At 38.8% G+C, this 131,578-nt stretch overlaps 7 protein-coding genes, 4 long non-coding RNA genes, 1 other non-coding gene and 2 pseudogenes across 20 annotated transcripts in view; 7 read left to right on the forward strand and 7 right to left on the reverse strand.

The window, feature by feature from the left end:
• Positions 1-2,178, reverse strand: part of LOC112163855 — a 3,569-nt gene extending 1,391 nt beyond the window's left edge. The window contains exons 1-5 of the mRNA XM_040514025.1: positions 1,763-2,178; positions 981-1,678; positions 623-874; positions 223-333; positions 1-121 (exon numbers count right to left, since the gene is read on the reverse strand). The exon at positions 1-121 is cut by the window's left edge and continues 119 nt beyond it. Coding sequence (XP_040369959.1) covers positions 1-121; positions 223-333; positions 623-874; positions 981-1,678; positions 1,763-1,928 — 1,348 coding nt within the window. The 5' untranslated portion in view covers positions 1,929-2,178. The remainder of the gene's footprint in view (positions 122-222; positions 334-622; positions 875-980; positions 1,679-1,762) is intronic.
• A 567-nt stretch (positions 2,179-2,745) lies between these two features.
• Positions 2,746-6,861, forward strand: LOC112181658. Its single transcript, XR_005805012.1, has 9 exons — positions 2,746-3,276; positions 3,495-3,743; positions 3,847-3,912; positions 4,020-4,114; positions 4,534-4,594; positions 4,706-4,775; positions 5,546-5,754; positions 6,159-6,226; positions 6,312-6,861. It is a non-coding gene; the product is annotated as an uncharacterized LOC112181658 (long non-coding RNA).
• Positions 6,862-26,889: 20,028 nt separating this feature from the next.
• On the forward strand, positions 26,890-32,639 carry LOC112181866 (geranylgeranyl diphosphate reductase, chloroplastic). 2 transcript variants are annotated; one of them, XR_005804339.1, is made up of 3 exons: positions 26,890-28,528; positions 29,131-30,817; positions 31,857-32,639. XR_005804339.1 is itself a non-coding variant. In XM_040512378.1 (1 exon), exon 1 carries the CDS (start codon positions 26,999-27,001, stop codon positions 28,361-28,363), a length of 1,365 nt encoding a protein of 454 aa, XP_040368312.1. In that variant the 5' UTR covers positions 26,890-26,998; the 3' UTR covers positions 28,364-28,746. The 2 variants fall into 2 exon arrangements, 1 of the variants encoding a protein (XP_040368312.1); XM_040512378.1 differs by lacking the exons at positions 29,131-30,817; positions 31,857-32,639 and having other exon boundaries at positions 26,890-28,746.
• Positions 30,985-32,426, reverse strand: LOC112181867 (GDSL esterase/lipase At1g71250). The gene is made up of 3 exons (XM_024320268.2): positions 32,219-32,426; positions 31,494-32,147; positions 30,985-31,405 (listed from the first exon to the last, which is right to left on the reverse strand). The coding sequence occupies exons 1-3, from the start codon at positions 32,424-32,426 to the stop codon at positions 31,176-31,178; spliced, it is 1,092 nt and encodes a 363-aa protein (XP_024176036.2). The 3' UTR covers positions 30,985-31,175.
• A 1,077-nt stretch (positions 32,640-33,716) lies between the features above and the next one.
• LOC112184015 (54S ribosomal protein L51, mitochondrial) lies at positions 33,717-36,301 on the forward strand. Its single transcript, XM_024322317.2, has 4 exons — positions 33,717-33,874; positions 34,648-34,727; positions 35,672-35,778; positions 35,884-36,301. Exons 2-4 carry the CDS (start codon positions 34,648-34,650, stop codon positions 36,054-36,056), a joined length of 360 nt encoding a protein of 119 aa, XP_024178085.1. The 5' UTR covers positions 33,717-33,874; the 3' UTR covers positions 36,057-36,301.
• A 12,014-nt stretch (positions 36,302-48,315) lies between these two features.
• LOC112189553 lies at positions 48,316-48,885 on the forward strand (annotated as a pseudogene).
• Positions 48,886-58,811: 9,926 nt separating this feature from the next.
• Positions 58,812-65,161, reverse strand: LOC112163870 (annotated as a pseudogene).
• A 1,992-nt stretch (positions 65,162-67,153) lies between these two features.
• TRNAA-CGC lies at positions 67,154-67,227 on the reverse strand. The gene has a single exon. It is a non-coding gene; the product is annotated as a tRNA-Ala (tRNA).
• Positions 67,228-78,436: 11,209 nt separating this feature from the next.
• Positions 78,437-79,597, forward strand: LOC121050791. Its single transcript, XR_005803896.1, has 2 exons — positions 78,437-78,781; positions 79,077-79,597. It is a non-coding gene; the product is annotated as an uncharacterized LOC121050791 (long non-coding RNA).
• Positions 79,598-82,567: 2,970 nt separating this feature from the next.
• LOC112191719 lies at positions 82,568-87,458 on the reverse strand. 8 transcript variants are annotated; one of them, XR_005803874.1, is made up of 5 exons: positions 85,833-87,433; positions 85,449-85,593; positions 84,478-84,665; positions 84,260-84,368; positions 82,568-83,368 (listed from the first exon to the last, which is right to left on the reverse strand). It is a non-coding gene; the product is annotated as an uncharacterized LOC112191719 (long non-coding RNA). The 8 variants fall into 8 exon arrangements; XR_005803873.1 differs by having other exon boundaries at positions 82,568-83,488; XR_002933085.2 differs by having other exon boundaries at positions 82,568-83,532.
• A 420-nt stretch (positions 87,459-87,878) lies between these two features.
• Positions 87,879-88,968, forward strand: LOC112163887 (NAC domain-containing protein 101). Its single transcript, XM_024300153.1, has 2 exons — positions 87,879-88,313; positions 88,696-88,968. Exons 1-2 carry the CDS (start codon positions 87,879-87,881, stop codon positions 88,966-88,968), a joined length of 708 nt encoding a protein of 235 aa, XP_024155921.1.
• Positions 88,969-89,959: 991 nt separating this feature from the next.
• On the reverse strand, positions 89,960-95,235 carry LOC112191665. Its single transcript, XR_005804891.1, has 5 exons — positions 93,684-95,235; positions 93,288-93,522; positions 91,850-93,181; positions 90,350-91,769; positions 89,960-90,243 (listed from the first exon to the last, which is right to left on the reverse strand). It is a non-coding gene; the product is annotated as an uncharacterized LOC112191665 (long non-coding RNA).
• Positions 95,236-95,506: 271 nt separating this feature from the next.
• On the reverse strand, positions 95,507-99,030 carry LOC112163894 (disease resistance protein RPP2B). The gene is made up of 3 exons (XM_024300158.2): positions 98,879-99,030; positions 96,891-98,201; positions 95,507-96,750 (listed from the first exon to the last, which is right to left on the reverse strand). The coding sequence occupies exons 2-3, from the start codon at positions 97,176-97,178 to the stop codon at positions 96,148-96,150; spliced, it is 891 nt and encodes a 296-aa protein (XP_024155926.1). The 5' UTR covers positions 97,179-98,201; positions 98,879-99,030; the 3' UTR covers positions 95,507-96,147.
• Positions 99,031-108,472: 9,442 nt separating this feature from the next.
• Positions 108,473-108,895, forward strand: LOC112163901 (uncharacterized mitochondrial protein AtMg00820-like). Its single transcript, XM_024300166.1, has one exon. It carries the CDS (start codon positions 108,473-108,475, stop codon positions 108,893-108,895), a length of 423 nt encoding a protein of 140 aa, XP_024155934.1.
• Positions 108,896-131,578: the final 22,683 nt, after the last annotated feature.

The following is a 131,578-nucleotide window of genomic DNA, read 5'->3' on the forward strand; positions in this document are numbered from 1 at the left end:
TGCCATTGGCTAATTGCAGAACTGCTTCCAGCTCTGGGGATGCCGGTGACCGCACTACAGAGGAGCAGCAGTCATCCAGACGCTGAGGTTGATGTAAAAGTGGTTCATCATTTTTGTGTGCCTGAGTATAAAATCAAAATTCAGAATTATAAGGAAGCAAGATCTTAATGTTGATGTACTTCTGGTGCTCCATATCAAGACAGAGATCATGTTCGTTCTTACCGCTTGAATTTTCCAGTTAGACACACCTGCGCTGTCCGGTTCCCCTTCATCACTTACCAGAGAATCCTTCTTATCTGATTTATTCTTCAAGCGACAGATAACAGAATCACCCTGCATAAATTTGAGGCAATGCCATGGTTAATAAGCAGGAATCTCTATTATATTATGCAATAACCAGCAATTGAAAATCTTTTCATTGATGACACACATAAACACATAACATATACTAAACCCTTAATTCACTGAACACATCACAATAACAAAACCAAAAGAGAAATAGAGAATCAAAGAAAGAAAGAGTTAACAATTACAGAAAGAAAGAGTTGAGTTTGGACACACTCTTGTGCTGCTGCATGTTTAGAAGTTCAAATAAGTGTTAAAAGAGCATGCATATTCTCACCTCTAGGATCACATCTGCAGCTTGGTTTTCAGAATTAGCAGTGGTGTTGCTGACTAGTTCATCACCATCATTGGTTGAAATATTGTTCTTCTTCGTAAGAGAAGAGTCATTATCTTCAAATGGATATTTCCTCTTACGGCATTCATCATTCTGGACATTGGTGGTATACATCGGTGACTGATGTAGCTGATGCAGTTGAGGGGGCACAGGTGGATGAAAGAATGAATCCATATTTTCTGGATCATCTAGTCGCTGTTTGATCACAAACAAGAAAGTGTCAGTTAACATTTCCAATAGAGTTCTTGTGCTTCATATTGAAAATTTCATAGCATAAATCAAAATGAAAGTCTGTTCAGACCTCTTCAATCATATGAGACGAATTGCTTCTATCAGCTTGACCTTCAACAGAGGTCCAAAGATTACAAGGATCAGTCTGCGAGCCTTGGAATTCATTCTGATTTCCAATGGCAGTCCGAAGACCATCTCTCTTATATGCCAGGTGTTGTTCTGCTTCAGTAATCCAACCGCCACCAGTTTCAGCTTCATCATCAGTGCCATTAAACTGCTCATTGGACGCCAAATTTTCTTCAGCCTGATTTGCAACATTGGAAACCATACTGCAGCTACCGCTACCTCGATTGCAGAATGGAGCATCCTCATCATGATCAGAGACAGGCTTGTACTTCAAGCAACAGACAACAAAGTCCCCTATCTGCTTAGGAGGGTCAGAATGGGGCTGAATGTGATAATACTCATGAATAACATAGCCGGTCTTGTGGGATTTCGGCACTCCACGTTTTTGGAAGGTCAAGATCCTCTTCCTCCCAATCACAGCTTCGGAGCCCGGGGCCTTGATGTCACGGTCCTTGCCTGTGACCTTCCAGGACCCTTCCCCTGTAGTCCTGTTGGAGCGAGTGCTGTTAGGGTACTTGTATTCACGCGGTGCGAAGAAGTACCACTTGCCCTGACTATACCAAGACTCTGCCCTTGTAAACCAAAAGAAGAAATCGAAGTAAAGTTTCCTTCCCAGATTTTCCTGCCTTGTGAACGCCAGTCCTGCAAAGAAGCAACACAATAAACATGACTGGATCATTGATGATAATTGAAATTGATGGTGCTCTGGTTCCGGTGATGGATTACCTGGTAGCTCGCGAGGCTCGTGCTTGCACAGATCGATATCAGGGATGATCGACATGATTTGGGAGTCCTTGCACCAATTCTTCTTCGCCAAGTGGTCACACAGCAGCTCCGTTTTGGTGGGACGGCATCGGTATTCCGGTGGCACTGGTAAATGGTCGCAGCTCATCTCTTTCACCTTGATCAGTGTTGTTTTTCTGCTCTCAGTTTTTAAGTATAGCTGATTTTGAAGTGCCGGGGAAAGAGCGAGGTTGTATTTATAATGTCTTAAGTGGTTTTGGAAGCGCTGAGTTTCCAAGCAAGTTCAGTTTAATGGAATCTATGGGCTGCATCATGAGTGAGATCATACCACTGACGACTAATAACGCGTTTAAGGGAATCTGCTTTATCTTTCCCAGGTTTGTTACTGAGAAAAAACACCTGGAACATTCATGAACATTGGCCAAAAAAATTGGAGATAATTTTGTTGGGAACATTCTAGATCCAGTGGGATAAAAGTTTTATTTAGGAACATGATAGAGTGTTATTGTAAATCTTTTAATGCTTATTTATAGATAGGTTTATATTTCCAAGAGAATAATGTAAAATTCAAAATGTTTGGTCGTGATCTTTCCTTTCTCTCGATGTGAGCTCTGAAAAGCAGAGGAGTAGAGTGAAGAGTGAAGTTGTGTTTATGGTCTTGTTTCTTGAAGTTCAAGTAAAGCCGGCATGTCATAGTCTGGACTCTGGAAGACCCGACTACGTGTCATTTTAATTTGTCTGTTGCGATTAAACTTCTTTAGCAAGTTCAGTTTTTGAGAGAGGAATCTAAACACTTTTTCCAATTTTATGTAAAAATTTGTGATTGGAGAATGGAGATGTTCAATAGGGTTTCGAGACGTGGTTTACAAGTAGTCAAGACCTTCCTCTCGAAGGAGTCTGAGATGAGTCGTCACTTACTATATACTAAAGGAGAGTAGCTGTTCTTAAGGGCCTGACCCCTGGCTTTCTCTCACAATTTCGGGTTGCCACAGAAAGTCTAGAAACCCGTCAGGCAGAGAATCGTAACCCACCCCTTCCAGAAGTTCCATGACTTCCAGACGTTTACTGAGCCAAATCTATAGATAAGAGAAAAGCGATCCAGAGGGAGATAGAGAGATCGACTGTGATAGAGAGAGAGAGATCGGGTGTGTGTCTTTCCTTTCTCTCGATGTGAGCTCTGAAAAGCAGAGGAGTAGAGTGATTCTTGAAGTTCAAGTAAACCCGGCATGTCATACAGGTCTGGAAGACCCGACCACGTGTCATTTTAATTTGTCTGTTGCGATTAAACTTCTTTAGCAAGTTCAGTTTTAGAGAGAGGAATCATTCTCAAAAAAAAGTTTTAGAAAGAGGAATCTAAACACTTTTTCCAATTTTGTGTAAAAATTTGTGATTGGAGAATGGAGATGTTCAATAGGGTTTCGAGACGTGGTTTACAAGTAGTCAAGACCTTCCTGTCGAAGGAGTCTGAGATGAGTCGTCATATCAATTTCTAATTGGTACATATCATCCATTCTTCTTCTTCTTCTTCTTCTTTTTTCGTTTTTCTTTTTTTTTTGGTCTGGAGGTGCATTCACCTTTAGGTTAAAACTTCGAACAGTATAGTTCTAGTAGAAAGTAAAAACCAATTAGTTTTACATTACACGTTGGTTTGTTTTGTTTGATGAAAATCGTCAATTTGTTTATATCTTCTTAGCAAACTGCTTTTACTTAACAGTTAGGACCGCGTTGAGTATGACACAATATGTTTTTCATGTGCCAAAGACGAGTTCAGACCATATCATCACTAGGCACCAATACAATAGGACTTGGTCCAATAGACAAGCCAACTATATATCAAATCCAAGCAGGGGTTGGTTTGTTTTGTTTGTTCCTGTTCATGTATAGGCAGAACGACTTTGTATTCATCGAACCAGGGTAATTGCAAGGATGTTGCAGATGACTAGTAGTAGAGTCCGAGCCCATAGTAAGTTCTTATCTTGGTTAATTCTTTCCTTTTTGTTTTTGAAATTCATCAAAGGATGAAACTTTTTTGTTTTTCGTTGTTTTGTTTTGTTGGTCGCTGCCAGATTCCAGATTATTCTGATTGATTTGATATAGGAGTCTCTTACTGGAAAGGGTGGAGGAAAAATGAGGTTTGTCCATGAGCTTCACTTCGTTGCTTTGGAGATTTCAAACTGTTTGTATTTTTATTGGCAGTTCATGTGTTTTAGTTTTCTAACTCGAAAATGTTTCATTTCAGATGCTGATGGATGTTGTATTCGGAAGTTTCATGTGTCTATCTACCTTTCTGCTTGCTACGAGGGCTCTTTTCAGCACATTCCCTAGATCACTCGGGTAATGTTTCCTATTAATTCTTCTCAGGATGAATTGAAATTGTGGCGTTCTTTTATCAACTGTCTTTTTGGAAACTAGTTCAGAAAGCATGCATCATTCGATAAGGTAGAAGTCTGAACTGGATAATTGGTTCTAGGATCGTTTGCGATCAGTGGAAAATATTGAGAATTTGGTCAGGCTTAAGTCGATATGGTTTAAAAGGAAAGTCTAAAAAGACATATAGTTTATTGAATGGAAAGTAATATAGAACATGTAAGGACAATGGGTTATCATCACTCAGCGTCATGGCTTAAAAGAATCATAACAAATATTCTTCTAGCCTGCCCTTAATGCTGTGATAAGGCTTTGTTTTGTATCCATTCGTACATAACACAACGTTTTACTGTAAATATAATATGATTCTGTGCACTCTGAAATAGGTACAAAGACCTTCTGCTGGCACTACTTATTAATTTCAAGATGTTTCTAATTGCAATGATGGTATGTTTTGCAAATTAATGTGATAGTTTTGTTTTCTCATATTTTTACTCTACTTAAGTATACTTGGTTAGACTCAATGTTTGTATCTTATTCAGGCAACCCCTTCTACAGGTCTGGGAATGTCCTATGATTGTGATCATTGATTTATTTGTGTTATCCTCCCACACAGTGGCACTCAAAGGTCAGATGATAAAGTATTTACAGTCTTGGACATCATTTTACATTTTTCAATTCAATATCTAGGTCATTATTTGTTCCTGCTAGTTTCTGCTAAATGCATATATCCATGAAGTTTAGTGTTGTGGAATATGTTCATGATGTGTTTGGATACTTTTCCTTGATTTGATGCGAAGGTGTGCTTTAGCTACTTTTATGTTTTCATAGTATTTCTCAAATTCTCCATGTGCAAGATTTTGCAACAATGGATGATGACTGCAGTTGAACATCGTTATTTTTCTTCTTCTTCTTCTTCTTCTTCTTCTTCTTCTTCTTCTTTTTAAAGTTCATGATTCTGCAACTTTAACACTGGATTGAACCATTCGAAGCTATTTAGAGATCTCACTTCAATGGTGAGTGTCACAATGATAATTAATTGAGCCACAAGACTAGACAATTTCCTCGTCTTACTGAAGAAGAGTGTGTGGCCTACATAGAAAAATGGATGACTCTAAGGACAATTTGAGGGATTATTCTGATGATGACTCTGTGCAAATATACTAGTGTAACATGTACACTTATGGTTAGAGATGAAGGAATCTGTTTGTGCAGAGTTATTTACTCTGAAATGCTCTACAGACAAATTCTTATGTATATCACATTTTTCTGTCAACAAAAAACAGAAAGCAAACTAATTTCTTTATTATACTCCGGTCATTTGGGATTATTTCATTGGAATTTGGCAAGTATGTTTCAATACGAATGCAAGAGATCACTGATACTTCTGAGTTGCAGTTTATGGCTTGGATGACTCTGGTGGGGTGATGAAGGTAGTAGCTACCAAAATTTTACTTGATGAAAATATGAAGGAAAATGCTTATGACCCGTACGCATAATGAGGCTGAGCTTCAAATTGACTGGTGTTGCTTCCATGAAAGTTCTCGTTGCCTCCACGCTCTTGTTCGTTGGCAAATTGGTTGGATCGGTTCCATCGTTGATGAAAGGTGAGTTAAATTGTACAGTCTATACTAAAAATGTATGTAATACTTTTTTTTTTTTCCCTAAGTGGACGCAGATAAAAATTATACACTGGCTAGAAGAAGAGTCCGATGGTGAACATAAAAGTTGGTTCATGTAACGCCCCAAAATGGCTAACATCCAAACAACAGAGTAACTAACAGGTCCTAATACGACTGAAAACTCACAAACCACCAAACATTGGCTAAATTCCATATAACAGTCTCACATCAGCTGCGACAGCAAAGAGCATGTTAATTTTATCTTGTTAGAATACAATAGTGTTTCAAACTAATTAACAATCATTTTTTGTGGTGCAGCTTCTCATCATGTCTTGGAATTACAAGAATACAATAGTGTCTCAGACTAACTATGATTTTTTGTGGTGCAGCATCTCATCATGTCTTGGAATGACAAAAGACCCAACAGGCCTTCTCAGAAATGGATTAAGCAAAACAGGTAAAAAAAGAATTTATCAAGTGAAAAATTCTAAATAATATAAAAGTTAAAATTCATCACTAACCCTGTTCTATTTTCTTTCTAGGCATAGAGTCAGGCAAATAATAGACAATGAAAAAAAGGGATTTTGTTTGACGACCAAACCAGAAAACAGTTGAGAACAATCTTTGGAGAAGAGTTAGAAGAGGCGCTAGATGGCAAAATATGCATGGAACTCACACACTTCACAACTTTGGTGAAGTCAGACATGCCCTTGTAAGTCTCTCTACATTTAATTACATATACTTTCTTTAGGGTCTAAGGTTTTGCATTAAATTTCAAAGGTGTGTATCAGAATTCACAAAGCTTCATGATATGGCTCGTTGTGTGAGAAGTAATCCTTGTAAAGATAGAAGAAGGGGTGAGAAAGGTGAACAGTTATTCACACAAACCTAAAAGCTAGTACCTATTAATTTTTTAGATTACTTTTGGGATTACGATAATCTAAGAGCAAAGGAACAGAGAGAGACAGTATGAGTTAACAACTTAACATTGATTTTTCCAAGGCTATCATGTGCATAATCATTGCTCCATAAAATGTGTATATACTACAAGACATCATGTGGCACCAAAAACAAAAGCAATGCTTAAAACAAAGTAACATATAGGATTTGAGGTTTAAGGTTAGCCTGATTCCGTTAGCTTTCTTTATAACTAACTTATGTCCAGGTTGAGCACCTGCACGAACCTAAAAACAAAATTAAATTTAAAATACAACCACCATTAATTTTAAAATATAACATAAAACATCTTTAGATGAGGCAGATTTTTTAGTCTCTTGTAGTTTTAGTAAAAGATAATAATTCTGTGAGTTCGAGAGGCAATCCAACACCCCAAATAAGAATTGGGACCTAGATAGTTCCTCCCACAGAGGCATCCTACCATACCTCGGTTTAGAAGATGTAGGTCATGAATAATTGAATATCACGAGATATACTAGTACACAAGATAATTTTAGTATTCCAACACAAAACTGACGCAGTCGGACTGATAACTAGGTTTACCAGCAATAAACCTAACAAAAGGGTTCTGGAATCCATCAGAGATAAAAGAGAAAATTCTCTATTTGATTGATAAAAGTTGAAAGATAGGTTCTGCAGCCGCAAATAAGAGAAAAGTAACCCTAGGGCGACTAACAATGAAACCCTAAAACCCATGGGTAAAACGAAAACAACCAAAAAAATAACTAGGAAAACCAAAACGGGAAAAATAGAAAAATGCAGTTTTGAAGCCCTAAACGACCCCGAAAGCCCGAAAAATGCTACAGCTCATGGCAAAGCAATGAGTCTTGTTTACGTCCCAATCGGACACCGAGCTGTTTCCTGTCTACTAGTCATTTTTCATTTTCCTCCTTTAGCACGATCTAACTGTTCTTCAAATTGGGCTGCCATCCGTTCTGCATCAGTCTCCTCCACCTCCGAAGAACTCGACCCCGAGTTCTCATCTGGATAAAGAACCTCATCTTCACGAAACTCATGCAGGTCAGCCACATTAAAGGTGTTAGAAATACCCATGGAATCAGGAAGGGCAACAACATAAGCATTGTCGTTGATCTTCCGCAGCACCTTAAAAGGACCATATTTTCTGGACTTCAGCTTGTTATAGGTACCAACAGGAAATCTCTCTTTCCTCAGAAACACCATCACGTCATCACCCTCTTGGAACACTTTTACTCTGCGATGTTTATCAGCTGCAGCTTTATAGTTAGCATTAGTTGCTTCCAGCTTGTCCTTAACTTTGTCTCGAACAGCCTGCACATCTCTAGCCATGCCCTCAGCAGCAACACTAGCACCAGGAACCTTAGGAAGCTTCACCAGATCAACCACATGTCGAGGAACAGCAGTATAAACTAAGGAGAATGGTGACTTTCCTGTTGCACTATGCATAGCACTGTTATAAGCAAACTCCACCTGTGGCAAAGCATAATCCCATTGTTTGGGTCGATCTCCACAAACACGTCGGACCATGTTACCCAAAGTTCTATTAGTAACCTCCGTCTGCCCATCAATTTGAGGATGAGCTATGCTGCTACGGTTCAAAATTGTCCCAAACATCCTCCATAAGGTAATCCAGAAATGGCTAAGAAACTTTGTGTCTCTGTCAGAAGTAATAGATTTGGGAACTCCATGCAAACGAACCACCTCCCTAAAGAACAGTTTGGCTATATGAGAAGCATCAGCAGTCTTCTTACATGCAATGAAATGCGCCATCTTAGAGAACCTGTCAACTACCACAAACACTGAATCCACACCCCGTTGGGTACGGGGTAATCCCAACACAAAATCCATAGCAAGATCCTGCCAAATATTGTCAGGAACAGGTAAAGGTAGATAAAGACCTGTGTTTTGGGACTGACCCTTAGAAACCTGGCAGGTGTAGCACTTTCTCACGATAGTTCCTGCATCCTTCTTCAACGGTGGCCAGAAATACCTCTCCTCAAGGCTAGCAATAGTTTTGTCTCGGCCCAAGTGTCCACTCAATCCCCCTCCATGAAAATCTCTTATCAGTTTCTCCCTCAATGAGAACTAGGGATACATAGTCGGTTGCCCTTGAATAAATATCCTTCATTCTCATAAAAATCTGCAACTGCATTATTGCTGCTGCACTTGGCCCAAATCTCCTTGAAATCAACATCTTCCTCATACAACTCCTTCAAGAGATCAAACCCCACAATCTCCTGAGCTAAATTGACCAGCAAGGAAGCCCTCCTACTCAAAGCATCTGCAACCCGGTTAAGAATACCAGATTTATGCTGAATCACAAAAGGGAATTTCTGCAGAAAACTCACCCACCTCGCATGCATCTTATTCACAGTTTTTTGGCTATTAAGGTACTTCAAGGCCTGATGATCAGTGAACAGTACAAACTCCCTCTGAATCAGGTAGTGCTCCCATTGCCTCAATGCCCGGAACACTGCATAAAATTCTTGGTCATAAGTACTCCACTTCTGTCGAGCTTCACTAAGCTTTTCACTAAAGAATGCTACTGGTTCCTTGACAGGACCCGACCCAAGAATCACCCCGAAACTTGGACACTAGCCTGCGGGGCCCACATTAGGTGAAATCCTACCGAAAAATCGGCAGAACCTCCCCTAATATGGGCTACCAAAATAGTTCACAAACCTGGATATGATTAATATTTACCTCCTAATCAAAAACACAAAACCATATTTACATTCCAAGCATATATGTTACCTTCGGAAAGTTCAAATCCCATCACAACCTCCGTAATAAACATCAATTCGAACAAAAACATCCACCAAATTAAAAAGGGTTATCAGAGCAACACTAATAACTAAGCCGATATCATACAAGGTAGGTTAAGTAATAACCTACGGACAAAACGGAAGCGCTGATTCCAAAGTCTCTAGTGCCTGGACGCGATCTCGACCAATCTGAAATCTGGGCATATGAAAACGAAGGGCCCAGGGGAAAACATATAAAATCCATTAGAGTGAGTGGACAAAACTGAAAGAAAATCTGAAACAATTAATGGAATGCTTCCCCATTTCTCTTTTCAACAAAACCAACATGCAGCGAGATTCCATATTATTTCCAACTCAATCCTTTTTCCAAGAAACTCATTTGATGACTAGGAAGGACTGCTTCCTAGGCATCTCATGCCATCTGGGAGGGACTGCCACCCAAATGACGCATCGGAAGGGACTGCCAGCCGGAATAGGAGGCGGTGGTTAGATGGGACTGCCAACTAGCCACAAGTAGTAGACGGGACTGCCGACTAACTACCTCATGTCATTTGGAAAGGACTGACAACCAGATGACGCATCGGATGGGACTGTCAACCGGCTGTAGTCTGGATCGGACTGCCGACCAGACTATTACCTAGAAGGGACTGCCAACTAGGTAAGATACGCATGCGCCAAAACTGGCCTCCTTGTCAACTGCTTTCTTTTTAAATCCTTTACTTTCCACAGAGTCACATTTTGTCAAATAATAAACCAACTGAAACTTATTTCCATGCTGCATGCATTATTTAAACAAAATAAAAGTCCACTCACTAGTGAGTCCCGCAGCTAATCCTGCTGCCTGCCCGTGTCCTCCTCGCTCGAGGGCTCAGTACGTCCTGTAATAATTGGGCATGATAAAATTAACCATAAAGAGGAAACAATCTCAAGATCAAAACTCATTCCCTTGAAAAATTTAAGTAATTCGTGACTCAACAATTCCTCTACAAATTTCTAATCTTTCCAATTTGGATATTTAACATCCGACAACGGAAATCCTAACATTCTCAACAACTTCTAATTTTAGCCTTCAAAAGTCTCTTGTAACTTCTCAAACAATTAATTTCAATATCTTAACTACAATTTTAACCAATAAATAAAGAATAAATTCTCCCTTTCAAGTTCTTCAAATTCTCTCTTAACTTCCTTTGATCCCTTTCAAAATTTCCAAATCCATTCTCCAATTTTTCCACCAACAAATAGCCAACAAGGTTACAACAAAACATTTTCTTCCAAAATTCCAATTTCTCTTTTGACATTCGAAACCCAATTTACTTCTCCAACCTCTCAACAATCTCAACTCAACACTAAAAACATGTCAACAAGTTCTCAACCCAAGATTAAAATATTAACCTCCTTCGAACCACAACCAACATCAAAACTCCAAGGAAACTCATTATCCAACAACCTTAAATCTAACACAAAATTCATAGATTAAAACTAACAGTTCCTATGCCTGCAACAACAACCAAATTCAAGTAGAAATATCTAGAAAAATCAAACAAGAACCCAAGAATTCGAAGTTACTGTTCACGGTACTGTTCACAGTCTCAAGCACCTTCAAATCTTCCTCCACCGATCAAAACGAGCTGCAACAAGGTTAGGAACACGTTCAGCACTTCCCCAACAACCAAAACCCCCAAAGAATCCAGCCGGAAATCGCCGGAAACCGAAGATCAAAGAAAAAACCAATTTTTCCCATTTCAGGAAATTTCTTCTTCAAATCTCAAAAACCAAAGCTACCCAAGTCAGAAATCTTACCTTAGATGCAAGAGGAGGAAGAGAATATCCTCTAATGGCCGGTGGCGGTGGTTTCACCGGAAAAAGGGTTCCGGTTTGCAGAAAAGAGAAAGAGAAGGAAGAAGGAAGAAGGAAGGGGGGGGGGGGGGCTGGAATCGGGTTTCCCGATTTCTCTCTCCTCGTTTTCTGTTTTGTTTCCTCCTTTCCACAAATAGGAACTCACATTTTTAAAATAAAAACCAAGTTAGTAAATTTCCATTTTTGGTCATAACTTTTCCGTAGAAACTCTGATTTAAACAAACTTCGTGTCCACGAACTCGATTTTACGTATTCTACGACATTCTCAAACAATTTTCTTAACTCAAAGGACGAGGAAAAAGTCAACTCCTTGGTCAATAACGGTAAAAAGTAAATAGTAAAAACTTTAAGGTACGGGGTATTACAATCTCCACTCCTTATAAAATTTCGTCCTTGAAATTGTATCTTACTTCGGAGTGCCCGCTCACGACAAATAAGGATTTGTACTGGTTCTTCTTCATATCTTAAATCTTCTCTACGTGTAATAGGTTGAACTGGTAACACGTGAAGGATCGGCTATGTACTTGCGAAGCATGGATACATGGAAGACATCATGTAACCTGGATAGATGTGGGGGTCAAGCCAAGCGATAAGCAACAAGACCAACTCGTTCCACAATTTCAAAGAGACCAATATACCTTAGACTTAGTTTTCCACGTTTACCAAACCTTACCACACCCCTCTAAGGGGATAACTTCAAAAATACCCAATCACCAACTTGAAATTCAAGATGCTTCCTTCGGTTATTAGCGTAGCTCTTCTGTTTACTTGAGCCGTCTTGAGCCTCTCTCTAATCACCTTAATTTTATCTGTTGTGATTTCAATAATCTCAGGACCAATAAGTTGTCTTTCTCCCACTTCATCCCAACATAATGGGGTCCTACACTGTTTCCCATATAAAGCTTTGTAGGGAGCCATACCAATACTCGAGTGATAACTGTTGTTATATGCAAACTCCATCAAAGCCAGGTGCTTATCCCAACTTCCCTTAAATTGTAGAGAACAAGCCCTCAACATGTCTTCCAAAGTCTGTATAGTCCGCTCAGATTGTCTATTAGTTTGAGGATGGAAAGCAGTGCTAAATTGTAATTTTGTTCCCAAACATTTGTGAACCTTCCTCCAAAACTTTGATGTGTAGTGGGCATCGCATTCGGAAACAATGGACTCGGGCACACCATGAAGCCTCACAATCTCATCCACACATAGTCTTGTCAGTTTATCTACACTAAAAGTTTCTTAAACCGCCAGGAAATGAGCTGATTTGGTGGGTCGATCCACAATCACCCAATACCATCATTACCCACCAGGGTGCGAGGTAACTTATACATAAAGTCCATGGTGAAATGTTTCCATTTCCATTTCGGAATTGGCAAAGGTTGTAACAAACCCGACGGCTTCTGTCTTTCTGCTTTCACTTGCTGGCATACAAGGCATCTACTCACAAAGGCTGCAATTTCTCTTTTCATGTTTGGCCACCAATAGTATTCCTTAAGAGTACGATACATTTTTATACCACCAGGTTGTAGAGCATACACGGAACTATGAGCTTCATTAAGTATTTCCTGTTTAAGTAGGAACACAAAGTCTCTTTCCAAACATTAAAGTTCCATCTCTTCGAATAGAGAATTCAGGTTGCCAACCGCCACAAACACCTTCTTTAATCCCCTCAATTCTTGGGTCAAGAGATTGTGCCTCACACACTTATCAATGAACACTGGTCTCACATGGAAACTAGCCACCATGGCAACATCCTCATCAACCGATAACTCAACCCCAGTAGACCTCAATTCAGACAATAGTGGTACCCAAATGACCCCTAAATATGACAAAGTCACAGAGGGGTTCCTACTGAGTGCATCCACCACCACATTCGCCTTACCGGGGTGGTACTCTATGGTACAATTATAGTCTTCAATCAATTCCATCCATCTTCGTTGTCACAAGGTCAAACCAAAACTCACACTTACTAAATTCAGCATACAATTGATTTATCCTCAAAGTCTCCAACACAATACTCAAATGCTCAGCATGTAACTCCTCTCTCTTTAGAATAAACCGAAAATGTCCTCAATGAACACAATCACAAAGCGGTCAAGATACGGGCGAAACACCCTGTTCATGAGATCCATAAAAGCAGCGGGTGCATTTGTCAACCCAAAAGGCATAACAAGGAACTCATAATGACCATAACGTGATCGAAAAGCAGTTTTGGCTACATCCTCCTCTTTAATCCGTAACTGATGACAACCAGACCTCAAATCAATCTTTGAGAAAACTTTAGCACCCCTCAACTGGTCAAACAAATCATCAATGCGGGGTAAAGGATATTTATTCCTTATAGTCACCCTGTTTAGTTTCCGGTAATCAATACAAAGCCTTGAAGTACCATCCTTTTTTTTCACAAACAACACAAGTGCACCCCAAAGAGATACACTAGGTCGTATAAACCCTTTATCTGTTAACTCCTGCAACTGTATATACAACTCCTTCAGTTCCGCCGGTGCCATTCTATAAGGTGCTTGAGAGATGGGTGTTGTACCTGGAAGTAAATCAATGGTAAAGTCTATCTCTCGCACCGGGGGCAAACCAGGCAATTCATCTGGAAATAAATCTAGATAATTACCAACAATCGGAATTTGGCTAAGATCCATAACTTCGGCATCTGAATTCACCACATGTGCCAAATAAGCTTGGCAACCTTACTCATCATCTTCTTAGCAGTTAAAGCTGAGATTATGTAAGATGGGAGAACCTCCCGTTCACCATAAAAGGTGACAATTGGCTTACCCGGACTCCGAAACAACACCATACTACAAAAACAATCCACCAAGGCATGATGCATCCGAAGGAAATCCATCCCCAGGATTATATCAAACTGTACTAACTCAAAGGGAATCAAATCTGCCTCTAAGCAAACTCCTTCTACAAACACTCCACAAAAACGATATACCCATTCAATTCTATGTCTTTCCCCTGATGGTAGAACAACATGCCATTCTCCAAGTAGGAGAGATGGGGGCACATTAGCAAAGAAAGAAAACCTCCTAGACATAAAGGAGTGAGAGGCTCCAGGATCAATCAAAATGAAAGCTGGTTGGACGACAACAATTAACATACCCATAATGACGTTCGGTGCAGTGCGACCCTCCTGCTGGGTCATAGCATGAAGACAGGCCTGGGTCACTAGATGCCCTCTCTGTCCACGACCCGGCTGAGTGCTGCTCCTGCCTGACAAACTGCCATGAGAACCTGTACTAGCAGCACCCACGGGGATCTGACCCACACTCTGATTAGACGTAGTGAGGACTCCCTGGGTCAACTGAGGGCATTCTCTCTTATAGTGTCCCAACTGGCCACACTGGTAACAAGTCCCCACACCTTCCTGGCATGGGCCCGCATGGTGTCTACCACAAGTAGCTCACTGGGGATAGTCTCTCTGAATCAACTGGTTACCACAGCCTCCACTGGAACTAGCAGTGCCACCCCTGGACTGCCTCCTACCTGTCTGCCTAGGCCTCCTGAAGGGTCCCCTGAAGCGCTGACGAGAGCTAGAATCTGAACTGCTCAGTCTACTGCCTGATGACAATGCAGAACCCGAACTAGATGCAATTCTCTTGGATGGCCCCTGACTGGGACCGCCACTCTCCAAAGGTCGGAAACCGTCTAGATATCTAGCCTCACACCTCATAGCAGCCTCCACAGCTAATTTAAAAGTCGGGTAATCGTGAGGCGCCAACCAATCTCGATAAATAGGTAGAAGACCATTAATAAACTGATCAACCTTCAACTTTTCTATCGGCACCAACTCAGGGGCAAATCGAGATAAAGCAATGAAATGCTCCTCATACTGCAACACAATCATCTCTTCAGTCTGCTTCAACTGCATGAAATCAAATCGGAGAAGATGCTGAGAGGCCTGATTATAGTACCGATTCGAGAACTCCGCCTTGAACTCTTCCCAAGTCATGGTAGTTGGGTCAAAATCCATATTCCTGGTACCTTGCCACCACAGCCATGCATGCCTGTCTAAGAGATCAATAGCCAAAGGAACGCTCCTAGCAGCTGGACAACCCAAGGATTCAAATATTCTATCCATACAAGTAATCCAGTCTCCTGCTACGGACTCCGTAGGAGCACTGGAAAAAGTATACGCCCCATGGCGTCTGGCACGCTCCACAATATAGTCAGTACTAGGATTGGGGAGTGCCGCTGCAAAATGCTCAAACAACTGCTCCACGGTCCGTAGCAACCCACAAGGGACCTGCTCATCATCACCTTCACCAGCGGGTAAAGGGTCACTACTAGCACGAGATCTGCGTCCGCGTCTCATTCCACCTGAATTCTCATGATTTAGTTACACCAAAGTATTTACACCAACAACAATTTATCTTACACACTTGATATGTACTTCAGCACTGAAGAGTATATGATGAGGAACCGCTGCAGTCGGGCCATCACTCGGAAAGTATTGAATACAATCAAGTATGTAAGAAGACTGTAACAAGATATCGGCCACATAATCTAATAACCTAGTGCTCTGATACAAACTGACAGGACCCGACCCAAGAATCACCCCGAAACCTGGATACGAGCTTGCGGGGCCCACATTAGGTGAAATCCTACCGAAAAATCGGCAGAACCTCCCCTAATATGGGTTACCCAAATAGTTCACAAACCTGGATATGATTAATATTTACCTCCTAATCAAAAACACAAAACCATATTTACATTCCAAGCATATATGTTACCTTCAGAAAGTTCAAATCCCATCACAACCTCCGTAATAAACATCAATTCGAACAAAAACATCCACCAAATTAAAAAGGGTTATCAGAGCAACACTAATAACTAAGCCGATATCATACAAGGTAGGTTAAGTAATAACCTACGGACAAAACGGAAGCGCTGATTCCAAAGTCTCTAGTGCCTGGACGCGATCTCGGCCAATCTGAAATCTGGGCATTTGAAAACGAAGGGCCCAGGGGAAAACATATAAAATCCATTAGAGTGAGTGGACAAAACTGAAAGAAAATATGAAATTCCCCATTTCTCTTTTCAACAAAACCAACATGCAGTGAGATTCCATATTATTTCCAACTTAATCCTTTTTCCAAGAAACTCATTTGATGACTAGGAAGGATTGCTTCCTAGGCATCTCATGCCATCTGGGTGGGACTGCCACCCAAATGACGCGTCGGAAGGGACTGTCAACCGGAATAGGAGGCGGTGGTTAGATGGGACTGCCAACTAGCCACAGGTAGTAGACGGGACTGCCGACTAACTACCTCATGTCATCTGGAAGACTATATTTTTGCCAAATTTAAAGGGAGACTATATTTTTGCCAAATTTAAATGAATAATTTCTTATTTATCTCTTCAATTTCGGCCAAGAATGAATGTTGACGTCAAGGAATGTATCTAAACCTATTTTCAATCTTTCTGCTTGTTGCAATCCCTTGAAATTCTCCTTCATTATCTGTAGAAGTCTCCCTTTGGCCATGATCATGTTTAGATGCATTTAGGATTTAATTGAGATGTCCTTATCCATATATATTCTTGAAATTCGGCCAAAATCAGTATATGTCTAATACGGACTCCAAATTTGATTTTTAACCATCTTTTCTTGTCAAAAATGATTCCCAATCCATATCACCTTTGTAGAGGATGTTTTGAGCTTGTTCTTCAACTCTCCTAGTCCACCCAGGTATCCTATTGTCATCAGGATTCTTAGTCCAACAAAGACTTTTCACATAAAATGTTCTTGAACCTTCCGGACTCTTCTTTTGCTTTCCTAGTTGACCTAAGATTCCTACTTTGACTGGGTTTCCTAGTCGGACCAGGATTTCCTGGCTGGACCAGGAAAACTTTATTTCTTCTATTCAGCTAATTTCTTTAGCTCTTGTGCCTTGCCTCTATCATTTTCAACGTTCCCTTGCTTCTCATTTTCCTTTAAGCTCATTTCTTCTCCATTTGCTCCATGGTACCTAAAAATAGAAACTTTTATTACAATTCCTAAAAATAGAAACTTTTATTAAAATTCGATTTAAATAAGGAAACAACTAAGTAAATATGAGGAAATAACTATTAATACATCGCATTAAAATGCTCCTATCAAAATTACCAAAATGCTAAGTTTTCATCAGAATTTACACGTATTGCCACTAATCCAATACCCAACAACCCAAAACGAAAGTTCCAAAACAGAAACCCCAAAACCCCAAACATAAATCTACAAAGTAGTAGCAACTAGGATTAGCTCAACAAAGCAGTAGCAGCTAGGCCTTGCCGCCTAAACCTTCTCAGAGTCTCTCTCTCTCTCTCTCTCTCTCTCTCTCATGTGCTTGCGTGCTCAGCTCAAATCTGGTTTCAATGGAGGTTGATAAGGTAAACCCTTAGTCTTCTTTCGCTGGCTTGGAAGGTACAACAAGAAGCCAACGATTAATGCTTTAGTATTTGTTTAATTTCTGATTTAGATGCTTTGACTGGTGTAAAGTAAGTACTGATTTTGTTCAGGTCATGCTAAAATGAAATTGCCTTTTGCCCAAGTGATTTGTGCCTTTTTAATTTATGTTTTTGTTATCAATGAGATGATTTATATTTTGAAGATGGTTTGGTAGTCCCTAAGTACCTCAATTGTTTCTCCATGGTTAATGCTTCATAACTTTGTGGTTGGTTCTGATGACGTGTGGATGTAAATGGAGATTTGCTTATCAATTGTGAGATGCAACACTATATTTAAATTTTCATCATATGAGTGATGCAAAAACGTGTTGTTGTCATGGTCCTTGTGCTGGGATCATTTTCCAATATAGGTACTACTACTGTTTGGGTTTTGGATGGTGTCTTTCAATTTGAGTTCTTATGCTCTCTGCTGAAGCCACAAAATAGATGGCTATGTTTTGAAGGCAAGGGATATATGTACCTAATTAACCTGCCTGGTAGTCGTAAGTAACAGGGCATATATGCAACTGTAGATGAGCTTTTTTTTGTTCTCTTTTAGATTCTATTGTGTGCCTTTCTCTTTTTGATTCAATTCTGCAACTTATGTCACACCCCGAATTTTGAATAAATAAATTCAAATCCGAAACACGATAACTTAACAAGCACATGGAAAACAGATAGAAAATTTTTCATTTAAATTAGGACTAAATTCAGTTAACCCCTTCCAACTTAGGGGGAACCATGAAGTCAGTCCCTAAATTTTTTTTTAATCAAGATCGTCCCTGAAGTTCTGTTTTGCATCATCCGCGTCCAAATCACAAAATTCTCTCCAATCATGACGTCACTTGCTAAGTTGGCCCCGACATGGGGCCTCACTTTTCAATTTTTGGGCCTCACTTTAGATGAAATGTCGAAATTACCCTCCTCTGATCCTCTCCTCTCTCCTCTCTCCTCCCTCCTCCTCTCCTACATCCCACAACCCCCTTTGGGGTTACACAAATCCCTTCGCAGCTCTGCTCAACCGCCACCATGAGCGCAACACAACCCTCCTCTCCTACCTCACTTCCCGCTCTCAATCTCTTCACCATCAAAACCAGTCTCCGACTACACACTCTCTCCTCTCCCTCATCTCCCAATCTCCCCAAACCCACTCTCTGTACTCTCCAGAGGCATCCCCCCACTACCCAAACCATAAAACCAGATTTCACTTCACCTTCAATTCAATCAAGGACTCAAGGTACAAACTTCGAAAAACAAACCCGTGCTTAAGAAACCACCTAGAAACTATATTCCACCAACAGAAACACAAAACAAATAAGAATTCTGATACTTAGTGATCTGAACCCAGATTCTATAGCTGAGCAAACCTACACAAAAAATAAAAGCCCAGAACCAAAGATTGAAACTTTAGCCAAAATGAAAGAAACCCAGAAGAGAAAGATCAAAGCTTTAGAAATGGGTTACCTTGGAAAATTGATTGAGGGAGTTTTTGAGGCCGGTATCCCGTCGGTGGAAGGCCAAATGGGGCTGCTCGAATTTAAGACCTTCATCTTCATCATCTTCGTTTTTGTCTTCATGTGCTTTACAACCATATATGGCTGCCTACACCACCACCTTGGACAACAAAATCCTACTCATCGAACACGGCCTGGCCTATGCCCAGCTCGCCGGAACCCACATCCTCCACGTCGTCTCCATTGAAGATAAACTCGAACTTGAAGTTTAGGAATGGATTGTATGAGTCGGAATCGGGGCCGCTGCCATGTGTTGAGATGGTTTCAAGGTCGTCGCTGGAGGTCAGAGCGTCGTCAAGCATGGCAGCGGAGAAGGATGAGGGAGGGAAGGGAGGCGCGTGGTCCTTAGATGCGAGCTTGCGCTTGTGGATGGAGGAGGTAGTAGAGGTGGAGGCCAAGTGGGATGGCGACGGGGACTGTGAGCTCCGTGAATGGGTGGAGACAGCGAAGTGAGAAGAAAAAGAAAAAGAAGAAGAAGAGGAGGAGGAACCGAGGAAGAGAGACGAGGAAAATAGCATAGGGTAGAGGAGGGTAATTTCGACATTTCATCTAAAGTGAGGCCCAAAAACTGAAAAGTGGGGCCCCATGTCGGGGCCAACTCAACAAGTGACGTCATGATCGGAGAGAATTTTGTGATTTGGACGCGGATGATGAAAAACAGAACTTCAGGGACGATCTTGATTAAAAAAAAAATTTAGGGACTGACTTGATGTTTACCCCTAAGTTGGAGAGGGTAAACTGAATTTAGTCCTTTAAATTAAGCAACTAAACCAACTGAGTTCACAATGTCAATACCGACTCATTCTTTAGAGTCACATATTACATTACATATAGTTTACAAATTAAACTAAATGACAATTCAATAAGTAAACACACCCACCACAACTCACAACACAGCAAAGACTTAAAACTAAGATTAGCCTTCGACGTCCATGCTACCGAACGTACCTCTCAGCTTCGACGACGATTAATCGATATTCTAACCTACATAATAAACCCTACACCATAGAATAGTGCACCGGGTTGAACAAAACAATCCCGGTAAGCTTTTTAAGCCCGTATGAGTAAAATCAAATAAAGTGGCTCACGTCACGTATGCTTATAATTTCTCAACTCGTGAGAAGATTAAAGCAACAATATTTAATTCCGCAAAACACAACCACAAAATCACACTTCTTTCCTCTCAACATAAAGCATTTATCATCACAACGACGTGATAAAACATTTATTGACTCTCTACGAGTCTCAACCATAACTGCACTCACATCATTAAAGTAAATAAAACCAGTAATCCCTGCTTAGAAAATTTGTAACGTCCCGTATCTCAATTACCCGTTTACTAGTCATTTGGACGGTAAACGACTTTTATTTTCACTTTTACTATCGTTTCAGTACGTTTAGTGGCCCTAAAAGTTGACTTTTCGTTCGGGTAAAAATTTGAGAAAATTTCCTTCATGAAAGTTGTAGAGGGCGTTAAACCGAGCGCGTGCATATGTGGTACGTAAAAATCGGAGTTCGTGTGCGAAAGTTATGAGTGATTTAAGAAAGTTACTGTTTACGGTTACTGTTCATAGTAAGTTTCTATAAATAGCCGAGTTACTGTGGTAAGTTTCCATTTTTGGAAACCTACCCGGCTCTTTCTCTCTCCTCCCCCGACATTTCCTTCCTCTTCGGCCCGATTCTTCCTCCTCCAATTTCTCCCTCCTCCGGCCGACCCACGGCGAAATCCGGCCATCCCCAAGCTCGTCTCCTCCCCCTTGACGCATCTGTGGTGGTATTTTGAGGAGATTTGGCCGGAGGAGCTCGATTTCACGCTGGGAAGGTAACGGTTGCAGTTTTGGGGTTTTGCCGATTTCCGGCCATTCCGGCCACCTCCGGCCACCAGGTTAGCATCGAAGGTTTGGTTTTTGATGGTGATCATTTCCCCTAAGGTAGTTCAATCCAATTTGCAGTGTAGATATCGAATTGACAATTTTCCATTTCTAGGGTTCTTGAGCTTTTCTGGAAAATTTTCACCGGCTTGATTCGACCACTTCGAGGTAAAATTGGGTTGCGTTGTAGTTGAGAGAATCGATCAGTGTGTCGAGTAGGTGCTGCTGTCAAAATATGGTGGCCATCAGAGGTAGTGGCCGCCGGCGCGTGGGGCCCACGCGCTGCCACTGTGGCGGCGCGTGGAGGCGTGTGTGGGCAGTGTTTTAATTTCAGTTTTAGCCCTTTAAATTGTATAATTGTTGTAGAGGTTAATTATGTGATTTTGGTTAAGTTTGGGAGAAGTTTGACATGGATGATGAATTTCCGAAGTTTGGGAGTTTCGGTTGTTGAATTGTGGGAATCCGACCTTCGGATTTCCCTTGTTCCGATATGGAATACATGAATCGACGGATGGATATTAAAGGTGAAGTTTGATTGGGTGTGGAAGAGGATTGGAGAAGTTGAGATTGGGTTTTGAGATTAATTATTGATTATCGTAAATATTTATCCAATTGTTGTTTACGGATTATAATTGTGTACAAGACGTGATACCGACCTATCGCTCGACGAGGATCCTTACGCTTGGATACCACGTTAACCGTATATTGTGAGTGGACTTTTATTTTTCAAAGATTGATGCATGCATTTATTTAAATAGTTCCGAAGTTATAAATTATTTATCAATTTACTTTCTTGAGCACACGGTTATTTTCGGAAACGGTTTTGGTTAATTGATTTACTTGGAGATTTTATGGCGTGCGGGGTCACGTCATTAGATTATGCTTATTTTCTTTTATTCATTTATTTTCCGATGTGATTTCCGGATTTATACCATTTATAATATACTTATATTCGGCAATTTGAGATTCGATGAAGTTAACCTTTATACTTATTTATATCCTATTTATTTTGTTGATGAGATTATTTTGGCGTGTGGGACACGTCGTTGGAAATTCAATTACGAGAATTGGGGAAGTTTTATGGATTTATATGGTTTTCGGATTTTCTTTTGCCATACGTTGGGTGACTTATCATTGCTAGCATTGATTTTCCGCCTTTGTGGCGCGGTGATGGGATCACCGTAGCCCTCCGCCTTTGTGGCGCAGGTTACTGTCTTTGTGACAGTAATTCTGTAGCCCGGTATCCTATCGCTACACTTAGTGGCGTAAGGGTATATTACGGGAGTCATGGGAGTATTTTTAACCTGGGAGGCTATCACCCAAGTCTGGGAGGCTCACTCGTATGGCTATCGCCTTCCCCTACTCACTTTACTACTTAGCTAGCGGGGCTAGCTCGATTTTTGTTTAACCAGCGGGGCTGGTCTTATTTTCCGTGAGAATCGGAGTTCCAACTTTTCCTTTTTAATCGTTTGTGACTAGCGGGGCTAGTCGGTTTTCTTGAGTGGAACTCCTCTTGTTGTATTTTCGTTAATCATTGCATGCATCGGAAGTTTTTAGAGAAATAAATGTGGGAAAGTATAAAATCCCTTTTATTTGAAATTGTTTATTTTTGTCCACTCACGCTAACGTTTTTTTTTGTACTTTCCCCTGGGCCCTTCGGTTTCAAATGCCCAGTTCGCAGTGTAGCTGTTCGGCTTTAGGAGTTGAGGCTTAGCACCACCGCTGTCATCTATCCCTTGTAGGTTACTTGCTAACCTACTTTGTGTATCGTTATTTCTTTTGGTTCTAGATTGCTCTGATAACCTCGAGTACTTTGTACTAATATTGTAACCTATGACTTAGTTGTAATTTGAGTTATTTGGATGATTTGATACTCTAAATTGTGGAATCGTGCGGTTTTAGGAGCAGGGTGGCTCCAGGAGTTTTGGGAGGGTTGTTTTGAAGTGAAATTGAAATGCTACAGGTTTTGGGTTACCCATTTTTAAGGGAGGTTATGCCGAAATTTTTGGTATACCTTCTTTAAAGGTGGGTCCCGCGGGGCCACTTCGGATTCCAGGGTGGAATCCGGGGCGGACCCTGTCAAAATTAGTTCAGGAGATCACTAAAAGCACACAATTCAAATCATAGCAACTCCTGCATATAACTTAGTTCATGAGATTATAATAAAACAAACAATACAAAAGGCAGTAATCCCTGCACATAACTTAGTTCAGGAGATTACATTAAAACAAATAATTCAAAAGGCAGTAATCCCTGCATATAACTTAGTTCAAGAGATTACTTTAAAATTCAACAATTATAAGGAAAAGGAAAATCAATGAAGAAGTCAAACATCTCACACTAAAGTCAATGATCACCCATCAACTCCAAACTAAAGTTGATAGTCGATGATCACCCATCAACTCCAAACTAAAGTCGATAGTCGATGATCACCCATCAACTTCGACTAAAGTAGATGATCACCCATCAACTCCCAATAAACACCAGATCCGAAGATCATAAACTGTCACCACTGTGACATCAGATCCAAAGATCAGAAAACTGTCACCACTGTGACACTAGATCCGAAGATCAGAAACTGTCATCACTGTGACACCAGATCTGAAGATCAGAAACTATCACCACCGTGACACCAGATCCGAAGATCAGAAAACATTTACAAAGAATCCCACATGACTCAAAATGTTACCCCAACTCGATTACTCTTTCAACACGACAAATCAACAATCCCATGATATAACGTATTTCCACAAAGCGTAAACGCACAAAACCACATTCTGAATAATTCACAGTTCATACGCACATCACAATGTCACGCCATCCATATATATATATATATATATATATTCCACGTAAATATATATATATATATATACACGTAGTCATTCACGTAGGAATGACCACTAATACAAACTATAGTTTTATAAATTATACTTCTCGAAAATCATTTTATATCAAAACCTTGTTTTAACTTACCCATGAACCATTGTCGATCAAGTTCATATATTTTAAAACAAATAATTTATTTTGATAAATATGATTTTGCATACTAACAATTAAATCTACTAAATTAAACATAACTAATTTATCAACCGAAACACTGTGAGATTTACTCACCTCCATATCCTGCTGCGTTTTCACACAAAACCAAGAAAAGCACCAAATCACAATCACAACCGTCAATCCAATACAAATCCATCAATCACCTAATCAAATACGATATTTCACCAAGTTCACCTATCCGTGAAGGAAGTTTTCATAGAATCCTAACATATAAAAAGTCAACCCTTGAATCAAAGCTTTCTGAGCGAATAATTGCTCGAACTAATTTCCGCTCCACCCTCGAACCACGAAATAGCACAACGAACACTTAATTAATTCCCGGAAACCATTAGAAATTAATAACGAATTTCTGGGGTCTTACAACTTAGGTGACTTGTTATTGTTTAGTGAGTTGAGTTTGATTTGTTCATGTACGTATTCTTTTTGTAAACTATGTTTTTGCTTTTATTGTAAGTAGTTTTCATACCTTTGTTTTTCATCCCTAAGTAGCGGAGCAGGAGCATAAACTGAACGATTACGAGTGCAGTAGCAAAATCGGACAAGTACGAGTGTAGTAGCTAAATGATTAGACGAGTGTAATGAGTGTAGTAGTAGAACTGAATGAGCATGAGTGCAGTAGCAAAACTAAACGAATATGAGTGCAATGAGTGCAGTAGTAGGATTGGACCAGTGCAATAGCAGGATTGGACGAGTGAAAGTGCAGTAGCAGGATTGGATGAGTGCAATGAGTGCTGTAGCAGGATTGGCAAGTGCAAGTGTTGTATCAGGATTTGACGACTGAAAGTGCAGTAACAGGATTGGACGAGTGCAGTGAATGCAGTAGCAGGATTGACAAGTGCAAGTGTAGTATTAGGATTTGACGGCTGAAAGTGCAATAGCAGGATTGAACGATTGTCAAATGTTGTCTCTCTCTCTCTCTCTCTCTCTCTTGTCTCACATGGTTTCTCTCTCTTTATTTGGATAGAAAGGAGTTTGAATTAAAGAAAATAATCAATATCTAGTTATCCATGTTTTAAGATTAGAATTGTAAATGTATTATTGACACATGTCAATATAATAACAATTTGTCCTTATTTGTAAAGTTCTTTCCTTAGAGCAACTCCAACAGATTCTCTATATTTTGATTTTTCTCTACTTTAGGGAAAAATGAGCATCTTTTGCTCCAACAGATTCCCTATAACTATCTCTATTTTAGGAAAAGTGAGGAGAGAGAAAACCAAATTCCCTATATTTACAGCAAACTGCAAAATTTTAAATAGGAATATGGAGATTTTATAGATTACTGTAAATTAGAGAATCTGTTGGAGTTGGAGAAGAAAAATAGGCTAAATGTTTGACTTTTGCTTCTCTATAATACAAAAATTATAGGGAAGCTGTTGGAGTTGCTCTTACAAGCTTGAAATCAACTTATATGGATGTATTTGTAAATCTATTCTTTGTCAAGGACTTATGTGTAGTTTGTTAAATTTTATTTGCAAAATGGAGTCCTCCTTAAGTGAGTGTACATATAATTTTTTTTTTTTTTTTTAAATAAATAGGATAGGTCTTCTTAGACCTTTATATTTAAATTTAAAATTCTTCTTTTCTTCCAAAATTGTAACTTGGAAAGAGTCATGTGCATATCATGTGTTCACATTTTATAATAGGGTTCTTGACCCAAAACACAAAAATTGGCCATAACTATTTCACTTACCCTATCAACAAATTTTTATTCTCACTCACCATTTTTAAAGCAAAATGACAATTTTACCCTTAAATTAATGAATTACACATGCCACTCTCTCATCTCTCTCCTCCATCCGATCCAGTCTCTCTCTCACACACTAAACGCCGACTCTCTCTCTCCGCCGTCGCTCCCTCCTCGTTGGAATCGGACAGACGACGTCACTGGCCAGTTTGCCACTGTCGTCGTCTCCGTCACTTGCCTCCAACCCGACCCATTTGGAAATTGGTTTTAAGGCATCAGAGCTCCGTTTGCGTTCGCTCTCCACCAAGTTCAAATCCACCATACTCGCTCCTTGAGGTTGCTCACATACAACAACTCAACTGGCGCCAACCAAGCCAGTAGCTACAGTAGTACGAACTCCGTCTCCGGCGACCTTTGCTTTGGGTCAATGAAAATTCCGACCTCTTACATATTTCACATATTTCATTCTTCATTTATGTTTTGTTTGATTTTTGAAGGTAAATAACACATACCCCTGTTTGAACCACAATCAGGCATTCTTTTGAACATCAAAAGCACGCTGAACTTTGTCTTTGACACCTCACCGTCACTCTCACCCTTTTTCTAAGATTACACAATGTACACTTAATGTAAAAAAAGGTATATATGGGCATATTAAATGATCAAAAACTGGTCAGAGCATATTAACGTACAATTATGCAGTCGACAAAACAAAACAGTCACAACCTATCAATAAAACCATAACCTTAACAATTCTAATCTCAATCACTAAAAGCATTCTACATAATCTTAACTTTTCTCTGTTTATCTGTTGCGCTATTCTGCTCTGGACCTCTTTGTCCACATCAACTACTTTAGAACTTGTTTCATCACTCTGTACATTGCTTGCTAAAATTGCAACCGGTAACCTGTGCTCCAGTTCCAATCCCAGCATATAGTCACGTGAGCTGCATATGCAACCCCCCAGTTCAATTAAGAAAGACATTCCCTATTTCCCTTTGTATGAAAGATTGAAAGGTGTCACTGACACACTCACTTCACTAGACCTCAGTTGACCATTATTTTGCTTCAGAAAAACCCTTCAAACCACTTCCAATGGCCTCAGCCACGCAAGCAGCGACGATCTACGGCGGTCTCTTCACCGCCGCCGCTCCTCTCCAAACAAAGCGTCGGTCTTTCACCTTCAGAATCACAGCCTCATCAAACTCCTCCAACCCACCCTTAGTCGGCCGCAAGCTCCGCGCCGCCGTCATCGGCGCCGGCCCCGCCGGGTCCTCCGCCGCCGAGGCCTTGGCCGCCGGCGGAGCCGAGTGCTTCCTCTTCGAGCGAGCCCCCTCGGAAGCCAAGCCCTGCGGCGGAGCCATTCCTCTCTGCATGCTCGACGAGTTCGACATCCCGGCCCGCCTCATCGACCGCCACGTCACCCGCATGAGGATCTTCTCCCCCTCCAACCTCGCCGTCGACTTCGGCAAGACCCTCCGCCCCCACGAGTTCATCGCCATGCTCCGCCGCGAGGTCCTCGACTCCTTCCTCCGCGACCGCGCCCAGTCCCGCGGCGCCTCCCTCATCTCCGGCCTCGTCACCCGCCTCGAGATCCCCGCCTCCTCCCCCCACGCGCCCTACGTCGTCCACTACACCAAGGACCACGCGCGCCACGCGCTCGCCGTGGACGTCGTCGTCGGCGCGGACGGCGCCAACAGCCGCGTCGCCAAGTCGATCAGAGCCGGAAGCTACGCCTGCGCCATCGCTTTCCAGGAGAGGATCAAACTCCCAGACGACAAAATGGCCTACTACGAAGACCTCGCCGAAATGTACGTCGGAAACGACGTGTCGCCCGACTTTTACGCCTGGGTCTTCCCCAAATGCGACCACGTGGCAGTGGGCACCGGCACTGTGTGCTCCAAGCAGGACATCAAGGTCTTCCAAAGGGCCATCAGGGCCAGAGCCAATGCCAAGATCAGCGGTGGCAGAGTCATCAAGGTAGAGGCCCACCCGATACCCGAGCACCCCCGGCCCACGCGCGTGAGGGGGCGCGTGGCGCTAATTGGCGACGCCGCCGGGTACGTGACAAAATGTTCCGGCGAGGGGATCTACTTTGCGGCGAAATCGGGGAGAATGTGCGGCGAGGCAATAATAAAGGCGTCGGAGGGAGGGGAGAGGATGATAAATGAGGAGGATTTGAAGAGGGAGTATTTGAAAGAGTGGGATGCTAAGTACATTACGACGTTTAGGTTCTTGGACTTGTTGCAGAAGGTGTTTTATGGCAGTGATGCGGCTAGAGAAGCTTTGGTGGAGCTGTGTGGGGATGAGTATGTGCAGCGCATGACGTTCGAGAGTTACTTGTACAAGAAGTTAGCCGATGGGAATAGGTGGGATGATGCTAAGATGGTTTTGAATACTGTTGGGAGTTTGATGAGGTGTAACGTTTTGGGGAGGAAAATGGAGGCTTTGAAGATTTGATTGATTGCGCCGCAAGTCTCTGGTTTCGTTTAGATGGAACTGTGGTTGGGGGCAGCATTTCAGTTGTGTTGTATGCGGTTTGATTTCTTTCTTGATGGTGTTGGTTAGGTGAAGAACTTGAAGTGATTCAAGGCATGTTGAACTTGGTGGGGAGCTACTTTGCAGGTTCTTTCATTTACCAAGTGACTATCGTTCTGAACAATCTACATTTCTATGTGTATTAATAATGTATGAACATGCAAATACTTGCAGAGCACCGGTTGCCTAAAAAGATGCACTTGAATTGCTTTCTTGTCCATCTCGATTATCAAATTGTTTGGAGTTACTTTGTCACATTGATATAGTCAAGAGAGCCACAATTTGGGCAGTTGCTCATGAAATTATGCTGTTGAGAAATTTCCAATCATCGACAGATATATGAATTTTGTGATCATCATCAGTTTTATCTCCTACTAAGTTATTCTTACTAAGGCCAGTACATGTATGTGTTAGCCACTTGGTGCGTATATATTGGAATTTGATAGGATAAGATAGTTCTGTACCAAACAATATAGTTTCGTCACATTTTGAAAATGTGTTTTAGCTTATGAAATGTGAGATCAATAATAATCCATTGCTGATGTGATTTCTATTTAGGAATTGGCAAAATCTGATATGCAGCATGATATATTAGGCTTGTATTCTTATGTACCTATAGTTTTACTGGACTTGGTACCTTGAAACGCACACAATATTTCATATTTGTACTTTTGTTCGGTGATTGATAGGAAACTACAAGGATTTTGCATTCTATCGCCAGATACATAACTGAAGAGCTGAGCAGAAAAGAGGTCCAAGGATGCCCTTGTCACGTAGGATAACAATGGGAAATATGATCTTGTTAAGCTTTGTCTCTGAATTTTTAGCAAGGGCATGTGGCTGATGTTAAGCTGTATATTACTTTGGTGGATGGTGCGCTATACATTTGATAATTCCAAATTGTAATGTGGATAAAGTTGTGAAGGTAAATTGAATGTATAGTCAAGTCTGATGTGATCCTTATAATGAGTTATTGAACGTTACGTATTGGAGTTGCATACTGAATGAAGACTTGACAAATTGAAAAGATCAAACTTGAGAAATGGGGTTTGAGGAAATCTGGGAAAGTAGGAAATCTCTAAAAACTGCTGGAATAAGTGGTGGAGACTGGAGAGCAGGGAAAGGAGGTAAACATGGATTCCTTTATGAACTGTATGGTCCTGAACTCCTGATTGATGCTCAACTAGGCCATTTCTGTCTGTTTATAAGAAGGGCTCGCACCTCTCAAGAGAAAGTTGGGATTGAAAAGCCTTTCAAATGTGAAAAGATGGATACTTAATGAAGACAACTTATGAGGATGACTTGGCCATGGGAAGAGTCCATCTTGTTGAACTCAAGTAAAGGTGAAATGGCTTCTTATCTGGAACGGGTCACTTACCATCCAAGCTTCAATTTAGACAGGCATCCCTTGAGGTATATATTATCCTTGCCCAAATGGTTCAATGGCTAATTCCATGCATTATAACAACTGGAAATTCTTGAGCATAACTCACACAGTTTTATTGATGGGATTATGTGCTGATCAAGGGACAACTGTATCTGTAGTAGATGTAACTGTGACATCCTGCAACTAGACGTTACTGCTTTACCCTGAGCTATTGGATTAACAAGAGGCTCTTGAGGTGTTGAACTTGGCTTCATATACCTATGATTATATTACCATTGTTGATTGGAGGTGATACGAAAAACAATTTCTGTTCAAGTAATATTGATGATACTGATAACTGTGTGTAGAATCAATTACAGTGGAATTCAGTGATTTGTGATTAATGGAGAAGGATTCATTTTTCTCTTAGCATTTTGATGTTGGTCTGCTCTACCAACTCACTACATTTTCTCAGCTCATGGCAGCATCAAGCATCAAATTTGTTTATTAAAATAGAAATGGGATGCATATTTGCAGTTATCAGTTGTTATTGTTGCTGTGTTTTCGTATGTTTGTGAAATTGCTGCCCTGCAAGCTACAGTGTATTGAAGATTCTAATGGGGCATGACAATCCAGTGCGTTATGGAGTGGTAAAGGTAAAGATAGTGTTTGTTTATTATGGAGTAGTGCAAAAGATGTGATTGATCATGTGAATTGCTGGATACCATACCTACAAAGGGTGAAAATGTGTTCAGGGAACATTTTTAAGGGTAGTCTGTCGACTTCTAGACATGCCTCGCCATGACATAAAAAAACAGAATGAATTTGGTTTTTTCTTTATAGAGAAGTTCTTCCATTGACCATCTACTCTGTAACTATGCAAAGCAGACAAGGTTGGACTATTATTTCCAGAGATTTGACCTACCTATCAGTTTGCTTGCTTTCAACTTTTGGAGGGCTGGAGAGGCTGCAGAATGGGAGGCTTGCCCTTTCGACACTCATCTGCTTAGGTAACTGTTGTTTTCTCTAGGGTAACTACTGTTCTTTTCATTTTCCCCTCTGGAATACTATCAAATGATATAATATATAATGACCAGTGCATTATAAAATCAACGCTGGGAGATGCTTTTACTTCTGAATACTATTATTTTTTTCTTTCTCTTTCACTCCAACAAAGTTCTGAACTTTAGTAGATTATACTGTGTTGACTTTGGAGTTTGAACAAGGGAATCTGAATAGCCTCGGCACATTAAAACATTGAAATCCTACTTTTAAACTAATCCATCATCTAAAACACTACAACAGTGAAAAACAATTGAAGGTGGTAACTTCTTTGTGCCACTTAGGTGGCATTCGACACTGAAACTGTTAAACTGAAGCACTAAAAAATTCCTGGATGCTCATAGGACGACAAATCCGAAGCGGATAGCTCGACCAGGCTGAATCAGCCAACAATGAGTTCACTGCTTTTGTAGGATTGTACAAATCCCACCACACATGACTTGCTTCTTTGTCACATGCCATATCTTTAGAGAGGCATCCAATTTCTGCTCCATACATACCAAGCCCGCAGCAAGCATTCTTTACATCCTCAAATCCTGCATTTCACATTTGCATCTCAAATCCTTAGATTGAAACTAAAATCCTCGAAAACAGAAATTTAAGGAAGTGTTTGTGTTTGTGTACCATATTGTTCTGGGTTGTTTATGATCGTTGCAAGTCCTTGGTAAACATCACAAAACAGAAGCTGTGCATCAGGCAACTCTGCATGAAGCTCAGAGATTTGCTCATTCAGCTCTCTGTTGTACTCTAAGACCTGTGCATTGATCTCCTCTACACATCCCCTTGGAACATCATCATCATCATCTTCATTTGGATGGGCTGTGGAATTGTACTGGTTCAATAACACCCGCGGGGTGCATCCCAACGGCAATATTCCCATGCATATGATCCTCCTCACATTCATGTCATAAAGGTTCCGTATAACATGTACCATCTGATCTGCTAAAATGTGTGAAAATTCTTGATCAGTATTATTCTGTTTTGCAGTACCTGAGGCATTGCGTAGGAAGAGCTCTATGAAGTCATCTTTGCCAAAGGAGAGGTAGAAGATGGAAGATTTGATGAAACTGAGAGCTCTGTCCTCGCTAAGCTGCAATTGTAAGAGTTGCATAGAATCAAAAACTTGGCGGAGCTGCTGGTTCACAGACTGATAACTCTGGCTGCCGTGATTCAAGATCGTTGCATGTGCTGAACCGAAGTTAAGGCCTCTTTGTATTCCATTAATGGATCCATTTTGACTGTAGAATGGTAAAATGTTTGGCATGCCCATCTTCTCAGCTGTGGATATAACAAGTCATTGTAAAATGATAAAAGACATCAAAGCAAGGAGATGAGCAAGTGATGGTTACCAAGAAGATGGGGAATAAGAGTTGAGCCGTCGGAACCATTACACGAATACAAGGACAGATAACTGTGAATGAGAGGGTAAAAGAGCGTGTTGTCTCCGCAATCAACAGAGGAATCCCCCAATATGTAGAATGCTGCAGAGTCATTTCTACAATTTTGGACACTCGAAGCCTGTTTCAGTTTCCCTTGAGCCAAAACCATAAACCCCATGACCAATAGAGCTAGATGATGAACGAGAAGCAAACCCGTTGTTTTGGAAGAGAGGGTTTCTTTCATTGTTGTCATCTTACTTTGGTTCTGTTGTGTGGCTCGCATTTCACTGCTTGATACTAATGTTGCGTTCAGCATTTGAGTTTCAGTGCATGGTGTTTGTGTGTATCGGTTAGGCGATAGGCGTAACAAGTATGATTGATGGTTCATTAAAAATAGTGATGCAAGGTCATTAAACCTGCTAAACAAAATCTTTATTATTATTATTATTCAATGTTAGGTATCCCAAAAACTTTTTAGATCCAAGAACTAATCACTCTAACACATGTGAAATGCTTCAACTGTGTATTGTAGCACAATATTTGGTCACTTTGATAGCTTCTTGAGTTGAACGTGGGTAGAGAGATTCTCAATTAGGACGCTCAACCATTAAGCTACTTGCAGTGTGTTCAAACTTAAAGAAAAAATAAATAATTATAATGTCTCCATATAAAACCTTTTTTTTTTTTTTTTGATCGGGAGTGTATAAAGCCGTTCTCTTGAAAATATAAACATTAAAAGTGATAAAGCTAAAAACGGCATATACATCAGCTTTTCTGACTCAACCAATACAGGTTCAAATAACTAACAAACCTAAATAAACAACATGTATATTGACATGATATTCAAAAAGCAACCTATAAACAATGACATACATCAAATAACCCAACACCTAAATAGACGAAATTCTATCCCCACAAGGCACTTAGTTGTGGTGCAATTAGAAATTCATACAGTCAAGCAACCACACGACATATAGTTATTTCTGTAGGCAAAAAAAAAAATTAAAAAAAACTAGCCTAAGAGGACCTAAACCATAACTCAAGCCCAATCCAATGACAAGAAGACCCACGCCCCCTCCTAATCTAGCTGTGTCTTGACTGATTTTAGTGTCGCCGAACATCCAGGTTCTTTCAACTAGCCTCTACTGTTAGTCACTTTGTCTTGATTGTTAGCCCTTAAATTTAAGTGAGGGCGTTAAAACAGTGCGAAACTCCTTGACAATTTATATGATATTCACTATTTATGATAAAATAGCTCTCAAAAATATATAACAATATCGGTAGACAATGGTAACAGGTAAAAAAAAAAAAATTATACTCAGTTATTATTAAATTCGAATTGAATTAGAAGTCGTATAAATGTATAATGCAAATAATAATATTTTTTTCTTTCAAAAAAGTACCAGCAGCCGATCTACTACTCTACTAGAGCTAGGTGGACACAACCCCAGCCAAAAAAAAAAAAAAAAGAAAGAAACCTAGGAAAAGAAAAGAAATTATAAGTAGAAAAGCATCTCTTCGAAGGAGTGGGCAGAGTCTTGAGTGTTGAGTGTTTGCTCTTCCAATTTGAGGCCACTCTCCACAGAATTTCGCCGTCTTCATCCTGCTCGCTTCTAATCGCCAACTGTAAGTCTTTGTTTGAATTTCTGTTCAATTGCATACAAAATTGGGGATAATTTTTAGGGTTTTAGATGGGTTTAATTGATTTGTCGTTGGAGTTGTTACGGTTGAACTAATCTAATTTGTTCAATTTTGTATGCATTTCTTCCTTCTTTTCTTTAGTCTCTAGTTGTTAATTTCTTTCTCTACTCTTTAGTTCATTGAACTGGCAACTGGGGCCTAAGATGGTTTTTTGGACTTTTGATGCTTTGGAATTAGTTGATGACTTGATGTTGAATTAGCTTACTGGGATATTCATTATTGCTCAGTTCTCCATTGCTAAGTATTGATGCTGAAAGCTCCAAACCAGCACCCAGAACCATGATTCAGTGATTAAAGAGTTGAACCGTGTCTTTGGGTGTGTAGAATTGTGGCTTAATCGGCAGTCGTTGGTGTTTAGTTTTGAGTGATTGTTAGGGATTTTCAACTTGTTTTGCTGCTTCATCTTGGGGACATGTTTACATAAGCATTGGTATTTTAACCAAATGTTGGGTTTTCTGGAAAATTGAGCTAAGAAGAGAAGCATATGAATTCTGCAACTACAGAATGCAAATGTATTTGCGTACAGCTACACAAGATTCTAACAAATCGCTAACACTGAAATCGGTATTTTCGTAGTTAGGAACAAGTAGTTGGATGTCATTTTTATGTCACATGAATATGTTTTATAGCTTTAACAAGTTTTGCATTCAATTTTTCTTTTGGAGTTTCTCACTAACATATGAGGTTCCTGATGTCAGATGGCCTTGAGAGGTGTGTGGCAACTGAAAAAACTGGTTGTGAGCTATTCTGATTGGGGAGGAAGCAGTAGGGGAATCAGGTATATTGTTTGGATCATCACCAGCTGCAAACTCATGCATTGCAAAAGTATTTTTGGAGTATGATTATCCGATTTCATTTTCAGAACTGTAGGAATGGCCAAGTTGTCTTCCATTTGTTCCCAAATTGACTAATGCAACTATCCTGTGAAGATGTTTAGTATGATGTTTGATATTATCAATAACCAGAAATTTTTATTCTGTTACAATGAACTGATTTATTTAGTACTGAACTACCGACAAAATTTACTGCAAAAAATAAAAAAATAAAGAAGAGGGATCTAGCTAGAGTATCTCATGACCATTGAAAATCAACTGTTTTTTTTTGTCAGATGAAATATAATATCGCAACTTTACTGAGTTTCTGAAGTTATTTTGAGCAGACCCAGTTTTTTAATTTTAATTTATTCAATTTTTGTTGTTCTTGATGATTTATTCTTTCGACGTAGTTACCCTCTATGGATTGATGCTGGGATAACGGGTTGGGAGTAATATTTTAGGAATTGAAATTGTTTATTGCACTACATTTATTTTTTTCAGCCACAGATTAGTTGGAGTTTGATAGCCTGTGTTATAATATAACTATATTTATGTACGTTTGGAATTATAAGTAGCTTCTTTGTGTGTAGAAGTGACTATAATGATTCGGATTGCACTTTTTCTGATTTTTTTCTCCTATCCAAATGACAAATTCTCTTACAAGACTAGAACGAAGTGAAAGGGAACAATTCCGGTCTGGATTGCACGTAGGGTAACCCATTTGTTTACAAGTGTTTCCCAACAAATTAGTCTACTACTCTACTTTAGGAGTCTGTTTCTTTCCTGGTGCTCAATAGGGAAAAAGAATCTATCCGTTCTGTTTTGTTCATGAAGTATCATAACATTAATTTTTAGCAGTAACCTTTTAGAAGTTTGATTACCAATAATTTTACTCTTGTGATGGTAGGTCATTCATGGAGTCTTACCTACCTGCATTTAAGGAGAAGAATCCTCAGCTAGAGGTAGTTACTGAACACATTCGTGGTCAGCATCCTCATTTGAAGGGCTTATACAGTAAGATCTCTCCCACACCCACTTGCATATATGTACTCTCATGCCTTGCTGCATAAGGTTTTAATCTTTTTTCTGACAGTTTCCCTTCTTGATGTCAATGGACAGACAACCAAAATGAAAGAGTGGTATGTGTGAAGAATATGGATCCAGAAGAGATTCTTCAATGTGCAACTAGGCTAAGGAATTCACTCGGGAGAAAAGTGGTGAAGCTGCGGACTAGACATGTAACCAAACATCCAAGCGTGCAAGGTACCTGGACGACAGACATCAAATTTTGAAGAACAAGATATAATTTTGCAAGCCGTTTCTTTTGGTGTGTTTCAAAGCAGTTTTATTTAGCATGCCAGAATCACAGCTTTGTGGTTACCTACTCAGATTGGGTGGTGTAACCCTAGGTTAGATTAAGAACTGTTGTTTGACATGGTATTTGTTTTGATCAAATAATTTACCTGGTTCAAATTTACTTACTACCCTGTACTTTTATCAAAAGCACAGGTTTAAGGTTCATGCATCATTTGTTCCATTGCATTGTGAGGACTGCATGGTCCTATGAAAACAGCCCCTCTACTTGTCTTGTTGACCTGCACTATGGCTGCCATTTTTCAAGTAATATTTACATGGAATATTAGTGTAGAATCTGGATCGAAGATAAAGTCCAGCCTTAGAACTGGAATTCTGCTAGTAAGAACAGTCCAATTTACCCATGTTTTTAATTTTTTTTGGTGGTGTTGGGAGGTAATTACAACCTGAACATGATTCCAGTTTTCTGTTTACTGTATATTGGGATCTTGAAAGCTATTACATACTGAACATTAGAAGGTTATTCCTTAGGAAGCTTTGAGGTCACAATACCACTCCTGATCAGGATTTTTTTTTTCCTTCTTTGGGAGTTCAAGGAATGTTAAATTACGTGAGAAATAGTTCTGACAAGGAGAATATTTCATAGCCATGTCCTTGAAATGATGAACTGTGAATCATGGCTTCGGCTTCAGCTTTGTTTATTTTTACTTTATTTTGTTTTATTAATATTTGGGTAGAACTTAGACAAAGCCTCAAAAAACCATCCCTACTTTCTCTCCCCTCTCTCTCTCGCACTGCTAGGGTTAGGGTTTGGAGTTTTTGAAAGTCCCACTTCATGGCAGCAGCTATTGCTTCCATGACAGCCAAGCTAGCGACCAAGTTGTCGCTCAGAGAGGGTGAGGAACCGGTTGACCTGGGAAACCTTAGGGTTCTGGGGAAGGAATTTCTCGCTCGCCGTTTCTACTTGGTGGGGAAACTCAACACTTGTAGGGCGGTGGTTTTGGATTCTTTTAGGAGCGCGGTGCGTTCAATGTGGAGATTGATGGGGACTGTGGAGGTTCTACCACGCGGGGATCGTTTTCTGTTTACGTGCACTCTTGAACATGATGTCGCCCGGGTGAAGAAGGGAGGCCCTTGGAGTTTTCAGTGGGCTATGCTTTTGTTGAATGACTACAATGGCTTTTCAGTGATTGATGCAGTGAAGCTTGACTTTGTTTGGATCTGGGTTGGGATCCATGGCCTTCCACCGGGTATCTTGATGGAACCCACTGTCCGGCTGGTGGGCGGCACGATCGGTGAGGTTTTGGAGGTTGATCAACTGACTATCTGACGTGGTGATGCTCGGGTTTGGATTACTTTGGCCATCAATGATCCGGTGCTGTTGGATCGTTGTGTTCGGGTTTCGCCCACTGATGTTCTCACTTTTAGGTTTCAGTATGAGCGGCTATTGGGGAGGTGCAGACTGTGTACCTTCTTGAACCACGGAGGACAGAGGTGTTCAAGGGAGGAGGTGGAGGCGACTGACACTGTGGTGGACGATGGTTCGCAGCAGGTTCAGAGGCTGGCTCTTCCAGGGCTCGTGTTTTGGGCTAATTCCCAGCCATCTCTTTCCTTGCCTTCGAATTTCAAGGTCCCAACTCTGTTGAAGAAGAAACCAGTGCAGATTCGTCCTCTCCCAGAGGTGGAATCTTCTCCTGGGTCTGAAGATACCTCTGCTCTTGACCTTGTGGTTGGGATGTGTCGCCCTAGGGAAGAGGAGGATGAGGATGGTGGAAAACGAGCTAAACATAGCTTAGCATTGGTTCCGGGCATTCTGCAACCGGAGAACCTCGGGCTGAAATTCTCATATGAGGGTTTGGTGGAGGTGAAGGTAACGTCGCCTCCCAAAGTGTACAAGAAGAAGGGCAGGCCTCGAGGACATAGAAATAAGGTCAAGAAGGCGATGTCTGTGAGTGCGGGTTCGGGGTCCATGGTCTCTCCTGAAGATGGCGTTGGTAATGCGCCTGGACTTGAGGGAGCGATGACTCCGCCAGATTCCTGGGCTGTTTAGGAGAGGATCCCCCATGCCTACTAGGTGTGATATTGCTTGTTTGTTTTGGCGACGTACACCAGAAGGGTCTTAGGAGTCAACTGACTCAAGGAGGTGTCACACTTCGGTAGTTGTAGGGTTATTGCTTTTTAGTTTCTTCTGCTTTTGCTGGTAGTTTTTTTCTTTGGTCTTGAACTTTGTTTTCTGGATTTCCTTTTGGTTTTTGAGTTCTTGATGAGCTTGCATTGTAATATGAAGGGTGCTTGTACCCCTCATGATTGACCAAGTGAGGTCGTTATGATTTTCATCAATGGATTAGTCTTCCGTTGCCCTAAAAAAAAAAAAAAAAAATTTGGGTAGAACTTGGGTTGTTACAAGTTGACCTTATCATGTGAAAAATGGTTGACGCATGAGCATTTTTGTAAAGGGTTGTTAAGATCTTGTTATTGTTATGTGACAACTGACATCTTTAGTTTGAGCATTGCTACTACAAATTTATAAACACATTATGCCGCCTGATTCAAAGTGACAACATTACATGATATGATCCAAGTCGGACATAATCCCAAATGAAAAATACAGAAAACCAAAACATGACGACAAAGCGTAGATAGTTGCCAAATCAATATATTGACATAATCAAGGTCTAAAGGTCTAATCACACATGATTAGAACAAAATACATGATCATATGCCAGATACATGTGAATCACTGAAAAATGATCGTTGGTTCACCACCGCCATATTGGCTTGTTTAGGTCTTTGTTGGACCTCCAGAAGAGGTTTCTTTGGTGCCCTGGTCCTCTTGGTGCGAGTGACTTGGTGTTCCATGTGCCCTGGTGTTTGATCACGACAGAAGTTATGGAGTTAGAGGCCCGAGTTGGGTGAGAAACCTGAATTATCTGAGAGGATGCACAAGAAGGTTGAACTGATGACTGATTGTGATGATTGAACTGTTCAGATGGTTCAACACATCAATGGCATTCTCGTTTGAATCCAAAACCCCACTTAAAATGTAGCGTACACAAACCTTGAGATGCTCTCCTGATGCTTCCTAGACAGCAAGTATAACCTACGAAATAGCAGCTGCATCAACTCCTCCAATCACTTCATCAGTTCTTACCCTCTCTACAGTCCCCCAATTCAAACTTGCAGTACTGTACGTAGAACGAAAGATTGTCTTCTATACTTGCTACTGATCAGAAAATGCCACAAGGAATTTGTCTCCCAAGGACATCGCCCACATCCCTATTCTCCTTGCCTCTAGCCACTGAATTTCATTCTACTTGCTGCGATCTATCTGTAAAAACATGCAATTGCTGTCAGAAATATAATTCAAAAGTTCCCTCACAACTACAAATGGTTTCTACATGAAAAATCAAATAAAAATATATTTGTAGTACTTGGAGGATTACAAAGCATTGTGTTGATGGTTGACAAGATCTTATTTTCTACAAAATCTTGTTTATTCTCTACATATGCTAGCTAACCAGCCTATGGCTGCTATTGAAAGAGGACGAGAACTAAATCAAGCTCCAAACAAATATGACTTCCCCTCACATTTTCTTTAATATTTTTCTCATATTTGCTATCACAAAATATAATTCATTGAAAATGCACAGAATAAAAAACAAAGTTTAGGAAGCTAAAGCTGAAGGAAATCAAGAAACCAGCAAAAACCAAAGACCAACCAAGAGTCCAAAATTTCAATATATGATCTAATTAAAAGAAGTGCACGCTTCAGCATCCTTATACATTATCCTTCATGTGTGGTAACAGAGTTAGATTTTAACCTTGTACTTCTACTATTCCAAAACACAGAAAGATTGCAATAAAGTGACACACAATAAAGACTTGCCGAATGAATGGGTAGTTCACAGAACCAAAATAATTACAACTTGTAGCTCATGCTTCAACAGATATTCTGATAAATAATATTCAAACACAGCAGCCATATTTATTGCAGGAAAATTGAAAACATATTAATGATGAGCAAATTGTGAATTAAGTGGGACTTCAGATGCAATGGAACTCATCAGCATTATATATAGTACTACATGTCTCTTAGTTTCCATATTTAATATGTGTGTCATACATGCGCATACAATTTATTTATTACTGGAATCTAGATATTTGTTGTTTACTTCTTTACTGTATCTCTCTGTCGTACCTATTTTTCACTCGGATGCTTTTTATTTTTGTCCTTTTTAAGAAGGTCAGTTTCTGGTGTACTCTAAATTTTAGAACACTATTCTGATCTATCTATTTTATAAATTAACAATTAAAATAGAACAAAGACAATTAATTGAGAAAGAAAGTTAATTTGTTACATTCTGACAACGACAAAAGGAAAAAATGAGCCCAGTCCTTGAATGTTGTCCTTACTCCTTAATCTTCATCCTTTGCTATGAATCCATGACTACCAGCATATTCAATATCACCAGGTCTGATGCTGCCCAAATCATTCTTGCAGCCTCATGACCACTGAACTCTTCATCCAATATTCCATTAGCCTCTTATCTGAAAAGGATTTTGAAAATTAGATTCCTCCCTATATTTGAATCTCTTTTGCAACCCATAACCAACACAATGCTTCCTAGCAGCAATCCGAGCAGAATATCCAGAAAGTGCTATTCAGCATGGAACAAGACAATGATGGAAATGGCAAGTACAACCTAAATCATGTAATTATGGTCTTTTCCGTAAGCTAAATACCCATAAGAGTAGTTTCCCAATCTGAACAAAAGGTCACAAAAATAGTCTCCGTCATAAGATTGTCCATTGTTATCATTGGGTGGTGGTTCAAATCCAAGACATATTGCAACAAAGTCACTAATCGCAGAAAGATTCTAAAAAAGTCAGAATCAAGAAAGACTTGCAATATGAATGGTGGTTTAGAGGTCCAAAATAATGCAAAACATGTCCACAGAATCTTAGTAAAACCATCCACTATATGATAACCTAACCTAGGGATACAATCAAAGATGAAAAAGAGAGTTAACTTTAGTTTAGTTACCTTTGACCTGTAGACAATGAAAAAACAGTCTCCTACTTATCTCGCTCCACATTAATTGTTCTTTATGGAATTCAAGAACGCTCCTGATATAGCCATTCCTGGTTTGTTGAGGAAACAGTCGTCACAATCACTAAAAGGCACGAGAGGTGATGCCACAACTATAAGAATAAAATTTTCCCCATTTCCCACATCTATTTCAAACAACTCATTAAAAACTTCTTGAAACTCATGAATTAATGCCTTGCAAAATGATGTATTTGGAGGAATGACATCTATAGCAAGGATTCCATTATCACAAAGTACTCATCTGATGGACAAAAGAAAATGCTTCCTATCAATAACTTTTAATGCATCTCTAACACAAACATTGATGTGCTCACCATCTGCCGGTCCAAAATACTGCCTACAAACCCTTAGCACCTCCTCCACACCCACAACCAGAAAACTCAAAACTCAAAACTCAACTGGGATTTCAAGAAACCAAGAAAAGTTTCACCCCCAACTCCTGAAGAAAGCTTTTGGCTTACCCCACTTCAGCTCCATCCCTCAATGTAAGGAGCACCCAATCTAACAAATGACACCACTGAAACCAAGTAAGGGTGCACTAAATCACTATCCTCTAGCCTAAATTCAACTGGTCCAATTCCCACACAATTCAAACTAAAACCCATTTTGGGAACGATACGCACATCACTCTCAACAAAATTGGGCATTCCTGCTTTTTTTTTTTTTTTTTTTTTTAATCTCAAACCTCTTTGAAACCTGACCACCACAATCAAGCTTCACAACCATTAATTTCACAACTAAATTGGACATTACATATCTTTCTAAATGGTGTTTAGTTTATCTAGTTTGAGTATGATACATGCACAAACAGTTAATTTTTTCTTTTTATTAATGTAAGAAGAACTCACAAGAACCCATGATTCATGAAATTGTGATATACTAGATGTGTTGCTAGAACTCTAACATTTCTCCTTTAGTTCTTTACCGTATCTGTCTGTCACCATTCCTCGCCCTTTTCCCTTCAGGTGTTCTTTGTGTTCTTTTCAAGAACAAGATCAGTTTCAGGTCTTCTATAAATTTTAGACCCACTATTAAATACTATCTATTTGATGAATTACTAATTAAGTAGAGCAAAGACAAAAGGGAAACAAAGTTGATTTGTTACCTCGTAACCTTTACAGAAGGAGAAAATGAGTCCAGTCCTTGACAATTATCTTTACTCCCTAATTCCCACTCTTTGCTATGAATCCATGACTGCCTCCACATTCAATGTCAGTAACTCTGCTGCTGCCCAAATCATTCTTGCAACCTCATAACCACTGAACTCTTTGTCCAATTTTCCATTAGCCTCATATCTGAGAAGGATTTCTTAAATTAGATCCCTCCAAATACCTGAATCTTTTATGCAACCCATGATTAATACAATGGTTCTTCTAACAACTACAGAGCAAGCATAAGGAACTTCTATTTTAATACCAGAATTCCAGTCTACACATGCAATAACGAGAAAGTGTTATTCTGTATAAGACACAATGATGGAAAGGACAAGTATAACCTAAAAAATAGATTTTTCAACTACCCTTTTGAACTTTACTTGATGCCTGGATTTCTTCTCAATCTAGACCTGTTTGGCTCCAAAACCAGTTGGCGTGCAAACTGTCTCTTTTGAGCGTGTGCGCAGGCGTGCCAGCACCGTGGGGTGCAGTCATCGGGGAGTCCCTTGACCTGACTTCTGAAGCAAACACTGTGGACGAGGAGAGCACCAACCTAGTCACAAAGTTCTTTTCTCTGCCTTCCGGAAAAGGACTTCTTGCCTTACGGGTAAGGGCTTTGGTTGTGATCTCTTCGCGACACCGAATCGATACTCAACATTGTAGGTTGAGCAGAGCAATCACTGGGAAGTTTGGAGAAAGCACGGGTTTGCTAAAGCGTATCTTTAGCTTCGCTGGGTTACGAGGGCATTACCCTGCTTCGCTGGTTTACAACTAGGTTGCAGGTAGGTTTGCTCCGGGGAGGCTTTGATAATCTGTGCGATTAGTTGATTTGAGAGTTATGTCTGTTTCTTCCTTGAAACCTGGTATTTATACCATAGGGTTTCAACTGTTCCTTACCATAGAAGGATTATTGATTGAAGTTTCCTATTCAATCTCTGCTACTTGACTCCTATAAAGGTTAGTTTTCCTTATGGATCTTGGAATGGGTGAAGCTATAACCCAAAACCCAAGTAGACTTATTTTTGGGCCGCAGGTATCGGCCTGCTCTGCTAAATCCACTAAGGATCTTGTCAAAATACTTTTGGGCTCAAACAAGACCTTTTATTATCTTTGGGTGATGGTTCAAATTCTAGATATATTGCAAACCACAAAAAGATTCTAATAAATCCACAATCAAGAAAGAGTTGCAATATGAATGGTGTTTCAGACGTTCACAATCATGGAAAACTGGAATCATAACTTATGGCTTGATAAAAGTTTTCTTTTTTTAAGTTCTGATACATCCACCAAATTAAAGAACCAACACATTTCTCCAAAACCACACTAGAATTCACATTATCTTCATAACTCAAAATGGGTATCAGGTGCTGATGGGTTGAGAACAGTAATAATTAATACAAAGACGAACCTAAAATGGGTTATACAAAGGCAAATGAATGAGTTTCAAATTGGGGATCATGTAATTACCTTCATAGTTGAATAAACTTGAATCTTTCTATCCCCAAATTCTTGTATCTCTCTGGGTCGCACTAGAAACTAGATTGAGCCCGAACCACGTAGAGATATATCCCACTTGTCAACCCCCAGAATCCAAACCCCTAAAAAAGCTTTCTTCTTTTCTGGTTCGGTCCCAAAAAGTCTAACAATTACTCTCAGGTACTTTTTTCTATTGTTTTATTAAACAAAAATAACAAAAGAGTTTCTGTATTAAAAGATAAAAGCAAAGAAAAAGGAAAAATTTAAATACAAGGCGTAGAGAAGAGAAGAAGAAGAAGAAGAGGATGTCATTCCCAACGGTCAAAGCGTGTGGCATTTACGCGATCTCAACTGCATTAAATACTACCAACTGGCAACACCAACGGTAATATTGCCTCCTCCCTCTCTCTATATAAGTATCATTGCCCACTTCACTCATAATTCTTGGTTTCTCCGATTCATAAAGTCTCTCTCTTTCTTCTTTCTGAAAAAAAAAGTCTCTCTCTTTCTGTTTCAATCCCAAATTTTCGAAACCCTAATTCTCTTTCAAGTTCCCCCAATTCGTCAAAGAGAAAGAAACTTTGATTGATTCTCAAATTGACCATGGAATCGGGTGCTTACCCAATTGGTTACAGATTTCATCCTTCCGACCTGGAATTGGTGGCTTACTAGCTCTACAACTGGGTTGCCATGGTTGATCAGTTTCGCTCGAGTCCAATCTTTGATTTTCCTAATTTCTATGGCAAAAATGAGCCCTGGCTCATTTGAGACATGTTCCATGCCCAATCCATCAGTACTATGAGGGAGGAGGAGGAGCAACCTCTATATTTCTTCACTCACCGCAAGAAATTGAATCCCAAAGTGAAAAAATTTGATAGGAAAGTGGGATCGGGAACATGGAGTGCCCAGTATTCAAAAAATGTTGTTGCTGCTGATGATAGTGTTGTTGGAATTAAGAGAGAATTCGGTATGAGGGTGGATTTGATCCACATCAAAATGGGGCTTGGTTGATGCAGGAGTACCAGATCACATCTCACAGTAATGATCTCGTACTTTGCACCCTCAGAAAAAATCCCAGAAAACTTCCACCCCAACTTGTCCTGATCCTCTGAATCAGAGCCACAATATTATTAGCAACAAAAGGAAGATGAATGAGGAGGCTATAAACACAAAGTCTTTCAAAAGAAAAAAATGGAACCTCTAAACAAAAAGAACAACTAATGTTGCCCTCTATCTCTTACTTGTTTGAGCAATAGTTTGATCAATCTGAAATATTGTTCAATGATGATCTCTATTATATGGATGATCAATAGGAGAATAATAATGACCAAATGGTTTTTGTTGCTCAAACGTTTGATAGTATTGGTTTAATGCCATTGGTTCAAGTTGAGGAAGAGAGAAATGATGATATCATTGCTTCATTTGCTCCGTCATGTGTTACTGATGATCAACTTCATTTAGGTTCAGAAGGAGGGAAGTAATGATGATCTCGTGGCATCAGCTGATCATCCGTTATTTACTACTAATGATCAGCTTCAAACAGTTCAGGTTGACGAAACTAATATTTCCATTGCTGATTGTCCGAATGATGCTTCATATGCCTATTTTGATCTTGAAGTTGAGGAATTCTTTGGCTTGACTACTGATGATATATATGATGATGATGACTGTCAGTTTTCGAGTTCTGAAATACAGGCATTCTTAGCTTGTCTAGACTAAAGGAATGAATGAATAGCCTTCAATGGAATGGCCCTAAAATCTAGAAACAATTAACAAATTTAGTACCAAAAAAAAATGACAAAATTAAGTAGCAAGAGACTTGAATAAGGACATTGAGAACTGGAAATTCATCCAAATCAAGTGCATAAATTTTTCTTAAAAAAGAAAATTAAAAAAAAATACAAAAAGAAAAAAAGAAAAACAAATCAAAGCAGAAACCTTGATTATAGAATACTAGAGCGTTTCATTCTAGTTGATTTTAGATGCATCTCCAAGCTGTTCTATTTCTCAATGAATGGCATCAAACTTGCTGACCGGCCTTTTTGGAGCAGACTCATCAGTCAAATTACTAACAAAGTATTCATCTTACTTACCATAATTTTCTCTATTCCAACCTTCTGCTACTTTAAGAAAATGAAATCTTGGTTTCTTTTTTCAAAAAAAAAATCATGTGTGGTTTTCCCTTCGGTCAGAGAAACATACTAATTCAGATATTGTTCCCCGTGTGGATTCAAAAGGCCTGACATGTCATGGAAGGGAAATTTAAGAATGAAATTCATACTGTATCAAGCCATTAGAAGTTTCTTGATGTTGATTGTCTCACGTTTGGTTGATATTTGTTCTTCAAGTAAATTCTTAGTATTTGTTTCCGGAGCAGTTAATCCTCATTCACTGAAAAAATCAGCATTCAAATTACTAGAGAATGGTTTCAAAGAGAGTATTTGAGAAGTCACGTGGAGATTTAAGTTGCACTGAGCTCAAGGAGTCAACGAAACTATCTAGTTAATATATCTAAGTATCTGGTTGAGACATCTTATGCATGCGACTGCACAAGACATGTAACTTTAAAGCTAAAACTATTTTAAATTTCTTCGAGGGAAGTTATAAATAAAATGATAGAGGATATGGTCGAGATCAAATGCTTAAAGGTTGTATCCTCCAAAAATAAAAAATCCCCTTGCAATCCTCAAATAGATTCCTAGGTACAGGAGCAACAGTCCATGAAATGAATAGAGGTTTGTTTAGCTTATTTAGGGAGTTTTGGACTGAAATGGTCTTTCATAGATTTTGAGTGCTATTTTCATCTTCTTTCTTTTTTAATTTAATTCTTTATCTTATATTGTGGAGAGATTTACCATTACCCTTAACAAAAAAAAAAAATCTATGTTTATTTGATACATGCTCAAATCTTTATCAGTCAGGGTTTTCAATATTTAAAGCGATGTTGTCACAAGGGGATTGTATTAGGTCTCAGCTATGTATTATCTACATATGTTGGATCAAGTCATCTATTTCTTAGATGCAACTTCACTGATAGATTGTGCATAGTTGATCTAAACGTGGTGTCAGTTTCTTTTCCCTACTATTGTCTCAACTTCTTTTGGTCTAATGATCAAAAGCCAACCATGCACCTCCTCCAAACAGTTACATCTCCAGAATCTTATATGCAAGGTTTGGCAACTCTTGTGGTGGTTGTAAAAATTATGCCACTGTAAGCTGCCAGTCTAGCACTCGGATAATTCTACTATAAGGAAATTCTTCATCTTTGTATCAACTCAGAATTTTGGTTTTCCATGTCCAAGAAACAACAAAGCATTGTTGGTTGATGCACAATGTCCATGATGATAGATTGCTAGTATCTGTACTTGGGATCATCTACTATATAGAAGAATCTATTGTTTCTTCTGGGGATATATGCAGAGTGTTACATGTAGTCTATACCACTAGGCAGGGCATATACTATTTCTCAATATCATATGGAGGTATTGAATTTGTAATTACAGATTTTAGTGTAAAATACTTGAATTCATTATTTATTTCATGCGCTTTTAGCAAAATAACAAATAGATAAATATATAAATAAAAGATCAATACATAGACAAGCTTAGCCTCATTTGCATGATTGTTCTAAGATTCCTCTCCTAATTATGAGAAGTACAAGCTTTTACCACCCTTTTGGTCATTTTGAGAATTTGTGTTGAGCACACCTGCATGCCTAGTCAACTCAGTTGTTGATCTGTCATTGACTTCAATGATAAATTAGAAGTAAATTTCCAAAAATTGAATATCGCCGACATAGATACAAGTGATGAAAATCAGTTTTGTTAAGTAAAATACTGCTAAACCCCAAGCTATTGTTGGTCGGAAACTTGTGCTATGAATAGGATCCTCCTGACTACTATATCTCCCTTCTGGGTGAAGAATGACTTGATGACCAAGAAGGACAAGGATGAAGTTGAAAAAATAAATAAAATAAATAAATAAAAATAAAGGAACAAGGCATTCCTTTTAATTGTCTTTAGATAAAACAAAGTTCAATTAGACAAAATTATTTTTTCAGGAAGGAAAACAAGGCAGATGTCACATTTAGATGAAAACAAAATAAGACCAATGCTTTGTCAAGTACAGATTTCCACAATAGTGCTCCCTTAATTGGAGAAAATGTTGTTTCGAAAAAACAATGCTTCAATAAAAATATTCAAAAGATGTAACAGTCTTGATGCTAAACCTCACTATCTATATAAATTCTTAGTAAACAAAAGGTGAGGACACCATTGTAGTCTTGAGTAGAAGCTGAAACATAGTTTTACAGTATTTTTACATTTGGGGTCTCTGCAACGTGATGGAGTGTAATACCCAATTGCGTAGTGAAAGATATGCTGAGCTTTTGATTGGTACTTTCTGGTATTCTGATAGCTATATATACCTATCCTCAATTGCTTTAATGCATCAATCTACAAGAAAAGAGATATAGAGGCAAAGGAAAACAGAGAGAAAATGACTTGCTTCTTCTCAAAAGGGTATATTCTAGTCATTCTCCTTTTAGCAATTTTCTTGGTTAGTGAAGCTCAGCAATGTCATCCAAGTGGAAGAATCAGAGGAAGGAAGCCCCCTCCTAGACAATGTAACAAGGAGGATGACTCTGACTGCTGTAAAGCTGGAAAAATGTACCCAACCTACACTTGCTCACCACCAATGTCCGGTGACACCCAGGCATGCCTCACTCTCAACAGCTTTGAGGCAGGTGGTGAAGGAGGAGGCTCATCCGAATGTGACGGCAAGTATCACAATGACAACACTCCAGTTGTTGCATTATCTACTGGATGGTACAACGGTGGATCAAGGTGCCTTAACAACATCAGAATTAATGGTAATGGGTGAAGCGTGGTGGCCATGGTGGTGGATGAGTGTGACTCTACTGAGGGATGTGATGCAGACCATGATTATCAGCCTCCTTGTCCCAACAACATTGTTGATGCATCCAAGTTTGTTTGGAAAGCCTTTGGTGTATCTGAGGACAACTGGGGTGTCTTGGATATCACATGGTCCGACGCTTGGTTACATTAGAGTTTCTCCAAGTTGCTTCTTATTTTCTTTTTAATTTGGGGTTTTTGATTCTGCTTATTTTTGTTGTATATCTGTGTCTATGAATGTAGGATGTATGCTATGTACATTATAGAAAGTTAATAGAGAAGACTTCTGTTTATGTGAGCATACTAAATCCTCTATGATATTTTACTTGAAAGGATCTTGTTGTGGAATATAGAACAATATCAAACATGGACTTGATTACTTCTATGTTCTCTAATAAAACTGAGTGCCAAGTCATTTATCGAAGTTAATGCATCATATGTCCCTTTCTGAAACTTGCATATTCATTCAATAACAAGATCTCCATTCTTTGTATAATTTTAGGAATTGTATGTATGCTCGACAATCCAAGCACAAAATTAAAACTTTTTTTTTTTAAAACCTTTTTTACCGTAACGACTCACACACAAAAATCTTCAAAAATAGCTATAATCATCACCTTTAGTAATCAATGATTGCTATTGATGTGATTTGAACTTGGATGGGCTTAATATTTGTTAAAACACTAAACCAAACCTGCAAGTCCTCAACATACATATTACCAAGTTTGTATGTAGATCCTCCTTTTCTAGGAAGTGTTACATTACCCAATCAAGTTGCTCGCGCCTCCTCTCTTCTCTAGCCACCAAATCCTATCTTACTAAGATCTCATTCTGTAAATGCAATTGTTTATGTTAGAATTGCGATTCAAAAATTCATTCAAAACTCAAAACTACCAATGGTCTACCTAAGGATTGAAATATCTGTGATATTTCTGATATATCTTCTTATATCTCTCTTTTTAGAGGGATCGATATATCATAGGGGGAATTATCTTCCACAATTTTTGCGAAATTTCTCTAATACCGCCAAATATTCTCGATATATTAAATATCTGGGATATATTCTCAATAAAATGAAGAAATATTTGTACATTATGACAAAAAATCCCACAGCAAAGCGCAGGCAAGTTTTCTAGTATATATAGAGCAGTATATGCTACATATGATAAATTTTTTATTTTATTTTATGGATTAATTTCAGTTTACCTACTCCAACTTTAGGGCAATCTTCATGTTAGTCCCTATTCTTTTTATTTCTTCAAGACTACCCCTGTACTTTCAATTTTAATCAGCCGTGTCCAATCCATCCAAATCTTCTTTCAAGTGATGATGTGGCAGAAGATAGAGTTGCCAAATTCCTATAGTGCCCCTCGTCAAACTTAAATGAAAAAAAGAAAAAAAACTAATCATTTTCTTCAATTTTCTTGGTTCTTCAATCTGCATCTATTACCGTTTTTGAGAATCTATAGAAGCAGAAACAACCATACTATATAAGGTCAGAGTTAATCCCTCCATTTCACTTTAACAAAACTTAGTCCCAAATATCCAATTACCAATCAACCCAAAATCCTAACTTTTTGCAGAAACTAACAGGAACATGAACCCCAATTGATTTAGATGAAGCAAGAAAATATTGAATCTAACCAACTCTCAATTATCAAATATCCAAAACTTCATTGAGCCCAGATAGATTGAACATAGACAAAACCCAATGTCCAAAATCTCATATTTAAACCCACAAAGCATGCAACTTGAGAATAAGAAAACAAACAAAATTGAAAATGAACAAAACCCAGGAGAAAAAATCTAAAATCTTTACCTAAATTGTGAACCCCCATAGCTAGGAACAATGTGATTTGAATCACAAAAACACATTGTAGATGAAGAAGCAAAGGAAGACGTTTCCTTATACAACAAACCCTCAAAACAATGCAGTATTGTTTCTATTAATGCCCGTCAAAGCAGAGTAGGAAATCATGAGTCTCCGGCGAGCCTGCTTGATAGAGATGGATGGAGAAGAAAGTTGCGTCTACAGAGAAAGTCGTGGTTCGAAGAAATTCAATGGCTGATTTCGACAGAAGGTTCTTGAATTCGAGCTCCAACTCTTCGGATTTGAGTTGCGGAAGTGGGTTTTCTTCATCGGAGTCAGACTCCATGTACAGATCGAGATCGAGGTCATCCTCTTAATGCTACAGCATGCTGAGGCCTAACCCATCCGAACCAGTGTCTTATCGACTCAACCCGAAACCCATCGGAAGCCGATGCAAGAAAACGGGTTCTTGAAGACGAAATCGAAGGCGTTGAAGATTTACAGCGGCTTGAAGAAGGTGAAGCAGCCAATCTCACTGGGTGGAAAACTCACAGTTTCTCAATTCCATTTTCAACGCCGAAAATGGAAAGAAGGGAAACCCAGCCTTGTAAACAGACTGGGATTGACTCTGAGAGACTAGGTCAAAAACTGAAGAACTAGAGAGTTGTAGAAGAACCGAACACCAAGAAAATTGAAGAAAAATATTAGTTTTTTTTTTCATTTAAGTTTGATGAGGGGCACTATAGGAGTTTCACAACTCTGTCTTCTGCCACGTCATCACTTGACGGAAGATTTGGATGGATTGGACACGGCTGATTAAAATTGAGAGTACAGGGGTAGTCTTGATGAAATTAAAAGATTAGGGACTAACATGAAGATTGCCCTAAAGTTGGAGTAGGTAAACTGAAATTAATCCTTATTTTATTTTATTCATGCAGATGCACCTAAGTTGCACCTTCTCTTCTTTACTCTTACATGCTTTGAGAATTGTATTTTTTTTTCTTGAACCAAGTAATCAATCATTCATCTCAAGCCAGAATGGCACGGTTGCATACATTCCCTTGCCAACTCTAGGGCAAGTTTAGGAAGTGGTATGTTAGCACCACTCATTAGACAACCAGTGCTCACTTATTAAGAGAGAGCCTATAAAACTATGAAAATAAACATAGTACATAGACGCACCCCAAAACATAAAGAACAACATGACGATTAGCTGAGACAATCCTCCTGGATCCCAAATGAGAAAACCACCAGAGTTATAGCTCATCAGTTTGGTCCATGAAAGAGCCCGAGTCCAGAAAACATTCATACTTGTTGTGGATACCCAGAGCTCTTTGGACTTCAGCATCCATACTGATTTGGGCCTCCAAAATGTTCTTGTCACCCCACCATAGTCAACCCACAACTTCTTCTTTGGACACCCAAAGCTTAAAAATTGTATTGGGCCACAGAAATGATCTGGGCACCCTGAAATTGGATTTGGGCATCCCAACTGATTTGTGTACCCCATAATTGGGCTCCCCATCTCCTTCAACTACTCCAGCCACCACCAATACCGTCGTCGCCGCTTGTATCACATCAGCTTGCACGCAAACCTCTGTCTGCACCCTTGCCACCATCTCCGCATACACACCCACTCTAGCGGCCACCATCGCCGTCACACATACAAGCTGCAGTCGATCTCATCTCCACCCTGGATGCTGAGACATGTCTCTCCACATTTGCATTAACACCAAGAATCACCAAGAATTCTGAATTTGAGATGTCCCTGACTCGATTGATTCAGTCCAATCACCGATTTCACCACCATCCTCAGGTCCCAAAGTTTGACAAATCAGAGACCCGAATCAAGAAATCCACTCTCTCCTAAGAGCAAGCCACCAATGCAGCTTGGAAAAAAGCGCACAAGGCTCGTCCCTTGAGGTCCGTCGTGATCTGGACCAAACTCAATCCGATAAGGATTAGAAACCTTGAAAGTTGTAGAACCTTCGTGTTGTTGGGTGGTCGCCGGGAAGAACCAATGTTGGAGGGTTGATATTGGATTGTGGAAGGTGGAGCGGGTTCTCCACTTAGGATGGAGACCAGCAACGGTCGCCATGTTTGGATCACCGAGCACAGGCGGCTAGGTTTTGGAAGCGACATTTTTACTTTAATCAACTAATAATGGATAAATAGGTTCTTTGATAACTGTACGAATGAATGAATGAAGAAATATAAGGCCAATTAAATGATGCCGCGTAAAACTAAAACATCATTTTGTATTTTTACTTGTCTTTTTTGTAACCTTTTATTTTAAGCCATGTAAAATGAAGCCACAAGCAACTGTCAGCCAACCACTTACCCATGGTGGTGTCACCGTATTTAGCTTAGAGAAACAAAAATGTGGAGTGTTGGAGTTGCCAACACCAAAACTCTCAACTCTTTTTTTGATTTACACCCTTTAACCCCATGGATTAAAGCTCTATTTTTTTTGGCCGAAGATTAAAGCTCTTAGTTCATTGGGATAATGACCGATTACACAATTTTGGGGTTAACCGCCCTTACCCAATACTCTAAGAGATTGTCCACTTACACAATATTTTATATATATTTTTCCCTAATACCCAATTAAGTTTTTTTTATTATTTTTTATTTATTTTTAGGACAATTTTGCCCTCTCATTCTTTGTCACTTAGAGAGAGAAGTCTTCGGAGACTTCACTGAACTCCAGTCGCCAGACTCCTGTCACCGGTCGCTGGAAACCTCGTCGAATGTCTCTAAAAACGGTCGACGAGGATCTCATAGGTCACCTGAGAATATTATTGTCCCCAAACAAAAAGTTTATTGCCCCCCAATAGAAACATTATTATCCCGCAGTAGAAGGTTTATTGCCCCCCAATAGAAACTTTATTACCCCCCAGTAGGTTTATTGCAATAGAAACATTATTACCCCCTAATAGAAGGTTTATTGCCCCTTAATAAAGTGTTCATTTCCCCAACAAAACAATTACAACAGCTAATCATTAGTAAAATCAGTCATGAATCTACAAAATCTACCAAACAAATGCTATTCTAGTGCATAACTGGAATATATATATATATAATAAAAAAAAGGACAGGATGTGATCATTGCCCAGCATGTTAAAGCTGATGACATGACTCTCATCTTGATGAAGTACTTGTAGGCTTGGGGGTTGTCGAAGCGTCGGACTGGACCACGACCACACGGTAGTGATCGAAGCAACGATCTTCTGCATCACTGCAGAGCGGCACTTGTCAGGGCCCACCCCGTGCTTGTGGTAATGTGCCACCGCATCGGGGATCAGGGCGTGCTGCTTCTTGATCAATATGCCCTTCTGGATCTGGTGCGGAGAAGCCGAAATCTCCATCCCCGACCGCCTCATACGTCAATCGCCATCCATTCCTCATCTGGCATCTTCAAGGCTGATGGTGGTTGGTGAACTTTGCATCTTCGAGGCTGACGGTGGTCGCTGAGTCAACTTGGCCAGCAAGGAAGAGAGAGAGAGAGAGAGAGAGAGAGAGAGAGAGAGAGAGAGAGAGAGAGAGAGAGAGAGAGAGAGAGAGAATAGATCGAAGAGGGAGGGGAGAGAGAGAGAGAGATGAGTGAAATTTATTAATTAAAATGAGGGCAATACTGTCAATAGATGTTAGATGGGTAAATGAGAGTAAAAAACTCTTAGTGGATTAAGTGGGCAATTTTTAGGCTAAAATTGTGTAAATGGTCATTATCCCTAATTCATTTGTGTATTATCATTCAAATAAAAGTTTAACCTCTTTTCTTTGGTTTTAGAAAGCCACTTTCACAATTAGAAAAATATATGATTTCGGACTATGGTACTCGTGGTGATCGGGGTTAATATTATTGGTTCATATGACATGTACTTGTTGTTGACTGATTCCCATAGTTTAACTGTTTTTTTACCCCTATAATGGTCACCACTAAATTCAAATTATATTATTAACTTGGACGGCCACATGACAATACCATGTGATAATCTCAGACCACAGAATAATTACTCACACACTTCACTCTCTCCCATCACGCCATGCCAACGGAAGAGAGGTCCATTTCTCTTTCATTCACAATTTCACGCTTTATCCATCTTTTTGTTACATTTTGTTTTTCTATTAGACGGCGAATTGATGTCAAATAAAACTTATAAAATTTTATAATTATATGTTCGAAATGTAAATTATTGTGACCAGCAATTAAATTCATGATATTGTATTTAGGACTAAATTCAGTAAAAGTCCCTCGAACTTTAGGCCTAAAATCACTTTGGTCCCTAACTTTTTTTTTTAATCAAGATGGTCGCTGCGCTTCCAATTTCCATCAACCTAGTCCAAAATTTGACTTTGACTCTAATTGTGACGTCATACGCTAAGTTGGCACCGACAAGCATGGCCCACGGTTCAGTTTTTGACTCTTAGTTTGGACGAAATGTCCAAACTGAACCATGGGCCATGCAGATAAATGAGACCAATAATGAAAGTAGCAGAACAAGACATCCCGTGATTCAGCTGGACTAGACATTCCGCTATTCAGTAGAAACACTTTGTAACACAAGTGCGGACATGTTGAGCAACAAGCCGGGTCCATGGGTCTATAGGTGTGCTGACGCTACGACTTTAGATCCGTGTATCTTGCACCCTTGCAATTTACTCGAGGATTGAAATATCTGCGGATATTTTATCCCCTAATATCTCCCTTTTTGGAAGGATCGATATATCATAGGGGTAAAATATCTTAGCTTCCATCATTTCTGCGAAATTTCTCTGATATCGTCAAATCCTGATATATTATATATTTGGGATATATCCTCGATAAAATCAAGAAATATTTGTAAAATTTAATAATAATAAATAAAAAACTCAGTTATTCACAAAAAACATACATTATGGAATATGGAGGTTATATCAAGGTGCAAAATTTTTACAACAGTTTCTAATTAGGATATGACCTAATAAAGAGGTAAATTAACCTGTTTGGACGGAGAACGAGAAATTGGACACGGTTGTGGAAAATTGACAAGCTTGGGGGGTAAACTGATTAAATTGAGAGGACAGAGACTAACATGAAGTTACCCCCAGACCTCAGGAGTGTAAACTGAATTTAATCCTTTAATGTTGCCCATATGCTCTGCATCACTCTCCCATCACTCCATGCCAAGGGAAGAGAGCTCCATTTCTCTTTCATTCACAGTTTCACACTTTATCCATCTTTTTGTTACATTTATTTTATTAGAAGGAGAATTGATGTCAAATAAAACATATAAATTTTTACAATCATATGTTCGAAATGTAAATTATTGTGATCAACGATTAAATTCATAATATTGTATTAATGTTATTAATCGTTATTAATCAAAATTTCATTTTCTCCTAACTATATCCATTATTTAAAGTTTGTTAAAGCGCTCATGTGATGTTGACATGTCGTGTTATTTTGCGTCTGTGTTAAAGCACGGTCCTAGTATTTAGGCTTTAAACTCTGTGCTCTTACTCTTAAGTGCCCTCTGTAGACTCCTCCTTGATACTTGATTATTTTCATAATCCTTCTCTTGTGCCTTGGAATCTTCGAGTTTGGTAGAATAATTGTTTGTTCAAAATCTCTATGATGACATTTTGGTCTTCTCACATCTTCCGTGAAGGGAATAAAGTTGCATATGCTTTAGCAAACTATGGTTCATCTTCTTCTGAAATGGTGTGGTGGGATTCACCTCCTTCATTTATCCTTTTGCAATACGAGAATGATCGTCGGGGTCTTCCTCAATTTCGTTTTCGTTAACTAGCTAGAATTTCATTAGGCTTGTTTTTTGGATTTGGAGGTTTAGGTTTTTAGTCCCCCTCCTTTGTATTCTTTTTTCTTTTAATCTCATGGAGTGGTAAGGGTCGAGTGCAAATTGATAAGGGTTCAGATAGGTTTGGGTAACAGGAGGGGGAGAGGTGCTATTTTTACACAAGTAAATAAAATATTTTTTTTCTTATCATTTCTCCAAAAATAAATTCAGTGCTTGAATTAATTTCTTTTTGTTTGGGTGGAATTTTCTCATTCAATGCAGAAGGTACCCTAAACGGTAGAGGTCCCATGAGACATTAAAAAGATTCAATATAAGTATTTTGTTTTGAATTAAAAAAAAATTCAGTATTTTGTGAATGGAAAAAAAAAAGGAAAAAAAAAAGGTTTGTTTTGTAAATAAATTCAAATTTAAATAAAATATCTAAGTTATAATTTAAATTTGAATTTTAGTGTTTTTTAATGAGTCGGTGGCCAAGTATTACCGTTGGGAGCCCCAAGTTAAGGTTGGAATCCAGAAGGATAGACGGAAAGGGGTCTATATATTTCCTAATCCTTATCTCCACTTTCCATTCTTTCTCTGATTCTCTGCTCTGCTCTTGTCTTAAGAAAAATTTCCCAATTCTCGATCTCTAGGCTCTAGCTGTTTGTTCGTTAATTACTTTCGATCTCCGTTTTCTTCCATGGCGCGGGTGATCCCGTTTTCTTCCATGGCGGCGGCGATCCAGAAGAAACCAGAGTCGCTCCAGTACTGGAGGGATTTCTTTGCCACTGCAAACAACTCCACCATTTTCAATATTCTCGATCACGCCATCACCGTCGCCGCCTCTGATTTCCCGGAGGAGTTCACTCGCCAGAGGACTCGAATTCTCGATTCGATTCAACGTTTGGGTTTGGGCGGCGGTTCTGATCTAGGGTTTTGTGCTGGTGCTGCAAGTTCTGGGTCCGATCAAAAGGCTGAGCAGTCTTCAAAGCCATCGCTCAAAATACGCATAAAGATCGTGAAGCGAAATGTTGATGGTACCCTGATCGAACCCAGTTCAGATGAAGCGAAATTGATCAAGCCCTATTCTCATGATCTGATCAAGGCCGCACCCTGTGTTGGTGTTGGTGATCAAGCAAAATCGATCAAGCCCTGTTCTCATGATCTGATCAAGCCCGCCGCACCCTGTGTTGGTGTTGGTGATCAAACAAAATCGATCAAGCCAAAGCAGCCGTGTTTGGATGAAGCGGCTATTGAGGCCAAGCTTCAAGCCACAAAGAGAAAGCTCCAAGATCGATATCAAGAAATCGAGAACCATAAGAGGCAGAGGAGGATACAAGTCTTAAACCATCTTCCCAGGCAAGACTTCAGGATTCGATGCCCTGCTGCCACTGCTAAACCCAGACTTGGAAACCATTGGAAACCAGTACAAAAAATCAGAACATAAAAAAAATAATAATAATAATAAAATAAATAAAAAATAAAAATAAAAACTGAAAATCGGAAATGTTGACAATATTAATATGAAAAAATAACTCTATCAAGGCTTGACAAGATTTGAAATCAATGTAAAAGAAAGTCCAAAAATCATACCTCAAGTCCCAATAAAATGAATAGAGCGAGTTAACAATACTGGACATTGATCACATAATATTTGGCAGAAAAAATGACATCATTATATTGAACAAGCAATGAACTAAAAGCTGCATAACACAACTGACTTCTACAAACACAAGTACATATGAAAAGTTGCTTGTAAGTGTCAGTTTTGCAGATACATGTGGCATTTGCTCAAATTTTGCAGTACAATGGTGAATTATTTGTCTTCATGAGATTAAGATCAAAAGGATTATCTAATCCAATGCTCAAATTTTGATGATTCACCATTAATCGAGACAGTCTGATTATATGCAATGAAAACCATTTTCAAATAATGACGCAATTCATTGAGTGACTTACCTGGACATGAAGACTTAGAAAGTGAAGAGGCCAGGAATGCAGGTCATTGTGTTGAAATAGTGTACAATTGTGGCTTGACATTATCCGAATACAGAAAATTTATAATTGAAAACGATATCAGTAACTTGATATTTAGGCTATTTAGCATATAAGACTAACTACTTTTTTGAATTTTGAGGATTGGAAATTCATTGCCTTTTACTTTATTGAGTTCAATTGAGAGTCTGAGAGCAGAATTCTAATGTTTTGCTCGCTCCATCATATGAATTTATATTTGTGATTGTGGTTGATAGTTGAAAGTTGAAGAAACTGTCCATTCTAGTTAAAGTTCAAAAGACGAAGTAGAGATAACTCGACATCAAGATGTACGTAGAAACAAGCAAAGGCCAGTGGCGTTGCATATATGCTATAAAGTGGCTCCGCCACTGGCTGGCCATTAGTCTGATGTGAATCACCAAATCCAAACCCAACCATATCACATCAAGGAGATTAAATTGCAGTACTAAGACCAAAAGAAAAAGAAAAAAAAAATGAAACAAGAAAAAACCAGCAATATATTTTCACTAAAAAAATTGAGTGAATCAATATAATTTTTTATATCAATGTATCTACAATGGTTTTGATTTTCACTTTCATCGGCCGGGTGGGTTGTAATCAACGCAAATAATACCTGGCAAACAATAAGACCTCAAAATGCTCAGTTTCCATCAAAAATTCAGAAACCATCTATAAATTTTCAACAAATTAATGAGCATTTTAAAGGCATCTTAAAGGCTGCAAGGTCTTTAATGACTTGTACGGACTCCGGCCGTGCTTTAGCATATTTCAAGTCTGTTTCGCATCCCCAAACATGAATTGCAAGTCAGTCTCCGACACTTGGGAGATGACTGTTGCAAATTTGTTTTTGAACCAGTTCATGACATCGTCCTTCTAAATGCTTCTGAGTCGTTCTGCTTCCTGTTTTGTATAGTCAAACATATACTTGCAGATCAACATTTTTTTGAATAGTTCAGAGCTCGAGCATTAGAAAGGTCTAGGCAAAGCATTCCAGCAGGCAGAGAAGATATATACACTACATTTTATCGGTAATCTGTAACCAATATTGATTGGTTTCATAATGGAGTGATGGATCGATCTTTCTCCAATAGCTTTGCAATTGGCCCAGCTCTGTAATTCTCAAAAGAGGCATCATCCAGTCATTGCTGCAAATGCGACCACATTTTAGTTATAAGAAATTCCGTGTCCAACAATCATATTTGATATATCATTTTCCAGATGCTCAATAAGAAAACCACACGAGTTAAACCAAGTACGTGAGCATAACAGAATAAAATCAGATTCCCATGATCAAGAAATGCCTTGTACATTTCATTATGGCTCCTCAAGTTGCAAGATCCTATAATCTTGGTTTTAAAAAGTGTATACATAGTATACTACAGTTAACAGTACATACTTCTGAAGTGTTTATAAAAAAGATTGGGTAAAACCGTAAACTTGTATTATTATTAATTTATTATTATCTTTTCGCTATTTGGGGGGAAAAGCCTTTAACTAGCAGTTTCAAAGGAACCTTGAATGCTTACCAACAACTCCTCCAGTCTATTTATAAAGTTCTCCACTGTCCCTTGCAAGCAGATTGGGATGTACTCAGCTGACTGAACATAAAAATAAAATCCAAATATATTGCAAGTAACCCACGGGCCACAATGAACAGTATAACCTAGCTGCTCCTTCGTCCTATTTCCAGATGTACAAGTACAATCGTAAGACTATACATCAAATTATAAATTCATCCAACTACAATGTCACATACAAATTCTATAGCTAATAAGAGTAAATGTAATACTCTCAGACTCGATAAATTACCATAGCTAATTGAAAAGTGGTTCCACCACAATTTCATTGAAAAGATCTATCAGGGCTCTCAATCTGAGGGACTCGATCCTCAATTCTCTCTCAATTTGAAGCTGCAATGTGAAATCAAAACCAAGGGCCACACGTAAGCCAAAGGCACATTTATATAGAAAACCAAAAAAATAAATAATCAGTACTTATTCACCGAAATTGTATAGAAAACCTAAATCACCTAATTTGTTTCAGACTTATTCTTCACACTGACATCTCTAATGAGGTTAGCAGGAGGAAGACAAATACACTGTTCACTATGCATCAGTTCAATTGGAAGTGGTTGTACACCAAAATTTGTTTTAAATATATCTGAAAGCCTGATTGCTTCTTTTTCTGACAAATTTCCATGACAGAGGCCTTCAATGTACACCCGTGCATATTGAGGAGACAGTAAGTTGAAATAATTCTATCCCTTTTACAGGAAACTACAATATATAATCACTAGACATCACATCTGACAGCCAATCTCCAATTCCTCCAGTATTTCTTACCACTCTCTACTTGATGGTTACACATGAAACTGGAAAAAAAGGAAATCAACAATCCTGGACTGTTTGTGTGTACTGTACCTTGGACCAAAGCTGAGGAATAAATGACTTCACATCAGAAATAGAAAGTCCACTTAAAATGTGCAACTTCTCATCAACATCATACAATCTCTGGAACAAAACTTGCACTCTTAAGTATGTAGAGTGACTCAGAGGCTGTGTTCTTTAAGTTTCGCTCCATATCTTCTTTAATAACTTGTTAAGTGTACCTGTCATAAACAAGACCAAAACCAGCAAGGTATTCTTATCTATATGAAACTTAAACCAGACATAGAGCGGATAGCAGGGATGAATGTCTAAGCATACCATAAAACGATCAGAAATTGGCATGAAACTTTTGGTTGTTTTCAGAATCTTTGACAACAGAGCTGGAAGCTTGTCATTGAAACCATAGACCCTTAGCTCCAGCCTGTCAGTCGATACAGATACCAAAGTTTCCAGCTTGGCAACACTAGCCTACATGCAGAGATAAGTCAATGAGGACAACCTGACCAATATTTTTCTACAAAATCGAGTATACCCTTCATAGACATCGGTATACATTTCTTTAGTTCTCAAAATTAGCTACGCAAGGCTGGGGAAGACTACCATTATAAATTAAATTCAAGATCAAAATAAGTGAGTTGTCAAGAATGGAGAGAGAACACATTTGTAATTTATAACTTGTATGATAAAAGGTAACAGCAGGTTTAGGGAAACATCGGTAAACGTTTCTTTAGTTCTCAAAATTAGCTACGCAAGGCTCAGGAAGACTACCATTATAAATTAAATTCAAGATCAAAATAAGTGAGTTGTCAAGAATGGAGAGAGAACACATTTGTAATTTATAACTTGCATGGTAACAGCAGGTACTTTATTTGGAAGTTACCTAAACCAATTTTCTAATTTTCAAGTCTGTACTATAAGTTACTATAGAATTTAGGTTCCTCTAGTGCACAAACTTGGATGCAAACTACACGGAGATTAAAAAAATGATCGAAATGCAAGAGTCTTCAACCCCCCCCCCCAACAAAAAGAAAAAAAAAAAGCATTAAGCACCAGCCATTAAAACTAAACCACAAAGGACTTTGTCAATATGAGATGAGGTAATAACCTGATAAACAATCTCATTCAGCTCATCTTTGAGGAGGGATACTATAGTTCAGTCAAGACACAACTCTTCATATTATCATATCCACCCTTGGGATTGATGAGGAAATAAGTATTTTGCCCGCAGAAGTTTTCAAGTACCATCAAGTTTGTACCAGAACTTCACCGATGGCTCATCCAGTAAACATCTCGGAGAAGCTGTATTTGTAGTATCAAGACCATCAGAACAGATGGAAAAATCAGTAGGAATGAACTCATTCTTTTCTGGGAGATGCAATGAAACATCAATTTCTGGAGGGTCCTTCCACAAATCTATCAAAGATGGAGATATATCTTCCTCAATATAATGTGACCCAAACCAAGGTTCGCATCGGAAATCTGAAACAGTTAAAACAAAAACACGGAAATGTCAATGCTTAAAATTTGCTTCACTTAGTATAACCCAGAAAACAAATGCTTATGGCATGAGTTAACATATACATAGACAGAGAAATCATGGTCCACTCTGAGTCACAAATAATAAAATTACAAGGGATAACACGAAAAAACCATCTATGAGACACTTCCTATAATGATGCAATGAGAAACACAATCTAAGAACACCAAAACAATATAATAGAACAAGATATATAAGAAGCATCCTTCTTCTGTTTGGCGTAAGAGACAAATACCTTCTGACTTAAATGAGGGCTTTGATACAACATCAATCCTCATGTTTTCTGGTCTAAGGAAATCAAGAACATATTCTCCTCCCAAATCTTGTATGCATAGGACCCATAAATAACATGTTCTGCTGCATAAATTAGTAAATTTCCTGCAACATAAAGACGTTTTGACATTGGTTAACAAGACATGAACTTAAGATTCTAAGATATGTATTTTATCAGGGGTGAATCTGGTGATACCATCTTTTAAAATATGTCTACGAAAAGATGTGTAATTTAAATAACAAAACAAACCTGCAAGTTCTGAGGCATAATCATCTGAGGCTGCTCCTCTGTAAATCTAAAATCCATGTTCCCAGTATCCTGCAGTTCCTTAAATATCCATTGTTGTGGGGACACTTGATGCAATAACTTTATGTATCGGTAGACTAAGCCAATTATATCAAAAATCTGCAAGATAAGTATCGTAGATGGAAAATGAGAATTAACAAAGATGGAGCAGATTTTGATTCACTGGATCTGTTCAAACAGTAAATTAACTGATGTTTTACCAATACCATGCATATCGAGAGAACATTGAGGCGTGCATTTATAAAACCAATAATTTCTCAAAAATTTATGTAGGATTGCAATATCATAGACTAATGTTTATTCCCATGACAATAGACAGACGCAGAAATGGAATAGTTATTCTTCTACCCACCAAAAAAAGGAGTTATTGTTCTAACAAAAGATTCTTGAAGACAAAATATAGATGCTACCTTATCCAATCCAGAGTCAGTGAGATGAATGTCCATGCGAAAGACATACGCCAAAAAAGAATGATGCATCCCGTCATCCCCAACACCAGCAGCCAGAGATGTTGCTCACCCTTTAACTTTGAAATAGAAATGCTAACTTCCCCTGCCCTCTGGGAAACACAAAATATAGTGCTCAGTGTTAAAAGTCAGATAATCACTGTATAGTTGGATGAAAAACAATCACAAGCACACAAGAGTGACAAAATCTAATGCAGGACAGATGCCAGTCAAAAGAAATATACTACACAAAAGGGTGACAGCAAAGAAGCATTCAAGCTCCTTTCCTTGGATCTAAGCTAAGTTAAAATTTTCAGAGACATCTACTTCAAGGAGTCACAAGACTCATAACTACTGCCTTTTCCTTAAAAAGGAAAATCAAATTCTCAACTTCACATTCTTTTATCCAATAAAAACACCTTGCACCCTGCATAGGAACAATGAATAAAACTAGCTAATAATGGTCAACTTACCATGCCCAAGGAGATGAGATAAATAATCTTCTGATTTCTTCAAATAGTCTTGACGAAGGCATGGCAATGTCCATGTTAAGTGGAGTATATGAACATCTTTAATAGCCTCTAGCCTGTAAAGTTTTCCAGCTTTCCAAATTGGACCTTCAGCCTTGAATTCCAGATTTACTGGGGGACCTTTTTTGACGTTACCAAACAATTCCAAAACCCAATTCTCGAGTACATCAAGAGATTCTGCATCGAGTACAATATCACAATGAATATATATTTTGACATGTCCGGAGCATTAAAAAGCAGGATATTATATGTCAATGTAATGACAATGGCTCAATAACAGCATACAAAATTCCATCTACATTATAATAACAACTGCCAAAACACTATGATTTCTAACGGCCCAAGGCCTCATTAACAACTGCTAGTGAAATTATTTTCGGATTCAAAAGCCAAAATATACCCTAGATCTCTCCAGCACTTTTGCCTATTTGGAATTCTCACTGTGATTTCTAACGGCCCAAAGGCCTCATCCAAAAGTGCTAGTGAAATTATTTTCGGCTTCATAGGCCAAAGAGTACCATAGATCTCTCCAACGCATTGCCTATTTAGAATTCCGGGTATCAGAATACTCACTATGAACACCATTACTGACAAACCCACAATGCTTAATTGTGTTCTCCAACATCAACCTCTGGTCCTCTACAAGTTCCCAGAATCAAATAGGATGATCAACAAAAAGAATCCCTGGCCTAACAAATGTAATCTAATTGAAATTTACTAAACAAATTTAAATTTTCTGCTACTGGCATATCTTTTATTCAACTTTTAAAAGACAATGGTAAAAACAAAGAAAACAACAAGACAAAGAGATGAAAACTTTCACCTCCACCTATTACAACTAGCTTCATCAATTCACCATGGTAATAATCTGTGTACAATTTCAATATTTGTTCCCGCAAGTTGATCCCTTTTTCCATGGCAACACTCAAGCTCTTTTTATTCCCTTCATGCATACACAGCTACAAATAGTTGCATACATTATTATGTAATAAAGATCTTACTTGAGCAAAAAGAAACAGAAAGATAAAAGTAAAACCCCAAGATTTAAGTTTTACCTCATGCGAATCTATTAAAAGGGTGATCAGGTGAGGCTGTATGGCATTGAAGTTGTTCAAGGTGGCAAGCATTGTTCTGCAGAACCTGGTTAAACTCTGCATTCCATTTTGTTTAACATAGAATACCATTCAGCAATAAGGAACTTGTATATTGTTTAGCAAAACTGGGACATTTCTTGAAGGAAAGACTAACAAAAATCAGACAAGAGTGGCATGCACCTGAATCTGCAGCCTGAACCTCCTGCTCCATGGCTTCATTTTTTACAAGGGGTGAAACAAAGAACTGAGAAAATATGATAAATCAAAGAGCCCCAGTAAACAGAAGTCAAGTTACTGAAATAGAAATGTAAAGAGTAAAAATGAAAAGTTATGACGGAGGGAAATATATTAATTGCTACGGTAACATATGCCATGAGCTCTTAGTAAATCTCAATTTATGATAAAGAACGCAAAGGAGCATGTGCATTCCCAAAGATTTGTGATTCAAAACCAAGTTAACTAGCAAGAAGAAAATACTCGATTGCCAAACATACCTCATTTTCATTTGGAAATTCTATACTCCCCATAGGGATGGCAAAAATCCCCAGCGGGGCGGAGCTCCATTGGATACCCGCCCCTAATGGGGGGCGGATTTGGGGACAAATGGGGAATGGGGATGGGGATCCCCAATCCCCGCTATCTAAGATTGGGGATGGGGCAGGGATGGTATTGTGATCCCCATCCCCAAACCCGCCCCAATAATATATATATATATATATATATGTTATAAATATTATATAAATGTGGTTGTCCACTGTAAATACTCATTAGTTATGTCCTTATGATGTAAACACTACTCCTATATAAAGGGGTCTAATGAGAATGAAATACACACTTCTACCTCCTCCATACTCTGTTTCTCTTTTCTATCTCTACATTTTTCTCTAGTTTATAACACGTTATCAGCACGAATTTGCTCTTATTTTTCTTCTTCTTCTTCTTTGAACTCCATGATGATCCGCAAGCCTTATGGTGCAACATAGTTGCTTATGACCAAGGCTAATGATCTATGAGTTTTTCTTCTTTCTCTCCTGGATGAATATCAATTTTCTTTATGCGATCATTTACATATATTTGTATGTATCTTTTATACAATATAATTGTTGGAAATTTATATTTCATATACAACAATGAGAACTACATATTCCATTGCTCAAGACTCGAGTCCTCTGACTGAGTAGTCTTAGAACCTATGGTTCTATAGACATCACACGAATGTTTTTCTCGTGTGTTCCCTATGGGATCCATTGTTCATATTTATGAACTCTTCGAAACCTTTGTTTCGTATATGAATTTTTCATAGAACATATTGTTCTAATAATTATGGATCCTAATATATCTCATCTTTTCTCTTTGTAGAAAGATGACGCATCTAACAAAATTGGATTTTGATCCTCTTAAAATTTCTGGCAAGAACTATTTGATGCTGAAATTTATCTTATGGCAAAAAACCTTGGAAATTAATGCCATCAAAGTTGACAATAAGTCATCTGTGCAAGATCCCGCCAAACCTATGATTTTCTTGCGTTATCATCTTGATAAGATCCTAAAAGATGATTACCTTACGGTGAAAGATCCACTTGAGATTTGGCAAGCATTGACTGATCGATTTGCTCACCAGAAAACCATTGTTCTATTTAGAGCATGATATGAATGGACGCATTTTGCGCCTTCAGAACTTTAAATCTGTCACTGATTTTCAATTCCGCTAAACATATGATTACCTCCAAACTTAAATTATATGGAGAATCTGTCAGTGAAGATAACAAGCTCAAAGTCTCTGGTTTGTTTGTGGACAATGGAAAACATATTGATTACATGATCAGCGGCGGTTTTCTTGACACCGATAAATTTTAAGCCTATGTTTAGGCGTTTTTTTGTCTCTATTTATTTTGTTTAGTCATTTTAAGCCTATGTTTTGGCATCGATTAAACGTAATTACATTTCATTATCTTTATAGTTTAATCACATTTATTATGTTTAAATTATCTTTATTACAATTCTTTGATAACTGAATTTGTCATGAGAATTTGTTGCAAGAGTTACAATTATCATGATAATATTTTTAATTGCCATTATCTTGTAGTTATTGTTATTAATAACTCATTTTATTATCAATTTTATTACCATCCGGTATTTATTGTTAAGTAACTCATCTTATTACCATTTATTATTTATGATTATTTTTGTCATATCTACCTCATATGATTATGTCGTGTGTGAAAAAATAACAAAATTATTTTTCCATCGCTGGGACTTGAACCCAGGTCTTTTTGGATGCGAACCAAACATCCTAACCAACTAGACTACAACAAATTTTTGATTATTTTGTTATAATGTTATATTAATGCATGTATCAATTATAGACTCTAAATGAGTACCCCTCTATTTTTGGCATATGGTACTCACATATTGGTATCAACAATATCAATTATATTTTCAACAGAATCGAGGTATGTATTTTCATGAGTTTGACAACATCAATTAATTTCCTCTTATTATCTTATCTGATAATTTTGGACAGCTACCCCAAATAGAGAGGAGAAATTTGTTGAGGCAGCAAAGCAATTAAGAATTCCAAGCACTAAAAAGTTGGAACTTGATTGCAAAACTAGGTGGAACTCTACGTATACTATGCTTAACACTGCAATGATATATAAAGATGTTTTTCCTCGTCTGAAACATCGTGATGCTTTATACAAATTTTCCCCTAGTGAAGATGATTGGTCAAAGACGAAAGAGATTATAGACAAATTAGAAATGTTTTATGATGCAACAGAGCTTTTTTCTGGGACTCAGTATCCTACAGCCAATCTTTATTTTAAAAATATCTGTGCTATTAGAATGGCAATATATGATTGGCAGGAATCAGAACAGGTTGAGGTGCAAGCAATGGCATCAAAAATGCGTATGAAGTTTGAGAAGTATTGGGACACAATGCATGGTTTGATGGGAATTGCAAGCATTTTGGACCCAAGGTACAAGATGAAACAGATAGAGTTTTTGTGCCCTTTACTTTATCCCCACAGTAAAGCAACTGCATCAGATGAAATTGAGAGATATAAAAAGATGCTTTATGACGTAGTCAAGGAGTATCAATCTAGATCTAATCATAGTTGTGAAGCATCTCAAGCTCCAATCTCTTCCTCTTCATCAAGGACATCTGCACTTAAACTTGATTTGGTAAAACAATTAGATGTCTTTGTTTCTTCTTCTGCTACCAATACACATGTTAAGTCTGAGTTAGATCATTATTTAGAGGAGTCTCTCTTACCTATAAATGATTATGATACTTTTGATATATTGTGTTGGTGGAAATCAAATGGAATTAAGTATCCCACTTTGCAAGAAATTGCTAGAGATATTTTAGCAATTCCTGTCTCGACTGTTGCTTCGGAATCTTGCTTCAGTACTAGTGGAAGGATTATAAGTTCTCATCGTAGCCGACTCCATTCAAAGACAATAGAGGCTTTGATGTGTGCTCGAGATTGGTTATGGAGTGAAATACAAGGTACCGAATAATGATACATTCACAACTATAATTTTTTCTAATGTTTTGCATTTTGCTGACAACTGTTTTTTTTTTTTTTTACGAGCAGCATCAAATTCTGAAGAATCTAGAAGAGTTAGTGTTGAAAATGATACTGAGTGTAATGGTGAAGATGAGGTAAATCATATTCATATTCATACTTCTTATTTTATTTGATTAACTTGTGGCACGATAACTACTACAATTTACTGACCATGTTTTCCTTGTTATATTATTTGTTGAAGGGTTCTTGCAATGATTTAGAGAACATCACATTATTCGAATAAAATGGGCATGCTATGGAGACTTTATCGAGACTTTTTGTTGTTTACTAAGATTGGGATGAGGAACTTTTTGACTTTTGTACTCATTGAATTATGATTTATGAATTTAATTATATTTTAGTTTTATTTGTTGTCGATTTTAATTTTAAAAAAGACCATATAAAAAAATTATTTTATTTATTAATTTTTTGTTGGGGATTGGGGCGGATTTGGAGGCCTAGTCCCCAATGGGGATGGGGATGGGGAATCCCCAACATATTTTTATTGGGGATTGGGGCGGGGATGGGGGTAGAGAGTGACCCCGGGGATGGGGATGGTATTGTGATCCCCATCCCCAACCCGCCCCATTGCCATCCCTAACTCCCCATGAAAAGCATGTGTTCTGCACGCACAACCTAAGTCCACACATCAAAAATTTAACCACGCTTTGGTTGAGCATATGCACACTTATAACACAGACCTAGAAAGTGTGCAATCCCCTGTGCCTCAGGAGGGTCAGAGAAGCTGCCTATTCCTACATACATTGCTGTTGCTGCCTGCAAAAACGAGCAATCAAGTTCACTTATCCAATCAAACAAAATGCTAGTACCCAGACTTAATATTCACCATTAATTTCAACTTATCATTCTCAGTAATTATACTTGGACATAAGAGAACCAAGCACTAAAGCAAAAGCTCCATCCAAATTAGCTCAAGAAACTTAACATTTGTGTGATAAGGAATGATGGTGCCATCTACAAGTAGTAACCAAGCATTGATATTTAAGTTTGTGTAATTGGGTTTCGATCCCACAGCCATAAAGTTCCAATCTTTTCCAACCTATATGCATTTTCATCAACCTAACACTGATTTTATCAAATTCCAACAACTGGGTTGTTTTCTATAATAAACTCCAATAAAAATTGGGCATTGCATATTTTGAACACAAATCACAATACCCACCTTGTTAGTCCGAGAATCCCCTCCCTTTTTCTTATTCAGTTCATCTTCATCCTCTCCTTCACTATCGTCGTCTTACTCAGAGCCCTCGGAGAGTTGGGATTCTCCAATCTCAGGATCGTGAACTAGCAATGCAGTGACGCCATTCTCGAGCTTGATTAATCGGTACAGGCGTCTGTCATTTCGAGACTTCAAAACGACGTCGTCCGATGAGAAAAAGTGAAGATTGAACTAGTTATCTATGCACCGGCAGGAGTCTCTATGTTAGTGAATTTTGTCCCATGCACCTAAGGCTGTCAATTCCGACACGACCCGATAACACGACTCGAAACTCGCACGAAATAAAGCGGGTTGAACCCGCACGATTAAAAAGCGGGTCAGCCGTGGGTCAACCCGCCATGACCCATTTAATAAATGGGTCGGCCACGGGTCAACCCGCCAACAAGAAATGAACCCGTATAACCCGATTATGTTATACTTCTTGAAATTTTGGACATTGGGAGAATTTGATCATAGGATTAGACAATTTGAAATATTTTGCTTTATAATTATTGAATTTAAATATTTATGAATATATATATAATTATTTATATTCTTCGTCTTGTGGAGTTTTTAATGAATTTAATCAATTTATGCATTTTTTTAGTTAAATGGGTCACATTCTTAACCCTTAAATGGGTCATTTTGTCTAACACGACACGATCTATTTGTTAAATGGGTTAAGCGGGTTGGAAACGGGTAACCAGTTTAATAAATAGGTTGGGTTTGGGTTTAGATTTCTGACACGATTATTAAATGGGTTGGGTTTGAGTTTGTATCTTGCGACACGACAAATGCCTTGACCCGACACGAACCCAACCCGACACGACCCATTGACAGCTCTACTGATGCACCTACCTAGAGAACTAGTTATCTTTATTGTTTCTTCTTTTTTTCCTGCTAAGCAAAATATTTTGCGTGTTAGCTGCTAACTAGAGTTCCATGTAATTATATTGATTCAATTAGCTTTGTATAATTGTGGGAGTTCTTATTTCCATAAAAGTGGTTAAGAGTGTTGATGAACTAAAATAGAATGATGAAACTATTTTATTTAATAATATAAGTTTAATGGAAAGAAAAATTTAAGTGCCCCACCTATATTAAATTTCTTGCTCCGCCTCTGTCTCTGGCAACAGTGCAGTCGCGGGCGGGTTACGGGTGGTCGTAAAGGGCTCAACCTGTTATAACCTATTAAGACGGGTTATAATGGGTTTAGCCAGATGCACTCGTGCTGGTAACCAGTTGGAACTCCACTAAAGTGTTGTTGTTGTTTTTTTTTTTTTCTTTCTAATCAATTACCCATTAAACCGTAAGAGTACTATTAATTTTGTGAAAACCCTAAGAGTGTTCTCTACACGCATCCAAACCCTAATACCCTTGATGGCGGCACGGGCTGCTCTTCTTCCTGTGCAAACGTCAAACCATCATAGCTTCCATTGAGGATGTCACAGAATCCTTTGCTGCATATCTTGCTTTAGCCGGCAACGAGATCATCGATTTGTCTTGACGTATTGGGGGGTGCACAGCGCCGCCCAAAATAATCGTCCTTCTATCCAAGCCTTTGGCAAAACAACCCGCTTAGCTGAATGACTTAAGACGATTTTTAAGAAGGGTGTGGGTTCTTGACAAAGGCTTCAAGATCCAAGAGGTTGAGCACAACAAATTTGTGTTGGCTTTTGACCTACTGCAAGATCATAACAAAGTCTTTCGGGGTGGATGTTGTTTGGACCCAAAATGAACATTTTGGCCGGACAAGGCACGTCTTGGAGAAATTGAGCCAATGCCAGTGGCTCAAGCTATATATTGTCGACAAGTTCGAAATATATATTTAGAGGCTAAATAAAGCCTACTATGGAAGCATGAAAAGTCAACTTTAGCACATTTTCCTACTTCGGCTAGGAGAAACCGACCTAAACAAGGAAGGAGGGGCGGCAGACTAACCAAATGAAATCAAAATGAGCTGAAACTTTTCAGATTCATTATAGACAGGCCAAGGATCATTTCTTATGAAGAGTACCAGAGCTAGTTTTTAGTGGAAGGCCTTCAAACAATTAGTCCAATTTTCTGCAGAAGCAAAACTGGAAAACTGGACCTGTAAGAGGTCCAGCAATATTTCAGGCCCAACCACATGGAAATAAATTCTGAAATTTTACCACAGTAATCTACACTCATGGTGGATAATTTCATATGAAGAAGTCGAAGGCTCATTATGAAGTCTTGTTGGAGAAATAATTGAAGGAATAAAGGGGCAGAAACTGACCTAAAACCAGCTCAATATTCACATGTTCATGTTTCCTACCCACATGAAGAAAGCTAGATGCTTTTCTCTTTTTCCTTGGATATATTTTTCTTCTATAATCTCTTTAATAGATCATCATCACTTCTATGTTTCTGCACTTTCATGCTTTGCTTTCATTTCATCTTTTCTCTATCTTTTCCATATTTTACAAATCACTTTCATACTCCACTTTCATTATTTTTCTTCCACTCATCATTTCACTCTTCTTTTTCTTCCCTATATAAACACCTTCTCCTCTCATTCTAAGAGACACATTCACAACAATAACATCTCTAAGATGATCTAAGTTCTCTCTAGAGCAACCTCTCTAAGAGCAACTCCTCTCCTTCTCTTTCTCTTACCGGTGATCACACTCCTAGTCCTAGTCTTCTCATAAGCCGACTTTCAGTGCCGCCAAACCCTATGTCAACGTACTTCGGTCCTAGTCTCCTCGGGAGCCGACGGTAGTGCCGTGACCACAACGGTTACGAAACCAGCCAAGCAAGGGTAACGCCCTAGCAACCCAGCCAAGCTAAAGTCACGCTTTAGCAAGATCTCAATACTTCCCGGTGATTTCGCTCTGCTCAATCTGCAATATTGAGTATCGATTGTGTGAACAAGAAGAAGCTCAGCAAAAGTCCTCACCACGAGGCACAAAGAATCCCACGACGAGGTTGGTGCTCTCCTCGTCCACAATTGCTTGAAAGAAGTCAGGTCAAGGGACACCCCCGACGACCGCACCCGAACGGTGCTGGCACGCCCGCGCAGAAAAGAGACTGTTGACCAGCTGCAACAAAAACTGGAGCCAAACATTTTGGCACACCCGGTGGGACTACATCATAAGTTTTTCTCTTGCAGCACATTCAACCACCGGGCTTCAAAACAAACATTTTGGCACGCCCAGTGGGACTACATCAGAAGTTTTTCTCTTGAAGCACATTCAACCACCGGGCTTCAAAACAAACATTTTGGCACACCCGGTGGGACTACACTAGAGTCTTTTTGCATTTGTTCGCCATCATTGAGATGCCAGGGGAAAATCTTTACCAAAAGAAATTCCTAAAGTGAATGATGGTCAATGTTGCCACCACTGGCGATACTACCATTAATGATGAGTTTATGCCTATTCCCATCCCAGAGGGGGCAAGCATTGAGGAACAGCTCGCGATCATCATGGCCAACATCGAGAGGCATAAAGAAAAGCGAGCCAGGGACATGGCCAGTTTGATCGCAAAAACAAAGCAGAGGTTTCGCGATTGGGACCAACAAATTGAGCAGAACGCTCGAGAAGCTAGAGAACAATTCCATAAGCCTTTCTTGAGCAGCGACAAACAGACCACTCAACATGCCGCGAACATCACATATGAGTTCACAACCTTACGCGAGGAAGGTTCCAGCTTGGCTAATTCGCAGCAAGGCGAATTGGAACGTCAAAAACCTGTTCGCGAAGAGGTCGTTTCTGAGACTAACTTGCCTATAGGTGGCAATCAACCTAAGGGTCTCACTGGTGAGTCACAGCCTTACACAGAGGCTGTGCATGGAAAAGGTCATCAACAAGATTGTTCTTCTGACAATACAATTGTCTCTGAACAAATATCTGATTTCTCCACTGATCAAGCCAAATATGTGGCTACTGATCAGATGCATGAGGGGCAAGATATGACCCATGATCATCCCTTTGATCAAGAGAAGTTGGCGACAGTTGGCGACAAAGCCGATCTTGGGACACCGTCATCTCCCAAATTACAATTGAAGATCATGTTTCGCCAACCAACAAAGATACTTGGGGGGCAAGATTACTCCTCCTACGAGCCAAATTTTTCCCAAGTTTTTGATGAGAAGTATCTTTGTTCTTTTCCTACAAGCTCTCACAGGAGGGATTTTTACCCTACAAATTTTGATACATAGGAGCTTGGAATGAAGCATAGATGGCCTCCCCCATGGTCTTCTAGAGGTTAGCCAAACGTGTCATTGCTAGCTCCTTGCTTTTTTGTTAATTTCCTATCAGTTTTCAATTGTTTTTTACCTTTATTTTCATAGTTTAAAAAAAAAAAAAAAGGTTGAATTTGGTAAGGGTTTGTGAATCATAACGGGATAGGTGAAGTTTCTTTTGTTAATATTGGTCTAAACTCCTTATTGGTGCCTAGTTCAGGTCCCTTAAGGTTAAGGGCGGCTTTTATTAACACTTGTTGAACTGTCTTCACACTTATGACCTTTCTCATCATAGTAAGTATAGCCTATGTGAAATGGTGTCTAGAAAGGGGACAACGTTCATGACAGGTTCTTGAATCCAGAAGTGCGTGCAAATGGGCCTAAACCACTATATGTGGGAGTAGCTCATGCCAAAATGGATTCTGCCTCTCTTGTTCACCCTCCCCCACCTGGCCATTTCAGTAAGGTTGCCCTAAGGATTTGAAAGAAAATTTGTGTCTAGGCGACTATACTTGGGCCGCATGTCTAAACCTTGATTCACATTGTCTTATTGAATTCAGCTACTTATAAAAAATAATAATATAAAATTTAAAAAAAAATTTACAGCTTTGTATATGAATTTTCTTTCTATTTTATTCAAAAAAGAAAAAAAAAGTCATAAATACAACTTTTCGGGGGCAATTCTAAGTGTCCCTACACTCGCGAAGCTACTAAGCCGAGTCAGCGGCTCCGGAAACTTTTTCCAGCTTTGCCCTCACAGGAAAGGCTGAGCTCAAGGGAAATGTAAGAGCCACCACCGTGACCACCACCTCCGTCGGAAGTAGTCTTCATGTTGCCAAAGATGTCCTCACTGTGCATGGGAAATAGTGGAAGGGTTTTAACCTCCTGGTGATCTTCTCCTCGTTGTTCCATGATGGATCCACCAACATCAGCAGAACTAGTTGACCCAAAATTGAGATTAATGGATCCACCAACAAGCCCTGATCTTTGCTTGGACACTTGAACATCCGAAGTGAGATTCTTCTTTTTCAGCTTCTCTCGAGCCCTTTGATTCTGGAACCAATAAAAGACGTTCTTGTTCTCGATCTGTCCGTACCATTTTAGCTGGAGAGTGATCCTCTGAACCTGCTCTACAGTGGGGGACTTAACTCCCTTGTCATCGTAAAGCTCCTTGAGGATTCTTATCTGATCTGTAGTAGGAAGCCACCTGGTATTACATTGCTTGCAATGCATGTTAGGACTACTCTCGGCGGCTTTGTTGCTTCCTCCATCCTCGGTTGGATGCCGGTTTTGTGGTTCCATTGATGATGGATTAAAGAGAATGTGAGAATGAGAGGAGAAGGTGGAATTTCGGGGCGGTATGAAATGTGAAATGTGAAATGTGAGATGTCTAGTTTCCCTATATGATTCTGATACCCCTCGGGGCGGTATTAGAAGCCCAATCATCCCACACCAAATGAAAAAGGTCATTGTTTACTGTCACTTTTCATTATCTTTATCTTATAACGATACTGACTTAGGCATCAGAACGTTGAAGGCTGGCAGACCCGGTCTTCCCTCTTACCTTTCTCATCTTGTAGATAAATGAGACCGATAAAGATAGTAGCAGAACAAGACATCCTGTGATTCCGCTAAACTAGACATCCCGTTATTCAGCGGAGTATGAAAGTGACCCTTGAACCGGCTCTAATTCATGCCAAGTGAGTCCCTACGACCCTTGAACCAGAGTAGGAATACCATGAAAGGGAATTTCGGTCCTTGAGCCTTGAACCGCCTTGGATACGACTACCGCCAAAATAATAAATATGCATCTACATTAGATTAGCTTCCGACACATGAGATTTGGTGAAGGAACCTCCCTAACACCCGACATTCCCATTTATTTGGTTACACTTTTATTAATTTATTTTCATTTTTATTAATTGCTTTACATTTCATTACATTTTGTTAATCTAAAATCATCTCTCAAAATATTGAACTCCAACTCATTGTAAATATTCATCACTAGGCTCTTAGTTTTGATTAGGCTTTGGTGAAAATCAAAGCCGAGCATTGCTAAAGCTTGGTGCCTTAGATTAACATTTTTATTTATTTTCTTTTTCTTTTTGTTGTTTGCTAAGTGTCTTTATTTCCGATTACCCAAGGATTGTGGGTTAGCCACTAATCCCCGTGGTACGATAAACTTTGGGCATAATATTTCTCTATCTTGACAATGATACGTACGCTTGCGTAAATGTGTATCCAAGTCAATTAGTAATTGATCAACTACTAACTTTGAGTCTCCATACACCTCTAGATTTGAGATTTTCATTTTAGCTGCGGTTTGTCATCCCATAATTAGCGCCTGGTACTCGGCAACATTATTGGAACATAGTTCACTACGAGTGAAGGCATAAGGAAATATCTATCTTTGGGGAGAAATAAAGACCACACCAGCTCCTGCCCCATCTGCTCGTGAAGACCCATCGAAGAACATTTGCCAAGTAGGGAGGACCTCTGTATTAAAGACCTCTTCATCCGGCAAGTCATCTGAAATCTCTCAATTCGCAGGAATAGGATGGTCCTCTAGGAAATCAGCCAATACTTGTCCTTTAACCGCTTTGGCCGATATGTTGATGATCTCATACTGATTGAGGAGTAGTGCCCATTTTGGCATTCGCCCTGTCAAGACGGGTTGTGACATAACAAATTTGACTGGGTCAGCTCGCGCCACTAGATGCACTGTGTAAGCTTGCATGTAATGTCTTAACTTTTGGATGGCGAAAACTAGTGCGAGACAAATTTTCTCTATCCGTGGATAGTTCAATTCCGGTCCTGTAAGAGTTCGGCTCAAGTAATACAGCGCCTTCTCCTTCTTTTCTTCATTTTCTTGGGCTAGGAGTGCTCTGAGTGATCGCTCTTGCGCGGTGATGTAGAGGATAAGTGGCTTCCCAAGGATAGGTGCACCTAATACTGGAGGGTTTGCGAAGTACTTCTTTATGCTTTCAAAGGCGTTATGATAAGTTTCATCCCATACGAAAGGCACATCCTTCTTCAGAAGTCGACTAAAAGGCTGACAACGGCCTACGAGGTTCGATATGAACCGTCTGATGAAAGCGAGTCGTCCTTGGAGACTTTTTAACTTGCGTAGATTTCTTAGCTCAGGCATGTCTTGAATGGCCTTGATCTTTGACTGGTCCACTTCAATGCCACAATGCTTTACAATGAATCCAAGAAACTTCCTTGAACTAATGCCAAAAGCACATTTGAGAGGGTTCATCTTGAGCTGGTACTTGCGTAGGCTATCGAACACCCTTCTTAGGTCTTGCAACTGATCCGTCCTCTTTTTTGACTTGACCACTAAATCGTCGACATAACATTCCACTTACTTGTGAAGCATGTCTCCGAAGACTTTCTGCATAGCACGTTAATATGTTGCACCAGCATTTTTCAACCTGAATGGCATAACTTTGTAACAATAAATGCCTTTGGGAGTGCGGAATGTGGTAAGCTCTTCATCCTCTAAGGCCATCCTAATTTGATTGTATCTAGACAACCCATCCATGAAGGATAAAGCTTCATGCCCTGTTGTTGCATCCACCATGAGTTCAATGATGGGCAAAGGGAAGTCATCTTTCAAACACGCGTCATTTAAGTCGCAGAAGTCCACACACACACGGAGTTGTCCGTTCTTCTTCTTGACAAGAACAATGTTTGCAATCCACTTAGGATATTGAACCTCTCTAATGAAACCTGCAGCAATCAACTTATTAACTTCAACTTCAATCTGAGGAAGGAGTTCTGTCCGAAAGTGTCATTGTGTTTGCTTGATTGGTCGAGCCTCAGGTTTAACTGCGAGACAATGAACCGCTACCTTTGGGTCAAGGCCAGCCATTTCTTTGTATGTCCATGCAAAGACGTCTTTATATTCAAGCAGAAGATCATAGTATTCCTTTTCTTCTTTGGGACTCAGCGAAGCACTCACGAAGATAGGTCTTAGATCTTCCTCAGTTCCCAAATTGAGCTCGTCAACAGTAGCTCCCCCCCCCCCTTCCGCCGTCTTCAAGTTCTGGGGGAGCTTTATCTACTTCATCCTCGGAATGATCATGGTCATCTTCTTCAAAAGCCTCTACTTCTGCTACCGTGATACGATAGGTAGATTGAACAATCTCATCTTCGCCATTGCCATCAACATTACTCGTTCCGACTTGGCCAGTAAGTACGATGGTGTGCTCCTTCACTTTGAATTGTTCGCTTGAGCTCATATCTAACACAGAGCGTCGCTTCATGCGTGATGGGATAAGTCTTTGGATCTCTTAAGTGTTCTAAAACGAGGCCGCCCAGCCCGCCTAGGCAACGCCTAGGCACTGGGCAGCACCTCTCCGCCGCGAGTAATGTGTAATCGGAGCTTCTGGGCGCTGGGATTTTAGGCGAGCGCCCAGGCGGCCTAGGCAGCTGGGCGGGCGTTTCTGTCTTTTTTTTTTTTTTTTTTTTTTTTAAATTTCGCGATTAAGACCTAATGTCCCAAATTGATAGGGTCACTTGGTCCCAAAGCCAAAATTATGCTACTCTCTAGCTCAGTCTCTGCTTTGGAGCATATCGGAACTCGGAAGCAGATCGGATAGGAAACTTCTTCATCACTCTGGGTCTTTCTCTCTGCAGCTCTGCGCTGGCTCAGTTGTTGTCTCTCCTTCTCTTATACATATTACTTTGTCTTAGCAGCTCAGAACCAGATCGGAACCGGCGGCTTCAGCTTCTTCATCGCTCAGTAGCTCTTGCTCTTTCTTTCTCTCTGAAGACTGAAACCAGATCTTTCCAAACCAAACGAAAACCCCCCAAAGCCTTCTCTCTCAGCCTCTCTCACATCTAGCCCTAAATCGCTCTTCGCTGGTATGAAATTTCAACCCTTTCAAACTTTAATTGATACGTTTGATTTGCAATTCGCAGTTTTCAATTAGATAATCTCAAAAGTTTCATGCTTTAATTTAATTTCTGTGAGTTTTTGTGAAATTCAACCCTTTTTCTTGCTTCAATTGATTGGTTTCGATTTCGTAGCTCTCTCGGTTAATTAGAGAATTGGGTGAATTTCTCTGTTTGATATGTTGAAGTTTTATGGTTGTAGCCTTGTTGATTTGGTTTTATGGCCGAAATTGATAATCTTCTTTGTTTTGTACTTTTGTTGTAGGCTTGCTTGTACCTTTTGCCATGCTGCTTGAATTTCTTTCTATCTCTGCCTCTCTGGACATTGACTATTTGCTTCTGCATTTTTGTTCACATTTGTAAATTTCAAGGCACATATTTGCAAGATTATATTCTTTTGTTTGAAAAATGTGATGTTCTAGTTGAAAGAGGTTCAACATTTGCACGGAACACTTCGCATTTCAGGGCTTCATAATATTGTTCATGCTGATGATGATTTGCTGGCCAATATGAGTGACAAGAAGTATCTGAACGAGCTAATTTTGCAATGGGGACCAAGTAGACCAAGTGTACCCAATGATTCACAAACTAACAGAGAAGTGCTTGAAAAGTTCCAACCTTGTAGAAATCTAAAAAAGCTCAGAATTTAATCAATTTATTGTTATGGAAGCACAAGATTTCCAGGTTGGTTAGGAGATTCTTCCTCTACTCTAGTATGTATTGGTCTTTACAAATGTATAAATTATTAATTACATAAATAAAAGCTATAAAACGTGGCTTCCTCTACTCTAGGACATAATAACTAAGGGCATAATGGATATTTTGGTGTCAAATTAACGGCGTTATTGACGTCGTGTATTGATAGTGGGTCGAGTTTCAGATTTCGTGTACCGAAATGTTTGGTTTGAAACTTTATATATAAGAATTTTTAGTGGCCTTTACTTGGCGTACTGTTTGTGAAAATTTCCTTAATCAGTAAGGATGGAATTATGTGGAAACATTTGTCAATCCACTTAAAGCCAAATTAAGGCCCGAATGAATGCTCGGGAGTTACAAAATATGGTGAGTTGTTCACAAACTCTATAAATACCCCAGTTCAAGACAGAAGAAGGGACTTTTGGACATTCCAGGAAAAAATGACAAAGGAAAGCTCAGAAGGCACCAAAATCTGTGAAGAATCATCAAGCTATCAGAAGAGCCGATTCATTCACCACCAAAATCAAGGAACACCAATTCGCGTGGCAACTTACGTGAACATCAACAGATTCAAGATCAAGTGGTCGATACCGTTGAATCAAGAACAAGCCTGGAGAAAGAATCAGAGGATCTACTTACAAAGATTGTAACCTGCATTTTCAATATAAATAAATAAAATTAGTATTCTGTACACGCGTCTGTTTGTCATTAGTTTACAGATTTTCATGTTTACACACCCAACCTAACAAATGACACCACTGGAACCAAGTAAGAGTGCAATAAAACACTATCATCTAGCCTGAACTCAACTTGTCCAATTCCCACACAATCCAAACCAAAACCCGTTTTGGGAACATAAGCACCTCTATCCTCAACTAAATTGGGCATTCTAGCTTTTAAATCTGAAACGCCTTCTGAACCCCCTCTTTGAAACCAGACCACCAACCAAAGAGCCAACACATCTCTCCAAACCACACCAGAATTCGCATTATCTTCGTAACTCAAAATGGGTATCAAGTGATGGTTTATAAGTCTGTTCTCAAAATGGGTTGAGAACAGTAATAATACACAGACGAACACAAATGGACTATGGAATGGAAAATGAACATGAGTTTTAAATTGGGGATCAGGTGAAATTGGGTGTTTTGTAATTACCTTAATATCTGCCCAGACTTGTGAGTAGACTTGAACCATTGTATTCCCAAATTCTTGTATCTCGCTTAATGTCTGATCAGGATTTTTTTTTTTTTTCCTTTGGGAGTTCAAGGAATGTTAAATTAGGTGAGAAATAGTTCTGAAAAGAAGAGAATATTTCATAGCCATGTCCTTGGAATGATGAACTGTGAATCATGGCTTTGGCTTCAGCTTTGTTTTATTTTTATTTTATTTTGTTTTATTAATATTTCGGTAGAACTTGGGTTGTTACAAGTTGACCCTATCATGTGAAAAATGGTTGACCTTGGCATGAGCATTTTTGTAAAGGGAACAAGATCTTGTTATGTGACAACTGACATCTTTAGTTTGAGCATTGCTACCATAAATTTATAAACGCATTATGCTGCCTAATTCAAAGTGACAACGTTACATGATATTATCTAAGTCGGACATAATCCCAAATGAAAAATACAGAAAACCAAAACATGATGACAAAGTGTACCTAGTTGCCAAATCAATATATAGACATAATCAAGATCTAGAGGTCTAATCATAATCTTTTTCGGCCTGTTAGGCAGGGGAGTACGACTGTCACCATGGTTAGTGACCTTATGCATGACAAACAGTGGAATGGGGAAGTGATTTCGGCAAACTTTGCTGCTAAAGAGGCTGCTTGGATTTGTTCTATTCCGTTAAGTAACAATCATGTGCCTAACCGAGTGATTTGGCATTACAACTTGAAGGGCAGGTTTACTACCAAAAGTGCGCATCACTTGGCTTTTTGTTTTCTACACACAAGTTTGACGTCTACATCCAGTTCTATGGAGATTCCAAGTATTTGGAAGTTCATTTGGTCTGCTGCTATTCCCGACAAAATTAAGGTCCATATCTGGAAGGTATGTACCTCTATCCTCCCCACCATCTCACAGCTTCGAGGCCGTCAGGTTAATGTTGTTGGCTAGTGTTCTTTCTGCAATGAAGAAGAGGAGACTATAGCTCACGTTGTGCGCGATTGTAGTTTTGCAAGTGATTGCTTTGCAGAAAGTTTGACATTTGAAGATTGTGTCCAGCTCATGGAAAGAGCAAGTGTAACGCTGGAGAGACCAATTGTTTTCATTTCTTTTCTTGTGTGGAGATTTGGACTATGGATTCTTTTATGTTTGTATATTGTCCACATTACAAGCTTTTTTAAACAAGCTATGCATCTTATTGTTTTCCATAACTGCTCCAAGTTATTTTCTGGTAGCCATTCAAGTGAGTTCTGTTCTTGTTTACAAATAGTTATGTAATGCTCTAATTGAACTAGCTGGCCATTGACTAATTATATGCACGTTTAATTACAGGAAATTCTGTAGAATTTCCAATCTTACCGTGTAATATCGAGTACTTGCATTAATCGTAAGTCTCTAGACTTGGACAACAAAATTGGTTTGCCAACTAGAGAATTTTTTCAGTTAAGCGCCCCTACATACCCATAAAATCTAATTCATTTGTTTTTCTTTTTTCTCACTTCTAATGCATATATGGTGGTGCATTATTTTTGACTTTGGAATGGGGCTTAAGCTCAGTAAGGACAATGGCCCATCCGTGGTAATAGTTGAATCCAATGCAGGGCAGTTCTCATTGTCATGCAGACATGCACTAGATTCACTTGACTTCTTTTGAGTGTAAGCTAAAAAAAAGGTACCGTGTTCTGTGTTGGTTTTGTAAGTTCAGTTCAGAGTCTGACAGATATAGACCAGCCTACATTCAAATGGTATCCCTTTTGTTGAGGAAAAAGCATTACTGGAGTCAATATGCAGCACTAGATTCATTCAAGTTGACAATCTCCAGATAACTGAAACTGTAAGCAAGTATTTGAATTGATTGAAAAAAAAAAAAAAAAAAAAAATCTTCTGGTGTATTTAGGCCAAAAAGAAGTGCGTGGGTATTTGTGATATCTATTTTTTATCTTGTACACAAGCTCATAACACCAGGACATGTTTGTTATTCAAAACAGGCTTGAGACAAGAACAAAAAAAAATGTATTTAGTCAGAAACTTTAGCTTTCCTCGGAAGAAAAATCCATATAGACCCTCCTGTGAAGAAACAGAAGTGAAATCCCACACAGACCTTAAACACATTAAGTTGTAGTTCAAAAATAGATCTGTCTTGATCAAGGCATCACCAGACTTAATTTGTAGGAAACTAAATACAGATTACACAAAGATGTTGCTCTATGGAAGAAGTAAAAAGAAAATAATGCAAGTGATATATGATTATATGGCCATGAGAGCAAAATAAAAGAAGCTCCATATCTCGCAACTGTCCCAAATTATGATTGCTAATGCAGCCTGTCCAGTAATGAATCTACTTTCCTATTTTTACAAGAGGCTGTACCAGCAGACTAAAGTCAAAAGAAATCTACAAGGGTATGGTTCGGTGCATAAGCTGATTTAAAATCTCTGCATGCTACCGTTTGAGCAGCACAGTGCCGCGGCTTGCATTTTTTTTGCAGTTAGAGATAGAATTGAAACTAAACTCTTCACATATAAAACTGTTTCTAGACCTTTCCATCTAATGAAGGGAGGTTCCTATGAGCTTCGAAGGCTTTGGAAGAAGACTTTGTTGCAGAATTTGTGCCTTCGGAGGGAGCTGAATAAGGAGTAGGTAGCTTCTTGGGAAGCATCTGTTCCAAGCGGTCCTTAGGCAATGCTCTTGATGCTTCTGATGATGATGATGAAAAAAGTAAACAGGCCGAGAACTAGATGCAAGAAAGCTGATTTTCCCCACACATTTCCTTTAATATTTTTCCCTCGTTTATGTTTCTAATTTTTGTTATAGCCACTGAAAAAGAGAATGCACAGAACGGTGCACAAGATATCCACAAGCTATAATTAACAAACCAGCAAAATATCAGATACAACAGCAACCAGGACTCCAAAACTTCAATATATGTTTCTAATTCTAGAGAAGCATATGCATTATCATCCTTCATGCCCAGTATAGAGTTAGAGCAAGACTTGTACTATTACTATTCCAAAACATAGAAAAATTGTAAAATGTGTTGCAGACAATGAATTCTTGCCCATTGAATGGTAGTTCAGATATCCAACATTATTATAAACTTGTTCTTCAACAATTATTCAAACAAACGAAGCATATGCATTACCATATCTTTCAAATTTTAAAGAAGCATGTGCATTATCATTCGTTCATGCCTTGTAACAAACTTAGACTTAGACTAGTACTTCTACTATTCCAAAATGCAGAAAGATTGGAATAAAGAAAGACACAATATAAGACTAGCCAAATAAATGGTAGTTCAGATATTCAAAATTATTATAACTTCTAAGTCATGCTTCAATTAGCATTCCTATAAATAACGATCAAACACAACAGCCATATTTATTAAGAAAAAAGAAAACAGTGCATCAATAATGAGCACAACAAAGAGTTTGTGGGACTTGACCATAGAACTTATCAACGACATTACAAATCTTACTAAATGGTGTTTAGTTAATGAGTATCATACATGCACAAACAATTAATCTTTTTTCTTTTTCTTAATGTAAGAAGCACTCACAAGAACTCATGATTCATGAAATTGTGATATACCAGATGTGTTGCTGGAGCTTTAATATTTCTCCTTTAGTTCTTTACTCTATCTCTCTCCGTCGCCACCCCTCGCCCTTTTCCATTCGTGTGTTCTTTTCAAGAACAAGACCTGAAACAGGTCTTCTATAAATTTGAGACCCACTATTATATACTATCTATTTGATAAATTGCAAATTAAATAGAGCAAAGACAAAAGAGAAACAAAGTTAATTTGTTACCTTGTGACCTTTACAGAAGGAGAAAATGAGTCCAGTCCTTGACAATTGTCCTTACTCCCTAATTCCCCGTCTGCTATCAATCTGTGACTGCCTCCACGTTCAATGTCAGCAACTCTGCTGCTGCCCAAATCATTGTTGCAGCCTCATAATCACTGAATTCTTCATCCAATTTTCCATTAGCCTCTTATCTGAAAAGGATTTCATAAATTAGATCCCTCCTAATTTCCGTTCAAAGTTTACTTAATGCCTGGATTTTCTTCTCAATCTGAACATAAGGACACAGAACTAGTATCCAGCATAGGTCCTTTTTATCTTTGGGTTCAGATCCTAGACATATTGCAAACCACAGAAAGATTCTAATAAAGCCACAATCAAGAAAGAGTTGCAATTTGAATGGTGTTTCAGAGGTCCACAATCATGGAAAACTTGAATCATGACTCATGGCTTGAGAAAAGGTTGTTTTTGTAAAGTGATACAACCACCATAACTATTCCCAGAAAACCACTCCCTCGTTAAGGAATAAAGGAGCACAACCAAAGAGGAGTTGATGGCCTTCGAAAAGCAGAAGACCTAAAATGATGATGGACAGAAAAACCAAGATTATGTCCTTCATTGTATTATTTTATTTTTCATTATCTGAAATTGACCAGCAGACACATGGTACACGGACAGAAAACAAAACTTAGCTTGTATTAATAAATATATATATGGTAAATCATAAAAATGTGTATACTAGAAGTAGCTGGAACTTCAATATCACGTTGTAAGTTCTCTACTTTCCCCTCTCTCCTGGCCGAGCCTGTCTCTGTTTTTCCAGTTTCATCAGGTGTTGATTAAACGAAACACACAAAAAAAAAAAAAAAGGCTAGGCACACACTAAACACTGCAACTGCCTATTTGATAATCAAACCTGGCTGATGATAAAAGATTAAAAAATCAAAAAAAAAAGATAAAGAGTTATGTTTAGCTACCTTCTGGCCACTTAACAATGCAAAAATGGTCCATTTACTTGGTCAGCTCCACATTCGATAAAGCCATTAATGCTACTGTCCAAATCTTCCTGGCTCATCACTACTCACTTATTTATCAATATCCCCAAATGACCTGTCCAGCATCCTATTCCAGTCAATCAGTTACCCGAAAACAGATTTGAAAGATCAGATCCCAATATCTGAAAAACTCTTGCAGCACAAAATTATTAGAATGTTCTTTAAAAGCAGAGGAAAGTTCTACGGTATCTGGATGAGTTAATTTCAAACTGCACTTGCAATAGCCCATTCTTCTTCTTTCTTTTATTCATATAAGCTACTATACTTCAGAGTAACATAGACTTCTAACCTGTCATAGAAGCATACCTAATGTCGGTTTCTTCAGGAGACCACTTGCAGTTTATACTCCCAAGCAAACTGTTTGGGCATGTTTCACTCTAAACACAATATCCACCATTTAATTCCTCTATCTCCATGGTATTTTGGATAAAAATGGAAACTTGGAGGGGAAGTTGAAGTGAGAACAAGAATTAGTGCTGTAAAGAATTTTTCTACTCTTTCATCTTCTCTCCTCCAATTCATGTAGTAGTGGACTAATTAAAGACTGGAGCTTGAAGGTAAAATTATTCCAAGTATCTCGGCTGTTCATCCCTCCTCCTTTCCTTACTTTCACAACATAAGAAAGAATGGTTCCTTCTATGTCTTCCCCCTACCGATAGCTATTCCCTTTACTAAAGATAGGATTAAAGCTTAGATATTCTTTATGGAATTCAAGTATACCCCAGATATAGCTTTTCCTAGTTTGTTGAGGAAACAGTTCTCACAATCACTAGAAGGCATCAGAGGAGATGCCACAGCAACAAGAATAGAATATTCCCCATTTCCCACATCTATTTTGTATAACTCATAAAAAAACATCTCGAAACTCATGGATCAATGTCTTGTAAATTGATGTATTTGGAGGAATCACATTTAGAGCTAGGATTCCATTATCAGAGAGAATTGATCTGGCTGACAAAAGGACATGCTTCCTAACAAACTCCAATGGCGGAGCAATTAGACCATCCCTAGCATCAGTTGAATCCAAATCAACCATAATCACATCAAATTTAGTATCAACATCATTGGCACTGCCCACGTCACAACCAGCCTCTACCTCGCAGGCACCAGCAAGTCTATCAAAAACTTTTAAAACATCTCCAACACAAATTTTGATATGCTCTCCAAAATACTGCCAAGAAACCCTTAGCACCTCCTCATCGGATTCCACACCTACAACCTGAAAACTTAATTGGGATTTCAAGAAACCAAGCAAAGCTCCACCCCCAACTCGTGAAAAGCTTTTGGCTTACGGCTTACCCCACTTCGGCTGCGTCCCTCAATGTAAAGAAGCATCCATCCTAACAAATGACACCACAGGAACCAAGTAAGAGTGCAATAAAACACTATCATCTAGCCTGAACTCAACTAGTCCAATTCCCACACAATCCAAACCAAAACCCGTTTTGGGAACATACGCACCTCTGTCCTCAACTAAATTGGGCATTCTAGCTTTTAAATCTGAAACGCCTTCTGAACCCCCTCTTTGAAACCTGACCACCAACCAAAGAGCCAACACATTTCTCCAAAACCTCGCAAGAATTCGCATTATCTTCGGAACTCAAAATGGGTATCAAGTGACGATGGGTTGAGAACAGTAATAATACACGGATGAACACAAATGGACTATGGAATGGAAAATCAACACGAGTTTTAAATTGGGGATCAGGTGAAATTGGGTGTCTTGTAATTACCTTAATGTCTGCCCAGACTTGAGAATAGACTTGAACCATTGTATTCCCAAATTCTTGTATCTCGCTGGGTCGCACCAGAAACTAAATTGAGCCCCGAACCACTTAGAGATCCCACTTTAATTTTCAACCCCTAGAATCCAAACCCCTCAAAAGCTTTCTTCTTTTTTGGTCCCAAAAAATTCTAACAATTACTCTCGGGTCCTTTTTAAACAAAAATAATAAAAAGAAAAAAGAAAAAAATTAAAATACTAGACGGCTCCACTCCCTAAAGGCGTAGAAGAGAAGAAGAAAGAGGCCCTCTGCCCCGACGTCATTCCCCAACGCTCAAAGAACTGACTTCATAAACCAAAAGCGCGTGGAATTTACGCGATCTCGACTGCATGCCAACTGGCAACACCAACGGTAATATTGCCCACTCTCTGTCTCTCTCTCTCTATATAAGGGTCATTGCCCACTTCACTCCTAATTCCTGGTTTCTCCGATTCACAGAGTCTCTCTCTTTCTTCATTCTGAAAAAAAGTCTCTCTCTCTGTTTCAATCCCAAATTTTCGAAACCCTAATTCTCTTTCAAGTTCCCCAATTCGCCAAAGAAAGAAACTTTGATTGATTCTCAAAAATGATGGCATCGGGTGCTTACCCAGTTGGTTACAGATTTCATCCTACAGACCTGGAATTGGTGGCTTACTACCTCCACAACCGGGTTGCCATGGTTGATCAGTTTCGCTCGAGTCCAATCCTTGATTGCCCTGACTTCTATGGCAAAAATGAGCCCTGGCTGATTTGGGACATGTTCCGTGCCCAATCCAACAACATGAAAGAGGAAGAAACTCTGTATTTCTTTACTCACCGCAAGAAATTGAATCCCAAAGCGAAAAAATTTGATAGAAAAGTGGGATCGGGAACATGGAGTGCCCAATATTCAAAAAATGTTGTTGCTGCTGATGATAGTGTTGTTGGAATTAAGAGAGAATTTCGGTATGAGGGTGGATCTGATCCACATCAAAATGGGGCTTGGTTGATGCAGGAGTACGAGATCACATCTCACAATGATCTCGTACTCTGCACCCTCAGAAAAAACCCCAGAAAACTTCCACCCCAACTTCTCCTGCTCCTCCGAATCAGAGCCACATTATTACTAGCAACAAAAGGTAGATGAAATTCAGTGAGGATGAGGAGGATATAAACACAAAGACAGAGACTTTCAAAAGAAAAAAAATGGAACCTCCTAAACAAAAACAACAACTAATGTTGCCCTCTACCTCTCACTTGTTTGAGCAGCAGTTTGATCAATCTAAAATATTGTTTGATATCGATGAGCTCTGTTATATTGATGATCAGCAGGAGAGCAATGATGATCTCATGGCTTCATTTGCTCCATCTTTGTTACTGATGATCTCATGGCTTCATTTGCTCCATCATTTGTTACTGATGATCAGCTTGAGGTTGTTGAGGTTCAGAAGGAGGGCAGTAATGATGATCTCACGGCCTCAGCTGGTCAACCGTTATCTGCTAGTGATGATCAGATTCAAACTGTTCAGGTCGACGAGACTAATAATTCCATTACTAATTCTCCTAATGATACTTCATATGCGTATTTTGATCCTGAAGTTGAGGCATTCTTTGGCTTGACTACTGATGATATATACGATGATGATGACTGTCAGTTTTCGAGTTCTGAAATACAGGCATTCTTAGCTTGTCTGGACTGAAACAATGAATGAATAGCCTTCAATGGAATGACCCTAAAATCTAGAAACAATTAACAAATTTAGTACAAAAAAAAAATGACAAAAGTAGCAAGAGACTTGAATAAGGACATTGAGAACTGGAAATTCATCCAAATCAAGTGCAGAAATTTTTCCTAAAAAAGGAAATTAAAAAAAAAAATTTTAAAAAAAGAAAGACAAATTCCTTTCAAAAAAAAAAAAAGAAAGAAAGACAAATCAAAGCAGAAACCTTGATTATAGAATACTAGAGCGTTTCATTCTAGTTGATTAGATGCATCTCCAAGCTGTTCTATTCTCAATGAATGGCATCAAACTTGCCGACCGGCCTTTTTGGAGCAGGTTCATCAGTCAAATTAGTATGTTGCTGACCATAATTTTCTCTATTCCAACCTTTTGTCGTTTGTCATTTTCCTCCACTTTTTGACCAGCTACATCAAGAAAATGAAATCTTCGTTTTTTTTTTTTACTAAAAGATCATGTGTGGTTTGCCCTTCGGTCAGAGAAACATACTAATCAAATATTGTTCCCCTTATGTGGATTCAAAAGGCCTGACATGTCATAGAAGGGAAATTTAAGAATGATATTCATACTACATCAAGCCATTAGACGTCTCTTGATGTTTATTGTCTCGCTTTTGGTTGATATTAGTTCTCCAAGTAAATTCTTAGTATTTGTTTCCAGAGCAGATAATCCTCATTCATTGAAAAAATCAGCATTCAAATTACGAGAGAATGGTATCAAAGAGAGTATTTGAGAAGTCACGTGGAGTTTTAAGTTGCACTGAGCTCAAGGAGTTAACAGAACTGTCTATTTTCATCTTTTTTTTAGCTGAAATGGTCTTTCATAGATTTTGGGTGCTATTTTCATCTTTTTTTTTTTAGTTTAATTCTTTATCTTATACTGTGGAGAGATTTTCCATTTACCCTTAACAAAAAAAAAAAAATCTATGTTTATTTGATACATGCTCAAATGACTCCATAGTTCTGAAGCGCGCTTTACTTCCCAAATTGACACTATGGGTTTCACCATTGTTGGTTTTGAGAATCATCTCACATTGATACTTGGGATGATGGAGATCTTCATGGATTGCAGCAATAGAGCAGAGAGCAATACCCAAGAAGTTTGAATCTTCAGACATTCAGACCAATGCAGAGGAAGCTTAATATTCATTAAAGGTCCCTCCGTTTGACAGCTAAACCATTTTGGAATTTCATTTCCCGGACATATTACCTCTACTTTACCAAATGATAAACGTTTCTGCAGGTACATACCATATATAAACATCATGGTTAGTAAACTCGTGAAAGCATGATTACCAAAGAGCAGAGATCTACTGCTCTGATTACAAATAAATGAGACTTACAAGATTACAAGCAGTTGCTATTCGCATAATTCTGAATTTCTGATGTGTGCATCATCCATTATGTTGCTCCTTGAATTGTTATCCAAATTAACGCAACCAACAAATGAATGAATCTCGTACCTCTTCCCAGACAGTACTTGATCTAGACCTTGTGTCTGTGCAGTCACTGAAACTGGCACTGTCTTAAGTCTCCAGCACTCTCCTGTATCAAACTCTTCTAGAAGACATGGGAGCACTGGCAAAGATTGAAGCCGCTTGCACTGATCTAGTAGCAGAGACTTGAGCCCAAAAACTTGTTTGATGCTGGGAGGTATGGTCTCAATCATGGTTTCACTGAAATCCAAGACTTGCAATGTGGGAAAGCTATTGAAGCAATCAGGAATTTCTTCTAACAATATGCAGCCTCTGAGGCTCAGATTTATCAAAGAGCGCAAAATGAAGGAGACGGGCAATTTTTCTAGCTTGACACAGCCCTCAAGTGAGAACCACTTGAGAAGATTTAAATTGTAGAAGCTATCTGGGAGTAATTCAAGGCTTTTGCAGGAAGTTAAAATTAGTATCTTAGGCCCAACAAGATTCCCAATCGATGAGGGTAGCTTTTTAATGTTCGTCGGACTTAAATTAAGATACTGAAGATGTTCCATAGGCTCCACAATTTCCGGAAATTTTGTGAATCTACGGCAACCAGAGATTAAGTCTCTCGAGAGATTTCAACTTACAAATGTCGGTTGGGAGGCTGAGACTCAGGTCAAGTGAAATGATCCTAGTCATACACATGAATGATGATGAGGGAACTGTTTGAATATTGACACTATCATACTCACCATAAGTTTCACTTCCAGCATCATCCTCAAAGCAGTGACAAAACAGTTGACTTCCACTAGCATAATCCTCAAAGCGGCCGCGGCGTCTCCTAGTTGTAGTAAGTTGTTGTGGACGAATGACTTCAGATTTCAGAGCATCATCATCTTGGCCTTGGGCATACAGAAAGCAGACCCCACACCTTTTCACGTTATTTGACCGTTCACGATTCTGTTCTATATAGAAGTCAAAAGAGGCTTCCAAAGACCATTTTGCTTCATCTGAAATTTCATGGACTATTATTATACCACACAAACACGTGATCTGTTTCACCCTTAAGGTCCATAGTCTCGAAGCGCTCGCTACTTCCCAAATTGACACTATGGGTTTCACCATTGTTGGTTTTGAGAATCATCTCACATTGATACTCAGGATGATGGAGATCTTCATGGATTGCAGAAATGGAGCAGAGAGCAATACCCAAGAAGTTTGAATCATCAGACCAATATAGAGGAAGCTTAATATTCATTGAATATCCCTCCATTTGACAGCTAAACCATTTCGGAATTTCATTTAGTCCCGGACACATTAACTCTACTTTACCAGATGATAAACGTTTCTGCAGGTACATACCATATATAAACATCATGGTTAATTGGTTATTCAACATTTCAACGAGAGAGAGAGAGAGAGACTTACAAGATTACAAGCAGCTGCCATTCGCATAATTCTGAAGTGTGCATCATCCATTATGTTACTCCTTGCATTTTTATACAAACTATCGCAACCATAATATGTACGTCTCTCGGTCCTCTTTTTCTCAGAAACTATTTGATCCAAACCTTCTGTCTGTGCAGTCACTGAAACCGACACAGTCTTAAGTCTCGTACACTTGCACCCAAATTTTTCAGAAGACATGGGAGCACTGGCAAAGATTGAAGCCACTCGCAACCATCTAGGAACAGATGCTTGAGCCTTGAAACTTGTTTGATGCTGGGAGGTATGGTCTCAATCATGGTGTGACTTAGATCTAACACTTGCAGTGCGGGAAAGCTAGTAAAGCAATCGGGAATCTCTTCAACAATTTGCAGCTTCCGAGGTTTAGATTTACCAAAGAGCACAAAATGAACGAGAGAGGCAATTTGTTTAGCTTGTAACAGCGTTCAAGTGAGAACCACTCCAGAAGGTTTAAATTGTAGAAGCTGTTTGGGAGTAATTCAAGGCTTGTGCAGTGAGATAAATCTAATGTCTTAAGCCCAACAAGATTCCCAACCAATGACGGCAGCTCTTCAATTTTCGTCTCTCTTAAATTAAGATACTGCAGATGTTCCATAGGCTCCACAATTTTGAAATTTTGTGAAACAACAGCAACGAGAGAGATCAAGTCTCTGAAGAGATTTCAACTCACAAATGTCGGTTGGGAGACTGACGAGGCAATGACAATCACTCAGGTCAACTGAAATGAGCCCAATCATACACTTGAACGATGACGAGGGCACCGTTTCTATATATGTCTTGCTCAAAGAAAGATAATTCAGGGATTTCATCTTCCATGGACTGCTCGAAAGATATTTAATGGAACTGCATCCATGAAGATTCAATTTAAGAAGTTTTTCAAGAGAACAAATTGATGGAGGCAATTCTGCTACTGCAGTTTCACTTAAATCTAAGAACTCCATCTTGCTTGGTAACTTTGGTAGAACACTAATCTTCGAGCAACATCCCAAATTCAGATAAGTAAGCTTGGTAAACTTTTGAAAGTATGAAGGAACTTGAACCAAATCTGCGCAGCTTTGAAGATTTATACTCTCAATGTTTACACTTTGACAGGTCTGGAACTTGAACCAAACTTGCACAGCCTAGGAGATTTATACTCTTAATGTATACACACTTTGACAAATCCGGAACTTGAACCAAACTACTACAGCCTAGAAGATTTATACTCTCAATGTTTACACTATTTGACAGCTCTCCAACATCGGCCAGGAAAATGGAGAAACTAAGATCGATCCTTTTCAACTTATCAGGATTCTGTAGCAAATTAAAGAGAAAAGGAAATCAAGAATAACTAAAACCCGAATAATATAACTTATCCATACACTATATTTAATGCATTTAATTACTAACTTAAGCATACCTGGCCTTTATTCCAAATTCTCTTGAGTTTGCTATAGGACATATGAAGCTCAACAAGATTGTTTGGAGAAAACTTTGATGGAAAAGATTTCAAAGGGCAACTATGCCAAAAAAGATATTGAAGGGCATCAGGCAGATACTCTAGATTTGCCTTGTCATCAAGATGTTGGTTGAGGATCCAACATTACTGTGTTAACACAATTCCTGCTGGAAATGCTTTGTACTTTGGCAGTTCCCTGAAGAAAAAAAGAAAAGAAAAGAAAACCTCAAAGCTACAGTAATTTGTGAAAATCCATCTAACTAGTTTTTTAGAAAATAGTATCTTTTAGCTAGTTATTTTATCCACTGAAAATTCATAAGATTTGTCAAAAGAAAAGTCAATGCATTGAGCTCTTACCATTTTCCTTTTCAATACATGACAGCCGTCCTCACCATTGTGCAACCTACTGCGTTTTCCTGGCTCTTCAGTACATTCTTCTCGGACTATCTCCCAACCCATTTCTTGGATCACATCGTGCATCCGTATGCAGTTGTCTTTAATTGATATGAGAAACATATCAGTGAGAATTTTAATTCCAACATCCGGAAATAAACCACAGGCAGCTAACATTCTTTTTGCATCACAGAGTTTCTCCTTTTTGTGAAAACATGCTATATCAAGGAATATCTCCTTCTCATTTCCTTTTAATCCATCAAAACTTGCTCCGTACACATTTTGAAGGTCATCATCAGGAAACCTTTTCAATTTCTCCACAAAAGTTCCTGTTCTTCTTTGCTCTGGCATTGAAGGAATAATGAACTCAAAATTTTAAGGGCTAATGGAACTCCTGCAGCATGATCTGCCACCTGCTCTAAAAGTTCTGGATTTTCTGTAGAATGTGTGCGAGCATTTGAATGGAAGAGCTGAAGAGACTCAACACCATTTAATTCCTCCACCTCGTATATCTTAACATCATGGCCAGCTACTTCCTTCACTAGATCTCGAGTTGTTCCAAATGAAACTTCTCCAAGTAAAAATGTTAATTGGCTTGAATGGTTCACGTCGTCAAGAACAACAAGGACTTTTGTACTGCAGAGCCTCTCTTTGTAAAAAGCACCTATAGTTGGAGTATGGATAGCTAAATTCCTGTCCCATAGTAATTCTCCAAGAAGTCCATTTCTCAAAAGATTTCCACAAAAATTAGGAACTTCTTATCTCGGGACAATACTCTTGGTGGCATGCAAAGATAAAAAAGAAGAAACTCCAGAAAAGTTCCAAGCACTTTCTTAACATATTATTCAATAACTCAAACTAAACAACATGTGATTATGATTTGCAACTATTGGCTTTCTGCAACATATACAATGGAGTTGTTCAAAGCATATATGAGAATAAACACTTGAATGTGGAAACAACAGAGATGAGGCTGTTGGAGAAAGGAGGCATAGAGATTTTGCTGATCTAAAAGTCAGCTTGCAGGTTGATGTGTAATTGCACAAAAATTTAAGCATTCTTATCCGTTGGATCAAGAACTTGCACATAGACGTCAAAAAAACCAGAGTGAAGTTCCAAGCACTTTTGTTAGGCTCTATGTCAATAATTCATATACTTCATACTAACCAGTAATCACTGTCATTAATCTAATAGCTGCCATTGCTGACTTTCTGTGCAAAATTGTGTTATTTTCAAACTAATCACTGTCAATAATCTAATAGCCGCCATTGCTGACATTCTGTGCAGTTTCGTTGCGTTATATTTCAATTCCTGCGACTGTCATTAATATAAAATTAAGTAGAAAACATTGTAGAGAGAAAAGAGTTGTCTCCATCCATTAACCCACCGTGCATAATTTCTCAACATACAATTAAGTGGTTGAAATATCTTTCAATAAACTCAAAAGTAATCTCCACTACTAAATCTAAAAATTTTCTCACATTTATACAAAGTTTCACAAGATTAAATGTGGAAAATACAAGATAAACAGAGTGGTGAATGAGAAATATATAGCATCTAATCAGTTCATTATGCAAATTGGATATTTGAAGCATTGAATTTTCTTGCTTATAAGTTAGAACGAATGCAATGTTCGGAAAAGCAATAAGCCAATAATAAGAGAAACACAGAAAAAAAATCAGTAAATAAAATTTGCGGAATAGAGACATCCAAGTGAATATTTACATAGAGAGACATAGAAACTGAGAAGTGTACCTATTACGTTAGTGGTAACAGCAATAAGCTTATCGGCTTTAGTAGATTTTGCTGAGAAGAAAGTGACTGCTGACTGGTTCTTGAGACTTGATGGTTTCCGTTACACATGGAATGGACAAGTGCTTTCCTTGGGACTCCTAACTACACAGGGAATAGCTTCAATATCTTGATATTTGGTGCTTGTATATAATTCAGGTCCTTGGGTTTGGTTGTGTGTTGTGGTCATCTGATTGGGCATACCAGTTATCATTTGAGTTAATGGGATCACTTTAGAAACAAGTTTTTGGAGTCAAAATTGCAATTTCACTTGAAATAGATGAAGATGGGAAAATAGAAAAATTCCTGTGAGACATAAATCAATGGAATTACAAATTATAAAAATGATAAAATAACATTTGATCTTCAGTGCTACTTCATGAAGGATATACCTCAGTAGATGTAAATTTTAGATCATAAGACACTGATTAAGAGTCAATAAATAGATTGACGGTTGAGAGACAGCTGATTACTGCATAACGAAATTCAAGTTCTAGGACATCTGTACAAGTGCAAAACAGAACAAAGAAATACAGAATGTAGAAATGTAGTTGTGATAGACAGCAAATAAATATTCCATTATGCAGTTGCCAAACCTTGCTTTTGGGAATTTATTTAATGATAAAACTTCCGAGCATCATTGAAAGAAAGCTCTCCAAGTAGAAGTTTCACTTTCATTAGATTCATACTCACTAGATGTTTCACTTTCACCAGATTCAGACTCACTGGAAGTTCCAATTCCACTAGTAGCTTGTTCTGTATCAATGACTTCAAATTTCAGAGAATCATGATCCTGACCTTGGACATACAAAAAGCGCACACCACAACTTTTCACCTCAATGAACTGACCATCAAGTTTAGTAGAGAAGTCAAAAGAAACTTGAGTGGACCATTTCGCTGTATCTGGAAGTGAAAGGGATCTGTACACCATTAACAGGTGATCTGAATGTTCATCCTTGAGGCCATCAAGCCTGGTTTTATGGCAATGAGAATGAAATAAAGTAAGTTGATGGCTTCGCTCATTATTGGTTGTGAGATTGCATTCACATTGAAGTGTGACAGAATATGCTGTATAGAATGGCAAAACAGCCGACAGAGCAAATCTCAAGCAGTTTTTATCATCAGACCAGTGCTGAGGAAGCTTGGTTTTTATTGAAGATCCCTCTTTTTCACAGCTGAACCACTTTGGGATCTCAGTTCCCGGACATATTAGAGTAACGGTACCATATAATGGATGATCCTGTACAATATATAGAGTTATAGACATCATGGTTATCGAACTCGTCAAGGCTTTTCATTCATTAGAAAGCAGAGGAATCTACTCCGATTTAATATTAGTGAGACCCTCTGTGTGTGTATCTGTGAGAGAGAAAGAGATAAAGTTGCCATTCGCCCAATTCTGAGCCATGCAGCCCATGCATCATCCATCATGTTGCTTCTTGTATTCTCATCCAAATTTATACAAGCACAAAATGAATGCCTCTGATTCAAATCTCGTGTGGATGCAGTCATTGGATATGACACCGTCTTCAGTGATGGGCAGCCATTTGCCACCAAAGTTGGAAGACATGGGAGCTCTGGCAAAGATTGAAGGCACTTGCAGTTACTTGTGTTCAGATACTTGAGCCTAGACACTTGTTTGATTGTTGGATTGATGGTCTGAATCATGGTTCCACTTAGATTTAGTCTTTGCAATGAGGTTGAGCCAATGAGGCCATCAGGGATATATTTCTTCTAAAAAATGGCAATCACTGAGGTCTAGAGATATCAAGGGCACAAAATCACTGACATGGGAGGCAATCTTTTCAGTTTCATGAAGCCTGTAAGTCACTGAGAAATGCTCAAGAATGTTTAAATTGTAGATGCTGTTGGGGACAAACTCAAGGCTTCCACATGAAGATATCTATAGTGTTTTACGCCCGACAAAATTTTCAACTGATGAGGGTACCCCTACAATTTCTTAATTATGTACACGAAGAAACTCGAGACATTCCATTACCTCCAAGACTTCTGGGAACTTTTTGATTCTAAAGCGACCAGAGAGAACAAGTTCTTCAGAGATTTTAACTCATAAATACCGGCTGGGAGCCTCACAAGCTGTTTGCTATCTTGCAGTACGACTGAAATGGTCCCACAGATACACTCTCACGAAATGCCAGGCATTTCAGCCTCCAAGGGCTTCTTGGAAGATTCTTAATGCCTGAACGGCTAGAAAGATTCAGTTTAGCAAGTTTTTTAAGAGACCAAATTGATGAAGGCAACTCTTTAGTTGCAGTTTCATTTAAACCCAAGTATTTTATCTTGCTTGGCATCTCTGGAAGAGTTCCGGTCCGGTCCGGTCCGGTCCCGTCATGGGTCGTCAAGTCACGAAAACGGATCACGTGCTTGGGTTATTTCTGGAGAGTTCTGAGGCATACATAGCACTACATGAATTTCCTCTGCACCTTTAGGAGCACCATCTCCAGAACCTTTTTTCGTAGTTATCTTTGAGCGCTTCAAAGGCGCTGCAGTTTTCGTCTTCGACTTACCCTTTGCAGTCCCACTCACAGAGCACCTCTGAAGGAACTGGTGGCTTGAAGAAGACTCAAGCGTAGATATTAGGGGCTTAATCTTTAAGATTCCTATCATTTTCTGAAAACCCACTAAAGCTCTTCAGCACAGTATATCAATGCCTAATTTCTCAATCACTGCCTGCATTACAACAAAGTAAGAAATCACTATTGACTTCATCCACCACTCAAATGCAAAACCACCATTACATCCACAACTTCAAATACAACACTGCCATAATTCACAAGATATGAAAAACTTTAGACTGGCTTCAAAATCAAGTGTCCATAACATTATCCAATTTCAGACACTTGCATCTACAAGACAACCAGCAATAGTCTTAGGAAACCCATTACACCGATTCCAAAAGCAATGTCATATCCAAAGTTTCAAACTTCAACAACCAAATACAGCTAACTAAATCATATTTTAGCAATCAGGGAAACATAAGGTGACGCTGAACCAGAAACTTCCCAATCTTACTCTTTCCAATTGCTCACAGCATTACCCATAATTCTGGTAAAAACTTAACTACAACAGCAAGCTTAAACCTTTTTCCTGATAAAAGATCTAACACAAACAAAACCACAATTACAATTTATACTTCAAATTACACAGAGAAACAAGAAAATCGAAGAACAATACATAAAGACTCAACCTTTAGCACTAAACCCAGTATTCATTTGAACGAAGATAAAGCCTTCTCTATAAATTTTTGCGTTTCATAGATTGTTACAGAGAAACAAATCGGTGAAGTTTGAGAAACAAAAACAACCCAAGTGAAAAGTTGATAGAAATAGAAGCAGAAAAGACCATACCTATTAGTATTATTGGCTCAGCAGAAATGGCACTAGGCTCACCAGAGGAGGACTGAGACTGGCTAGGAGAGAGGAATGGGAGAGAAGAGAAAGGGTTTTGGACCTGTGTAAGCCATTGAGAAATGGGAGAATGGTCTTGGGCTGTCTCTGGGTGATGGGCTTCGGTTAGCTTAATTGCTGGGGGAGGTTTATGATCATCGGCCTTCTTGCTTATAACTTATGGTACTCCTCAATATTGTCATTTGCTCAACTATTTTGATATTTTCACCTCAGTTTGCATTAACATGTAGTGTGGGTTTGAGCATTTGAATTTCTATTATCAAAATAATATTAAAGATATTGAATAACCCTACTTCTCTCCAGCCGCAACAACTTCTGTCATAGTCGTCTTCCCTAGTGTTTCAAGAGTGCTCGTCTGGCGGCGACCCAATGTCACTGCCAGCCTTTGGCCGCGCTGATGTTGCGGCACTGCCTGACGGGTGGTGATCTACAGAGCTCAGCGGTGGTTCTTGGATTTTTGGATGGGGAAGAAACTAACATTGGTTGGCCGATTTCATCCCTTTTCGATCCTCGTTGGCGGCATAGATGGTCGCGGCAGAGTTCCGAGGAAGGTGGTTGGAGGTTGTTGAGGCCTTGTTGGCATCTAATAGATGGCGGGGTGTGATGGGTATCCCATACCCAATTGGCTCGGGCCTGATGGGCATCCAAACTCATCTGCTTCGATGGAGGTGGAGTTCCTTGGAACGGCGGCGATGGGGGTCTTGGCTGTTGCTCAGGCGTACATGCTACACTAGGTAGAGATGGGTTTGGGTCGGGTTGGCCTTGTTGGGCTTCAACCTTGGGCTAGATTCTCCTTTGGACCATGATTGAGCTCCAACAAACCTTTTTTTTTTCTTCTAGATTTTTCTCTAGGCCTTTTCTGGTAGATCTAGTGGGCTTTATCCTGTCCTAGTTTTGTTTTGCATGCAATTGGATTTGAGTCTTTGCCGACATAATTCTTAGTATCTCTAGTTGTACACCAATTAAAGTCTGTAGGTGACTAGATTTACTATGAAGGAGATGTAGGTTGTGAGGGTTTGGGTCATGTTGTTTTTAGACTCGAATAATTGTGCTCATTTTATCTGCAATGAGGGTTACCGGTCAATTGTTTGGTGACTTGTGCCATCTAGGCTTTTGGTATGAGATAACAATTGATGTAAAATGCCTTATGACCATAGATAAGTAATAAAATTATCTTTACTCTCAAAAAACATACAGTGAGTTTGAATCTCACTAGCTCGCAGTGATTGATCGTATCTGCTCTTTACACTCTATACAAATTAGGGTCGAGACTCCTAGTTTATGTAGTAGGTTTCTCTATTTTCTGGTCAATGTTGTTGGCCAGCTTGATAGATTGGTGCATTTGATGATAAAGACTAGTAAGTATCAATAAGCTTGCAAGAAATCTTGCAGGATTACATCCCTTGAATAAAGTGTGTGACGGAACATCTATATTTCCGAAATTGAGTAACTCTTTTGATTTTAACAATTTTATTTTTTCTGATTATAACAATTTTATTTTAAGGATTTCATTATAATCTCCTATTATATTTAGGTACAAATCTTTGTTCATAAACCCGGTACTAGTTAGTCTCATACATTATTTATATAATCAATATGGCGGTGAGTAACAAGATATATAGGAGGACAAATATTGTACATCGTTAGATTCATTTAGTGATAAACCCTGAATTCTTAATTAATTTTAATTTATAACTTCTTTCTCTTTCTGCTGAGAACGAGAAATACTAATTAAGTGCAGCATTAATCGGTCAATTTATAAAATTGTGATTTAGTAGGTTCATCCTCTAAATATCCCTACCGGTAAAGGCATTAAATCAAGCATCAAAATGCATGGAGATGAAGTTCGAACAACTTGGACTTACACCATTAATAGTGTATTGGGATTTTGAGCCTTCCCTACTTATGCTTTCCTTATTGTTCTAAGACTCCTACCTATAGGCCTGGCAACTGGACGGTCACAGGCGGGTTACGGGCGGGCTTAACGAGTTGGCGGTCTTAACGGGTTTAACCCGTTATAACCCGTTAAGATAACAGGTTATAACGGGTTGAGCCCAACGGGTTCGCGGGTTACCTGTTGGAACCCGTTAAGACCGCTAAGTTTTTTTTTTTTTTTTTCATTTTAAAATTCTTTTCTAATCAATTACTCTCTTTTTTTAATTTTTTTTTAAATTCTTTTCCAGATGTATCCTACTTTGAGTAAATCTAATTTGAATCGGTACTTGTGATAATTTAAGAGAATATGCAGAACGTACCCATGAAAAACTCAAACCAGTAGCTATTCTCAATTGCATCCTTGAATTGTTTAACCTTATGATCATCAAGTTCAAGTTGACAAATGGTAGCCCTATCCACATTTTTTGAAACATATTAGACTCACAATTCTCATAATAGGTTGAATCCAATGTTACTTGAAACTAAAATATTACAAATTCAAAGAAAATATTTACATGAAACTAAAAAAGTCTTTAGTTGGTGTGGCCTTGTCCAATTCTAATGAAGCAAGCAAAAGAAAAGTATAGTACCAACACAACAAAACCAAATTCTAATGAACTAAACAACAGCTAAACTCCAATTCTAACAATTCCCTGAGCTTCCTAGAAACAGAAGCCCATAAAGAAGTGCAGAATCAAACCATCTCCACAGATTATCTAGCTCCTTTGCCCCTTCATATCCTCAGAAAAATCCATATATATATATAAATCCATATATATTGCACATCAGAAAAATAAAAAAAACCCAGATCCAAATACAAACACCAATTCGCAAATCCCAGAAAATACAAACACCCACCAGTTCGCAAATCCCAGAAAACAAACAATACAGAGATCGATAAAAAGAAAGCTAAGAAAACATAAATGAAACAGAACAAGCATGACTCACCATGGAGCCCGTCAGCGAGAACATAACAAGCTGAAAATGAAGAGTTGCGAGAAGTGAAAGAGGAGAAATGGGTAGACTGTAGAGGGTTCCGTCGGCGAACTGGAGCTTGTTGGTGAACTCTTTGGCAGCGGCGGCTGGCGGCGTAGAGATGGGTAGACTGTAGAGGCCTAGAGGGTTCGAGCAGCTAAAATGGAGAAAAGGAGAGTGTCAGCGAGAGAAGTGAGGGTTAGAGTGTTAGACTGCTTTTTTTGTTTTAGAAATTACTCATAAGTGTCATTTTGAAACTTTTATTAGTTATAAGGCCACCTAATTTGTCTTGTATAAATAAGGCCACTTACATCTTCTAATTATTTTATATCTGATGATTTTACCCTTCCACCTAACGCTTTTACCCTTCCACCTAACGATTTATATCATCTCTCTCTCTCTCTTTGGCGAAATCCTTCCTCTCACCGTCACTCTTCTTCTTTTCTTCCTTCAATTTTTCTAGGGTTTCTTCAACCGGAGCCGTCTGGCCAGGTCGGGGAAGAAGGTCCAGTTGTCGGACTCAAAGCAGGCCGGAGTAAAACCGTCAAAGCAAGCCGGAGCCGGACCTTTTCTTGTTTAACCTCTTCGTAGATCCTATAAAAATCCGGAATTCTGGTGGTCAAAGGCTGCTGAGCGCCGGAGACCATAGCAAGGAGCCTTAGTCCAACTAGCGGCGCCCGTTTCAAGACAGATTCCGACAAGAATGACGCCAGCGCCGATTTCATCCAGGCTAAGGAAAAAAACTTGATAGTCGTCGGTGAGTAGATCTCGAACCTAACCCAAAACATTTGGTTCTCCAAAACGGGTTAACCTTCAGATCTTGGATCGCGGGTGCAGCGAATTGTTGTCGGGAGTTTCGTCGTTTTGGCAGACGGCGGGAACGAGATTCTGTGGTAATCCTAGACGAGCTCGTTGCAGTCGAAGCGAGGAGCAGACAGAAGTTTCTTCTTCATCTTCCATGAGTTTTTGGTGAAGAAATGCCCTGAGGGGCTGATAAAGATGGAAGAGAAATGATTGAGCTGGGCTAGAGGAGTGCTTTGACCTCTTGACAGATCAATAATGAAACACTCTGATTTCCTTTACATTTATCATTATAAAAGTTGTTCTTTTGTTGAATTTGAATTGGTTCTTCACTACTGTAGTTATTCGCTTCCTTTTCTATTCTATAGGTTATGATTCTTTTGTGAGTTTAGTATATTTTGAATGATTTCTTGAATATTATTTTCTCTTTTTTGAAGCGAATATTTGCACAGAATATGGAGAAGGTTTTGGTGTTGGTGTTGGTCAGTGTAGTTTTTGTTCTGCTTGATAGTAGCTTTTGGTGATTGTGAGAATAGCTTTTGTTATTGGTGAGAGTAGTTTTTTAGTGTTGGTGACAATAGCATTTATTGCTAGTGAGAGTATCTTTTTGTTTTGGTGACAGTAGCTTTTGTTGATGGTGATAGTAGCTTTTGATTTTGGGGAGCGTATGTTTTGTTGGTGACAGTAGCTTTTGTGACCTCGCCAGAAATCGCTGGAAATCTCACCAGAGTAGCTTTTGTTGCTAGTGACAATAGTTTTTAGTGTAAGAAACAGTAGCTTTTGGGTCGCCAGAGGTGGCCGGAAGTCGCCGAAGACCTACCTGAGGTTGGCCGGAGACATCGCCAAAGGTCGCTGGAGGTCAGTCGGAAATCGCCGAAGGTCGGCCGGAGACCTCACCGGAGAGGAGAGAGAGAATGATTGTTGACTTTTTACTCTAATGGCATTTATGTAAATATGTTGGTATTTATATCCAAAATTTAACATCATTTCTAACCTAGTGGCCTTATGAGAACAAGAAATATTTGGTGGCCTTAAAGCTAAAGAAACATTCAAATATGCACTTATATGTAATTTTCTCTTTTAATATTTATTTTTCTATCAGAAGATGAAATTTATTCAAAACTTTGGTCTGAGAAAACCTAAAAAGAAAATAAGGTATAGTGGCCATATTAAAACCTTAGTCAGTAAGAAATAACTAATATAAGGGGAAAAGACATAGCTGAGTAGGTAGTTCTTACTACTGTATTGTTTTTGTAAGTACATTGGACTATCCCTATTCAACACATGACTTTAACAAAACCACAAGGAAATCAGAAAATACAAAGTAGTAGGAGAGTTGCTCGGAGGATTAAAGAAATCAAAGAAGTCTGCAAGATCGGACAACCAAGAGAAGATCAAGGAGAATCACTATCACTGATCTTGAGTTAATGGTAGGATTCATTTCATATCATTGTGCATAAATTAAATTGATTTGCCTATTGATAAATAGATCTGATATGCTTATCTTCATTAAAAAGTTTTAAACATGCATATCAAAAAGATCGGATTTACACAAAGATAGAAAGAATTAAATTAAGTTTTAAAACCTTACTTACATATCTGATTCGGTGATACAAAAAGAGATTTGATTGAGGGGGAGTTTTTCTCCCTTATAAAGGTTTTGAAACTGCAGTTAGAGGTAGAGTTTTTTCATGCATAAAATTGTTCTCTCTTGAACTACTTGTGTTGTTCAAATCAGTTTCTAAAAACTCTCTCTGCTTGTTTCATGTACTTTATTGCATATTCTCTCACGTTCATAAGTCATTCTCAAGATCAGTGATTCATGTGAGTGCAAAGAAGATGGAAGATTGATTGGCTAGAATATTGTGTTGATCTAGTTAGGAGTTAGAACAGTTATAAAACAAGTTAGCATTTATTGCTAAGTGAAAGTGTTTGTTATGAACAACTCTACTTGTGTACTGTAAACTCTATTGGTTCATATTGGATTGATTTCTCATGTTGGCTACGTTAAAAGCCATGCAGTGAAGTTTCCTCAGTGGTGAGGTTTACACTGCGTTGGCAAAAGCTTGTGTCCGTTATAAATGAGTTGTTTGATTATTAAGTCTTGTTAGACATTGAGTCATTGTTCCTTCTGGTGTTTTCAATTTGCATCAGAGCGGGTTCTAGACCTTTCTAGTGATCCCAGGAAACATGAAACATTCACGTGATAGGGCTGCTGGTGGATCTATAAATAGTCCTCCATGGTTCGACGGTGGATGTGAAAAATATACTCAGTGGAAGATATACATGAAATCATATCTATATGCTCAAGATGAACATGTGTGGAATATTGTAGAAAATGGCTAGACTGTCCCTATGGTAAAAGCAAAAGGAGAAAGCTCTTCCACTGCCACTCCCAAACCAAGGAAGGACTGGACTGAGGAAGAAGTTCGTGATTTGCAAGCAGATTTCAAGGCTAAGAACAACATTTTCACTGCCCTATCTGAACGGAAAAAATTGAGGATCAGTCATTGTGATACTGCTAAGCAGGCATGGGATCTTCTACAGACAACATACGAAGGAAATAAAAAGGTACGTGCACAGAAATTACAAGCATTGATCTTTGAGTTCGAAACCATGACTATGGGAGATGATGAAACTGTGGATGACTTTCATGGTAGAATTCTTAAAATTTCTGGCCAGTGTCGTAGTCTGGGAGCACCCTTTGATGAAGATAAGATAGTCAAAAAGATACTTAGGGCCCTGCCAGAAAAGTTTCATTCAAAAGTCACCAGCATAGAGGACTCATTTGATATTGATGAGTATCCACTTGATGAGCTCATCAGAAATCTCAAAACTTATGAGATGAGGTTAAAACCTGAGAAGAAAAACAAAGGTGTAGCCTTGAAGGCAGTAAAAGGAACAGAAGAAGAAGAAGAAACACTAGATCTTGCTCTACTGACAAAGGAATTCAAAAGATTTCTCAAAAGCAAGAACTCCTCTAGAAGTCCAAATGCTCCTAGAAAAAACACTTATAGCGGCAGTGGTAACAGTAGTGACTACATTAGTAGGAGTGGAAAAGGAAGCTTCAAGGGAACTCGCTCAGGAAAACCTAAATGCTATGAATGTGGTGGCTACGGTCATATCTCTACTAACTGTGGAAATAGGAAGCATGGAAACAGCAACAACAAGTCTCTTCTTTCAACTTGGAGTGATGATGAGTCTCAAGAAGTTGAAAATGTGGTTCTTGTATCATCACTTCTACCTGATTCAGATAGTGACGAGGCCTTCTCTGATGATGAAACAAATGTCCGCTGCAAACAACTCTACAAAGCTTCAAAGGCAACTCTGCTTAGAAACTTGAATTTGGAAAAGAAGTAGAATTCCTGAGAACAGAAAAGGAAAAAATGGAGCATCTATTGGAATCCTCAGAATCTGCATGGAAACTAGAGAAAAGCAAACATGTGAGTGAATTAGCAGATCTACAAGGTGACCAAGAGTTATTGACATGGAAGACAGAAAAGAATGAATATCTCAACAGGATCAAATTGCTGGAACTAGATGTAAAAGGACAACAAGCATTGAACTTGGAGTTGTTGGCCAAAAATGAGTCTCTGCAAGATGAGTTAAAATTGACTCAAGAAAGATTCACCAAGTTTGATGTCAGCTCTAGTTCCATGACAAAATTGCTCGGATCAGGAAAAGCTCCTCATGACACCTGTGGGTTAGGATACACTAGAGAGAATTCCAAAAGTACCAAATTCGTAAGAGCATCAAGACCATCTGTAGAAAAGAAAGAAGTCTCCACTGATGATCATGTCAAAGTTGTGAAAGAAGGTCAATCAAACCCAAACTTTCAGGTAAAAATTGACCAAGAGTCCCCCACTGGTCAAAACAGGTACGCAAACTCTAGAACTTTTATTCCTACTTGTCATCACTGTGGTAAGATAGGCCATATCAAAACTAGGTGTAATGAAAGGTTCTCAAACTCAAAATTTTCATAAGAAAAATGTACGGTTGAATCCCTACAGTTTGAGCTTAAAGAACAAAAAGAACTCATTAACAGACTAGCTGAAATTGTATCTGAGAAGAACCTTCAAACTGAAAGAAGAAAAGAGGTCTGGACCAAGAAAATGTAAGTAAATGTCTTCGGTCTTATGTTAATGAAACTAATGATACATATCTTTTCGCGTGTGCAAGCAAAGCTCAACAAAGCTCTCACATTGAGGCAACTTGTTTGGTAGCCTTGACTACATTAGCAGACAAGCGACGAGATTTCTGGTATGTTGACAGTGGTTGCTCTAGACACACGACTGGAGACAAAACTTGGTTTACTTCCTTTGAGGATGAAAACACAACTGGATCAGTCACGTTTGGAGATGGAAGGAAAGCTAATATTCTAGCTCGAGGCACAGTAAACACTCCAGGTATACCTAATCTTAAAAATGTTTTATTCGTTGAAGGCTTAACTGCAAATCTGATTAGCGTCAGTCATTTGGCTGATGACTGTGAAGACGTGTGGTTTAACAAACAGAGATGTTTGGTCTTAAATCAGAAAGGAGAAGGTATCATGGGAGGTAAGAGATCTTTTGATAACTATTATCATATTCAAGCTAATGAATCTTCCAGCTTGCAGCCTTGTTTGTCTGTAAAATCCACAGAGGAGACCTTTGAACTTTGTCACAGGAAGATGGAACATGTAAACTATCAGGACTTGCTTAAGTTATCTTCCAAGCAATGTGTCAAAGGCTTGCCCAATTTAAAAGGAAAAACTGACAAGATATGTGAGGACTGCAAAATTGGAAAGCAAACAAAGGCATCTCACAGGGTGGTGAATTCTGCAACAACCTCAAATGTATTGGAGCTATTACACATGGATCTCATGGGACCAGCTCAATATGAAAGTATTGGAGGTAAGAGCTATATGCTAGTAGTTGTGGATGATTTCTCAAGATACACTTTGGTAAATTTCTTAAAAGACAAGACTGAAACGTTTGAGTCTTTTAAAAAATTGAGTAAAAAATTGATCATTAAGAAGCAGTCATCTAATACTAGCATAGTGAGAGTAAGGTCAGATAATGGTACTGAATTTAAAAATGCTGCTTTTTCTAACTATTTTCATGAGCTTGGTGTATCACATGAGTTCTCAGCTCCAATCACTCCACAGCAAAACGGCATTGTGGAAAGGAAAAATAGGGTATTACTGGACATGGCTCGAGTGATGTTACATGCTGCAGGTCTAAGCACAAACTTTTGGGCTAAGGCTATCAGCACTGCATGTTATACAATAAATAGAGTCTTTTTCAGATCAGGTACTGATCAAACAGCTTATGAGTTGTGGAAAGGTAAGAAACCAAATGTGGACACTTTCATGTTTTTGGAAGTCCTTGCTACATCTTACGAGATAGAGAGCACCTTGGTAAATTTGATGCTAGAAGTGATGATGGTGTGTTCTTGGGATATTCTCTGAACAGTAGAGCTTATAGGGTTTACAACAAAAGAACTCGAATTGTTATGGAATCCATTAATGTCTCTATTATTGATCAATGTGTGAAACAGGAAGAATCATTTGCAGATCCATCACCCTCCTCTGTCACATCACCACTAAACACAGAAGCTACAACTGAGGAAGAGGAAGAGGAAATCCCTGACAGCATTTTTGAACCGGATCCCATCCAGAGGAGGGGATTTAAGCAAGTTCAAAAAGACTAATCCAGTCAATATATCATCGGAAATCCAACAGATGGACCAACAACAAGGAGAAAAGCTGCAGCACAGGTAAGCCCCTCCGAGGTAAGTCAAGAGAATGTGTTACTGTGTTTTGTTACCAAAAATCTACTAAGCATGAATGTTATATCCCATTTTGGTTTTGTGTCCATCGTTAAACCCAAAAATATTAAGGAAGCCTTGTTGGATGATAACTGGATTAGTGCTATGCAGGATGAGCAGAATCAGTTTACTAGAAATGATGTGTGGTACTTGGTACCTCGACTGAGTAAGTGCAATGTTATAGGAACCAAGTGGATTTTCAGGAACAAAAGTGATGAAAAAGGAAATGTGATCAGAAATAAAGCTAGACTAGTTGCTCAGGGATACTCTCAGGTTAAAGGACTTGACTTTGATGAGACATTTGCTCCTGTAGCTATATTAGAATCAGTTAGGTTACTCCTATCTGTAGCATGTCATCTCAGGTTCACATTGTTTCAAATGGATGTCAAAACTGCTTTTCTGAATGGGATTCTTCATGAAGAAGTTTATGTGGAATAGCCTCCAGGTTTCAAAGATCCACACAATTTAGATCATGTCTACAGGCTCAAGAAAGCCCTGTATGGACTGAAGCAGGCTCCTTGAGCTTGGTATGAGAGGCTCTCTACTCATTTTATGGGACAAGGGTATACTAAAAATGAAATTATCATTGCCCAAGTGTATGTTGATGACATTGTCTTTGCATCTAAATATCTTGTCAATGAATTTCAATCTGTCATGGAAAGTGAATTTGAAATGAGCATGTGTGGTGAGCTAACCTTTTTCCTTAGACTGCAAGTAAAGCAACTTGATGCAGGTATTTTTCTCTCTCAAACAAAATGCTAAGAATCTCATCAAGAAATTTGGCCTTGAATCCAAGAAAGTGGTTAACAATCCCATAAGCACCACTACAAAGCTGAGCGAGGATGTAAATGGAAAATCAATCGATCCCACTCTCTATAGAAGCATGATTGGAAGCTTGCTGTATCTAACTGCCAGTCGACCTGATATTTCATACAGTGTGGGAGTGTGTGCTCAATTTCAAGCAAATCCCAAAGAATAACACTTGGAAGCTGTCAAAAGAATCATTCGAGTACAATTAACTGTGGCATTTTCTATACTTTTGACACTAACGTGGAAATTGCAGGGTATTCTGACGCTGACTGGGGAGGAAACTTAAAGGATAAAAAAAGCATTTCTGGAGGTTGTTTCTTCATCGGGAACAATCTTTTTGCTTGGCATAGCAACAAACAAAATTGCATCTCTCTATCTACTGCTGAAGCTGAATATGTCGCTGCTGGGAGCTGCTGCACTCAAATGCTCTGGATGAAACAAATGCTCAAGGATTATGGTATTCCTCAAGGTAAGTTGTCCATATTTTGTGACAACACAAGTGCTATTAACATCACCAAAAATCCTATTCAACACTCTCGAACTAAGCACATAGATCGTCGATATCATTTCATTATTCAAGATGTAGTTGAACAAGATTTACCTGAGTTAAGCTTTGTGCCCACTGAAAGTCAACTTGCTGATTTGTTCACTAAGCCTCTTGACACTGCTTGATTTGCAATGTTGAGAAATGCATTAGGAATATGTTCTAAACATTAAGGCATAAGAATGACTGTCCACTGTTGATTGAGAAAATTGTGATCCTAGTATCCTTTGACCACAGTCACTAGTGAAATGCACATATTTTCAGCTATGTATCCTTTATTGCCATGCCTTATTCTAGACAAATAAATTGTGTACTCATGTTTAGGCACTGAATCATGTAACTTTGCTATGCACTTCACTTATAGCTTTATATGGTGGCACGTTTCATGTTCCTTGTCAAGGGAGAATAGTTGAAGTAGGGTTCTTGCTTAATATGCTCAGATGGTTCATTCCTTCTTCTCAAAGTAATCAGGTCCTTGTTGTGGTGAACTTTCAAGGATTTGAACAAAACGAGAATATATATATATATATATATATATATATATCCCTTCACTCAAGTAATCAGGTCTTGGTTGTGGTGAACTTTCCAAGGTTTGCAAGAAACGAGTTAGTAGGTGACTTTTGTAAGTAAATTGTGCAAATTCAAACAACTCGAGACCCTCTTCTTGGAGCATCCTTGTTATGCTTAGTACCCTAAGATCGTCTGATCTGGGAGTTACTGAGACGGGTCTTGTTACATGAGTTCTTGTTTACAAAATAACGAAGTCTATGACACCACTAACATAAGTATCTAGGAACACTGTTTCCTACTTCTCCTAGGAGATCTCCTGAGCTCAGTCTATATGTGAAGTTCTTCTTCTTCACTTCTTCTCCCTATCACTGAACATGTTTCTAAACCCCATATACTGCTCATACTCACTTTGTTCACAAGTTTACTATTTCATGTCTATACTGAGGACCAATTCTATTTGTTGATGGAATACATCGTGGATGATACCTTGACATATGTTCCTTTTATTAATTGATTAGTGCTCCTTGGGTTTCCACTATGCTATATTTTCTCTTTTCGATATGACAACTGCATTCATTACCTTGATGCTTAGCCCAGGAAACGATTGTGTGTTTTAATTGCTGATTAAGGGCATCTCTTGTCCCTTCGTTTCCTTCTTTGATTGCCATCTGGTTCCATTTACCTTCCTTACTAATTAAGCCTAAGTTAAGGGGGAGACATTACTTGCATGCGGCTATCTCGGTAACCTATATTGTCATAATTGCTCTTCTTGAAAACAAGTTCCCCAACCGATATGTCTCTTGATTCTCTCTAACCCTACTGGTCCGATATATATTGTCTCTCTTGTCTCTCTCGGATTTCACTCTGGTTTGTCTAAGTTTGCATGTTCTTTCTCTTCTTCTTCTCTCATCATGGTTCGCTCTAAGATCACCACCGACCTTGGAGGCCACTGGCGTCTTCCTCCTCTTGAGGAGAGCCGCCAGGCCACTGCCAGAGCCAGTATCCTCCATCCTCGCATGCATCGCGAACGCAGTCGTAGCCCTCCTTTTCGTCAATCTCTTCCGACTCCCCCTGGAGCGCCTTCTGATGCTCCTCCTCCTCCTCCTGTATCTCTGGATGGTCTTTCAGACTCTATTCTGGTGGTTGACTTGCGGATTGCGAGTCTCACTACTGACATGGACGACATGCATTCTCTTCTTGTTTGTACTCATCATGCCCTATCCAACCTCACCAAGGAGATCCGGAACATGCAGCGCCACCCTCCAGGGTTTGACGCTCCCGGTCCATCCACTGCAGTGCAGGAGGCAGCCGCATTGGAGGAGAGCTCGGGTTCCATGGATAGCGAGGAGTATTAGGACATTGTGACAAAGCTGCTTGAGGAGTTCGACGTGCCTTCCCATTCAAAGGGGAGAAGTAAAGAAAAACTTTTTCATTTTTTTGTTATTTCTGCATTTTAATTCATGTTGGACAATATTTATGTTTCTTGCGGGGTTGTAAGTGCATAAGCACAAACTATTTGGCTATTTGGGATGCTTATTATAACTATATCATGTGAAATTTATTTTTGGCAACTTGGATCTGGAAAAGGATGGAAACTGATTCCTGATCCAAGAAGCAAATCTTTGCTATCTGTTGTTATCTGTAAAATCTAACATGCAGGGGTTCAAACGTGAAAAAGTCAAGTGTTGAATGGGAATGCCCAAAGGGGGAGATTGTAAGTACATTGGACTATCCCTATTCAATACATGACTTTCCCAAAGCCACAAGGAAATCAGAAAATACAAAGTACTAGGAGCTCATCTCTCCTACTTGCTCGGAGGCTTAAAGAAAATCAAAGAAGTCTGCAAGATTGGACAACCAAGAGAAGATCAAGGAGAATCACTATCACTAATCTTAAGTTAATGGCAGGATTCATTTCATATCATTGTGAATAAATTAAATTGATTTGCCTACTGATAAATAGATCTGATATGCTTATCTTCATTAAAAGGTTTTAAACATGCATACCAAAAAGATCGGATTTACACAAAGATAGAAAGAATTGAATTAAGTTTTAAAACCTTACTTACATATCTGATTCGGTGATACAAAAAGAGATTTGATTGAGGGGGAGTGGTGCGGCTGAAATAACCTCACAATTTAACCCTGCAAAATGTAGTTGTTAGTATAGGATAAGCAGGGATCGTTCAGTCGGGGGATTGTAGGGTACACCTACACAAAAAGGTCAATTAACAAATAAAAGAATAAAATGGGGGGTTTTGAAATTTGGTTCCTAATCTACTTAAAATAAAAACAAAACAAATAAAACTATATACAATGATCGACTTCCCTAACCTAGACCAATACCACTCAGAAATTACTAAGTGTAAAAACAGAAAATTCATTTCAACATGCTACAAAAATGTGCCCATCTTAAATGCCTAATTAAGAGTCCAAATGAAAAGCCTCAGCGGATCAATCCATTTATCTGATTCGTACTAATGTAGGCTTGGATCAGAAAAGTCATTACCAATAGCCTAATACTACTAATTTTCGAAAACACTCAGCGTAATTCTCTTAACTAGTAGTATTATCTAACCCTCGAATCAACTCACACGTGCAAATTAACCATTACACATAGAATTTAACACGTAATTTCCAGAATCATTTAATCATTAAAGCATGATTTTTACCACTTTTTAGAACTAATTGCTACTTGTTTAACTCAGCGTCTTAACAAATAACAATTACTCTTGGAAAATTAAGCAAACACACAAAAACTCTCACCGTTATTCTAGCATGCAAACTTATGAACCTAACTCTGAAAATTACCAAAACACATAAAAGGGCACAAGATTGTAACATGCATCATAAAAGAATTCTCAAAATTAACTCAATAATAAACTGAAAATCTCAAAAATATTAATAAAAATATTTTGAAAATTTCATGTCTCCAATTACACAACTCACAAATTGAAACACACAAAACCGAAACAAAAATTATAAGTAGAGTCATAGTTACACTTTGAAGCTTTCCTCAGCGGCTTAGCAACACGGTGATGAACTCGTCTCTACGATAGTGGTGGAGCGTCCTTGACTCAGCGCCTTAGAGCTTTGTAGATTGATGGATGGATGGTGTCACGGTCTTGTAGGTGATGGAAGTTTAAGGAGTGAATTGGGCAGTCTTGGAATGGTTTTTGGCCAGGAAGTGATGCAAATTCAGTTCTGGACGTTGCCTATTTATAGGGGAGCATTGGTTGGCTTTCCCAACTGAAACGTCTTCTTTATGGCCTTAACTCCTCTCATAATGGGGCAATTCCTTTAATTTCCAAGCTGAAACGTCTTTCTCTTATTTATTTTTCCAGCTGAAACATCTTTTTCTTTTATTCCTCAACTGAAAACGTCTTTTCTCCTTTATTCCCCAACTGAAAACGTCTTTCTCTTATTTATTTTCCAGCTGAAACGTCTTTCTCTTTTATTCCTCAACTGAAAACATCTTTTCTCCTTTATTTCCCTTCTTCATTGCTTGGTCAAATATCTTAATGCTTTATTTTATGACTCCATCATTGCTGTTTCCAAGAGTTCAACCAGGCAACGTTTCCTACAACAAGCAAGAGAATATCAGAATTTTCTAGAGAAAATAAAGGGAAATTAAAATGTAAAGACCGCAAAAATAGTTGACAGTTAGGAATCCTGATCCAGCTAGGATTTTTCATGAATTTTACTTTTTCCGCCTATTTCACTCCAAACACTCAACAAGACTTTCAAAATGACTTAATGACTCAAAACACTAAACTAAGGGAGAAATAAGGCTAAAATGAGGCACATAATTAATAATATTGTCACACTTTTTTGCTCCTATCAACTACCCCACACTTAGCTTTTGCTAGTCTCTTAGTAAAACAAAAATACAAAACAATACAACGACTCAACAAAAAAACAAGTAAATGACTCTACTTCCCCTAACTGTTGTCTCAGAGACTCCAAACTCATGGCTTTCACGTTAAACACTTAATCAAAATTGCATAGATAATTCTATGGTTAATAAACCTGTGACATTCATATGACTAAGCAAGATATGGAGAACTTAAGTTATACAGTGAATGATAGCATGTTTCGAACAAGTCCAATCCAAACTCACAGGGCATACTCTCGATTTTTCTCTCAGAAATGGCTATGCTTAAAAGCTTCACTCTCAAGTATATGCAAGAGAATAAATTGTAAGGCAACAAACAGCTTGCATATTTCATCAATAAACGCATTTTGTGAAGAATTTTTAAAGACCTCATGAAATGACTAAGTGCACAAATGGACCTAAACCATAAGCTCGACTGCGTACCTGACTCCACTAACCAAAGACTGCCCATCTCAAGGATCAAGTCAGCACTTAAAACAGGTTGTAATGGGGCTAAGCTAGGGTTTTCGAAATGAAGATTAAGGATACAAAAATCCTAAGGACCTAGTAGAGCATATAAGGACCACCTTATGCCATCATTTTTGCAGACCAAATATCATTGTTTTGGGCCAAACCTTCACTCTAACCAACATGGGAATGGACAAAGGCATAATTTTCAACTTTGAGCCTTCTACAAATTTGAAAGTCCAAAACCACAGTTCAACAATTTCCCAAGAGTTTTCTTTTCAATTTGCCTCCTCTTTTGCCGCTTTTCTTTCTTTCTTTTTCATTTTTATTTTTACGGCAAAATTTTTTTTTTTTTTCTTGGATTTTCCCCACCCCACACTTGTCTTTCATCGTCACCCCTACATACTATGTCATGCTCTACTAAGTCCCTAAGACAAGGGTAGAGATATCCTGTACTAAGCTCATGGTAGGGTAGTGAGGGTGATGAAACAAAGGTTTTCAACGTAGGCTCAAAGGGGTTCATTCTAAGGAGTCCCACGACGGGCACAATTGGGGACACATGCTTGTTTGGCTTTGGTGGTTATCCTAATGCCTTCTATCCTATCCAGGATCAGTGCATATTATGGCATACAAGTTTTGACAGTCACAACAGCCGAGTTCTAGTACTCTCTAGTCCATTAAAATCTATGGCACATGATCATTGGATTTCCAAGAATGATGAGGTTTTGCAAATATAGCCATGAAATTATGAATTTATCAATAAGCACTCGAAAAGAAAGTATTTTAGCTCAACAGCTCACTTAGGGTCAAATGAATTAGACTTAATCCTAGCATGCTTAATGAACCAAGTTACAATCCTATCTCAAATCTTCATACAAGCATTACAATGTCGATTAACCACATCTCAAATCTTCATACAAGCATTACAATGTCGATTAACCACAGAATTCAATTAAGTCATATTTCGATTGTGAAAACCTTCAGCCATGAATTCAGAGACATGTTCATCCTAGACGTTAGGGGCATCCTAAGACTCAAACACACAAAAAGACTCTAAAACCAATTTTTGTTTTTTTTCTAAACTAAAATAAACTACACTAAAATAAAGGTGTAAACCCACCCCACACTTAGAATCTACATGGTTCTCAATGTAGGCAAAAAATATGGTATATAGACCCTAAATATGGGGGGCTACGAAAATAAGGGAAATGTAAAATAAACAAACAAACAAAGACACAAGTACAATTCAACCTAAGCAAGTGAAGGGATAGAAATGTCAAACTCTCGTTGATGGCTCCTCCACAGCTTCGGTTGAAATGGGTTGCCTCCCATGTAGCGCTTAATATTTATAGTCCTTCAGCCTGGACTCTTCTCCTTGTTCACACGTTCTCATTCCTCGGGTGCCTCCTGGAGGGGTATCTCTTCCAATGTGTGCCCCACCAAGGACTCATAGTAGGGCTTGAGACGATGCCCATTTACCTTGAACTCCTTCCCCGTCTTCTCACTCTTGATCTCTACAGCACCATGAGCAAACACATTTGTAACTATAAATGGGCCAACCCAACGAGAACGAAGTTTACCTGGGAATAGCTTAAGTCTGGAATGGAATAACAGAACTTTCTGGCCCACTTGGAAGCTTTTTTCGCGAATCATTTTGTCATGGTAGGCCTTTGTCTTCTCCTTGTAGATCCATGAAGCATCGTAGGCCTCATTCCTTATCTCCTCAAGCTCATTTAGTTGTAGCTTCCTATGTAGGCCCGCTTCATCATAATCCATGTTGAACTTCTGGACAGCCCACCAAGCCTTGTGCTCTAGCTCCACTGGAAGGTGGCATGCCTTTCCGTAGGCCAACCTAAAGGGAGACATCCCAATAGGCGTCTTGTAGGTCGTTCTGTAGGCCCACAACGCATCATCCAATCTCTGGCTCCAATCCTTCCTTGTCGGGCCCACTGTCTTCTCGAGTATCCTCTTGATCTCCCTGTTGGATACCTCTGCTTGGCCACTGGTCTGAGGGTGGTAGGGCGTGGACACCTTATGGGTTACCCCATACTTCTTCAACAAAGCCTCAATTGTACGGTTGCAAAAGTGAGAACCTCCATCACTGATTAGCACACGTGGCACTCCAAACCTGGAAAATATGTTAGTTTTCAAGAAACCTGCAACCACTTTTGAATCGTTAGTCCTGGTGGCTTTTGCTTCCACCCACTTTGATACATAGTCCATAGCCAATAGTATATATAAACAACCATTAGACGAGGGAAATTGGCCCATAAAGTCAATGCCCCAAACATCAAAAATTTCTACATTTATTATTGGGCTCATGGGCATTTGATCTTTTGGGCCAAGATTACCAGTCCGTTGGCACCTATCACAAGAAATACAAAACAAGTTTTCATCCTTGAAGATAGTGGGCCAATAAAATCCACAATCTAAGACCTTCAAGGCTGTTCTACGAGGCCCAAAGTGGCCTCCACAAGCCTCACTATGGCAAAATGACAGAATTGACCTATGCTCAGACTCTGGGACACATCTCCTAATGACTTGGTCACTACAATGTTTCCATAAATAGGGCTCATCCCAAATAAAGTGCCTAGCCATTTTCTTCAATTTATCCTTACTAGCTTTGGAAAGTGTGTCAGGAAATGTCCTAGTGACTAAATAGTTAACTATATCCGCATACCAGGGCACACTAACCTCTATCCCAAAGAGCTGCTCATCTGGGAAAGTTTCCTGTAGGGGCTGGACGTCCTCCTCTGTACTATCCTGCTCAAATGGTCCGCCACCACATTCTCGCTGCCCTTCTTGTCCTTGATCTCTAGGTCAAATTCATGAAGCAACAGGATCCATCGAATCAATCTGGGCTTGGCCTCCTTCTTGATCATCAGATATCTCAAGGCTACATGGTCAGAGTAAACAATTACTTTAGAGTGCAATAAATAAGAACGAAACTTATCTAAAGCAAAGACTACAGCCAAGAGTTCTTTTTCAGTGGTGGAGTAGTTGAGCTGGGCGTCGTTGAGGGTCCGAGAAGCATAGTAAATAGCATAGGGCTTCTTATCCTTCCTCTGGCCCAACACAGCTCCAACAGCATAGTCTGATGCATCACACATAAGCTCAAAGGGTAGACTCCAATCCGGAGGGCATATGATGGGGGCCGTGGTCAACAACTCCTTGAGCTTTTCAAACGCCTTCTTGCAATCCTCATTGAACACAAAGGGCACATCCTTTTGCAATAGGGTACACATAGGTCTCGCCACCTTGGAGAAGTCTTTGATGAACCGCCTGTAAAAAAGAGCGTACCTCGGCCAAGAAAAGAGCGTACCTCTCTCACAGTTATGGGGGAGGGTAAGTGACGTACAAGATCAACCTTAGCCTTATCTACCTCAATGCCCCTATCAGATATTATGTGTCCTAACACTATTCCTTGTGTCACCATGAAGTGACACTTCTCCCAATTCAGCACAAGGTTAGTTTCTACACACCTCTCAAGTATCAATCCTAGATTCTCTAAACAAGTATCAAAATCTTTACCGAAGACACTAAAGTCATCCATAAAGACTTCAATAATATTTTCAATGTATTCTGAGAAAATGGAAAGCATACATCTTTGGAAAGTACCTGGTGCGTTGCATAAGCCGAAGGGAATGCGCCTATAAGCAAAGGTCCCAAAGGGGCATGTGAAGGTCGTCTTCTCCTGATCCTCGTGGGCTATGCAGATCTGGTTGTACCCACTATATCCGTCCAAGAAGCAATAGTAGGAATGGCCCGCTAAGCGCTCCAACATCTGGTCAATAAAAAGCAAAGGCATATGATCCTTCCTCGTTGTGGCATTCAGCTTCCGATAGTCGATACATACCCTATGACCAGTGACTAATCTCTGGGGCACTAGCTCATTATCCTCGTTCTTCACCACTGTCACCCCTGACTTCTTGGGCACCACTTGCACTGGAGAGACCCACTTACTATCAGAAATGGGATAGATCACCCCACAATCTAGCAACTTGATCACCTCGTCTTGGACCACCTTCATCATGGGCAGATGTAGACGTCTTTGGGCTTCTCTTGTGGGCTTGGCGCCATCTTCTAACAAGATCCGGTGGACACACGTGGTTGGACTGATCCCCTTGATATCTGCCAGAGTCCAACCAATGGCAGTCTTGTGCTTCTTCAACACGTCCACCAACTTTCTTTCTTGCTCTACCTCCAGCGTTGATGATATGATCACTGGGAGGGTCTCCTTTTCTCCTAGGTACGCGTACTTCAAATGCTCAGGGAGTACCTTCAATTCTAACTTGGGTGCCTGAACAATAGAGGGTAGCATTTTATTAGTAGAAACCGGAATTGACAAATAGGAAATTGACCTCTTTATAGGCTGAGCCTCCAGTGAGGCCACAGTCTTGATCACTCTAGGCTCCTCAGTGTCCCACTCAACCTTGGGAATAGGTTCCCCATTTGCATCATATCCGACCCCCTCCTCTAGGGTCAGAGCCGATTCATCCTTAACCATTGCTTCAGAGAAAACCTGTGCGAGTGAATCAACTACATCAATAGCAAAGCAAGGTTTCAAATCAGAAATAGGGTACCTCATGGCTTCAAGAATGTTGAAGCGTATAACATCACCATCAAACTCCATGGTGAGAGTCCCTTTGTACACGTCGATTTTAGTTCTTGCAGTCCTCATAAAGGGACGCCCTAAAAGTAATGGAGTGGTATTTAGGGGCGATTCCTCCATGTCCAATACGTAGAAATCCGCAGGGAATATCAGATGGTTTACCTGCACAAGAACATCCTCAACATACCCTTGAGGGTATTTGTTAGACCTATCAGCAAGTTGAATGACAACATTATCCCTCTTAAGAGGGCCTAGACCTAGGGACACATACAAATTATAAGGCATAACATTTATGGATGCCCCTAAGTCTAACATCACATTTTCAAACCTGGTGTCACCAATGATACAGGGAACAGAAAAACTCCCTGGGTCCTTCAACTTTGGTGGTAGCTTCCTCTGGATAACGGCTGATACCGTCTCGCTCATTTTCACCACCTCCTTCTCTCTTGTCTGCCTCCTTGTGGTGCATAGCTCCTTTAAGAACTTGGCGTATTTAGGCACCTGTTTGATGCACTTAATCAAGGGCATGTTCACTTGAACCTTCTTGAAGATTTCCAAGATCTCTTGATCAGATTTATCTTTCTTTGTCTTGGCAAACCTGCTTGGGAAAGGTATAGAAACAACTGGGTTAGTCTTAACTAAACCACTAGAGTTGGGAATTGTACCTTTGGGTGCCTCAGCTTGGGGGAAGTCAACTTCCACCCTTGATGTAGCTGGGTCCTTCTCAACATCCTTCTTAGACACCTCCACAACGTCTTCTTCTTCATTATGGGCCGCTTGGGCCTTCTTGTGGGCTCTGGGAGGGTCAACTAGTACGTGCCCACTCCTAGTGATGATGGCTTGGGCGTGCTCATTCCTTGGGTTAGGCACTGTGTTGATTGGAAGTTTCCCTGTTTCAGCAATTCGGCCCATGAAATCCACCACTTGGCCCATTTGATTCTTGAGTTCTGCAATATCCTTTGAATGGGTTGCCTGTCCTACAACCAAAGCTTGAGTAGCCGTGTTAAGTTGTTGTTGCCCCGCAGCAAGGGACTTCAACAGTTCATCATAATTAGGGGCATTCAAAGTATTAGAAACAGGAGGTGGAGGGACAGAATTGGGAATACCAAAAGCTTGAGGTACCTGAGGCCTAAAAAACAAACCTGGTGGGCGCTGAGAATTCTGACCTGGGCCTTGAGGTGGTCTCAAGGTGTTATCATTGTTGACCCAACGAAAGTTGGGGTGGTCTCTGAGCCCAGGATTGTAAGTATTGGAGTAAGGGTTGTACCTCGGGCCTCCTTGACCTCCTTGATACCCTAGGGCGTTAACAGATTCCCATCTTTCTGGAGAGGCAAGCTGGGGACATTTATCTGTGGGGTGCCCTTGAGTCGAGCACATCCCACACACTTGAGCCATTGCTCCTCCTCCATTAACGTTTAAGACTTGAGACAGCAGAGTAGACATCTTGTTAACCTTGTCTTCAAGAGCAGAGTTAGTGGACACCTCATGTACCCTCCGTTGAGAGGAAAGCACCCCCTCATATTGTTGATAATTTAGTGCACGATTAGTAAGTAGCACCTTGGCATCAGCAGGTGTCTTATCCATAAAGGATCCTCCAGCAGCAGCATCTAACAGACCACGCTCATTAGCGGTGAGTCCTTCATAAAAATAGGTAAGGAGGGACCCCTCACTCATCCCATGGTTAGGGCATGATGCTACAAGGCTCTTAAACCTGTCCCAATAATTGCAGAAATTCTCTTCATGTCCTTGCGTAATTCCACTAATCTGCTTCCTCAAAACAGTGACCTTTGAGGCAGGAAAGTACTTCGTAAGGAACTCGCCCTTCATCCTATCCCAAGTGTTGATAGTCCCAGCAGGCAGCTCAAATAGCCAAGTCTTCGCCTTGTCCTCCAAAGTAAAGGGGAATGCCTTCATCTTCAAGATATTGATATCAGCTCCTTTAGGGCACATACTCCCACAGACAAACTCGAACTCCTTGAGATGCTTGTTGGTGTCTTCACTACTCATCCCATAAAACTTGGGTAGGTGATGCAGAAACCTACTCTTTAACTCAAAATCATCATTAAGCCCCTCTCCTGGTTCTGGATAGGCAATGCATAAGGGCGCAGCACCCCCACCTGTAGGATTAGACAGTTGCCTAATAGTCTTAGCCATTGGTGCCTGTACTTGCTCAACACGGGCGTGCTCTTCCTCTTCTTCCTCTTCAGTGACCTCCTCTTCTTCCTCTTCCAAGACTTGTTCTTCTCCTTCTTCAGAATGGTCAGGTTTGTTGATCTCCTCGGTTGATCTAGTTAAGGAGTTATAACCTGAATAGCTAGAGTCCTGAGAATCCCTCCTTTCTAGAGGAGGGCGGTCTGAAAAAGTGAGTTCTACCCTTTGCTTAGCACGTTCCAATTTTTCAAAGAGCTCCTTAGTCTTATCAGAGACAGTGGACATTCATGGACCTTTAAGACCAAATCAAGTGTTAGTAACATGTACAAGGTTCGAAATACAAACATTATGTCTTTCCTACTTCCAAAGTTACTTTTACATTTACATACTTAGGTACTGGAACAGAGGACCTCGTTTGTGCAATGGGACTATAGAACAGCTACCATCGACAAAGTCATGTTTAATCCAATATACCTTAAGCAGGTCACAAATCATTTTGTTTTTTATTATTATAAACATAGTTAATATCTCAATTGATTCCAAGTTGTAAGTCGAGCCCAATAGAAACCACTACTATTGGTGAGATACGATATAGGGATAGTCGCCCAGACATAAGTCTCTTTCCTTTGTTTCAGAAGGCCGAATGGCCAGATTAAGAGGTAAGTGAGAGGGAGGACTCATTTTAGTGATACTACGGAGGCTACTCCCTCATTGAGGTTTAGGCCCCTATCGGCTACTCCCACATAGTGGTTTAGGCTCATTCTATAGTATCTCTGAGATCCAATTGAACCCATCACCCAGGGTCTCAACCTAAGACACCATCCGTATGCCCCTTACTCAGCTGGGAAATTAACTTATGTGTTAGACCGTTCTCCAAGTGCTAATAAAGGCCGCCCTCAACCTCAAGAGACCTGAGCAAGGTACTAATGAAGGGTTTAGGCCAATATTAATAAAAGGGCCCTTGTCTACTCATACGATTTTACACACTTACAACAATTAAGTATTTAGCTAAATTCATAACCTAAATAAAAAAAAATCTAAGTGAAACACATTCAATTTACAATATGGTTAAAAAAAATAAAAAAATAAAAAAACACAACTTCTACAAATTGTACAACAATTATAAAAGACAAGCTTAATTTTGTAACACTCATAAAACTTAAACTAAATCACAATTAAAGGTTGGCCTAACCGAAATCGCAATTTGTCACCATTCCACAAGTGTAGTACAAAACTTAGCATGCATTCTATATACAACAAAATCGATGACACTTTAAGTGCAAGGGATTTTAACAATCCCCGGCAACGGCGCCAAAAATTGGTGCGGCTGAAATAACCTCACAATTTAACCCTGCAAAATGTAGTTGTTAGTATAGGATAAGCAGGGATCGTTCAGTCGGGGGATTGTAGGGTACACCTACACAAAAAGGTCAATTAACAAATAAAAGAATAAAATGGGGGTTTTGAAATTTGGTTCCTAATCTACTTAAAATAAAAACAAAACAAATAAAACTATATACAATGATCGACTTCCCTAACCTAGACCAATACCACTCAGAAATTACTAAGTGTAAAAACAGAAAATTCATTTCAACATGCTACAAAAATGTGCCCATCTTAAATGCCTAATTAAGAGTCCAAATGAAAAGCCTCAGCGGATCAATCCATTTATCTGATTCGTACTAATGTAGGCTTGGATCAGAAAAGTCATTACCAATAGCCTAATACTACTAATTTTCGAAAACACTCAGCGTAATTCTCTTAACTAGTAGTATTATCTAACCCTCGAATCAACTCACACGTGCAAATTAACCATTACACATAGAATTTAACACGTAATTTCCAGAATCATTTAATCATTAAAGCATGATTTTTACCACTTTTTAGAACTAATTGCTACTTGTTTAACTCAGCGTCTTAACAAATAACAATTACTCTTGGAAAATTAAGCAAACACACAAAAACTCTCACCGTTATTCTAGCATGCAAACTTATGAACCTAACTCTGAAAATTACCAAAACACATAAAAGGGCACAAGATTGTAACATGCATCATAAAAGAATTCTCAAAATTAACTCAATAATAAACTGAAAATCTCAAAAATATTAATAAAAATATTTTGAAAATTTCATGTCTCCAATTACACAACTCACAAATTGAAACACACAAAACCGAAACAAAAATTATAAGTAGAGTCATAGTTACACTTTGAAGCTTTCCTCAGCGGCTTAGCAACACGGTGATGAACTCGTCTCTACGATAGTGGTGGAGCGTCCTTGACTCAGCGCCTTAGAGCTTTGTAGATTGATGGATGGATGGTGTCACGGTCTTGTAGGTGATGGAAGTTTAAGGAGTGAATTGGGCAGTCTTGGAATGGTTTTTGGCCAGGAAGTGATGCAAATTCAGTTCTGGACGTTGCCTATTTATAGGGGAGCATTGGTTGGCTTTCCCAACTGAAACGTCTTCTTTATGGCCTTAACTCCTCTCATAATGGGGCAATTCCTTTAATTTCCAAGCTGAAACGTCTTTCTCTTATTTATTTTTCCAGCTGAAACATCTTTTTCTTTTATTCCTCAACTGAAAACGTCTTTTCTCCTTTATTCCCCAACTGAAAACGTCTTTCTCTTATTTATTTTCCAGCTGAAACGTCTTTCTCTTTTATTCCTCAACTGAAAACATCTTTTCTCCTTTATTTCCCTTCTTCATTGCTTGGTCAAATATCTTAATGCTTTATTTTATGACTCCATCATTGCTGTTTTCAAGAGTTCAACCAGGCAACGTTTCCTACAACAAGCAAGAGAATATCAGAATTTTCTAGAGAAAATAAAGGGAAATTAAAATGTAAAGACCGCAAAAATAGTTGACAGTTAGGAATCCTGATCCAGCTAGGATTTTTCATGAATTTTACTTTTTCCACCTATTTTACTCCAAACACTCAACAAGACTTTCAAAATGACTTAATGACTCAAAACACTAAACTAAGGGAGAAATAAGGCTAAAATGAGGCACATAATTAATAATATTGTCACACTTTTTTGCTCCTATCAGGGAGTTTTTCTCCCATATAAAAGGTTTTGAAACTGCAGTTTGAGGTAGAGTTTTTTCATGCATAAAATTGTTCTCTCTTGAACTACTTGTGTTGTTCAAATCAGTTTCTGAAAACTCTCTCTGCTTGTTTCATGTACTTTATTGCATATTCTCTCACGTTCATAAGTTATTCTCAAGATCAATGATTCGTGTGAGTGCAAAGAAGATGGAAGATTGATTGGCTAGAATATTGTGTTGATCTAGTTAGGAGTTAGAACAGTAATAAAACAAGTTAGCATTTGTTGCTAAGTGAAAGTGTTTGTTATGAACAACTCTACTTGTGTACTGTAAACTCTATCGGTTCATATTGGATTGATTTCTCATGTTGGCTACGTTAAAAGCCACGCAGTGAAGTTTCCTCAGTAGTGAGGTTTACATTGCGTCGGCAAAATTGCTTGTGTCCGTTCTAAATGAGTTGTTTGATTATTAAGTCTTGTTAAACATTGAGTCATTGTTCCATCTGGTGTTTTTAGTTTTTATGAAATATTTTCAAGTTTTGCTGAGTATTAGGCTATTTCAAAAATCGCAGTTTCAGAAGCTCTAGTCTTTGAATGGAACTCCTCCAATTTGGACAGATATTTTTTGCAAATCCTTTTGTTTTGCAGAGTATGTATACTAGCTGACAACTATCAGACTGACATGTAGTTGATATAAGCTTGTTGCCCTCTCTAGTACCATTGTAGAAGACTTTCTCTCCTCCCATTAAAGCTGCCACAAAATTGACTCTTATTTCTAATCATCCCATTTCTCCTATTGTTTTTCCTGTTATTTGTACATCTCATCTAGCTTCTCTGTAATATAATTCTTATAGACAAAAAGGACCTAAAAAAATGGAGCAAATATAACAAAAGTTTACTCTTTTTTCAGCAATCGCATTAAATAAATCTACAATGCACCTCCCTTAAAAGGCATCTGTTAATTTGCATAGATTGTTCTTTGTCCATTATGATTGGGAATGAAAAGAGAGATCCTGATGGGGGTATGCTTTATATTACTTATAGATATATAAGCACAAACTTTGTAATTGCTATTTTTGATGGAGATTCTCATAGTCCTGGTGATAATGGTTATTTAGACATGATTAGTCTGGATTAAAGCGATGGTGCTTCAACTATGTACAGTCATGTATAGGTAGAAGTGGCCAATTGCAAACTTTTTTGTTATTTCAGCTCTAATAAGTGTCTGAGAAGAATTTCCCAAGTAAATGTGTCTTTGGATTTAAGCAAGTAATGCAAGTCGCATGCTCCATCTTATTGGAGCTTTCAGCACCCTACTTCCTAATTGCAGAATATGATAAATCATTAGTAGAGTATTGGTACTTCTGATAGGCATCATACTTTTTTCTTTGTTGCAAGTGATTGCTCTCTTGCATTTTATACCTATGGCATCATACTTTTAATTATTGCTAGAACGTCACTCTCTGTTTCTTTCTTGCTTGTATATTATAAATTGTTTAATTCTAAAATGCTTGTATATTATGTACATAGTAAGGCATTATCCCTTTTGTTTTCATTGCATTTGTTAATTATGTCAGGAACTAAATGGTGGAATGTCGCATAAAGAGTCTTTGGGAGATCGAGCGTGGAGTACAAAGCAATGCAGCAAGCTATATTTTCTTTCATCATGTAAAACTTAACCAGGAAACTTAAATTCTTTTTAGTCTATGAGATGTATGAATGCTTTAGCAATGTTCCTTAAATTCAATATTTGATGAATTGAAGTATCACAATGATTTTGGTACAAATGTTGGTCATTTGATGGTTTGCATTCAATTTGTATTCCAATTGTTCACTATTAATTTATATCCATTCAAAATTTGGGTATTCACACAACGTAATTATATATATCACACAATGGATTTCAATAAGTTATGTTGTCTAGTTTTAAGCTCATACAACAGAAAATACTAGAACACAATTGTCTTACTTTAAATCACACAACAGTTAAACTACAAAACCGTTATATGAAAATCTCAACCCACAACGGCAAAAAAGTAAATTTTGTTGTGTGAACTGCTGCACATGGATGAGTTCAGCATCTGTCGAGTTCTGGGACAACGGTGTTAAGGAATATACATCGACTGACTTTATATCATACAACGGTGAATTCACCATCATCTAATTTTTCATCAGACAACATCGAGATAGACGACGGTGAGTCTCCAAATCACACAACGTTTTTTGCTGTCGTGTGATGCAGTTTTTGGTGTAGTGATAGATATTTATGAATAATCAACACAAGTTTTGCTAACGCAGTGTAAACCTCACCACTGAAGAAACATCATTGCAAGGTGTTTTAGGTAGCCCACACACAAGAACAATCCACCATGAAATTAAGTTCTTACAACTCACAAGTTGTGGTATTCAACACAACCACTTTACAAGCATCACAGCTAACTTGTTCACAATTTGACGACTCTATTCTACACAAGAATAACACTGCCTGATGTTGTTATCAAGAACAGAAACTTTCTATCTTCTTTTGGAATAAGCACCTCACTGATCTTGAATGATATGCACGCAATGACTTTAGTGAGCAACCACAAATAACAGAAACAATGAGAGTTTTTCAAAAACAGTTTTCAAGAGTTATTTCTCACACAAAGACAATACCTTTTGATTAAAAAACTCTACATATAAAATGCAGTTTCAAAACCTTTTATAGAGGAGCAAGACTCCCCTTCAATCAAATCACTTTCGCATCACCTAATGAGATACATATGGAAAGGTTTTAAAACTGAAATCAAAACTTCCTATCTATGTGATATGCATGTTGAAAACCTTTTAATGCAAATAAGTATATCAAATCAATTTAATTGATATGCATATCAATTTAAATCATATAACATGATATGAAATGAATACCACTTTTACTCAAGATCAGTGAGAGTGATCATCCTTGATTTCCTCTTGGTGATTTAATCCTGCAATCTTCTTTTATTAACTAGAACCACCGGACAACCAGGAGAGATACTTTCCAAATCGTTTGCAACTTCTGATCTCCTAGTGATCTTGGGAAAGCATGTGTTGAATGGTAATAGCCCAATATACTTACACCGACGCTTAGTTACATTAGAGTTTCTTCAAGTGCTTATTTTGTTTCTTATTTGGGATTTGATTTTGCTTATTTTTGTTGTATGTTGGATGTATGATATGTACATTATAGCATGCATGTTAATAAAGAAGACTTTTGTTTATGTGAATTTTACTTGAAAGGATATATCTTGTTCTGGAATATTGAACAACATCAAACATGGACTTGATTATTTTTATGTTTCTCTAATAAAACTGATTGCCAAGTCATATATCGAAGTTAATGCATCGTATGTTCCTTTCTGAAACTCGCATATTCATTCACTAAAAAGATCCCCTTTGTATAATTGGAGGAATTGTATGTATGCTCAACAATCCTAATCCTTAAGATCATCCCACTATATGAATCGTACATTAGAGTTCCTTCAAGTTGCTTATTTTGTTTCTTATTTGGGGTTTGCTTTTGCTTATTTTTGTTGTATGTGTGTCTATGTATGCAGGATGTATGATATGTACATTATAGCAAGTTAATAAAGAAGACTTTTGTTTATGTGATCGAACATGTTAAATCTTCTGTGATATTTTACTTGAAAGGATATATCTTGTTCTGGAATATTGTACAACATCAAACATATATGGACTTGATTACTTTTATGTTTCTCTAATAAAACTGATTGCCAAGTCATATATCGAAGTTAATGCATCGTATTTCCCTCTCTGAAACTCGCATATTGATTCACGAACAAGATCCCCTTTGTATAATTTGAGGAATTGTATGCATGCTCAACAATCCTAATTCTTATGATCATCCCACTATATGAATAATATCCCCAACTCACTTATTTCTCAAACTCAAATTTGAAAAATTCAGAGCATTATAAAAAATTCTCCTAGTTTGACAATAAAGAAAAATTGACGAGCATGATTGCAACTTTTTTTTTTGTACTCTTTCTTCTAGAAGGAACAAAAAATTTATTTCATCAAACTTCATTTACAATCAGTTTCAAATTAAGAACATTGAAAGGTCATATAATGAGATTCTGACCAAAATGATATTTTTCAAATATTAAAGGTGCATGTATTGGTAACACCCAAACCATTCTGTCCTAAATAGGCACAGGCGAAACAGTAGCCCAAATATCTGCGAAACAGCAGCTGCATAGACGACTCTTCCACCCACTTCCCCAAATAAATTGATATATTCATAAACCATAAGCTCCTTAACAACAATTACAATACCCATATTTATAGGGTTAACAATACTTAGAGAATAAGTAGACTTGAGCTAAAATGGTAAGCTAATTAAATGTAAATCCTAAATTAAGTGTAAAACGATACACTAAAAATATCTAAATAATGAAATATCAAAATTACTAATCTATGATAAAATACTAAAATAATGCATTAAATGTTGCCCATATGCTCTGCATCACTCTCCCATCACTCCATGCCAAGGGAAGAGAGCTCCATTTCTCTTTCATTCACAGTTTCACACTTTATCAATCTTTTTGTTACATTTTTTTTTATTAGAAGGAGAATTTTTTTTTTTTTGAGGGGAACGGAATCAGGTTCTATTAAATAACTACGTCACTGCGTCAAGCTTGAGGGTTTTAAGAAACCACTCATAATACAAGTTCAAGCATAATACAAACTGTCAAAGCAGCCAAAGAACTCCTAACCAAAAAACTACAAAACCTAAAGGAACTGCAAGGGAACGGGTGAGCAAAGCTCACTTATGCGAAAAAGAAATCCTTCTCTTGTGCCTTGGAATCTTCGACTTCGGTGGAATAATTGTTTGTTCAAAACCTCTATGATGACATTTCAGTCTTCTCACATCTTCCGTGAAGGGAATAAAGTTGCAGATGCTTTAGCAAACTATGGTTCATCTTCTTCTGAAATGGTGTGGTGGGATTCACCTTCTTCATCTATCTTTTTGCACTACGAGAATGATCATCGGGGTCTTCCTCAATTTCGTTTTCGTTAACTAGCTAGAATTTCATTATGCTTGTTTTTTGGATTGGGAGGTTTAGGTTTTTGGTCCCCCTCCTTTGTATTCTTTTTTCTTGTAATCTCATGGAGTGGTAAGGGTCGAGTGCAAATTGATAAGGGTTCAGATAGGTTTGGGTAACAGGAGGGGGAGAGGTGCTATTTTTACACAAGTAAATAAAATATTTTTTTTCTTATCATTTCTCCAAAAATAAATTTAGTGCTTGAATTAATTTCTTTTTGTTTAGATAGAATTTTCTCATTCAATGAAGAATGTACCCTAAACGGTGGAGGTCCCATGAGGCATTAAAAAGATTCAATTTAAGTATTTTGTTTTGAATTAAAAAAAAAAATTCAGTATTTTGTGAATGAAAAAAAAAAAAGGTTTGTTTTGTAAATAAATTCAAATTTAAATAAAATATCTAAGTTATAATTTAAATTTGAATTTTTTGTGTTTTTTAATGAGTCGGTGGCCAAGTACCAAGTTAAGGTTGGAATCCAGAAGGATAGACGAACCCCCTCTATATATTTCCTAATCCTTATCTCCACTTTCCATTCTTTCTCTGATTCTCTGCTCTGCTCTTGTCTTAAGAAAAATTTCCCAATTATCGATCTCTAGCTGTTTGTTCGTTCGTTAATTACTTTCGATCTCCGTTTTCTTCCATGGCGGCGGTGATCCCGTTTTCTTCCATGGCGGCGGCGATCCAGAAGAAAATAGAGTCGCTCCAGTACTGGAGGGATTTCTTTGCCACTGCAAACAACTCCACCATTTTCGATATTCTCGACCACGCCATCACCGTCGCCGCCTCTGATTTCCCGAAGGAGTTCACTCGCCAGAGGACTCGAATTCTCGATTCGATTCAACGTTTGGGTTTGGGCTCGGATCTAGGGTTTTGTGCTGGTGCTGGGTCCAATCAAAAGGCTGAGCAGCCTTCAAAGCCATCGCTCAAAATACGCATAAAGATCGTGAAGCGAAATGTTGATGGTACCCTGATCGAACCCAGTTCAGATGAAGCGAAATTGATCGAGCCCTATTCTCATGATCTGATCAAGCCCGCACCCTGTGTTGGTGTTAGTGATCAAGCAAAATCGATCAAGCCAAAGCAGCCGTGTTTGGATGAAGCGGCTATTGAAGCAAAGCTTCAGGCCACAAAGAGAAAGCTCCGCGATCGATATCAAGAAATCGAGAACCATAAGAGGCAGAGGAGGATTCAAGTCTTAAACCATCTTCCCAAGCAAGACTTCAGGATTCGATGCCCTGCTGCCACTGCTAAACCCAAACTTGGAAATCATTGGAAACCAGTACTAAAAATCAGAACATAAAAAAAAATAAAAAAATTAAAAAAAAATCTGAAATGTTGACAATATTAATATGAAAAAAATAACTCTATCAAGGCTTGACAAGATTTGAAATCAATGTAAAAGAAAGTCCACCGTCAAGTCCCTATAAAATGAATAGAGCACTACTACAAATATGACATTTAATGACAATATTTAGATGACATTTGCTCAAAAACGTCATTAAATACCCTTTCTATGACGTTTTCTAATGGAAACGTCATGGATCAAAATTTCGTCTCAAGTTTATGACGTTTTCGAAATGTCATTGTAAGTCTTACTATTTGATGACGTTTTTAAACTGTCATCACTCTTATGACGTTTTTCAAATGTCATTAAAAAAGTTTTCATGACGTTTGGTAAGTGTCATGAATGAGAATAGGCCATGACGTTCTGAAAACGTCATTAAAAAAGTTTTCATGACGTTTGGTAAGTGTCATGAATGAGAATAGGCCATGGCGTTCTATAAACGTCATGAAAAATGTTTTCATGACGTTTGGTAAGTGTCATGAATGAGAATAGGTCATGGCGTTCTCAAAACATCATTACAAAAGTTTTCATGACGTTTGGTAAGTGTCATGAACAAACTTTCTATGACGTTTTCTAACTGTCATGAACATACTTTTTATGACGTTTTCGAATTGTCATCGATTCATGCCACATAAGACGGCACCAGTAGAGACGACGTTCTGCATGACGTTTGAAAAA

This window comes from Rosa chinensis, chromosome 1 (genome assembly GCF_002994745.2).
Source record: "Rosa chinensis cultivar Old Blush chromosome 1, RchiOBHm-V2, whole genome shotgun sequence".
Lineage (NCBI taxonomy): Eukaryota > Viridiplantae > Streptophyta > Magnoliopsida > Rosales > Rosaceae > Rosa > Rosa chinensis.

Coding starts and splice junctions, on each gene's coding strand:
- LOC112184015 (XM_024322317.2), top strand. CDS start 34,648: ATGGCCTTGAGAGGTGTGTGGCAACTGAAAAAACTGGTTGTGAGCTAT. Junction 34,728..35,671: donor GGAAGCAGTAGGGGAATCAG/GTATATTGTTTG, acceptor TTGTGATGGTAG/GTCATTCATGGAGTCTTACC. Junction 35,779..35,883: donor TCATTTGAAGGGCTTATACA/GTAAGATCTCTC, acceptor GTCAATGGACAG/ACAACCAAAATGAAAGAGTG.
- LOC112163901 (XM_024300166.1), top strand. CDS start 108,473: ATGAATGTTATATCCCATTTTGGTTTTGTGTCCATCGTTAAACCCAAA.
- LOC112163887 (XM_024300153.1), top strand. CDS start 87,879: ATGGCATCGGGTGCTTACCCAGTTGGTTACAGATTTCATCCTACAGAC. Junction 88,314..88,695: donor TCACATCTCACAATGATCTC/GTACTCTGCACC, acceptor ACTGATGATCAG/CTTGAGGTTGTTGAGGTTCA.
- LOC112181867 (XM_024320268.2), bottom strand. CDS start 32,426: ATGGGGTTTATGGTTTTGGCTCAAGGGAAACTGAAACAGGCTTCGAGT. Junction 32,148..32,218: donor TCTTATTCCCCATCTTCTTG/GTAACCATCACT, acceptor TTATATCCACAG/CTGAGAAGATGGGCATGCCA. Junction 31,406..31,493: donor AAACAACCCAGAACAATATG/GTACACAAACAC, acceptor TGTGAAATGCAG/GATTTGAGGATGTAAAGAAT.
- LOC112163894 (XM_024300158.2), bottom strand. CDS start 97,178: ATGATTCAGACCATCAATCCAACAATCAAACAAGTGTCTAGGCTCAAG. Junction 96,751..96,890: donor GAATTGGGCGAATGGCAACT/TTATCTCTTTCT, acceptor TATATTGTACAG/GATCATCCATTATATGGTAC.
- LOC112181866 (XM_040512378.1), top strand. CDS start 26,999: ATGGCCTCAGCCACGCAAGCAGCGACGATCTACGGCGGTCTCTTCACC.